The 141460-nt window shown below is 31.5% G+C and overlaps 2 protein-coding genes and 1 long non-coding RNA gene across 6 annotated transcripts in view; 1 reads left to right on the forward strand and 2 right to left on the reverse strand.

Moving 5' to 3' along the window:
• LOC134694589 (uncharacterized) overlaps positions 1 to 3627 on the reverse strand; it is a 19611-nt gene extending 15984 nt beyond the window's left edge. The window contains exons 1-4 of the mRNA XM_063555614.1: positions 3505 to 3627; positions 1615 to 1671; positions 1077 to 1112; positions 608 to 658 (exon numbers count right to left, since the gene is read on the reverse strand). Coding sequence (XP_063411684.1) covers positions 608 to 658; positions 1077 to 1112; positions 1615 to 1671; positions 3505 to 3511 — 151 coding nt within the window. The 5' untranslated portion in view covers positions 3512 to 3627. The remainder of the gene's footprint in view (positions 1 to 607; positions 659 to 1076; positions 1113 to 1614; positions 1672 to 3504) is intronic.
• Positions 3628 to 11042: 7415 nt separating this feature from the next.
• On the reverse strand, positions 11043 to 75608 carry LOC134694035 (myosin light chain kinase, smooth muscle-like). 4 transcript variants are annotated; one of them, XM_063555033.1, is made up of 27 exons: positions 75151 to 75608; positions 65565 to 65603; positions 64558 to 64585; positions 64113 to 64311; positions 63550 to 63688; positions 62514 to 62630; positions 61462 to 61659; positions 44983 to 45081; positions 42772 to 42990; positions 39974 to 40321; positions 39037 to 39237; positions 37853 to 38115; positions 36362 to 36537; positions 32687 to 35384; positions 31649 to 31666; positions 28458 to 28605; positions 27388 to 27801; positions 26472 to 26615; positions 25534 to 25703; positions 24676 to 24835; positions 23123 to 23197; positions 19183 to 19273; positions 18358 to 18561; positions 16843 to 17184; positions 15756 to 15908; positions 14936 to 15062; positions 11043 to 12849 (listed from the first exon to the last, which is right to left on the reverse strand). In XM_063555033.1, the coding sequence occupies exons 1-27, from the start codon at positions 75191 to 75193 to the stop codon at positions 12220 to 12222; spliced, it is 7443 nt and encodes a 2480-aa protein (XP_063411103.1). In that variant the 5' UTR covers positions 75194 to 75608; the 3' UTR covers positions 11043 to 12219. The 4 variants fall into 4 exon arrangements, with proteins under 4 accessions (XP_063411103.1, XP_063411104.1, XP_063411106.1 ...); XM_063555034.1 differs by lacking the exon at positions 31649 to 31666; XM_063555036.1 differs by lacking the exons at positions 23123 to 23197; positions 31649 to 31666.
• A 10246-nt stretch (positions 75609 to 85854) lies between these two features.
• LOC134694040 (uncharacterized) lies at positions 85855 to 97200 on the forward strand. The gene is made up of 3 exons (XR_010102551.1): positions 85855 to 86113; positions 91007 to 91140; positions 96976 to 97200. It is a non-coding gene; the product is annotated as an uncharacterized LOC134694040 (long non-coding RNA).
• Positions 97201 to 141460: the final 44260 nt, after the last annotated feature.

A 141460-nucleotide genomic window follows, 5' to 3' on the forward strand; every position in this document is an offset into this window, starting at 1 on the left:
ATTGAAAAAATCTATATATTGAGCAAATGTACTGGTAAGTAGGTGTTACATTTTTGTAAAATAGCACCAGTTTAAGAAAGGTGATCACAAACTGGTCTGTTAACACCCGTCACCGTACTATAAAATATCATTTGTTGAATGTTTATATACATGTAGAGCATTTTACCTCTATGATATTAAGATAAAATGTTATGTTGTCAATACATAAGGTTCCTTTTGATGAGTTTTGATCCTCATCATTTTCAATCTTTTTTACTTTGAAACGATAACTATTATTCAATAAAATATCAGTTGGTCAATACTCTAACCTTAGTAACAGATTTGTCATTGTAAGAAACTCAGAACCATTATAGCTGGATATAAACTGCTGAACTAACTTAGTTCTCGAATTGAGATCATCATTAACAGTTTTTTGGTACAGAATGTACATGGAAGTTCCATCATCAGCTAGTATAGATAGCTCAAACTATTAAAAGGCTCCAAGGTAAATTATACCCAAAAAAAAATAGTCTTAAGTAGTTTTCCCATTGCTCAGGTAAATATTTACATTTTTATACAAAATGAAGAAAACCTGTGTCTATCTAGCCATTAGTTAAAAATATATTACGTTTAAAGGATTCCAATCTTAGACATTCAGGATCTGCTGTAGTATCTGGTCCTGGAAAAAGATAAAAGAATAAAATTTGAAATTTGAAATTGAGAATTGTTGGTTTTGATCACTTTAAACAAATTATATTGATAAAAACAAGTTAAAAAGGCCAATTAAAGTACGATGTTGAAGAGCACTGAAGAACAAAACTAACACTGTTTGCCAAATACAGCTAATATAATATATTCCTGGGGTAGAATTTAATTTCTATTAAAATGCCTTCTCTATATTCCGATCAATGGCTGTGCCAGTTTCTCGCCTGGAATCTAATTGTATTCTTATTATTTTCATTTATTTATTATTTAAAAAATTTGACGCGACACTGATACTTATGTTGCATATGTATCTTTGAAATAGGAAATGAACAGTTCGCTCCTTTTCATGTTATTCCTCTTTGTTTTTTTCTGTTTAAATAAATTTGACTTACTTGATGCAATTTGTTGCCAGGAATCTGTAGTTGTAGCTGGAAAGTAACAAACTAAAAGAGTTAAAATGTTAACTATATATTGCTTTCGCAGCACTTTTTTTTATTCTTCATGATTCTTTAAACAGCACATTAACTTAGATCAAAAAAGGAAACTCAAAATTATATGTCATTCATGTTATCTATCGTTACATTTACTTTCGGTGTCGTTCAACACGACCTAATACAAAATAGACAACAGTAAAATGGTTTATTTCCAGTGTGTCATCGTTTTCGGTTTTAAAAAGAGTCGGATTATAAAAAAATATCAAAGATACCAGGCTTAAAATATTTTGTTCGAGCTCATAAAGATATGTGTTACGACTTTCAATTATTGGAAATGATTTGCAGTCGCGAGAGTTTTGAAATTATTTTTACCGAACATGATATAATGATCAAGATATGAAACGAGCACTATTCCTGTTTGAGTTGAAACTCAGTGGTTTTGCTAGGCAAATATATTTTATTATAAATCATAAAAGCAAATGTTTGTATACATTACCACCATGTGTCAAGCCAGCGATATACAAAATGGCAAACATCTGGTAAAAGGCCTTCCCTTAAAAATAAAAAAATAAAAAACTCTATCGTGCAAAACAATACCATCACAATATATAAAAAAAAAAGAGGTTGTGTCAATTCGCTGGGTTAAAGGGCGACACTCGAAGAAACTATCTTATAGAGGATCTTCAAACTTAAGTTGAATGTCTGGAGGTAATCATGGGGCACAGTAGTATCCAGGATCACATAGAATATGTTAGGGACGTCACTTGGCATTCGTCGTCCCCTATGTGCTTACATGTCAAGTAGGTCTCAAGTCATCACTAGGCATCCGTCTGTCAATATTACATAAGCTGTCATTTTCCTCCAGGACGAAAGTATAAATTGGTTGTTTAGTTTCTTTTGTTTCCTTTATTGACTCAAGCTTCTTTAAACTGAGTTTTATTGTGCGTATTGCTGTGTGTTTTTTATTCTGCATTGGCCAGAGGAGAGTTAGTTTACAGAGGGTTAGTCGTGTATGTTGGTTTTTTTTAATCTTGGGTTCATTTATATGTTTTGGAGTTTAGTATGACGTCCATTTTCACTAAACTAACTGACATTTTTTAGATGTCAGCTGAGGACCACGTACGGGTGCGTGATTTTCTCGCTACGTTGAAGACCCTTTGGTAGCATTCGGCTGTTATCTGCTCTTTGGAAGGATTGTTCTCTCTTTGACATATTTCCTATATCAATTCTCAATGTTATTTATCATCTTTGAAATGTTGACTATTATAACTACAAATGTAGCTGTCCTAGAAAACAACATTAAAAACGAAGATAGAAAAGTCGCTTTAAACGTGGAGGGAAATATTCTGAATTTAAGTGTTGTGTATGGTATTAATTTTATTGATTAACATTTTCATTTCAAGACTTAGAGTATGATCTTTAGTAGTTTGATGTTTGATGTTCAGATGACAATCCATATGTTTATTGTTGAGATCAGGTTAGATTTAAAAGTGTTCAACTGAAATCAGTTTTAAAAATAGAGTTTACTATGCCATCAATAGTCGCGGAAAAGATCATTTGTTAGGTAGGGTAAATTCCCTTAACATTTTAAGCAATTCTATAATACATGCTCATTTATTTCATGTGAAATCTTTTTAAACTTGTGTAAGACTTTGATATTAATTTGCTTTGTCTGTTTTCACTTTTGATGAATTATCTAATTATGAGTAGGAAGACATCCCAAATTACATCCTTTGATGTTGAAATTTCAATAGCTTATAAGTTTTGGAAGTTGGAAATTAACGTTTTCTTTTCTAAAGAGAGACTTAAATGGACGTATAATCAAGTATACTAGCCAGCTGCTTACTTAAACAAAAAAATCTGGAGAGCAGGAAATGTTGCTTTTAAAGGCAATAGTTATATTCCGAATGCAGCTGTCGTATATGATATTTTCATATAAACATCTTAATTCATTTCAAGACTTAGAATATGTGTCAAAACTTCGTTTTATCTTTTATATTTTCATGTTTGAATAAAGTTGTATGTAGGTGTCAAATGTCAAGTTGACAATTCGTATGTGAATATGAAGACAAGGTCAGATTCAAAAGTTTAACAGAAAGCCTCTTAATTGCCATCTATAGAAGCAAAAAAGATAATTTGTTGGAGAAAGAACACTCCCAGATATGACGCCTTCGATGCATATTTATAGTTAAATACCAAGAGTGTCCGAAAAGTGCATAACAAGAATTTACAAATCAAAACTTTGTTGATAAGAGTTTATATCAAAGATAAAATGTCATTTAAGCTGAGAATTTTCAACGTGTATGTAACAGTCATGGCGTAATGCGGAATCCTTTTATAGCAACATCTTTGCAATGAATAAGTTTTATAAGTATCACGAACTTACTTGACATGGTTTCGCGTATTCCTGATGTCTTTATCTGTTGACGTCTGTATGCACTCGTGTAGAGATAAGAAACATAGACAATACATTATAATACTAGTATTGATATAAAAATAAGGAGCTGTGGGATGATTGGTAATGCGACAAATATCCACTTAGTTTCAAATTTGTCATAGTAAGGCTATCCTCAACGAGAAAAACCCAGATGATTGATCGTGTAGTAGAAAATAAAAGGGCCAATCATAAAAATGTGAAACAATTCAATCGAGAAAACTAAAGACCAAATTAATAACTTCACATTTTATAATAAAGGGCTGCGCTTTAGCGCATGATACGCCCGTTGCTCTTTTAACTTGTCTTTTATGATGCTTCGACGAAATTGGTATAGTTGATCATTATACAAAGGATTTGTTTTCACCGATTAAATGTCCGGCTGTTTTCGAAATTTTTGTTTAATAAGACAGCATAAAATGTAAAATCTGACGAAATTGGTATAGTTGATGTAAAATCTGATATTTATACAAATCAAAAGGGATGTTACATTAATATATTCACCAAAGTTTCACCAAAGTTGCATAAAATCCCCGTTTTTTAAGTATCAAAATGCATTACTTAAGAAAACGTAAAATTTAAAAAAATGGAAAGGGAGCTTATGTCAATTGATATAAACAATTTATCACAGTTGCATAAAATTTTGTGAAAGTGTTAGTTATTGTCCCAAAATTGGAAAATCCCCCCTTTTTTTTTAAATTCATAACACGGAAATGTAAAATCTGAAATTTAAAAAAATTGAAAGGGAGCTTACATCAATAGATATAAACAATTCACCAAAGTTTCATGGACATTGGTGAAAGCCTTTTTGAGTTATTGTCCGAAGTGTTAAACATCCCCCTTTTTTATGAATAAAGCCCTATAAATCCAAAACTTAAAATGTGAAATAAAAAAAAACGAAAGGGAGCTTACGTCAATAGATATAAACAATTCACTTAAGTTTCATGGAAATTGGTGAAAGTGTTTTTGAGTTATTGCCCGAAGTGTGGACGACGGACGGACGGACGGACAACGGTATACCATAATACGTCCCGTCTAAAAGACGAGCGTATACAAAAACAACAAATATGATGGACATGAACCAATGACAACCATTGAACTAATTGCTTCTGACTTGGCACATGCACAAAATAATGTGATGATGTTAAACAGGTCTTTGGTTCTCCCTAAACCTGGGATGAAAGGCTGACAGGCATACTATGCATTTACAGTTGGATAAAATCACGTTGCTAACGCAAAAAGGGTTGATTTTTCGCGACGTCAAAATGTCGCTAAGTTATCAGTTTGTTGACAGATTTTTTAAATTATTAGCTCGGCAACTAGTACAACGTCTCCTCTTTTTTTAGAAAAAGAGAAAAATGTAATTCTAAGGAAAATTCAACACCAAAGTCTCTTAAAAAATGGTAAAATCGAAAGATCAATCATATCAAACAAAAGTTATACCATCGACTTATTTCCTTATGTAGAAAGTGGTGGATTAAACAAATGATATTTGGGATACATTATGTAAGAATTTTGGGTTGTACAGTTTCTATAATAAAGCGCAAATTAGTTTCCCTTAAATTAGATTAATATCCCAAAAATCTGCTTGTGTTCTATCGTTTTAAACAAAAAAATTTGTAAAGGTCTGTTCAAAGGAACTATGATTTGGAATAGATGTCAAAAATTCAATCCCAAATATCTCTAAAAGTAGCACATGGCGGTGTTTTTTTATATTAAATATTTGAAGTGTCTTGGTGAAAAATAGCTTGTTTGTAATATGTTTAAAAAATTCCCAACAGCTTTTTTTGGAATCGCCATTCCTTTAATTTAATTTCTCTCTTTCTTTTTATTTAATTTTTCATTTTAGGTATCAGTCTTGTTTTAACTTAGTATGGTAAACAACATATAGTATTCTACTTTGTTACTGATGTTGGCTTCCAACTGTTTTGATACTTTGCTACTGTTGAGTCTGTGAATATATAAGAAACAAGCGTGTAAATCATAAGCCTGGTATTAGTTATGTAATTTCATCGTATGATTCTTTTTCTCTCCTATTATTTTATACTGGTATCTGTCGAATGTCTCTTATGATGTATGCAGCGTGACACAGCATAAATACTTAAGTACTGGTATGGACTGTTGCTTGCAGCGTTTTATATTCTAGTACTCTGATATTAATGGAATATTTAATGTCAAAATGCCATTATTCTGTCATATACGTAAGTAAGTTGATACTCACATGGGACTATACGACACAATAAATGCTAGTATATTCTAGCAGATATATCTATAATAACCCATACTCTTTTTAAGTATTTATCCATATAAGGCATCAATGAAAAAGGTATTCATGAGAATTTCCAAGAAGAATGAATACATCGCTCACTTGCTATTTGTTCAACACAGTGAATACTGTTCCTGCCCTGACAGATTAAAAAAAAACTGAAAGGCGGACCTACAAATGATGTAAATCATTTTTGTAACGCATTTAAGAATACTTCGAACTGAGTTTTAAATAGCCTAACATGGTTCCTCTAGTTCTATACATAACAGAAAACAGTACAACAATTAAGGTACTTACAAACAAAAGTATATAATACGTTATAAGTTGTATGCGTCCGACGGGCTTTTCTGAGTTTACCTTCATCCGGAACGATAAAAGGCGAATATTTTATAGCCAAGGATGTATATAAGACAAAAATAAACACTGAACATGCTGAAGGAGCTTATAAGCCAAAAGGACATAAAAAAAAATGCCAAATCTATCTTTTTGTATATATCATGTCAGTACTGAAGTTCTCCTATAAAAAAATGAAAACAACACCTCCATCAGAAACGCTCATAGCAAATCACAAAATTAATCCCTACTCAAAGTCCATGCATTGGTAAGGCAAACCAAAACAACATTAAAATCACAACCAATCTTGAGATAAGTTTCAATTAATTGTAGACAGGGTATTATGAGTAGGAGTTTCGGATACAAGTTCATGCTTTGGTAAAGGAAACATTAAAAAAAGTTCTGATTACAAACAAAATAAGAGTTGCACAATTGCACTATAAGGTTGCGATTGTGTAAAACTTTCCATCACTTGTAATAAGGGTTTCCGGAGGATTATAATGTAAAACTAGAGGCTCTAAAGAGCCTGTGTCGCTCACCTTGGTTTATGTGAATATTAAACAAAGGAAGCAGATGGATTCATGACAAAATTGTGTTTTGGTGATGGTGATGTGTTTGTAAATCTTACTGTAATAAACAGTCTGGCTGCTTACAATTATCTCTATCTATAATGAACTTGGCCCAGTAGTTTCAGTGGAAAATGTTAATAAAAATTTACAAATTTTATGAAAAGTGTTAAAAATTGACTATAAAGGACAATAACTCCTAAGGGGGTCAATTGACCATTTCAGTTATGTTGACTTATTTGTCAATCCTACTTTGCTGAACATTATTGCTGTTTACAGTTTATCTCTATCTATAATAATATTCAAGATAATAACCAAAAACAGCAAAATTTCCTTAAAATGACCAATTCAGGGGCAGCAACCCAACAAAGGGTTGTTTGATTCATCTGAAAATTTCAGGGCAGATAGATCTTGACCTGATAAACAATTATACCCCTTGTCAGATTTGCTCTAAATGCTTTGGTTTTTGAGTTATAAGCCAAAAACTGCATTTTACCCCTATGGTCTATTTTTAGCCGTGGCGGCCATCTTGGTTGGTTGACCGGGTCATGCCACACATTTTTAAAACTAGATACCCCAAAGATGATTGTTGCCAACTTTGGATTAATTTGGCTCAGTAGTTTCAGAGGAGAAGATTTTTGTAAAAGATAAGTAAGATTTCCGAAAAATGGTTAAAAATTGACTATAAAGGGCAATAACTCCTAAAGGGGTCAACTGACCATTCCGGTCATGCTGACTTATTTGTTAATCTTACTTTGCTGAACATTATTGCTGTTTACAGTTTATCTCTATCTATAATAATATTCAAGATAATAACCAAAAACAGCAAAATTTCCTTAAAATTACCAATTCAGGGGCAGCAACCCAACAAAGGGTTGTCTGATTCGTCTGAAAATTTCAGGGCAGATAGTTCTTGACCTGATCAACATTTATACCCCATGTCAGATTTGCTCTAAATGCTTTGGTTTTTGAGTTATAAGCCAAAAACTGCATTTTACCCCTATGTTCTATTTTTAGCCGTGGCGGCCATCTTGGTTGGTTGACCGGGTCACGCCACACATTTTTCAAACTAGATACCCCAATAATGATTGTGGCCAAGTTTGGTTTGATTTGGCCCAGTAGTTTCAGAGGAGAAGATTTTTGTAAAAGCTAACGACAACGGACGACGACGCCGGACGCCGGACGCCAAGTGATGGGAAAAGCTTACTTGGCCCTTCGGGCCAGGTGAGCTAAAAAGGAATACAACTAATTGTGTTCTATAATGTGCAGATATGACGAGGGCCATGGCATCCCAAACGATAATCGTGTAAATTAAATTATGTGGGAAAATTGTTCCATAGTGTCCAGCAGTTCAAATTGTTGACACAAAAATAGGACAGTAGTGAAATTCTCAATATCGTTATAATTATGATGGTTTGATATTTTGCATTTTCAAAAAAGAATCAGTGGCAAATAGATTTAACTGATGCTTACGCAAAACACAAACACTCCAGGATCATAGACATGTGTGGTTTGCGGAAATCCGTCCAATTGTCCGTGGTAAAATTGATAAGAAACAAAATTCAGTAAAATTACACGTAAAAGACCAAATCAGTAAGGGACAAAAATCAGTAAATAAAGACAACAGTAGTAAACAATTTGTAAATAGTTTAATCAAAACAAAACCTGGATTACAAACTTAACTGAGGGAAACAAATCAACTATTAAAGGAAAACAACGGAACAACTGATTGAGAAAAAAAACACCAACATACAAATAAACAGACTGTCATATTCCGGACTTCAGTCGAACTAGAGGCTCTAAAGAGCCTGTGTCGCTCACCTTGGTCTATGTGAATATTAAACAAAGGACGCAGATGGATTCATGACAAAACTGTGTCACGGTGATGGTGATGTATTTGTACATCTTAATTTACTGAACATTCTAGCTGCTTCCAATTATCTCTATCTATAATTAACTTAGCCCCGTTGTTTCAGAAAAGTAGATTTTTGTAAAAGATTACAAAGATTTACGAAAAATGGTTAAAGTTACTATAAAGGGCAATAACTCCTAAAGGGGTCAACTGACCATATCGGTCATGTTGACTTATTTGTAAATCTTACTTTGCTGAACATTATTGCTGTTTACAGTTTGTCTCTATCTATAATAATATTCAAGATAATAACCAAAAACAGCAAAATTTCCTAAAAATTATCAATTCAGGGGCAGCAACCCAACAACGGGTTGTCCAATTCATCTGAAAATTTCAGGGCAGATATATCTTGACCTGATGAACAAATTTACCCCCGTGTCAGATTTGCTCTAAATGCTTTGATTGTTGCGTTATAAGCCAAAAACTGCATTTTACCCCTATGGTCTATTTTTAGCCATGGTGGCCATCTTGGTTGGTTGGCTGGGTCACGCCACACATTTTTTTAACAAGATAGCCCAATGATAGTTGTGACAAAGTTTGGTTTAATTTGGCCCAGTTGTTTCAGAGTAGAAGATTTTTGTAAAAGATAACTAAGATTTACGAAAAATGGTTAAAAATTGACTATAAAGGGCAATTACTCTGAAAGGGGTCAACTGACCATTTTGGTCATGTTGACTTCTTTGTAGATCTTACTTTGCTGAACATAATTGCTGTTTACAGTTTATCTCTATCTATAATAATATTCAAGATAATTACCAAAAACAGTAATATTTCCTTAAAATTACCAATTCAGGGGCAGCAAACTAACAACCAGTTGTCCAATTCATCTGAAAATTTAAGGGGAGATAGATCTTGACCTAATGAACAATTTTAACCCTTGTCAGATTTGCTCTAAATGCTTTGGTTTTTGAGTTATAAGCCAAAAACTGCATTTTACCCCTATGTTCTATTTTTAGCCGTGGCGGCAATCTTGGTTGGTTGACCAGGTCATTGGACACATTTTTAAACTAAATACCTCAATGATGATTGTGGCCAAGTTTGGTTAAATTTGCCCCAGTAGTTTCAGAGGAGAAGATTTTTGTAAAAGTTAACGACAATGGTCGATGGACGATGACAGACGACGGATGACGGACGCAAAGTGATGGGAAAAGTTCACTTGGCCCTTCGGGCTAGGTGAGCTTAAAAAGAACAGGATATTACATTCAAGAAATCATGATAACAATAATTAAACATTACTTTAATGTATAATGTTCTGGGGTGATGACATATCTTTCTTTAGACTATTACAAGCAGAACAAAAGTGCAAACTCTGAAATGTCTGGCCTTCTTTACTAATCATTGATATTATGTTGATAGTCCTGAATATAAAGCTTTTATATTACAACTGTCACATAAACTTAACATTAACCAAGATAACTAAACAAAGACCAATGAACCATAAAAATGAGTTCAAGGTCAGATGAACCAAGCCAGACAGACATATATACAACAAATATAGTTGACCTATTGCGTATAGCTTAAGAAAAATACCAAAGCACAAAAACTTAACACTGAGCAATGATCAGTGAAAATGAGATCAAGGCCAAATAAAACCTGCACAACTGACATGTATATAGATAATTAAATATTTCCATACACCAAATATAGTTGACCTACGGCATATAATATAAAATAAATAGACCAAAACTCAAATCACCATCCCTATGTCGAGCTCTCTGCAACAAAAGTTGCAGACTAGAAAATAAAAAGCTTTCCTCATATAAAAAATTATGAACTATATCTTTGATATGTTAATTATTATAAATTAACTGTAATCCTGGTACCTTTGATAACTATTAACAAAACTTTGATTTTTTTTACTAAGGCTTTTCTACATCAGAAATAGATTACCTGAGCTGTATTTGGCAAAACTTATAGGAATTTTTGGTCCTCAATGCTCTTCAACTTCGTACATTATTTGACCATTTGACCATTTTTATATGTGAGCGTCACTGATTGGTCTTTTGTAGACAAAATGCATGTCTGGCGCAAATAAAAAATTTCAATCCTTGTAGCTATGATGAGTTCATCAGTAATTGGTATTTTTGTGTAAAACCTAAGAAATCCTTTCTACAAATCAGTGTCTTTGTAAATGTTTTACAAATAAATAATTCTACCTTTAAAAATCAAAAGTTCCAAATACAAATATGCTGCTCACTTTGAATGAATTACCAAGTATTTTGATGAAACAACAGCTGAAGACTAATAGAACCAGAGAGTGAAGAACTGAAATTCTATAAAGTCCTCAAAACCAGAAAAAAATGTACAAAAATCAGATGAGATAGTGCCTCAATGGTAATGTAAGCCCTGTTATTCATACTAAAGATACTCTGCCCTCTGATAAAATAAGCCTTACATATCATGTACAACAAAATATTTCATATTTTTATTTCTTCTAAAATCATTTTGCATGTGCAATTTATGCACACAATACATTAAAACAGTCTGTGCAAATGGTGTAAAATACATAGATAACTTATATATCACCCCTAGTGTTTCCCCATTCCCATTGCACAATCAAATTTAGCTTGGGACCCTGAACAAAATACAACATTGCTTATTCAGGATTGATATGTCCTATATTGTAAGAACAAAGACATTTTATAACAAACATTAACATTGAGCTTCTGCTGAAAATACAAAATTTCAATCCTAGTATCTATGGTTAGTTTATTTATTAGTGTTGAATGCAGCTGGATTACTATTAAAATTTTAAAAAAGAAAACATAAACCCGAGATTAACCTAAACACATAATGCCAGGAACACATTCAAACTCAACAAATTGGCACAGTAGAATCATCTTATATAATATGAGTTGCCTCCCTTTTATAACTTAGCATATTCATATAAACAATAGGAAGACAATTCAAATAAATTAAAACTTTGGCATTGCATGTGTAGAATAATTAATTAAATGTCCTTATTATTGCTTTGTTAAAAGTCATAGTGGTTTTAAAAATAATTTAGGTAGAAAAGAACAAACTAAAACTGATTCCAAGAAATTATTAAAATTATTCAAGGTAAAAATTGGCAATCATTAATGTTCAAATATACTGGCTTATTTCCATAAAAACATATACATATCCTATGAAAATCAAAAGGATATCCTCTAAAGTATTATTCCCTTTACGTATATAAAATAAATATCCTTTAAATTGGCATTAGATTACTGGATTAAAAGGTCAATTTCCAACCTAGATTCTATATCAATCAATTGTTTAAGGCCAGGAACCCAAGCTAATAAAAACAAAATAATGTGTGATAAAATTGCTGAAATCTGTAATGAGATGAGAATATGCTATGTTTAATGAAATAATACTTCTTGCTAATAACCATGCATATGAACATCATTGATATTATCTCTTGTACTTTGCCAATAATTTTTTTCTAAAAAAAGTTTCTTGTTGCCTTATTAACAGACAAAGCATTTCATTACTTCTTATTTTGTTTCGTAAATGGTTATTTTCCATTGAATATTACATTAATTGTATTATGCTATTTACTTTCATAAATGGCTATAACTTATCACTATTATACAGTTGAATATAACTTAAAATGCATTCACACCATACACAATTAACTCTGCTGAACATGTGTCCTCCCCGTTGTCATTGACAACCTTACATGTGTAGTCCCCCTCATCTGACTCACATATGTCACGAATAATGAGGGAATGGAGACCATTATGACTTTGTATAAATGAATGTCTACTATCTTCTTTTATTACACTTGAGTCGTGCAGCCATTCCACATGAGGTGTAGGATGACCTTCAACTGCAATGTCAAATCGTACAACGTCCCCTTTCACTGCCTCACAGTCCACCATATCTTTAATGATTTCTGCCGGTGCAGATGTATCCCCTGAAGACATTGTTTTTATGTGTTTGTTATTGTTTTCACAGTTTACACATTTGTCGTCTTCACAATCTTCATCCTCATCTTTTGATTGGTTAAAAACTTCTTCATCTGTTTCTGTAGTATCAGAACTTTCTAAGTTCTCTCCCTTGAAATCTGTTTCTCCACGTGATGTAGACCTTGATACTGGCAGGACAGACAAGTCACTCTGTGAAGCAATATCGGAATCACTAGTTATAGAAGAGTGGTCAATTGATTTACTATCACCACGCTGTTTTTGCCAGATTGACATGCGTCCTATTGCCCGAATAGCAGTTCCCATTTTCTACACATAAAAATAGAAAGCCATACAAATAGCGTGAAGACTAAGACAAACACAGGGTGAATGCAAATATTAAATCAAGGTCATCATAAACAATTCTATTTTGAAAACATTCAAATGCAAAAACATGATATTAACTCAGATTATTTCAAAAGTGATATTGTATTACTGTAAATTCAGAAATTATTGCAACCATTTATTATTGCAATTTCATCGATTTAGACTATAATGTGATTTTAATTTTTGCAATTTTGTGAAAAATCCTGTTTAATTCGTTTAAAAAATTTCAGAATGCAAGTTAAAATTTTGCGATTACCTGTTGCATTTTTCGCAGTACTTAAAACATCTCAATAATTTCCAAATTTACAGTAATTAAACAATTTATGCTGCAGGCCTTCTTCAGTTCTCATAACACCCTACATGGTTTTAAGTGATATTAAATGATTTTGTAAAAAGATTACCAACTTCCAATTTGAATAGAATTTGTGCTATGATGACAATGATTTTCTAGCACCTTGAGCTCTGGTATGTGTAAATATAAACAATGTCTTATTAAACACAATTAATTTTGTACAAGGCTCAGAAACAGGTAGAGTTGTGAGATGTTTACCAAGCATTTTTTCCTTGTCCTTACAAAGTACAAAATTATATTGCATACCTGTTTGTTTTACATAATGTAAGATTTGAAAGTATTCAATGTAAATTCAAAGATTAGGAAAATTAATTTGGTGCACTATATGCATATAAAACATAATGTTTAATATGTCTGGTTCATAAACAAACTTAATCAAATGCTGAATACCATAACTGACTATTTAAGAAAACAAATCAAAAAGTGGGCTGTCAGAATTTTGTGAAATTCAAAGATCTTCAAAATTAAGAAAGAACTCGATCCAAAAGTTAATTAATCTTATTTAGATTTTTAAACTAAATGATATTCCCACATATAGAAAATAATATCCATTTGACCAGAAATACATTACATGTGAATTAAACCATAATATAATAAAAGTAAATTTTTGGGCCTAAAGATGATTATACGTCTAATGTCATACTTTAGAACATTTTTATTACATAAACATTCCAGCCTTACACATACTATGCTCCATTTCATGAATATCAGCTGTTTGAAAATGTGTCAGACCAAATAAAGTAGATTTCAGTAGAATTCATCCATTTCAGAGATATTTTTTACCTGTCAAGTTCTTTTTTTTTCTTATTTTCATATATTTTGTGGATATCAGATTAGATTTATGATTGTAGTAATGAAAAAAAATAAACAAAAAATAAGAAATTTTTAATTTTGATTAGTAGGGTATAGATAAAATTCCATACAATCTTCAAATAACAATATCAACAAATATGGATGGGTATCTACTGGTCTGGTGTATTTAGTCTGTCTTTATATTTTTCTCTTGATTAATAGATTAAGCCCTTTTCGAAGAAAACACATGCTGTTGTTTTATATAGTTTTTTTTGTATCTGCAAGAGAATTAAAAGCTGAGGCTGAAATTTTATAGCGATATGAGTGTTTATATGTGAAACCATGCAAGATAAGTGAAACTAAGCCTAGACAATCCCTGATACTCTCCAAGGGCTTTGTCATCTAAACATACACTGTAATTAAGGATTATAGTACTCTAAGTTTATATTTATAGGCATAGGGCCTAAATTTTAGAAAACATAAATGTTCAAATTTCTTGTATGGAAGAGTGATTTTGAGAAAGATCAAATTTCTAGTAAGAGAGTTCTATTTCTAGCTACTGTGTATGTTTAGATTGTAAACAGCCCTAAACATGCAACATTCAGAAAAGAAATAAAAAATTAAACATAAAAATATGCATACATAACAAAATATTTGAATAGAGGAGAAATGAGTGAATGAAAAATATCTACTTGTCAAAAGTCATAAATACTAGAATCTTTTGTGTTGAAGAAACTTTAGCAGAATTAAATAAAACAATCCAAACTTAAATGAATACAAAACAAAACAACTAATATAAAAATGAAAGAAAATAATATTACTAATAATATGAAAGTAAGTTGAAAAAATTATAATTTTTGTTGAACCTTAGTTATGTGTACAAACCTGCCACTTGCGTCGAGCCATAAATTGTTTTAAATTGCGTAGACTCTGTCGTAACTTTTTGGAGCTGTTTCTCTCTGAATGTGCCAACCATTTATGCTCTATACATTCTGATATTGTAATCCTCTTTCTGTAATAGTTAAAAACACATTTAAATCAGTCAAGTATGTAACATGTTTAAATTATCAAGTATTCTACATTTCGATCATCCCTGAAACTGAGAATATCCAATTTTTTTTGTATTTTGATAACTGATATACCAGTCTGTTAAGATATCTTTTAGTGACAATTTTGAGATGCTGGAAAAGCATCATATACATATATATGTTCATCAGTTCCTTAGATTTTTAAAATGTCCTTTAAATCCTCACATCTCCAATAAACATGAATACACATTTATCCTTTAAGTTTCAATCTACTTTCTTTGTCATTTTTATAAGTGATTCTTGTTGATTCTGGTTACTGGTTTTGTTCTTTCTTTGAAAAAATGTTACCCCATGTAGTATTTGTCTTAGCCAGCTCAAAGAAGAAAAAGAATGTATATATTATATTAAATGAAGACTTACTGTTTAAGTGTAATGAAATTAATCAAGTTTTATATAGAATTTCTTGAATTCCATATCTGAATTTACTTTTCCAGTAGAAAATATTTGGAACTTGAGCTATAAACTTCAAAACCCCTAGTTATAAATAATTCAAAATCTCTAACAAGCAACTTTCTAATATTTGCACCAATATTTTTCACAGATGAAAAGATTTAAATTATTGACATTCACTTCCAAAATTACTTTCACTTTTCCACGCAAATTAGATTTCAGCTTACTTCATATTTTTTAGCAAACATTTTTCAATAAAATGACGAGCTTCTTCTGATATTTCCTCAAAAGCTTCATCATCAAAATCAAAATCTCCTTGTGTTACATTGGAGAGTGTCTCACCATCAGAATCACCCATGAAGGGAGATAATCCAGACAATCTAAAATACAAAATAGATAAAATAAATAACTTACAAAATAATTAGGCATAAAAATATTCATTAATAGAGCAATCCTTTAAACATTATTGAAAAACCCAAATAGAAAGTAACTCAACATGTGGCCAATTTGACATAAATCTAAAAAATTTTGATTCTGATGTGGGATTCCAGGTGCAACATCTAATTCCAGAACAAATACTTAATATGTGAGAACATCTTTCTTTTATACGCTTGTATAATCTTTAAATCAAAGCTTGCATTTTTTTAATAAAAGTCAGTTTTAATGTTCTTTTAAGGCATCACCAATCGAAATAAATCATTTTACACACAAAGGGAAGTAACTCCATTTACTTTATAATTTCAGCAAATTTTATTCAACATATGAAACAGATAAAAAAAAAAAGAAGATATGTGTCACATGACACCTTTCCCTACTCATACTATAATATTTCTATGTCCAGTGAACTATAAAATCTTAGTTAAAACCTTAATTTTGCATACATTTTAAAATTCACATCAAAAGATACATTTCACTTTACTTGAACTTAGGTGGATAGTTGTCTCATTTGCATTAATTACCACATATACTTATTTTTATTTGTGTACTGAGTTCAAGTTCATGTGGCAACAAGTTCATGGCAAACTACCTCATTTCCAGCCCAGTAGTTAGCACTTTTGTGTTGACATAAATTATCATTGATATAGTGATAGTTAAAGATTAACTCTTCACAAAATTGATACAATGTATAGTCATAGTTAAATATAAAATGTTTACAAAATTTATGTTTTTTTTCATATAATTATATCCTGATTTTAAAGATGAATAAGAGATTTACAATGACTTTCTACCATGCATGTCATAAGAAAGAAAATTCTACAGAATTTATCGTCATCTTTATCCATTTCAGAGTATCACTAAACACAGACTACTTACAGGACATAACAGATGACTCCAAGACTCCATATATCTGTTTGTAATCCTATCTGTTCATAGTTCACAACTTCTGGAGCTATAAATTCAGGAGTTCCAAACATGACCTTTAGACTTTCACCTGGTGTAAAGCGACGTGCTAATCCAAAGTCTATAATTTTTATCAAATTGCTGTCTTTACGAACACATAAAATATTTTCTGGTTTGAGATCAAGGTGCATTATGGACTTCTCGTGCATGTACCGGACACCTTCACAGATCTGACGCATGAAATGAACACAGTCTCTCTCTGTCAACTCTAAATCTTCATCAGCAACACGATCAAATAATTCACCTCCTCCAACACTGAAATAATAATGTTCATACATGTATTAATCTAAATTTAGATCAAATTGATCAAACACAAGCTTTTGAACTTACAAAGGAGAGATATAGATAGTAAGCATTAGTCGACTTTTCAAATCATACAATTTTCCCCCCTATAGACTTATTTATATATGGAAACAAAATCCTGGACTCAATAATTTCTAACTAATCATACATTACTTATAAATGTTAATTGATATCAAAGTTACAGACAGGCATAGTAATTTAAGTAACTATGAATTGTCATACATATACGATCAGTCTTTTATTTCAAAAATACTATTATGCTGGGAAGGACTAAATTTAACTTGTAAAATTATTGTTCATTTTACGACTATAGACATGTGTTACAATCCAGAAATATAAAGGCATACACAATTTTATCATTCAAAAACTAGACTAAGCAAAAACCTTTTGCTCCAGGGAGATAAAATATCAGGTATCTAGAAACCAAAAATTGTTACTTGTAATACTTTCTTCAGAGTCCCAATTCAATATACAGAAAAATCCTTATTTGAGCATCCTCTTTAAAGAAATTGTGCAAGGGGTTCCGGGTGTGGGGCAAATGACCAAAACTTTTTTTGTTTACAATACGCAAAAAAAGTATTCAAAGAAAAGCATTTTTATCCAAAAAGTTACTTTGAACTATTGACCCCAAATCTAATCAACTGTTTCCCCTTTTCCTCAGTCATTCATTCCAATCAAGCAAGGGAAACTCAAATATACTTAACCTGAATATCATTTCTTTCAGACACAGACACACAGAAAGACATACTGATGGGAAAATATAAGCGATGACTATATGCTTCAATTTTTTTATCGAAGACCATAAGAATGTGGGAGTCAGACATGGACTGTCTTTAGCATTCTGCCTTGGATTATTATTACTAAGCAGAAACAACGACTCCATATTACAGTATGGGGGACCACAAATATCAATGTAGCATGTCAAAATAAGGCACCCTTGAAGCTCAATAAAGACAAAATTGTTTCATAGGGAAAATTACAAGTCTATTTCTAAGGGTGACACAATGTTTGAAAATTGGCTCTAAAATACAGTTTCTATTAATAATTTCTTTATTGTTTGGTAGCTCCTGTTACGAGCGTGACAAAAGTTATACCCAAATCAACTACTGATATATTTCAACTTACTATTCCATAACAAGAACCATAGACTTTGGTGTTTCATAAGCGTCCCGTAACATCAGAAGTTTGGGGTGTGTCAACTCATTCATAATACTGATTTCATTTTTAACATTAAATTTTTCATCCTTCTTTCTACATTTGATGACCTTTGCTGCCCAAGTTTCCTTTTCTGTCTTATGTAAGCACTTGTAGACATTTCCAAACTTCCCTCTGAAAAAAATACACATTTAAATATATTGTGTTAAGTAACCGTAAACATTCACATTTAAGTATTTGTCAAAATTATTCCAACATATTTTACGACCAAGGTGAGACATCAAAGGAAGAGGCCTTTAATTACTTAAATTCACATCAATTGAACTTTGGTGGATAGTTGTCTCATTAAGACATCAAAGGAAAATGCCTATTTAATTGCTCACATCCACTTCATTTTAACATTGGTGGAAAGTTTTCTCATTAACAATCATACCACATCTCCTAATATTACATTTATAGTATTATTTATGAGTTTTCAATTTTGAAAATAATTTTACACTTTTTCACTTGTTATAGTATATATGTAAAACTAAATTGTTTCTTCTACTTGAATTTGTTGAGACTGTCATACAAGTGAGAGGTTTAGCTAGCTATAAAAACAGATTAAATCCGCTATTTTCAAAATAAGAAAATGCTGTACCAAGTCAGGAATGTGACAGTTGTCATCCAATCATTGTTTGAGCTTTTGATTTTGCCATTTGATCAGGGAATTTCCATTTTGAATTTTGTTTTCGGAGTTCAATATTTTTGTGATTTTACTTTTTACCACGCTTCCTTGAATACCATTATACTTACTTGCCAACTTCTGCAATTTTGTCATAATGATCCTCAAATACCTTCTCTGTAGCAGGTACTACTGTCCTTGGAGTAAAGGGGAGCTCTTCCTCTGTAAACATTATAAATCAGATATCAATCAAGATAAGAGAAATATTATCATATATTTCTAGTAGCACATTGAAAGTCATAAATCCAGTTTTCTTTACCCTTGTTGGAGAACCACTATGAAATTTTTGTTCACAAAACTTCACATATATATCAAGTTCATGCCATCAAAAATGCATACATCATACAGTAAGCAAAAGTCATTTTTCAGAACACTTTCAACCAGACAAAAAAAACACTTGAATCTAAAAACCTGTTAAAACTTTAAATGAATATAAGATCATAAGATTTAAATCTTTGATACAGAAAGATACTGCAAGTTAAATGTTGTTACTGATAGATTATGAATACTTTAGTCGGTAAGATCAGCAATGTATCCTTACGATGTCAAACTTACATTTAAATATTATAAATGGTTATGTATATATTATGTATCATACTGAAATGATAAATGACACAAGATATGATTTTCTAGTCTGATAACATTATAAAAATTAAGTTTCTGTTACCACCTATGTCACGAAATCTTTTCATAAATCAATCTTGATACATTTTTCTCTCTTCTTAAGTAAGAGTTCTGAATTTTAACACCATCAGAATTTCTTAATTTGACAAATAATAACCTTAAAATTTGAATTTATCTACTTGAAACTATTGGTATTGTTGTTGAGATAAAAGACATTAAGAAAGAAAAATCATTCCTAAAACAAATTTGTCATTTGAATAAGAGTAATATGAAAAGTAATGTCAATATATTTATAACTTGTTTGCATGAGGACAAATACATGGGGCATTAAATACTTGATACTGGTTACTATAGTTACAATTACTCACTCCTTATTTGTCTTGTTACCATAGTATACTTTGATATTGAAAGAGAAATGGTCAAATTTAATGTTTGGGTTAGACATTATGAATTTTTATAGTCTGGGGGATTTCACAGAACTTTTTGAAAACTTGCAAGTTGTTTGTCTGCTTTTACACTTCACCATAGTTAGTTTTGTGTATATGTTTGTTTCATTTTTTTACTTTACCAACAGTAAATTAAATTTTCCTACACTTTCTCCAATGTTAGTTTTGTTTATTTATCTGTATACTTTCCCCAACAGTTAGTTTTCTCTATGCCTCTCTATACTTAACCAAAAGTTAGTCTGGTTTTAACAACATGCACAGAAGAAAGAATAATTTTAATTAAAGAAATCAAATGGACCTGGAGTAGGTTTCACCAAAAAACTTAGGACTCCAATTTATTGTAAGTATACTGAATTGTTTATGACTTACAATCAATCTTAATCGTAGGTTTTTTGTAAAACTGACTCCTGGACTGTGTAACAATCATAACAGGCAAACATCTTGCCGGGTAATTTACAAAACTTTTGATCGTATAGAATTCAATTTTCTTAAAATCTTCCATTACATGCATTATAGATTAAAGGTAGTTAAACATATCAAGACAAATATTATGCATGTTACAACATTACTTGTTAGTTTTCTCAGTTTAATAATACAATCCTTTGTTGTACACATTTAGAATGATAACAGTTTAACACAATGCCTTCCACAAAAGGACAATAGATTAATAGGTTATGTTATTCAAATGTAGTTAAATCAGATAAAAACACCAAATTAGATTTAGATTAATTCCGTATTTAATTCTGTTAATTACACAATATCATCCACCAGAGATTTGTTAGGCTGGGTATCAACAATCAGCAGTGCTTATAAATCCAGTCATCTTTCAAAACATTAAAACTTGAACCCATAGTTATTTGTAGTACACTATTTTCTTAACAACAGTTTGTAAAACATAATGCATGAAGTAGAGTTGCCATGCTCTTTATTTGCTTAGTACCTTGTACTCCAAATGATTTGATATTTTTAATTTTGAACAACAGCAGCCTTAAATTACAAGAATTTCTTTCTGTCTTAAAGCTGTTAGTCTTTGTAATTATTTTATAAATTTTTAATTCATCTCTTAAAAGTGAAATATAAATGAGAAAATTATTTTATAATTTAACAGTTTTTTCTTCTAGTTTTTGCAAAGTTTTAATATATAAATGTATATTATATGTATAAATAAAAATAAGACTTACAAATTTAAAAAAAAAAAATCATGCATGTAGAGTTGTGATTTGGTAAAAGGAAAAGAACATGCAGTAAAAAGAATTCTATCAAAATAGATTATTGATTGATATTGAGACTTTGATGAATGAATCAATCAATAAAAGGAACAAATGAATTCAACTTTTAAATCTTTTTTAATATCTCAAGTTAAATTGTTCCAATGTACGTTTAAACTTGATTAATCAAAACCAAACTCTTGCATTTTAAAATAAAAACTTTGTATTTTCTAACCTACATACAAAACAACAATGAAACAAGAAATATCAAATAATAACTTTGCCTTAACTTTTATATATGTACTTCCAACCCCAAGAAATTCTACAATAAAATATGATACCTTCTTCATCATCAAAGCTGGAGTTCAATTTTGATAAAAACATGGTCGCCTCCAACATTTTTTTCTTTCAAATATAATCCTTAAATTTTGACTAAAATCTGTCATGCAGAAGGGTGCACAGTCCCAGTAAATGTTTTGGTAGTTTAACACTCGATTAATAAAACAGATAAAAATCAATGCATGACAAAAACCTAAATAGTTTTTATAACAGGTGTAAAAATCCAATATAATATTATACACCTATGGCTTTATTGTATTATTGATACTAGTAGTTTATTCAACCATAATTACTTATATTCTCTTTTTGACCAGAAACCATGAAATATTCATTGAAATACAACCATGTTATTTACGGGATTAAAGTGGTTTATAACAGCTTACAATAGAACTTATATAAACAGAAAACGTTGAGATGACAGATGCCATTTAAAAAGAAACTAATTATTTATTTGTTTGTTTCTGCTTTTGTCAACTTAATAATTTAATTCAAGGAAGTACGAACAAAATTAGACAAAAATGACCATGATTTAGTAATTCTTCCCCCCAACTGATTTCTAGGAATTTTAACACTAATTAACTGATATCTAATTATTTCAATTCAGAACACTCAATTAAATACTAAAAAAGTAAAATGTCTTAGATGCATGCATGTTTAGTTTTTAAAAGTATTTAAAAGTTGAATCCTTCTTTTTTTAACTTCATTGGGGGTGTAAAAGCGTTGACTGAAGTACCTTTTTTATGAAGCACGGAAAAAAATGTTGAGATTACAGATGCCATTCCACTACAGACTATAATTAGTCATTTGTTTTTCCTGTTGTCAACTCAATAATTTAATTGAAGGAAGCAAGAACAAAATTAGACAAAAATGACCATGATTAAATAATTCTTACCCCCAACTGATTTCTTGGAATTTTAACACAGTTTAAACTAATTAACTAAATTTTTATTATTTTCATTTCAAAACACTCAATTTAAATACTAAAAAAGTAAAATATGTCTTAGAGGCATGCATGTTTAGTTTTGAAAATTTTTATATTGTAAGATTTAAAAACCATAAAGAATATGCGTATCATGTGGAAAACAAACTTTTATAATAGAGCTGACAAAGTAAACAGGTTGACCAGCTGAAATAATTTTTAAAGGGAACATGATATTTTTTTAATCATCATGTCCTACTTTTATATTTATTTTTTATCCTTTTTTTAAAGAATATTTCTTGACATGATCATAAGTTCATTATTATGTGAATACAGCAAATATCTGAAAACATGAGCAACTTGAAACTAGCAACACATAAATGATGGTGATTTGTAGCTAAGGCACCTATATGTTTGCGTAAAGCACTGCTGACTATTGGTGCTGTAAAGCATTTCTATGACAAAGACATACTACCTTGCATTGCCCGGGGTAAAAATGGAGAAATAGGTGAATCGTTATCTATATAAGTACCGGTGGTACCAAAAACATCTGAAAATCAGGCATTCAAATATTAAAATCAAATACATTATACAAAAAATCAATTTTTGGTGTTATTCTGTCTAAAAGTTTCATCATATATCTGTGTAATATATAAGAGAGAGTCCATTTTTACTAAATATTTCTTTTTCATTTATGTATGAAAATTATGACATCACAGAATCCAGAAATGCAAAGATAGATCTAGGCAAAAGAGTTGGTGTTATCGAGCAATTACTAAATTACGCTAATAAAATCATTAACAAAAATAACCTTTTCATATTGCTTTATAGAATAGGCTTTGAATTACCATCCTGGTTGTATACCATTATGGTTTTGTCTGTATCAATTTTTGATATAACAGTTATATCTTTAAAAATTACTTCATTGGTATATTTGATGTGGTCATAATAATTTTTTGACAAAATATTTAAAACTCTTTGTAAGACTTCTTTAGAAAAAAAATCATTCGGCAAATTACTATTAAGGATGGTCATATTTAACTTTAAACAGAAAGTAGTAAATTACTTAATATTCAGCAGATAAAGCCTTTTTCTGTAAGAGCATTAAATTGATGACCTAGAGCAAATATGAAATAACACATCTGTATATAGACATATTGATATTTGACTTTCACGTCTAATTATTATCTAAAGATGCTGAATTCTCTTCTCAAGAAATTATGGGGCCTGAAGGGGTGATATCTTATAACATAAAATTGAATTTAAAAAAAAAATTGGTCAACTATTTTGGAAAACTATTAACACAGTCATATGACAGTCTGTGTACCTAACCATGAACTTTAAAAATCATTTACGAAGCCAAATAAAAATGTCAGAAACTTCAGAGGCATGACAAAAAAACTTTATTTTTTTTGGAATTTTTTTTTGAAATATTTATTCAAAGGAGCTTTTTACTTTTTCTGAACTAGTTATGACATCATAAAATCATACATAACTGAAAAAAATGTTTAGTAAATCAATCGTTTTAAATTTATTTCTTATTTCATGACAATTTTTATTTGTAAGTTTTTAAGTTAGAACTTCGTACAAAAGAAACAATGTCCTGTCAGTATATTCATTGGCATGCTTTGATATGTTATGCCTCAAGCATAATTATTTCTATAAAAATGGACTATTCAAAGAAGCTTCTATAATTAAAACACAAGCAAAACATGCACTCAAAATAATCTTATTTATAAAACCAAAACTGTGCATGAGTGCAAACCATCACACATGCACACACTATCTTATAGCAGTGTTAAAAAGCATCATTCATAAAATAATATATTCAAACAATAGGTAATACTGATTCTGTAATATTTCACAATGCAATAGGTTATATATGAGTGTAGCTATGAAAACTTCAAATTGTTCATAAGGGGTTATTTGCTAAATATATATTTCTGGTTTCCAATAATATATTGCATTATGAAAACATATTCATCATATTACCATTTGTGTCAAATGACAAAAGTAATAAATATTTACCATCAGAATCGACAGAGAGACGGTGTGATGGATGGTTGTCTTTGGTTACTATGACATCAGATACAGGACTGGGTTCACTTAATCCAATCTTGTTTTTGGCACTGACTCGGAAAAAGAATGGATTGTGACCGGCAAGGTTTGTGGCACAAAATGAGGTACTCTGTAAATAAAACAAAATGCTGTGCAATAAAAGGTAATTAGAAAAACAAACATTGTTGTTTGTTTGTCAATTTTACCAGAAATGGTTCTACATATCTATTATAGTGTCGACATAATTTTAGTGGATCCATTTTTTTTAATCCTAAAAATAACATTTCCGATGCAATTAATCCAAAAGTTTTTAAATTATCCTCAAAATTACAGGAATTCTGATAAGTTTTTTGCTCCAACTGATTTAGTTTTAAAGATAAAAGGCAAAAGCTGCAGTATAACTGTTATATATAGAATAATAGGTAGTTGAGTTTTTGATACTGACTATATCATGTGGAATATCTAGACGAGTAGGCCAAGTAATTTTAGAGGATAAGTTTTGAAATGTTTACAACAATGACAGATAAACACACAGTTGCTTGGGCAAAGTTAGCTTAAACAACAAATAGACAAACAAGTCCACAAAACAACACCAAGAAAACTTAAGCTACAGTAACTGGAAACTCATCAATAACGGAGGGTAAACTCAGGCGCTCAGACAGAGTAAAAAGTTATTGTACTATCAGGGGAAATTGTTGTGTGGTTCCCAGCAAATATAAATTCTGTGATTTGCCATATTGATAACCAAGCTTCCTACAATATATCGCAAAATCATAAAAATGGCTATTTAATAAGAAACTGTAATAGTTCCCATTAAAAATAACTTACAGAACAATTTTCTGACAAAGTTTGCCACTCTTCCTCTTCAGCGTTACACATCTCTACTTTATAAGTTTTGACTAGACTTCCTCCGTCACTGTCTGGCTCAGACCATGAGAGGATCACAGTAAACAGTGTGGTTTCTGTAGCGTAGGGTTTACTGGGAGGGCTTGGCACATCTGTAATAGAAACAAAGAAAATTCAATCATACTTTCAGAACAACAATGAAAGTTTTCCTTTGTTTTTTAGTTTTGTCAAGTGCAGGAAGGAATGTTGTATAAAGAATCAATATCATGTCTTGTGCATTACAAAGCTAATTAATATTAGAATTCTATAAAACAATCGAAAAATATACAATAGAAATACATTACAACAGTTTGCCATGATATATCCAAAACAAATGATTTTTCATCTCATCAATAAAATTAACAGGTTGAATATCTTCTTATTAAGTCTTATATATATAACTCTTGAAAAAGTTTGTTATACCTGAAAAAGTGTTTTAAATTTAAATATTTGATGACTCATATTCATTCAACACCCAGATATTCTCATAAAATACTGATAGAATACGTGGTTTAATCAATGTCTACAGGAGAAATATTTGTCAGGTGAATTTATCATCATGTTTGAGTCCCACGTAAGATTAAAACAAATACAGCATTTAATAACAATGCAGCAAAAACAAGAAATAACAGTAACTACTGAACAAAATTTTAAGCAGGGCAATTTAAAAATATTTACACGTAATAATTTAGTAATTTAAAAAAAAACAAAAAAAAAAACGTCAGTTTGTTGAAGCTACGCATTAACCATATGTGTAGTTCCATGAGGGGAATCCATGCTTTAAAGGAATGAAGATTTTACCTTGCTATAATTTAGAAACCAAAGTATCTTAGATGAGCTTCTGCAAAATTTAAAATTGTTAAAATTATTATAAGATGTACCTAGAACTGTGACTGTAGTATCAATAGAGTCTGATCCAACATCGTTGTCCACTGTCACATAATACTTTCCACTGTCGCCTCCGTCCACCTGATCTATAATTAACCTACTAAAATGTTCTGTTGTATTTATGGAGTACAATTTATCTGAAAAACAAACATGCTAATATATTATATGTATAAATGATTCCCATGTTTTTGTAGTTTTTCTTATAACAATATTCTGTTCACACTTTCTTAAACAAATGACATACCATGTTGCTATTAATAATGCACATTTCAACATTAGCCATGCATTGCATTTAAGGAGATTTAAACTTATTGATTGTAACAGAAAATAATTAACTGTGCACATTAAAAACTTACAAAAAAACTTACACAATTTAATAATATTTATGTGGACCTATGTTATATTAATATAATCATTATGTTTTCATGAATTAAGCGAAAAGTAATTTACTGGAAATCCATCACTATTTACACAGAGTAATCTCCCTTACACATATGTATGAGGACTTTTTCTAAATTTAAATTTTAGGTGGGTCTCAACTTAAACTCTCACAAAATATTATTTTAAGTCAACTAAAAGTGCTGTGTAGGAAAACTTAATGAATTGCAAAATTATCTTAGCTAGATTTTAATATAAGGAAGCCTACTTATTGGCATTGCTTTTTCCAGTACTTTTAAAAATTCACATCATGGCCTTGGTTTTCCGTTTAGAAACTATTTCATTTCAAGTCCAATGTAATCAATCCACTATACATGTTACCTTCCCTTGTAGGTACATATTTATTTTAATAATTTGAATTTTCTAAACAAAAACAACCAATTTATGTTTAAACAAATATGTATTTGTTGACTGGTGTTAAACATTTAAACAATGTCAAAAGTGTGTATTTTAAACAAAATCAAAACATACTTGAAATAATTTCGAAACTGTCTCTAAACCATCGGACAACAGGTTTCGGTTCAGCTGTAAAAGAAACTTGAAGTTGTAATTTCTGTCCACGTTCAGTCACTACATTCCTTGGACTTATTTCATGGATATGAGGGGCCTGTTTCTGAACAGATTCAAAGTCATCCTCAAATTCATCATAGTTACTCTCATCTAAACTTGTAGAAACAGATGGCATGCTGGGAGTTTTATGTTCATATTGCTGTGACACAGTGATTGGTTGCTGTTCAAATGAAGGAGTAAATGGTGGTGTTTCTGTGGATGAATAAGAAATTTTCCGTACAGGGGTGTGACTTGAAAATGTAGATGTTTGATTGGATGAGAGATCAGAAGGTCCTTCTTCATCAGTTACTTCATTTGATGGGTTACTGCCGCATTCTACAGAAATAATATAAAAAAACATGTTAATGTTCCATGAACTCTAAATGATCAATGAAGTCAACATCTAGCAATGAGAAATAATGTTAAAACATGCTTTAAAAAATAATGTCTAAGTTGTTGAAAAATAAGATTGCCATCCAGATCCAGCTTACTGGATTGGGAAAGACAATTTCAATATTTGGGCAGAGTAAAAATGTTTCTTAAATAAGTTTCAATAAGTATGATCAGAATAAAAAAGTTTGAGAAAACAAATACCTAGAATATTTAAGACTTTACTTTATTGAAGACACATGTTTTCATTGAACAATCACAACAAAAATATGATAGTTCTTGTTGGTAATACCAAGGTACAATTCTGAATGCTAATCAAACAATGACAATTCAACAGTACAGAAAACCAACAGACTAGTTGATTGATTGTATTTGCTTAAACCCCAATAGCGAACATTCAATGCGTACATTGGACAAATAAAAACAGCATAAGATTTCAAAAGCAATATATAAATAAATTCAATTTATAATTGTTTAAGCTCTGAAGTACCATTTATATATAAGTTATTTTAATTAATCAATGTTGAACATAGATTTTAACCTGTTAAATATAATCCATTGAAAACTTTCAGAAAAAGGCATCTATCTGAGTCCACACTTACCTTCTACATAGAGATGACAAGAACATCTTGCAGTACCAAGACTATTTGTAGCAGAGCAGACATATTCCCCATCATCTTCAGGATAAGCCCCGGCTATAACCAAAGTTGAGGTGTTATCTTCATAAGTCATACGGAAAAACTTAGAAGGCTACAAATATAAGGTCAAGTGAATTAACCCACATGTCCGACCTCTATTTATATAATGATACTTACATTGATATATGATGGACATTAAAACAAGTAAACACCTATAATTCCATATCGCCTGGACAAACAAATGTAAATTAAATTGAGGTATAATCATAGTCTATATTTAAATAACAGTTTAATGCCCTATTTCAATTTCCTTATCCATACATCATGTTACAAACATCTATACATCAAATTAGGCTGTTTAAATTAATTATGCTAAATACCAAAAATATTTTTCGAACATACTTCCCATACTAATATTTTCCCAGACAAAATAGTCACAATTTCCTCGATTTTGTAAAGTTACGGTTTCTCAATTAAATTGTTTACTTTATAAACTATCAAAATTTGAAAGTTTTAAATGCATATTTAGTCAACAGTGTCAAAAAAACATAAAATCATTGAACAGAAAAGTTAATCAGCTGCAAAACAAATTTAAGCTGTAAACTTTAAATTATTGAGTAAATATTGGCAGAAATCATGCAATTAATTGCATGACTGATAATTTGCCATTCAATCTACGTGAAGGAAATAAAACTATTCAAAAACCATAATGTCATTAGATATCCTGCCTTTTTCCTGCTCAACCATACAATGAGATTTGATTACAGACAGACCCCCTCCTAAATTACCAAAAGTAATCATTTTGCATTATCCATAATATTATGGTAAAAGTTAAATAAACCAAGCAGATTAATCCCTTCACTGGTGTATCAAATACATAGATAGAATACCAATCAGTTTTCAAACATTTCAAAAATACATAATAGATGAATGAAGTCTGCAAAAATGCTATTTATATAGAAAGTCCAGGGTATGTTAATCTTAATAAAATAGAGAATAGAAATAGTGGATTTTTCAAAGAGACAACAACAGGACCAAAGAGCATAAACACCTCTAGGCCACCACTTGGTCTTCAACACAGCAAGTGAATCCAGCATCCATGGCGTAAATAAGCCAAGACTTAGGAAAGCCTTGGGACAGATGCAAAAATGTTGGGGTTAGATATGTTTTGTGAGATTTCATCCCTACATCTAGCCATTGTAGAATAAAATTACACCCAGCAGTTGAAATTTATATAAGTGTAACACTAACAGGACACATTTTTCTATAAATGGACTCAATCCTATATTTCTATTTCTTGATTCCTGGTCTTATAACCTGTCATCACTTTGTCATATTGTCCATGATCCTAGTATGATTTTGTGACAAAGTTTGACAAGACAATCATAAGACCATCATAACTATAAGATAAATGATTATAGGTACTGACTATGTAGGACACATACTGTTGAGGACAGATGTCTTTGGGTTTTTTACATGATTTATTTCACTTTATCCTCAGGTGCAATTTGTCATTATTAGAATTTATCCACGAAATCAATGAAAAATGGTATCATACTAATAAAATACATCCTGATTCCACAGTAAATTGAAATCAAAAGTGTTTAGCCTAACCAAATCTTAATATTAACCCACAGATAGAATGGTCTTTCTCCTTGTACTTCGTTTCCTATAAAAATGTATGTCAGCTCTAAGGGAAACAACTCTCTCATTTCTGGGTCAAATACAAAGACTTTTAGTTAAGCAAAAATTATGTATCCACATGAACAGTTGCAGTCAATAATTTTTAAATGCATCAAAACTCATTTCATTTTCTCTTTTATCATTCTTATCTTGAAAATTTTCATTGTGTATTTAAAAAAAAAAGACTTCAATTTTTTATGAAGGTTGTCATGAGACATAAAAATATTAACTTTTTCATTTTTACTTATAGGACCATTAATTTTCCAAGCAACTTAAATAAATCATACCCATTAAGTTGATTTATTCAAACTAACACCCCACACGTGGCAGGTTTGTCGACCTCAGTCTTATTTGACTGATATTGCAAGAGTTTTCTGTAGGCATTCAGGCCTCCTCCATCAGGTTAAAGGGGCAAATTCAGGGAAAGAAGGCAATTGTTTTTTTTTTGCCTAACATCAAAAGGTAAAAATTTCTAGTTTACAAAAAAAAGATAAATCTTATATGCCATGATAGGCTATTTAAAGTGGGTTCCACAAAGATGAAGATACTAAAGAAAGAAGTAAATGTTAAGGATCCAGTCATTATAATGATGGATTGTTGAGCAGAACTAGATAATTTACAACAAGCCACCTACAGCCTAAGAATGTATGCAGTTTATAAGTGGAGAGATTTTATATATGGAACTCTCCCAACATGCAGCTGTGGTCATAGAATAGAGGCTATATTTTTTCAAAGATATCTACATTTTACATTCATTACAACCAAACGGAAACCTCTATATTTTCAACTTGAAAATACAAAAATGAAGCCATTAAATATTTAAGAACATTTGTATTTCTTTAACCTAGATATGATATGGGTCTACACTATTCTTTGAAAATTTTAACTGTAACAGCACACATCAAAAAATTCAATATATAAGTAAACCTCCTGAAATCACAATTTTAAATAGTTTATTGATCTTCAAGCGATACTTTACAGAATTTAGAAATAAGTATCAAACATTGAATTGATCAAATCTGATAATAGACAGATACAGACAACTTCAACTTCTCCAAGACAGAAATGTCAAGTACACCTGTACTTTGATGCAGATAACTATTATAGTACACCAGTACATACACATGGTGGACTAGTACTTTGATGCATCTATATGTTATTGCTAATATGAGGTTATCTTTATGAATCCAATGATTTGTATAGTCCTCCTACTATACAAATCTTTGTCTTATCTACATGGAAAAAATAAAATTCAAGAGAAACAACACCTTTTACCATATAAATTGAAAATCAAGGTTTACTACAAATCTTTATCACTGATGAAAAATTCAAACATACCGAATCTACAAAATAATCAAAATATCATTTTTCCTGTTCTCTTTAAAATATTTGTTAGATCACTCCATTAGACACTAGCATAGTTCTACTATATCAGTTTATAAGCAGTTTGTTAGCTTTTCGTCAACACTCACCTGTATACGTTTAGATGTCTGTAAAAAGTTAGATGGGAGATAACTCTTGTCAACTTTATTTTTTTGTAATGAATGATTCTATTAAAAACTTATCATTAATTCATCCGATCTTTCCATATAGAACTTTTTTTTTTATTTGTCCACAACAAAGACCCATTCTTTGCATAATGTGGTTGGAAAATGAATGTACCCAACTTGGTAACATGTATGAAATGTACTTTCTTGGATAAAACTGTTGGATTTAATCAATGTAGAGTAGTTTTCTTTATAACTGAGAATTTCTGTTTTCAAATGAGTTTCCTATTTTTATAGCATACCTACTTACATGTGACTTATAGTCCAATAATGCTTTATCTTTAAATGTAGTCCAAAATGGTCATATATAATCCATGACAAAAATGCATGATTATTTTTCAAAGCTTTAAATAAGATTTATTAATTGACAATCTTTTAAAGTATTACATGAGATTTCCTCTTGCTATTGAAATGATTAGTAGAACCATCGTCACCACTTCTTTTGTTGTACTATAGTACACATACTGTACATAACATCCCTGAAACATCGTCACCATTACTTTTGTTGTACTATAGTACACATACAATACAATACATCCCTTATAGGTTTGGGGAAAATCGCCTAAAACACTGTACTTTTATTTTTCCAAATTTGTTTGATGGAACTTTTACCAATATTTTTTTTCAAAGTAACTTCATTTTGGTGTAATGAGAAATTTTACCTGAGGAAAAGACCTTCCATACTTTATATATCTTTAAGTCCAAGAACATTATTATCTCTGTACACCCAAGATGAAGACACCTTCAAGTAACATAACACCCTTTATACTCAGCCCTTAATAGTTTATCCAGTTATTATTGTTTTAAACACAAAACTTCAGACACCTATGTGTAGCTATATATATTTACTTGATATATATATAAACTTCTCTATATTGTGTATTAGTATTTAGTGTATAAATTAATTAAATTATAAACTTTTAACAGAAGATACAAAATTAAACTTTAAAAAGCCAAACCTACCTTAATTCTTTTGTTGTTCATTGCCCAAGCTACATCAGGCCTGGGAATCCCTGACACCTGACACTGCAAGGTCACAGACTGACCTTCTCTCACTCTCACATCTACAAGGTCGGCTAGGAATTTAGGATATTGGCGATGATGAGGTTCAACGTGACGTTTCAAAACATGTCTGAAATCCAACTGTTCAACAATTGCAGGGGATTTCTCAAAATCAAATTTTTTAGAGTATTTTGTCTGCTTTTTTGACGGAACACTTCTTATATCATCTGATGGAGAGCTGGTAACGTCATCAGCTAAGTCAGAACTAAGACCTGAAATTTTTCTGAGAATTTTTTTATCTTCATCATCTACATCTAACTTTTCTATTGGTCCATATCTTGGGTTTCTTTTCAAACTCTCAAATTCTCTATCAATTCTAGAAAAATCTTCAAAAAGTTCCTCAACTTCACTAAATTTAGTTCTTTTTAAATTCATCATAACTGCATGGCCGGGACCTAAATTTTCAGGTATGTTTTCTGAAGCACTTTCATGAACATCACTTTCAGAGTTAGAACCATTCATGTTCTCAAATACATTTTCCCTATCCACTTCTCTATGTGATACATTTTTCCTATCCATTTCTCTGTGTGGGTCATTATTTGGAGAAGAATGATTATTATAAGACACAGAGGAGATTTTTCTTTCATATTTATCCAAACTACCTCCATTATGATTTTGTGTATTTTCAATTCTTCCATTTTGGTGCATGTTATTCCCCTGAATACTGATTTGATCATCAGCTTGTTCAGCATATAGCTCAGACAAAGCATTCCATTTCTGTGCTCTCTCACTTTTTTGCATTTCTAATTTTGTTTCAACTACTTGATGATCACTTTTCTCTGATGAGTCAGAAGATTCTGAAATACCATTATTACTCTCCAAATTATTCACAATTTTAGCATGATGATAATTACTGGGTGAAAATTCAACACTATTTTTCTGTGGTAATGCAGATCTAGTGATTTTCGGTGAACTTTCTACTTTTGGCTTTCTATTTGTAAGAACAGTTTTGTCTTTTATGTCATGATAGTGAGTATTTTGATCATTCCTTTTTAGTTGTGGTAAACTCTCCTGAATTTTAGTTTTAGCCTCAATTTGATTTAAAACATTCCTGAAATTAGGTGAACTTTCTCGACTTAGTCGACGTGTTTCCCCTAAATTTCTTGACCTGTTCATTCTTTCCGCTGACTTTGGCACAGATTGAGTAAAAGAAGACACAATTTTTTGTTCTGGTTTTGGAGGCCTATCTTTTAAACGATCTAAAACTTCATCAACATTATTGATCCGTTTTACACTTGTTTTTATAATTGGTGATGGGTCACTTTCTTTTTGACCAGACATTTTCTCACGAAAACTTCCAGTGCTATGTAATTTTGTGGGAGAACTTGTTGCTGGAAGTGAATTTCGTTTCTTCTCTAATAATATTTTAAATTCAACTTGTCCTGTCACTGGTGTTTCTACAACTGAAGTTCGTTTTTGTTTTTCTGGCATTGTTCTGATTTTATCTGCTTCAAACTTTTGTCCAAACACAGCACCCATTTCTACCGCACTGTTCTGTGTGGCTTCTGCCAAGAAATTTCTTTTCATACGACCTTCAGAAGTAGGACTTGGCAAAGTTTTTATATGACCTTCAAAAGTAGGACTTGGCAAAGTTTTTGTATGACCTTCAGAAAAAGGACTTGGCAAAGTTTTTATATGACTTTCAGAAATAGGACTTGGCAAAGTTTTATGACCTTCAAATGTAGGACTTGGCAAAGTTTTTGTATAACCTTCTGAAGTAGGACTTGGCAATGTTTTGGCACTATTTACTTTCATTCCCTCAATTTGCTGTTCTTGCAATATCATAGTTTGTTTTTTCCCTATAATTGTTTTTAAGTCACTGTGTATTACAGCTTGTCTTTCTTTTACTGAAAATTCTGTTTTTGATTCTGTTTCCTCGTTTTCACATCTGTTAAAAACTTTTGGTTTATTCTCACATATAGTTTTACTTTGAGGTGTCTCATTTTCAATTTCTGACATTTTCAAACTTTGAGGTGATCCAGACAAATCATTTGCAAGCTTTCTTACATTTATCCTTGAACTTCGAGCTCCAGAAATACTTTTTGGAGACTGTGTTGTACTTGAATTCAAATTTCTATTATTTCTAGAAGACACAAACATACTTTGATCAGTACTAGGTGACTCTTTTGAGAATTTTCTGACTGCGTCTGATACTTTAACAGGAGATTTGTCTCTCTGTCGTTGACTAACTACAGAATGTGAGTCGACTCTAGATGTTGATAATCCTTTATTTCTTACTGATGCCAATCCATGTTCTAATTTGTTATCTTTTGGAGTCTTAATCTTATTTAAAACATCCCTAAAATCTTCTTTTGTCTGATGACTATGTCCTTGTCGACCCCTGGACAAATTACTGCTAAATGTTGTTGGTAATTTTCTAGCAGGAATTAATTTGTTAGATGATGGAGAGTTGTCCTGAGGTTTATCAAACATTTCAATCTTTCTGTTGATGACTCCTCTCTTTGAACCTTCTGGTGTAAAACGCTTAGGACTATCTGGTGTAAGGTGCTTTGGACTGTCTAGTGCAGATCTCTTAGGACTTTCGGGTGTACGCTTTGGGCTGTCTAATGTAGATCTCTTTGGACTATCTGGTATAGATCTAAAATGAAATGCTCTGATTTTATAAACTGATGAAATATCAATGAGACAGCAACCAACACCATAGTTTAACCAAAATATACATCAAGATTAGAAAGGACAAAATGTAGGCAAACTTTATCTAACTTTGCCAATGCTCTTCAAAAACACCAATCTTTCTGTGTGACATCATCAGACATGGTCTCCTAAACAAGGGAAAATATAGAAATCAGAAGCAAAAGAAAAATTTGAAGTCTTGAATAAATTTTGACTAATGAAAGATTGAAATCACATGATTGACATGTTAATTATCAACTAGACAGGAAAAGTATAAATTGATAAGATTACGAGAAATACTGATTAATTTTTGCCCCTGTTCCAACTCCCAAGTCAGGAGCATCTGGCCTTTGTCAGTTGTGTATGCTTAACCAATTTTGGTTCATTTATATGTTTGGAATTGATTATGACAACCATTTTTACTGAACAAGTACACATTTTTGTTAAGTGGCCAGCTGAAGCCCACTTAAGAGTGCAGGATTTTTTTGCTATGTTGAAAACCCATTGGTGGTCTTGGCGCTGTTTTTTTCTCTTTGGTTGGGTTGTGGTAAAACGTAGACCTTACAATTAGTTAGGATCAATATTAAAGCCAAAGCTGTATTCACAACCATTGCACATGGATAATTGTCACTGCTGACATGTATGAGGAAAAGAGTTCTACAATCGCTACTTTATATGTTAAAAGGAAGCTTCAAGATTTTAGGAAAAGGTATTCAAAATGCAACAACTGCATGGACCAACAATTTTTCTTTAAGAAATAGAACTAAACGTGCGTTTTTCAAAAAGGCTTTATTACATTTTCTTGTCAAATTATCCTCAATATATTTCTTAAAATATAAAAAAATGAAATTTAAAATAGAATAGGTGGATGTTAGAATGATCACAATAGCTTTAACACTATCCTTTAGGGCTAGGTCAGCTAAAAAAATTATATATTTTCACCTCTTCCTGACTGCTGAGGTTTCAGTATCTTTGAACTCTGTATTTGGTTTACCCATTGTCAACTCAATATCAGTTGATACACTTCCTGAGGGATTTAGTAACAGACAGGTATACTTCCCACAATCCTCTATTACAACATTTCTAATCTCTAATATGGAATCATCACCATGTGTAACCTGAAAATCATTATTGAACATTTAATACTAACATCAAATATAGAAATCAAGTACTGCATTTTCTGTAGGACATTATTATTTTATTAAAGTGATTGTTTATGTGCACTGTATGTCCTTTTACTTTTGTTGTCTACAAATAGAGTCCCTAGTGTGGACAGTGTTTAAATTACTTACAAATTTGTTTCATCATCCTTTCAAATTCATTTCTTTAAGTAGGGCGAAGAAATTTACAAGATATCGGGCATTTGTAGGTTAAGTAGTGAATTGGTCCAGTTTGAAAAAGTTAAAAATAAGTATGGATTTTTGCGGTATGGGCTTTGTTCATTGTTGAATGCCATACGGTGACCTATAGTTGTTAATGTTTGTGTCATTTTGGTCTTTTGTGAATAGTTGTCTCATTGGCAATCATACCATATCTTCTTTTTTATAATTAAGCTGTTAAACTGAATTACAGACCGCCTTAACATTAAATTATCCATATTTGGAGTTAGAGTTGATTGACTTATCTATAATTTTGATATATTTTGTCCCAAAAGTAGTACACTACTCTGAAAAAATCTTTTTTGAACAGAGCCAGTGCAATATTGTTAATTTTGCTTTTTTTGGTGTAAAAGAAATGCACTATGAAATCACTCTGTTCTTGGCCATATCTTTTTCAATAAGAAGTGGATATTTGATTTCATTGTTTTCAACATTTGCATATACACCTATAGAATATGTGTCCTCTAGTAATCATTTAAATTCATGGTTTACCTTAAACAGCAACATCCATGAATTTTTAATGAATACATGATTTAGAGTTGAATGAAATTGATTATCTCCCTTTAACATGTATGACAGAGATTATAGTCTATTTTGTCCACCCTTGTTTAGTGTACTGCTTTCCATATATATTTATGAGAATCACTGAATGTATGTAGTATGTAGTTTTGTCATCATTATATTTCTCTAGAAGATGTGAACATCCATCATTCAGAGAAGGCAGAGTCCTCACACACATTGTTTGACTTGCCACATTGTTAATGTTCCTGTACCAAGAGCTTGTAATTCAGTGGTTATTATTGGTGTCATCTTCAGTATTTGTTTCTTGTTTTTTTTCTTCATCCTACAGCCACCTGTTGGTTTTCTCATTTGAATATGTCATGTTTGAGCTTTTGTAGTGTTTGCACCAAAAAAAGTTGTAGTATTTATTAATTTGTTACATGCGACACCTGATACCAAATTTGGAATAAATATCTAAAATTAAAATGCAATGATCATTATCTAGATTCTGGACTCATTATAGATTTTATGGATATCATATTACATTATATACCTTATATTTATCACTATTTTCTATAACAATGCCCTGCTTTAACCATTGTACACTTGGTCTAGGATTCCCTTCAGGTCTACATAAAAATATTGCACTCTTTTCTTTTTCCACCATAGCTGAGCGTGGCTTCAAAACAAAATCAGGAGGTGTGCCCCTATCACTATCATTAGAGTCCTCTATTTGGATTTTCCTGGCCATTGCATGGTACACCTGTGGCAATGCCTCTTTATTTTCATCAATGGTTTCCATATCAGATAGATTTTCTAAAATAATAAATTTATTTCTGCCACATCATGCATGTTATGTAGAATTCTTCTCTTATACGGAAAATAAAAGCTGGTTTTTATATATAGGTTATTTTTTCAAACATTCTACATATAAAAACAACACTTGATATACTTGTCAAGATTTCTTCCCAATTTTCTAAACCTCCCTGGAGTTTGTTATTTTGAATAGTCCATTTGTTTACCTCTTATTGAGATCAACTTCTTTTAAGCTTTCATTTTATATTTGTTTCTATCATAAAAATTGTAGATTAAAGAGGAATATAAAAAAGAAGATGGGGTATGATTGCCAATAAGACAACTCTTCACAAGAGACCAAAATGACACAAAAATTAACAAATATAGGTCATTGTATGACCTTCAACAATGAGAAAATCCCATACCGCATAGTCAGCTATAAAGGCCCCAAAATAACAAGAAAACTAACAGCCTGATTTATGTCTATGGACACAACTCCCAACTGATAACTGGGTAAAGTGCTTGTGAGCCCTGACAGATAAAGATTCATTTTGCAGTTGGAACTTAAGGATAAACAGTGCATTGTATGAGCAATGGAAAGCAAAATATATTTATGTCCTACAATTATGAACAAAGGGAGATAACTCTAGTTTAACTATTACCTTTAAAGGCTATATTTTAGTTTAGACATGGAAAACAAGAAGATTTGGTATGAGTGCCAATAAGACAACTCTCCATAAAGTAGCCTTATACACAAATGCTCAATTTAAAAAATACAAAATACAAAAATTATTGACAAATTATTGTAACTCACATAAATAAAATTTTAAAAAATGGTCACCTGTGCTTTTGTTCTTATAAAAAAAGTGATATAGCTATCCAGAGTATTTTTCTTTAAAAAGTGTGACAGTTGTAATTCCCAATAAAAAAAAATAACCTTACCACTGACACTTAACCGACAGAATGTATCAATCTCTCCATATTCATTGTATGCCTCACATACGAACTCTCCAGCATCCTCTGGTTTACAGCGTGGAATAACAAGCTGATGAATGTTGTCACTACATGTTGTTCTATAGACAGGGTGGTCCTCATTCACTTCTGAGTTATTGTGTACCCATACAATCTCTACAGGTGGGCTGCCTGTAAAATATTAACTGGTAATACAGTACCTCCTAGAATACAAACTAGTTACTGTGGATTCATTTATTTTCGTGGGTACCAATTTTCGTGGATAGAGAAAAAGTTACATGTTCGTTGAAATTTAATTTCGTGGTTTTGGCAAAGTCTGCATACAGACCTATAGAAAATATGTTATTCGTTGAACATCTAATTTCGTGGTTCACCTGTACCCACGAAATCCATGAAAATTGGTATCCAACGAATAATAATGAATCCACAGTATACAGAGTACCATACAATTTCTACAGTATAAAATATGGACTATAAACTGAGTACCCTACAATCTCTACAGGGGACTACCTGGAACAATTTAGTTGTTATTTTTTATGTTATTAACAATGTCTGTCTACTTTAATTGAGTTTAACATTACTGTGATTGATATACAGATTGATTTATTGATTGTAAGTGTCTAGGGCCACTTTAGCTCTGCTAGCTGTACCAAGCACTCATCTTTTATTGTTTGCGGAAGGCAATATTATCAACCAAACTTTTGATTTGAAAGCTGGCAATCCTAGTCAAATGAAATTGGAATCAAACATCATTTCCTTATGTGGTGTTTGAACGCTCAACTTCAGTGTTGACAGGCCAGTGGTACAAGAGATGAACAACTTTTGCCATTCTGCCACCATTAGGCCCTGTTTGGCGTATACAAGCCAATTTCTTTTCTGAGAATTTAAATCAGGTAAACAATCTTACCTTTGACCTCAACTAAAAGTTCAACTGGGTCACCAGTTTTCACCCTGCTATCCTGTAGTTCCTGTACAAATGTAGGTGGTTCTCTACTGGTTTCTCTGGAAGGTAGTTCCCTGCTGGTTTCTCTGGAAGGTAATGCAGGTTGTTTTTCTACACCAGATCGTGTTGTGGAGCGAACAGAAATATCTTGTGACCTTATATGTGATGATAATTTAGTAGCAGATTCTGGTTTTAATGCTGACCTCTGGTTTACTGGTGAGACTGGTCCCTGATTTACTGGTGAGACTGGTCCCTGGTTTACGGGTGAGACTGGCTGTGTATAAGAATGCTGTACTACATCTGTACCATTATCTAAACAAAAATAATAAAACAAAGATTTTAAAAATCAAAATCCTATTCATTAATGAAACACAAATTTATAGCAAATATGGAACACTTTTATCTGGCAAATAAACTTTGACATGAAGACACTATCTTTTTTGTACTGTTTGTAATTTTTTGCCATGTTATTGTCAGTTTGGTTTTGACTATCCCCTTGGTATCTTTTGCCTCTCACTTTTCTAAAAGTTACATATCCATGATTCTTGTCAATACTCACAAGCATAAAAACAATTGTGTTTATAATATCCAATAAGAATAACTTAATTGATCAATGGTAATATGTAAACATGTACTATTAGACCGAAACCCCTGGTTTAACCATTGGTAAGTGTGATAACCCTACTTACAGTGTATATCAATGTAAACTCCATATCAAGAAGTATTTTAAGCACAACTACTTATATTTCATTTACCAACCAACAAGTGACAGGAAAAGAACAATTTGGTTCATTTCCTTTCCATGTAATATGTAACATTTACACAACATTGATTAACAAAATATAAATAGATTCCTAGAATATGTTTCCCTTCATTCATTTAAACATAAATTTTATATTTTCTAAATTTTAAAAAACTTACTAAGCAAACTCATATTACCCTCATTTCCTAATCTTATTTCTAGCAAGCAACAGCTTTATATTGGTATAATGACAACATTCTCTGCCTCAAAAGAGGCTAATTATGAAAATATAGGGCACAATCCAATATTTTTTATCTATTTCATTATATTGTAAAAAGAGATATTTTTGTCATTGTATGGTATTATTACTTTTATAAAAAATATTTCATTCTATTACTAGTATCTATAATTTAGTTGACCTTGGATGATTCGAGCTGGAAATCTATAGAGATGTCCTCCTCTTCAATAGGTACAATTACCTAATAAGGACCATCCTTTTACTAAAACTGTGGATTTATTTATTTTCATGGGTATCAATTTTCGTGGATTGAGGAAAACTTGCATTTATGTGGATATTTAATTCTGTTGTTTTGTCAAAGTCTGTATACATTCCTTTAGAAAATATGCAATTCGTTGAACATTAAAATCCACAAAAATTGGTCTCCAACATACATGTATATTAATGAATCCGCAGTATGATGGACTATGCAAGTTTCTGGGGTTATTATTTATAAACTCCCTCTGAATTGTGGCTCCCTTTTCAAATCTACCCTTTTAGGTTGTTTTTTTATTAAGTTATATTTGAAAAAAAGTTTTTGCTTTCTAGATTTATGTCCCTTTATCAAGAGCTTTTCAGCTTCTGCTGCATAACTAATAATTTGAAATTTTTTCTCATGCTTTGCATGATTTGTAATATATAGAGATTACAGGGTTAATTTTAACAAAAGTTGAATCACAAAAAAAGTCCCACTGCTATATTTCATTTATTAGATAAAATGACAATGAACCCCCTCAAATAAAGAGGAAAATCTTATTATTCTCTATAGTTCTTTATTTTCTGATTAATATATAACCATGTCACCAACATTGTATGCCCCAATCAATTTAATCCTTACTGGCGGAAGAAGAGAAGCCCAAGTGATATTATTTCTTCACCCAGTTCAACAAAGTTCAAATTTTCAATGAATAACTTTTTTTTCATTGCAATGAAATTCAATTTCAATGGAAATACAAGTTATTTTCCATCCACAAATAATTGGTACCCACAAAAAGTTTTGTAAGGGTTCCGTGGAACCCACACGGAACCCAGTGTCTTGCCTACTTTTGCTGTAAATCCCAGGCTCAACAAAAATGAGGGAAAAAAATATTAAAATATTCCTCCAGATACTTATCTTTTGATTGTAAGAAGCTTCTGTCCAAGTTTGGTAAAAATCCAGGATAGTTTATGAATCTTATAAATGTTTTTAAACTTTAACTTTAATTGTATTTAATTAATTAACTGGATGAAAAACTTAGTCCATTTATAAGTAAATAAGTGAAAACAGGTACAAAATTTTACTAAAATATTCTTCTAGATACTAGCTTTTGATCATAAATAAGCTTTTGTCCAAGTTTGGTAGAAATCTAGGATAGTTTAAGAAAGTAATTAAAATTTTAAAAGCTTTAACCACAGAGTGAATGTATTGTTTCCTTGTAGAAAAACTAAGGCTGTTTATAAGTAAAATAGGGATAAACAGGATTTTTGTTTTACAAAATTTACTTCTGGATACAATCCAATGATCATAAACAAGCTTCTGTCAGAGTTTGGTAGAAATCCAGGATAGTTTAAGAAAGTTATCAAAATTTTAAAAAACTTAATCAAAGAGTGAATATTTGTGATCACCCCTGACAACAGCGATACCAATGATGGAATGTAGGACCGCTATGTCTCGCTTTTTCAACAAAAGTCGAAGGCTCAACAAAAATAAATACACAGTAGTGATGGCAAATGAGTTATATTATCCCTGTAGTGTTTCCTTACCTGTTTTTCTGATTACCTCCCTTTGGACTGTAACCTTAGCTTTAATCTGATCAATACCAACATCATTCTCCGCTATACATTTATAGGAGTCTGAATCTGACAGGTCAACATTCTCCATTATTAAACGTACAGTTGATCCATCAAACTCTGTCCTTAACACTCTTGAAGTTTTAATTTCCTGCTGGTTTTTGTACCATTTTATTGAGGGTCTTGGATAACCTATAAATAAAATTAGCCTGAAGTCATCTCATTATCAATGTAACCATAGTTTTATATAATTATAACTATTCTAATCCTTTTAAAGTACATTCAACAAATGAGAATGAATGGTCAAACCTAACATTTTATTTGTGGTTATACACAAAATAATAAATAATTTCAAATTTGAAATATTTTCAAAATATAATTTAGAACTAATAAAGCATGTACAGTGCAAAAAGTATCAGGTAAAATATTGTATTTGTTTTGAACTATCACTGAACTTTTTGAAAGGACAAGGTAGGATAAGGCCTTTTTTTGGCCCCCCTATTTTTTGTTATTCAAAATTTTGTTTTGGAAAGCTACTTATCACGTTAAAATCTTCCCATAGGATTGAAGTTTGTTTGTAAGAACTTCACAGCCATTAATTTCAGAAACTAGAGGCTCTCAAGAGCCTGTGTCGCTCACCTGTTACTGTATTTACTGATGTCGGTCATCTTGGTTGGTAGGTGGGGTCATTAGACACTTTTTTTTAAATAGATACCCTAGTAATGATTGTGGCCAAGTTTGTTTAAATTTGGGCCATAGTTTCAGAAATGAAGATTTTTGTACAAGTTACAAAAATGACGAAAAGTTGTTCAATATTGACTATTAAGGGCAATAACTCCTAAAGGGGTCCTCTAATAATTTTGATCATGTTGACTTATTTGTAGATCTTACTTTGCTGAACAGTATTGCTGTTTACAGTTTATCTCTATCTTTAATATTATTCAAGATAATAACCAAAAACTGCAAAATTTCCTTAAAATTAACAATTTTAGGACAGTAACCCAACAACGAGTTGTCGAATTCATCTGATAATTTGTGAGGGGAAATATCTTATTCTGATGGACATTTAAATCTTGAAAGATTTGCCCTAAACGTCTTAGTTTCAAAGATATAATTCATAAACTGCATTTTACCGCTATGTTCTAAATTTAGCCATGTCGGCCATTTTGTTTGGTAGGCGGGGTCATCTGACACATTTTTAAACTATATACCACAATGATAATTGTGGCCAAGTTTGGTTAAATTTGGCCATGTAGTTTCAGAGAAGAAGATTTTTGTACAAGTTACAAAAAATGACGAAAAGTTGTTAAAAATTGACTATAAAGGGCAATAACTCCTTAAGGGGTTGACTGACAATTTGGGTCATGTTGACTTATTTGTAGGTCTTACTTTGCTGAACATTATTGCTGTTTACAGTTTATCTCTATCTATAATAGTATTCAAGATAATAGCCAAAAACTGCAAAATTTCCTTAAAATAACCAATTCAGGGGCAGCAACCCAACAACAAGTTGTCCCATTCGTCTGAAAATTTCAGGGCAGATAGATCTTGACCTTATCAACAATTTTACCCCATGTCAGATTTGCTCTAAATGTTTTGGTTTCAAAGATATAAGCCAAAATATACATTTTACCCCAGTGTTCTATTTTTAGCCATGGCGGCCATCTTGGTTGGATGGCCAGGTCACCGGACACATTTTTAAAACTAGATACCCCAAGGATGATTGTGGCCAAGTTTGGTTAAATTTGGCCCAGTAGTTTCAGAGGAAAAGATTTTTGTAAAAGTTTACGGACGACGGACGACGGACGACAGACGACGGACGCAGGACGACGGACGCCAAGTGATGAGACCTGAAAAGGCGAGATGAGGGGGGTTTAAGGGCATCAAAAACGTCAATGAAAAAAAAATAACGTTTTTTTGGCCATTGTTTCTTAAATTAAATAGTGTGGGCCTATGTGACAATTTAAAAAATGAGAAAATAGGGGACCAAAAGAGGCCTTATTGTACCTGGTCCTTTCTATTCTAAAATAATTTTTTCTTTATTTTTTCATATAAGAATTTGACTTCTAATGCACTTATAAGAGCTATAAAAACAACACAAGACTACAGTAATTCAATTAAAAGTTTTAAATATGTGTTGCTGCTTATAAAACAGAGACAAAAAAAATCATGTCAATAGTATACCTGTAACTTTGGCTTCAAGCAGCAGATTGTCTCCAACACAAAGGGTCTGATCAGATAAAGGATTTACAAACTTGGGAGGGATGCTTCTGGTTCCTGGAGCTGAAAAACAAATAGTAAACCATAGTAAATTATGCAGCTTATAGCAAAAAATTAACAATGCATGTACATAAAAATAACCAGGTTAAATTTTTGCTGATTTTTGCTATTTGGCGGTCTCAATAATCCTTCACACATATATGAATATACAAATTATGTTTTAAACTTTGAAATCATCCAAAATGTTCAACCTTTAGAGGGTTGATGAAAATTCATTGTAAAAAATATCAAGATAGCTATGAATCAATCATTAGTATTCTTATACTTTTATTTGTATTTTTCCCAACACATAGTACCAAATAACAAAACTCCAAAAATTCTGTGTTATTTTTATATTTAATGATTTAAACTTTCAACAGTCTAATAATTCAACTTTCAACAAATTATCAAATATTTTAACTTTTTAAATTTAGAATTTTCTCAAAATAAAATAAAAGAATATTACCTCCCAAGAATTGACATATGTAGCATGGCTTAGAATCCATCTTCTTTGAGATGTTATACAATAGCAGAAATGTAATTATTGATTAGAGGAGAAATATATGGCAATCAGGATAATGAAATTGAATTACTAATTTTGTCATGAAAGGTATGTAATACATTTAATATGTCACTTGGGAAATGTCTTAATTGTACAAAAGACATGTATGAGGGCACTGTTTGAAATGTTGGATGAATGGAATATCTGGAACTTCTCTTACAACTAGTTTTTGGAACAGGAAAATTATTACCTTGCATAAACCTAATGAACCGAAATATTTTCAATCAATCCTTCCACCAATGCTATTATCAAGTACGCCCAATTATTCCACACACTTTTACTAGAGTAGAAATACAATGTTTTTGGTTGGTTGGGATGTTCTTATCAGATTTAATTTCAATACCAGATTGCCTCACAATGATTGCTGCTTATTTAGGTCTCTCAAATTCTTGTTGCTTTCTCCTAAACTAAATGTCTTTCAAATTTTCTAGTAGAAGACACCCAAACAGTCTTGAAATTTAAGAAATATCCTGTTCCCTGACAAAAAAGACTAGACCTATTACTCTCCATACAAAGATAACTCATAGTCCACTCTTTGCAGTAAAACAACCTTTTAGTGATGCCTAATGCTAACACAGAATGTCAAACCAATAAATATACAATATGCTTACACTAGGTAATTATGTAATGCAGTTTAATTGTTAATTTAATCAGCATGGAATTGACAGGATTTCAACAAAGAATGGGACCATAACAAAAGATATATTCCAGAGGACAGTTATTACTCTCTATTCTAAAATCTATTAGTGACATTACTACCGATTTCTTTTACCTCATGCAGACAAGAAACTCTTAAATCACCATTTTAGAGCAGTATAAGGTTTTGTCAACAAGCAGAGTTGGTATAATGATATTAAAATAAATGAGGACAATATGTCTGAAAACCAAAGTCTGTACTTTTATCTATTTTACAATTTCTACTCTGTTACTTGCACTTTCTATGTATTAAAACTGTCAATACATACACTTTGCATAATAAAGAACACTTAAAACCTCTTCAAAACTATTCAACAAAAATATTCTAAGCTGACCAATATTTCTAGAGGATATCAAGATTTGATGCTTATTCTCGTCCACTGTTTTTCTAAAAGCTACTATTAGTGTTAAATCAGAAATTTGAGCTACGTTTTGGACATGGGATAAGTACTTGCACTTATTTGAACTTACATTTAAATTCTAGTCACATTATCATATCCGGTGTATACAAAGTTTCCTTTAATCAAATTTATCAATCTTTCATTGATGCTCTTTTATCAAAAATCAGAATAATAAATACAAAATGCATGTATTGCAAAAAATTTATTGACTTGAATATGTATGAATTGCTTACCACAAAACTTTAAGCATACAGATAACAGTTGTTCAGTGCTCAATAGTCAGAAGAGAAAAATGGTTTTATTACAGAATGTTGCATAAAGAATAGATGTACATCCATATTGAAAAGAAAGTTATTAGAAAGGTAGATTATGACCACTCCTCTTTATCTAAATTTCTTTAAGGTTTCTACAGTAAATTGTCCAGTTTTACTCTAGAAGTTCTAGAACAATATTGCCACTATGGTCAGGTCTGGAGGTATCAACTTCCTCGTGCCTTACTAAGATGGATTTGGCTATTTTTTTATGATATTTTTGGTCATATAGCTCTTCAAATGTTTCAGTTCTTATAAATCTGAATTGTCTTTTACAATTTCAGCTTTGAGCATAAGGTGATGAAGGTAAATCCAGATGATCACTTCAAAAGCATAAAATTTATAAAACATCTTGTTGCAAATTTTCATAAGATTATGAAAAGAGCAAATAGGGTTCAACTTTGTAGGGCCACAAGTAGCTAAGTACATTTTTGTATGTGGAAATCATAGTTGAAGAAAATTATGAAGTACTTTATTTTAATATTATTATAATAAACAAATTTGAATGCAGGGGAAGAAATATGCTATATTATAAAACTTTTTAAAAAGTAGTGTCTAAAATGGCATCCTATTATCAGAACACAAATAGAAATAAATCAAAAGATCTTAACAATGCTGGTTTTACTCAACAATTCATTTGTGTCCTATCTTTCAGATTAAAACCAAATTTACAATACATTTTAGAGCATTTTGAGTACCTTATCGAATAACCTTGAAAAGGTCAATTCTTTATAATGATAATCACTTTGAAACCTGAATAAAATTTATATACATCTATTATATATTAATCATTTACTGTCACTTATATCACAATTTCTGTATTGAGTTACATCAAAAATAGAATTTAAATAACAAATACATTTTCTGCACTGTTGTACAACCTATTAAATTCACTACTGGAGATGGGAACTAACCTTTGTGTTGTACTTTTCTATATTTAGAAAGATTTTTGAACTTACAAACATATTTACACTCTTCAAGAAAACGAAGATTTTTTAACTATCCAAGGAATTTTTGTACACCAGATCAACATTCTATTAATGTATAATGACCTATTCAGCTTTACTATATCTCCATTTTCAGCAAAAAATAAATTACAAATACCCATCTTTCATTTTCCTTTTGAGCTTAAATTAATCCCGAAATCCATTAATATCGTGGTTTTAATGTAAAGTTTAGTGATTGATTATTTAACTGATGTTTTGTGTCTAGATATTTAGTGTAGGAGCTATCATACTATTTCTGCTACTTCAGATCTAACTGTAACATATAAGGATTTTGCTCATTGTTGAAGGTTGTGCATTGCATGATAGTTGTTAAAATCACAGTTCTTTAGTCTCTTATGCGATTTAAGTTTTTCATTGCCTCCTTGGTACATGTATCTCCTAAATTTTAGACACTTTAATAGACCAAGAAATTCTAGATATAAAAAAAAACGGTGCTTTTACTACATTAGCAGTTATGGGTATTCATCTTGACAGTTACCAGAGGTTATTAAATTAAGAAAAAAGAACTATAAACGGGAATGCCAATGTTGTCACCACTTTTAACAAGTTATTCACTATGGATTTATTATAAATGGTCAGAAATTTTGTGCATTTTGTCAGAAAAGGCAGTCCACAAATTCAACATAACATTGGAAAGCAGTTTCTATAGGCTTCTATGGAGATTTGGTTAAACGGCAACATCAATATCCAGGAAAATATGATTTTCCAATCCACAAAACTTTGTATTCACAAAAATAAATTAATCCTTAGTATGACATATTGAAGAGAAGAAAAAATAATTTTCTTATAATTTATAAATAATAATTTCAATTCATTTTCCCATATTCTATAATCAAGTTTGAGGGTAACAAACAAGAATTTTCTTTTTTTTTGTTCAGTTTCTCCTTCATATAACATAACATGTATACTTATATATCAACCATGCTAACAAAACAACATGAATTAGTTATGAAAACTATTTCACAAAAGGATAACAAACCACAATACCTATAATTGAATCTTTACTCAACCTTAACTAATTCTCCATTTATATGAAATTCGGGTCACTAAAATCTCAAGAAACTTACAAAATATAGCTATTTATTAAATCTGTAGCTACAAATTAGGCTACGCCTTTGCAGTAATATATTCTTATACCCAACTCCTTAGTAAAAGTTATTGTATCGAGGAATGAAAGGGTTACAACCTTCATGTTGAATGAAATAGTGCTCATGGCTGTAAAATATACATGTACTAGACTGAAACTATATATATAGTACATATCTTGTGCTTAAAATTCCTTAATTGTTTAGATTGTTCCATCTCCTATGGTGTTTTAACTTTCATTCCTTATATTTGTGTTCAACACTTTATTGTTGTAATAATTCAACTACAACATGTGACAAAACATACCAAAAAACAAAAATTTTTACTAAGTCATTCTGAACTTATTAAAGGGATGAAATTTAAATGACATAATAATGACCCTCAGAAAGGTAACCAGTGTCTTCAACTTTAGACAACTTAACTTCACCTGAGTGAGTGAATATTGTCATATCTGAAATATGTAAAAGTGACCATTTTTTTTATTTCTTTTTATTATTTCCATCATTCTGGACTCAGACAAATACAGGGACTAAAAGGGACAAACAAGTTAATACTCTGTTACCCCCCAATCACCTGATAAATATAATACAGTCACTGTTCATTATAATTTGTTTGATATCAATATCAGTTTCATTCCATATATTCAATTACATTACTATTTTTTATTGCACACACTTTATAATAGCTGTGGTGACTGTACCCAGTTCACCTCATGAAGTCAATAGATTCTATTCACTCCTAAATTATAAGGAAATTTCAATCAAAAAAGTTGTTAAAAAATTGATTTCCTTTTTCAAGAATAATTGTTTGTCACAAGGAAAAATTTGAAACATTTGATAATTGAATTATTTAAAAATGTAAAAGGAACAATAGTTGAAATTAAATGAATTTTAGAAGACTTGTTTGGTCAATGTCCTTTTGCAGCTTCTAAATCATCTAAAAAAATATTTATACCAGAATTATCTTTTTTTCAAATTATACAGATATAAGATAGATAGTTTATTCTCATAAAACCATGCAAATACAAAGGTTACAGAGAAAGATGATGTAAGAAGATGTTGTATGTGTACCAATGAGACAATTCTTCATCCAAGTCACAATTTGTAAAAGTAAATCTTTTCAGGTAAAAGTATATATATACATGTATTTTCAAAATTAATAGGTACTGAACTTACTCTATCTGTTAAAATACTGTAAATACCTCACCAAAATCCATTCCTTTTTAAAAAGTACCTTAGATGACCAATGAAACCAGGAAGTTAAAGGGAAAATTCACGATTTTTCACTTATGGTTTAAATATGTTCATTATGACATAATATATATATTCACAAAGTTTTATTGCTATATGTGCAGTAATAAAGGAGAAATTCAATATTTAATGAAAAAATATTAACTACTTCCTGTAGGTCGTGACGTTTTCTCCTGGTTTTTGCATGCCGGGATTTAAAACACAATCATTAAAAGTCTTAAGTTTTTAATCATATTTTAACGTAATCGTAAGCGCGCCGATGACTTACGCTTTATCTAAATAACCATCCGATAATAAGAAGATAAAACGCACAGACGTTCAATTGTACATATTCATGAGATAAATTTTCTATGTTAAACGTATATATTCGAATTATTTTTGTAGACAACACAAAAAGTTATAAATTTATTTTTAATTAATTTATTTTCGGACTGATAAGGTGAACAAAGTAAAGTACAATAATCTGTAAAGACAATATGTTGGTGTACTCTTATTGACCTTTTACTATCTCTGCTATGACTTGGTTGATACGATGTGTGTATTCACGGTTCTGTGGCAATACTCGTAGATGGCTTGTTGAAAGGTAAATTGTTATTTGCACTTCGGTATTTAACCACGCCTCTCGGGCACATCTTGCCAGGTGTGACTGTCTATTCGGATCAGTGAATTATAAGACAAGGGAGCATTCAATATACATATTTAAAATATATATTCAAGTTGGTGACAAATAAAAATTGATCGCCGTGGAATAATTTAATTATGTTTGGTGCTATTATTTATTTTAATTCAAATAAGTTAATTTACTAAGAAATACACAATTTTCGGTTAAAGACGGGAAACTAAAATCAAATGTCCGATTGAAATGATTTACACCTTTTGTCCTTGATTGATGTCTAATAAAAAGGAGAACTTAAGAAATTATAAATAGCTTTACCAAAGTATTTTTTTTTTTTTTTATTAGGCAAATAAATGAATGAGAACACTTAGATTTAGACTTTTTAAAAGCCACGTATAAATTAATAACTGGAACTCACTGAAGATAACTCTACCGAAGCGGAATATAATATGAACGAATAAAGAAAAAATATTTTTCTACTTGAGAAGTTTTTAAAAATTGACAGCAAATTTAAGGTCTTCTTGGAATGGAATCGAAAAATTACTAATAGATATTCTTTATCAAGTGTGAAAAACGTCAACCAAATTTAATCACAATCGGGGACGTCCTTATTAAAATAGTCTTTGTCTCACAACGTATAATACTTAATAACTATTTGACCAAAGATGTTTAAAAACAAAAGACAACGAATTTAATGTCATCTTTCCCTATTTTTGAATGTAATTATAAGTCTGTTCAACTGGCAAGAATAGCCCTAAAGCGGACAAATATCTGAAAAGCAGTTTATTCTTTAAATTTGCTGTCATTGAATATCAAGAAAGAAAATAAATCCCGAAAATGATTTGAAACTTTAATACTCAATAGCTTTCCTAGAAAATATTCACATCCCTCGGGGATTATTAGTGTACGTCCAGTTGCATATGTCGGAACAATTGTGGTGATGACGAATTTCTTTCTTTATTCGAGAACAATCTAATTGATATATAAATCTGTGATTTTACTATGTTCATAACTTCGATGAACCAAAGCAAGTTATAGATCGACCTGTATTTAAATCAAATTGGTCCTCTTCTTCTTCTTCTTCTTTTGGTATACAATAGTCTATCGAATTGGATGATTACATACTATTAGTATACGCATTTTTTTAATCAACATTTCTGGAATGATCCAACGAATGTAGGACAGAAAGTCACAGGACAAAAAGTCACAGACAAAAAGTCACGGACAAAAAGTCACAGGACAAAAAGTCACAATTCAGTTTTTAGAGTATTTTTCTTTAAACAAGAAAAAATAGTTTTAAAAACAAAGTTTTTGTTTTCTTCTTGAACTCTTATATATAAAGCAACTTTGTAATTAAAATTTATTCAATAAATATCAATGATGAACAAATAATTGTTCTGAAAACAAAATGTCAAAGTGACTTTGTACTTAAATGGCTTCATGGTGCCAAGAAATGTCCCCTTTGCATGATTAAAATTTGATAACTTTTCATTTAACAAAGCTTATGAACAATGTCCTACACTGAAAAATAAATAGATGTAATAAAAAGAAAATATTTCAAGATCTTTCTCTTATATATTCAAACAATTGTCAAAAAAATAATTGTGACTTTTTGTCCTGTGACTTTTCGTCCTATCAAATTTGTAACTTTATGTCCTGTGACTTTTTGTCCTGTGACTTTCTGTCCGTTTACCGATCCAACTATGTCCTTTACTATTGACAACGAGTAAATATTACATTTTCCCAGAGACATATAATACAATTATAAACAAGCGTATGAGTTAAGTAATGACTAGTATATTATATCACTTTCGGACACGGAAGACAGAGATGTATATTATACATGCACCTGATAGTTCAGTTATAAGTTATCGGCCGTGTACACTGATCAATACCTACAGAAGTGAAACGATGCATGAACTTGCAAGCCCGACAGGAAATCGCTTGAATACCTGGACGTGTCACCTTTCACCCCTCACAATACCTTTGGGAGTAATACCTTAAGCCATGCGGGTGATCAGTGGAGCGAAGATCCTAATTTATTTGAATAAAGTATATTACTTTAAAGAATTATGAACGAATTAGATTTTCGAAAACAATTTTCACGGAACACTTATTTATGATTTGAACTTTGACTTTTTAACCGATTCCAATATTAACAGTTTAAAAATAACAGACTATATGGTTATTAAAAAAATAAGAACATTGTCCGTATCAAGTAAGTTAGTCAGATAAAACAACCGTACGATTGACAAGATATCGACACGTAATTAAGACTACATCGGTTACTGTAGTTTTGTTTCTTTGTGGTTTATAGACATATCGGATTTTTATTTGGACAAGATAACAAAATGGCGGAAGGCCGAGAACTGATACTCAAAATTTAAAATCGATGGTGATCTCTTATCTAGCGGAATAAAACTTTAATATTTATAAATTTGAGCATTTTTATACAGAATGGACATAATATCAATTTTTGATTTTTTTGCGAAGTTTCCCTTTAAATCAAGAGTCTACTAGAACTACATGCTTTTAAAGAAATTTGTAGGATTGAACATGTTCATAGAACCCAAGCTTCTTCATCTAATGATTAGCACTTGTTTCTCAAACTGTGTACATACTAATTTTCAGCTTTAACTACCATAAAAATTGGTACTGCTGAAACATTTAATTTATAATGTATCTTATTCAACAGTTTAAACAGTGATCAACATGTTCTTCTCATTGAAGCAGACAAGGATTTATATAGCTACAATATAAATTCTTGAAGCAGCTAAAGATATTTACCATATATAGGTAAAATCATATTAAACGATGATAGTCCGTCGGAAGGGGACGATAAATGGTTGACCCGTGTTAAGAGAGAGCCATATCTCTTGCACGTTAAAGACACCCTTGTAGATTTCGAAAAAGAGTAGGCTAATGCCGCTACAAGGCAGTGCTCGCACCCGCAAAGTGGAAAGGGATTAATATAAGTTGCAAAACTTGTTTTCCAATCCACTATAAACAAATATGTTTAAACTAAAATCATATTTAATGATGTCAAAATTTAGGTATTTCATAAAAATAAAACATGAATAATTGGTTCTTACCTTAAAGCCACCAGAAAGTTTATCCTGAATCATAGCATCACTAAAACACCTGAGTGATTTTGACTAATCACTGAATATCATAACAGGAAAAGGTGATCATTATTGGACCATAACAATACGCCTTTATATAGGGATACTTAATAGAGATAGATTTAAATAAATTATTTTGGAAGGTATTCAAATAACCACAAACTCTTGTCAAAAACCTTCAGTTCAAAATACTGTCTCATTAGGTCAGGGCGATGTTTCTGTATAAAAAAACAAATGGGGAGAAAGAACAGATATTTTCAACTCATTAAAAAGAAAAATTCCTTCATTATCATTAAAGAAAAATATTTATAAAGATTACTTTGTAAAGAAAATAATGTTTTAATATTTTTTTTAAATTTGCATCGAGGAAACTGCTAACCTTGAAAAAAAACTTGTGTCAGTGACTATAGTTAATCACTACTCAGTTTTCTTGATTTTAAATATATCTCTCTATATCATGTATACTAGAACACACCCGTGAAATCGCGGGCATTCAGAGCGTAGTTTAAAGTATGCAAAGTGTTGTTGGAAGAATTTTGTAAAATATTGAATGACTGGAGAATTTCAGCAAAAGTATCATAAGTCATAGGTTATTGGGGACAGGAAAATGCTTTTTTTTTATCCCTCCTCCTCTATTTCCAATATTCCAATTTTTTGGTTTTCTATCAATTTCAATATGAACATACATTGAGTATGTTATGAACATTCAAGTAAGGAGCCTGTAATTCAGTGGTTGTTGTTTGATTATCTGTTACATATTTTTTTTTCGTTCATTTTTTTGTACATAAATAAGGCCGCTAGTTTTCTGGTTTGAATTGTATTACATTGTCAGTTCGGGGCCTTTTAAAGCTGAGTATGCGGTAAGGGCTTTGCCCGTTGTTGAAGGTCATAGGGTAACCTATAATTGTTCATATCTGTGTCATATTGGTCTCTTGTGGAGAGTTGTCTCAACATGGCAATCATAATACCACATCTTCTTTTTTTGTAATCAATGAATTTTGTAAAAGATTTAATGACTGAAGAATTTCAGAAAATGTATCAAAAGTTCACATGAATATTTTTAGCGCTTATCTGTATATTATGAAAATTCATAACTATATAAATATAGTGTATTTACTTTCAATTCCTAGTTTACTAATCGATCCATAGTGGTCATTGATATAGTATACAGACCCTCTCTATTTAATAAACTCTGTGACTGCCGTGGATAGTAAACTTGAAAATGATAGCAGATAGAATTCTGAAAATACACTTTATTCTTTGTAAAAGTATACAGAAAAATGCAAACCAGAAGTCTTATCTGACTTAAAATTTCGTCCAATGACGGGACAATATCCGGATGCCTTTTTTCTCGTTTTTCTCCAAAAATAACTCAATCTGAATAATCATATGAATGGATGACAAATGGCACTATGCACTATACCTATAGGACACAGAGATGTGTTGGTCAATTAATTGTGGAAAGAAGAGAAGTGACACCAAAAATGAGGTCTTCTCGTTTAATAGTATAGATACATTACACAAAAGGATAAAAGAAAAAAAAAAGAAGACAGATTTATAAAGACTTTGAATACAAACTATTTTGATTTTTCTTACAAGCTCTACTGCAATGAAGTATCTATGTAAAATAGTTTACCAAACTCTCCATCAGCATCTTTGAATTTATGAGGGGAAAAAATGACCATATTTCTTAAAATCAAGTTCCATAACTCTGGACAAATATTCAAAATATATTTGAACCACCCATATCAACATTATTTGGGATTCAGTAAAAGCTAAAATAAGATCCATTCTGGCAAATGAAATTTTTCTTCATCTAAACTCATTTTTGTTTACTAGGTCCAATATTTTACAAGAAGAACATTGAAAACTGTTTCTGACAATGAACAAAACATTTAAAGAAAATATTCAAACTAAAGAGGGGAATATTGATTTCTAGCATTTGTTTGGTAAGTAAACTTCAACTGAATGAAAAACTTTAGTACAATAACCACAAACAACTGAGAAACAAATAAGTAAAATCAATCCAAAATTATGTCATATACAAACATTAAACACAGGGGATAAGTTGTAAACACCAACTTTATACTACAGTTACAGGGGAGGTAATGTTGTAGCTTACATAATATGCTAATTTCGTGGCCTCAAACAACGACACATTTGGAAAAATGCATTTTTCAAGCTATTTTAATAATTTGCTTAAAAAAATGCAAACATGGGCCCTTCTTTTTTAAAAGGACATTTAGCTTGATATTGTATGAAGATTATTTGTACCAATTTTTATGAACAAGTCACCAAAGATTTTTTTTATCAAATTAGATAAATATGCACCGAAAAGACAGTTTTTTTTTTACCAAAATTATGAAATTTTTTATCAAATGAATTTATTTTTACATAACTGTTACACAAATTAAGAGCATAGTTTTGTAATGCAGATATTCTAAAAAAAAATTACAAAAACCCATATGTGTTTATCCTTTGAAACAAAAAAGTTAAGTTTGACCCTTTAAAGTGCCTACATCTAAGAACACATAAACTCAATAATACAGCCTTTAAAATACATGAACTTACATACAAACATCCAATGTGTATATGTTCTTTGAGTCTGTACCCCAAAATACAGTTTGGATCTAAACATTATAACAGAGTTATTCCTTTCTATATATATTACTGACTAAGGAGAATCATTCCATTGTTATCTACACACATATATATGCTACTTATAAATCAAGTCTACACCAAATAAATTATATCACCATATATCAAGTTAAACAAAGATATAAAGTAGCATGTTTTTTAAATCATAATCCAATAAGACATTCTGAGAGTAAAGAAACCATTATCTAACTGTCTGACTGAAGTTGGTCAAATATGACGCTTTTTCATTTCCAAATAAACTTTTAGAAGACTATTAAATTTGACACATTTTTGCATGCACACGTTTCTTTCTTCAGTATTTTGAAGAAAATTATTTCATATCTTCTCATTTTTGTGGAAGTCAAGCACTATATAAATTTTGGCGACAATTTGGTTCCCGTTCCATCATGAAAACTACAAATTCCCATCAAACCCCAATATAACTTTTGGAGGTGATTGACACGTTATTACGGAACCATGTAAATATCACATATTATAAACAACAATTGGCAAAGCTATGTTTCGTTATATCCAATTAATCATTTAGTCATTGAATAACAAAGGGAGTTAATCCATTATACTATAAGACATAATCCTATTTTGTAAGTTTAATCAGTTTATACCATGTGTAATGTTGTGCATTAAGGATAACCCCCAGTATGTTTCTTTTTGATTCAATCAATGCATTTTAATACAGTAAATAAAATAGATTTAAATACTTTTTGAGGCAATTCACTTTTATTTCAATCTAAAATAAAATTTATGACTTATAAATTTTATTTTATGAACTTATAAAGCTAATAAAAAAACAAATGTAAGAAATTTAAAATTACAAAATAAAAAAATTAAGTAATCAACAGACTGTAGAAAATTTTACTGCAACTAAATAAGTCAATAACTCATGAGGAAGGCATTCAAGTTGTTGTCACTTTGACGCATTCCTCCATCTCTATTCTCAATTTTATTTCTAAAACTTTTTTAAACAGTATCATAAGCCTTAACCCACCTTTCAAAAGATATCAACTGACTATAGAAAATTTTAAAACAGCTGAATCAGTCAATTAGTCATGAGGAGGAGGGATTTAAAATTCCTCATTTTTTATACAGTACCATGAGTCTAAAAACACCTTTTAAAAAAGAAACTCAGCAATTCATAAGAACATACCATTGTTTAATGTAGCAATGTTTCCTTCCATTTTGTCCTTACAAAAGAATTAGGACCACTACACAAAATGTTTACAAACTCTTCCAGTGTTATCTACAAATATCCTGTGTTGACTTTTTCGTGACTTGAAGGATGTATCGTAAAATGTCAACAAATGTGTTTTTATGCAATTCTAAGTCGGTTGTCTATCACATAGGTATAGATATATCTCCACATGAATCAATAGTAGAATCTTTCAAACATTGAACACAAGTCGATATAAGTACATCCAGAAAAGAATATTACAAACTTCGGGGTGTCAACGAAAAAACTTTAATTAGATGACATCAAATGGCGATAAATCAACAAAATACCTGTAGTTACGTGTTCTTTAAGTTATCCAAAGTCTTCGGCCCATTGACAAGATATTTTATTAAACATCTACATTCTGATAAAAATATTAAAACCACTCAAATGTAGCGTCAATTTATCATACACTTCTAAATTTCATATCTGTCCTTTCTATTTTAAATTATGAAATTTAAACCGTGATCATGTCATTTATATGTTTTAAAAAAGAATTTATAATCTGAGAGGAGTCTTTATAAATAGAGTGTCTTTATTACTTAAACTTCAAAGTTTGTTCAAAGGATATAAAGTTAAATAAATTTTTCACAGATTTAATCGAATTTGGTGAGTTAATTTAATATGACTAAATAAAACATTTTTACATAGTGTCGTCAAAAGTTTTGACAAGACATCTTTAAATGATATTAAACATTTCATTTAACAAGTGATTATATAGGACCAGTTTTCAATGCAGAAATTTATATTAAAATTTAAAGAATGTCATGCTAACTTCCCTCCTGATCAGAGTCTTAACACTATAAAAAGTGAAGACCTAGTATGATGTACCAGCTTCAACAGAAGTAGATAATGCAGCTGCAGCCACAGATATGATCAAGGTATCTAAACATCTAACCTAAGGTCTATAAAACTCATTTTTTTACCATCTAGCTGATCCTGTTATAGACTATTAGATAAACTTTATGCTTATTTCAAAAACATGGATAGACACTCTTTTCGTTGCAAACTTTCTACCAAGTTGTAAAATAAGTTAAAGGGCCTGTATGTATCAATAAAGACCAGCTTCTAATTACTTTATCATCTACCTTCTGAAAAATTATAAAGTATGAAGAATGAGACAAGGGAAAATAAATATTTTAAGATGACACAGATTTGTAATAAGGCAAAACATAAACTCATTCATGGTTCTGTACACAATATAATCATTATCTAAATTTGTGCAAAATATAACTGAAAACGAAATTACTCTCCTTGGTCTATACTTATAAGTGTACAGGTGCATGTACAAGTTTATTCCTTTTCTATCCCAACATTTTCCTTTCTCCCTTTTGATATTTCATAAAATCAAAATTATTACAAGAGTAAATTTTAATTCAAATTTGAAGGGTATTACAAAAATACAACTGTATAAACTGATGACATTCAGATAGATGGCAGACTGACATATTAAAACATTACAACAATATTATGCTAAATAAAAATTCATTAAATGCTTATATAGTCTTATTTTTAAATCAATTATTGCTATCTTATTCCTTGAGTTTTTCTTGAATTGTTTACTTAAAGCATTTTAAATTTTCATTATAATATATTTATTACTTGTTCCTATCGCTTACTAATCTATGATTTATTGTTCGGAGATGTTTTAAAGCCTCTTTATTTAGGACAAGCAAGGTCACATTGTAACGACATAAATCAATCTTATAGTCAAGATATTTTAAAAGTGTTCTCAATTTTATTTTACCCTACTTTACACACTACATTTTTGTAAATGTTACTTATTTTTCTCTAATGTAAATGGTCCATTGATTAACAAACAAAAGAAATAATTTGTGTAATTGGTACTGGAAGTCACTATTGTTTATTACAACTTTACAAACTGTTGACAAAAAATTCCAAATTGTAACTTTTGTTACAATTAATACTTTTTATAGGTCAAACCCATCAAACCTGAATGAAACCTTTAGCTGACAAAAGTTTTCACTCCTCTCAATTAAACCAATAAATGATTTTAGTCACACAGAAAAAACAGCAAATTTTGTTTTCCCCTTCATGATAAAATACTTCGCTGAGAGCAGCTTGATACAGCTGCAAAGGTTGACTGACCCTTGAACAGTTTGGGCAAATTTGGACACAATAGTCAAGCTTTATACTGTCTGAATTTGGATTGCAATCAATTCTTTTAAATAAAATAGGTTTCTTACATAAATTTAATGTGGTCAAAGACCTTAAAAATGTATTGCACAATACAGTAACTGTACATTTGAAGATATCTTCTTGAAATTTTTTAAAATATCTAAAATTTTGAAAAGTAAACTTTTGAAAATAAAATATTTTGAAGAAAAAAATTATGAAACCTTTCCAAAAATTGGGACCCCCCTCCCCCTTTGGAGAAATAATCCCCAAACTCAATCCCAGGATTCACTTTGTAGTATGGCACCTTGTAGTACACTTTTAGAGAGGATCATACACACAAAAGTTCTTGTCTGGTAACTACAAAAATGCTGGTTTTTGGCCCCTTTTATGTTGCTGATTCCTGCACAATTACACCCAAACTCAATCCCAGAATTCCTGTTGTGATATGGAACCTTGTGGTACTATGTCATAAAGATCCATACACTTACACACGAGTTCTTGTAAGGAAACTTCAAATATGCTTGTTTTTGGCCGCTTTTAATTGCCCCTAATTCCTAAACTGATGGTTCCATAGTCCCCAAAATCAATCCCAATCTTTCTTTTGTGGTATTGAACCTTCTAGTAAAATTTCATTGAGATCTATGTATTTAAACTTAAGTTACTGTTCAGAAACCAAATTATAGAATGACAGATGACAAATCTCTCAACTTTTACAAATAAAACAGAAATTCAACTGAACAAATAAATGTTCAAGGCTGACATTTGCAAAGGTATGTGATATAGTTGCAACTGTAAAATGACATGTACAATGTACAGGTATGTTTCTTTTGATTCTGATGTTATGTCAAATTGAGCAGTTAAATGAACTCAATAACATTTTGCAATTGCATATAAAAATTAAAAATATTGAGCTGACAACGTCCAAAAAAACTTATTATTAAAAAAGGATGCAGATAATACCATGGCAAAAAACAACAAGAATGTGTCCACAGTTGATGATTGCCCCATCTGCACTATCATTTCCTATGTTTAGTGAAAATGGGGTAAATTCTCTAATTTGGCATAAAACTAAGAAAGATAATTATCATAGGGAACACGTTTCAAGTTTATTGGATTTCAACTTCATCAAAAACTACCTCGACCCAAAAACTTTAATCAGGACAGAGGGATGGATGGTACAATGAACGGACAAACGCACAGACCAGAAAACATAATGCCCATAAATGTGGCATAAAAAACGTCAAAAACAATCAAAAGTATACAAAACACAACACAGAAATCCAAAGACTGAGTATCATAACACCTTGTAACACATAGCAATGACAGCTACCAAACCTTGTTACACCTACCCATGACAGCTACTCTACAACAACTTCTAACTTCCCCACCAGTGTTAGCTGCAGCACATTCATATAATCCACCATGACTCTCCGTTATTGTTGTTAATATAAGTTTAGATAGCCTGCCATCAAAGTTCTGCCTTGTAAAGAGTGATTTGTGCAATGGTTGACCATTCTTATACCAGCATACTATAGAATCTACAGCATCTAGGGAAAACAAACACAAAAAATGATACAAGATAATTACGTTCAAATGATCAATTACAAACCAAGTTCAACCCTATTGTTTTGTGAAAGTACTGTTTTTTTAAATGCATTATACATTTTTTCTATATTGGTTACTGTTAATTCAGAAATTATAGCGATGTTTTAATTATTGCGAAAAAATGTGACAGCTAGGGTCATAATTGCAAAAATTTAAACTTGCATTTTGAATTTTTTTTTGGAATTAAACAGGATTTTTCTCAATATCGCAAAAATTCATCTAAAATGACAAGATAGCAATAATTAATGCAAGCATTAATATCTGAATTTACAGTACATAGTGCTCTGACAACTTAACATCTACAGTTAATTCAATATAATATCTGAACTACATTTGATACAAATTTTCATATATTTCTTTGTAATTGAAGAACCGTCTATTTAAGTCTTCAGTTAAAAAAAGAAATTCAGAACAACTTAGGAATGCAATTATCCACAATTTGGCATAATAAGGAGGAAAACCAAATCCAGAATATAAGTATTCCCTATGCATGCAGATTTATTCACAATCAAAGAAAGAACTAGAAACATGATTCAAGTGTAAGAGTAATGATATGCATGTCATAAATATAAGAAGATGTGGTATGAGTGTGCCAATGAGACAACTCTCTATTAAAGTTACAATGTGTAAAAGTAAAGCATTATAGGTCAAAGTACGTTTTCAACACCTATATATAGAAAACCTCTGTATTTTAATTAACTTCAACATCTAAATGGTTTTAATGTCTCTGTCAGATCTCCACAAAATATATTCGAATACACATTTGAAACCATACAACCAAATAATAAAGACTTACTAGAAAATTTACACTCCAATACAATGTTTTTGTCTCCATGGAGAACTGTGATGTCTTGAAGTGGGATGTCTACAGAAGGTGCAGCATAGACTTTTTTCTGTGATTTTTGTGGTTTGCCTGGTATAAAAATAAAGACTCTTTTATTACCACACATATACAGAGAAATAAACAACACATACATCAAAAGTTATTCAGGCTACAAATATATTATTATCTTACCTCCAATAGATTTATGGGGATATGTACCGATTATCAGGTTATCTGCATGTTGATATTGTAAAATATCAGCTGCGAGACATCATATGAAGCTTTTTGTCGAGTGAGCGTAGCGAACGAGATCAAAAAGCCTTCATATAATGCCAAGCAGCTGATATTTTACAATATCAATATGCAGATAATCTGATAATCGATTTATCGGGCTATATTTGCGTGTTTCGGAAGTGTTTGCTTTGTTTCGCCAGCACACAAAAGATGACTCGATAAGTTCAGGTCAAAGTTATTAACGTCGGTTCAAACATTATGACGTCGCTGATAAGTCCGGGTCAAAGTTATAAAGGCCGGGTCAACGTATTTGACGTCACAAAGACATGATACGGAATAATATTAAGAGCTGAACAGAGTGATATAGACAGAGGGACGACTGATAAGATTGGTTTTAAGGACTACACATGGTGACTACATATATTTGATATTTGGTGTCCTAAAAAATATGGGGAATAAATAAGGAGTTACTTCCCCTTTCAAAAAAAAAAATGATAATGAAAGATTGAAATAAATTCATAAAACAAATTTAAAGCTAACAATTGCAAGTTGTTATCATTGACATTTGTTTTTGGTATAGACCAATGGAAGTAGGTTCTTAAAATAAGTATTGACGACTTACTGACTCTGAAAGACCGCTAGTCTAAATACCACATGTAAAAATAGTCAGTAAGATAAATTCTTTACACGCTGTGCAAGTGACCTAATACGATATATATAGAGGTCAGTAAATTCCTTATGAAGATTCATGTTTATCACTTAGATATATACTTACTGTACTCACTATAAACCTCCAGTTCTGCAGTGGTTTCAGCTGTACCTCCAGAATTACAAATTGTACAGGTGTAAACGCCTCCATCTTCTGTTGAAACCTTTTTCACCTCTAAAATATGCAAAACTCCATCTGTGTAAATCTGAAAAATAATAATACATTGCTTGAGATGGGGTTTGGTTGTACCATTAAAATAGTAGACAAGGTGATTTCAATTAATTGTCTAATCACTATCAGAAGGACAGTCACTTCTAGAAAGATGACATCAACTCTCAGTCTGTCAAGAACAATAAAAGTTCACATAATATTATTACAAAATGCTTGCCTCTTTATTTTTTTGTTTTTTTACAATCCAAAAATGAAAACAGATGATAATCTTTTCAGGAAAGTTTTAACTCCAGAAGTCAAATATCCTTAAATGGCTTTGGCTATTTTTCATGTCCTTTTTCTTTATAAGGCTGTTAAAATGGTTCGGTTCTCATACGTCCTTGGCTTTCAAATATTAGTTTTGAGCGTTCCTTGTGAAGTGTTGTATTCCTTTTTATCTCTAGTAATATAATGTGTACCTTATTTTTCCTACTGGAATGTAACACTGTTCCATCTTTACTCCAAGTAAGAACTGTGGATGATGACCCGTCATGTGATGCTTTGAACTTTGCACTTTGATCTTCATTAACAAACTGTCTCCTTGGCTTGATTATAAACTCTGGTGGAATTTCTGTTTTCTTTGATTCCCTGCTAGTTTTTCTATCTTTAGTAATAGTTCTACAACAATATAATCAGTCTATTGTAATACTTTAAATAGACAATAAAAATAAGTTTTTTTGCTTTATTTGCTCAATTGCTTATTGGAAATATCATAATCAAAATTGGCATTCATGAGTGTAACTCTGGTCAGTGATATGAGGAGAAAATACATGTGATTTTTTGGAAATACTTTGATAACACAATTTGACAGTGGTTGTCATCAATAATGTTTTTCTAAACGAAATTATTAAGTTTAGTACTTACTTTGTGACTGGATCAAAATCAAGTTCAACTGAAAAATATAAAAACATTCACAATCAACAGTTAACGATACTAAATTTTAGGTCTTACTGTATACTTGATGAAACTGCTTCCTAAATACAACGAAATGCATCTTGTCATGTCTTTTTTTGATAAATACTTGTTCAATTAAGAGTGTGTACATGTTAATATTGTTTAATTATCATAACATGCTGCAAGAATAAAATCAGCAAATTGTAATGTAGAAATCTCAATAAATTTAAGTACTTATACTGAAAATTGTAATTACCAAACAGTGCATACGGTCATGTATTTCTCTGACAGTTAATGATGTCTTTACACTAAATCCATTGGAAGTTGGATAAGTACTGATTGATATTTTAGTCTTAGATACATGATTTTTTTTAATAGTTGTTATCAGATCTCTGGGTTTTTTTATACTTTTTTGTTTTTATATCAATTCTATAAGTTAAGCCTTTTCAATTGATTTTTATAGTTTGATCTTTTGTCGTACTGTTACCCTACTGTTCCAGTTTAGGGACATGGTCTGGTGCCAGCAGAAGTGTTTAATCCAGCCACATTATGTATATGCCTGTCCCGAATCAGGAGCCTTATTTCAGTGATTTGTTGCTGTATATCACATTTGTTTTTCATTTATTTTATTAAATATGCAGTTAGTTATCTTGTTTGAACAGTTTTGCATTTGCGATGACAAACCTTTTCTATGCAGAATGGGATTTGGTCATTGTTGAAGACAAATATATGGCATACAGTAGTCATTTGGTCTCTGGTGGAGGTTAGTGTCATTCGCAACCATACCATCTTCTTTTCTTTAAAATAACAGTTGAGCAAGAAAAAATTGATGGTTCTTACAGAGAACACACATAATGGAGGGTGTTACTAAATGATTGATATCATAGTATTTCCATATATAGACAATGCTTATGTAGAGATGTAATGTACAGTTTAACAAGTAATAATACAAAACAACCAATAGTTGTATACTGAACCTGTTTTCACAAGATGTTCTTCATTCTGCTGTGTCTGTCCTATAAAATAAAAATAAAAATAAATACAATGGGTTTTAAATTCAAGTGTTGGAAATCAAACAAAAATAATACAATCAGCTAGAAATAGGTAGTGGCTTTTTAAAAGCAATCATAAAAGACATGGATACTAATTATTGCTGAGGGAAAATGCTGAAATCTAGACATAAATGTATGATTTTTGCCACAGTGAATAAAACGTTTAATCAAAAAGGATTTCCTATGCTGATGTCAATGAGGAAACTAAAAATATTTAGTCATATAATGAAAATAACTATTTTGGCTTCAAGTAATGAAAGCCCACCTGGAACTATTGTGTTTAGAGACCCCTTTTGGGTACACTTTCTATTACTCATGTATATATATTTAACTATGTACATGTACTTTAAATGTTATCTAACTGAACATGGTAATTTCCATGCACTTTGCATATTATTAACAAGCTTCCCCTCGGGCAACCACGAGAAAATGCATACTTGAGATTAACATGTAGAAATTTTGCTACAAGGCAAAAATAAGATGTTATGGTGCAAGATTGTTAATTTACAATAGCAATGTACATTGTATGAAAAATTAAATTATAATCACTTTTTATAAACATTTTATCTATTAATTGTGCAGGTGGTTATCAATCAATCAATATAAAAGAGTAATACAGAAACAATTTGTCAACCCCAGAAGCTATCTTTTCTTGCTATAACATGAAAGACTTTCAAATACCTGACATGATGAAACATACCATTTTGATTTCTTTGGGGGAATGTTGTCAAATATATATCTGCCTATATCCTTTCTGTTCAAATTTCTAATGCATGCATCAGGTTTTGATTTTAGAGGCTTGATTGCATAGATTATTTCCCTTTTTCTTTTTTTTAACTTTCTATGCAGACCCAGGCAGAACTCTTTGTTAGAGTAGAAGGAAAAACCAAATTGATACAGTGTAACTTGCTTAATCTGACACACTGGGGGACCAGAAAAAATGTCGGATAAGGCAGGGTGTCGAAGTACTCAGCTTTTTTCTGCAAGGATAAACATATTTTGGGACCATGAAAATGTGTGGGTTAAAGCAGAATGTTGGAATACTCAGGTGTTGGATAACACTGTATATTTTTTAAATTGTTTACATCTGTTTCTATGGGCTTTATAGGTATCACAAAAGTTCATAATTTAGGATTTTTTGCATCTTATATGCATGTTTTTACTTGAATTACAGTTTGAAGCTTCAAGATATTTGTAAAATTGTTAACTTTTAAATTTTCATAAAACAGTCGATAGTCATGATAATGGTACATTTTGTGACGGGTTCAAATCAGAGTGGACCTTTTTATTGCATTTATAAGCATAAATTCCAACAAAAATAAGTGATAAGTTTTGATTCTTTAACAGCATTGTTCTTGGACAAATTAACATGGTAGAAAAAATATACAATTCTTTTTTCTACATGGCCTTAAAAGTATCTACTGATGTATAAAAATATTAAAAATAGAAACAAAAGCATATATCAAAAAAAAAACACACTCTTATAGCTATTTGTTCCCCAAAACAGCTATCACATACTATCCCGTAAAGTTTTGATATTGTAAGAGAAAGTGTCTCATACCACAATGAAAAGGGGACTGTTGTATAATGTGAAAATGTCAGGTGTAGCAATATCTGAGGTCAGCTGTCATAGTATCCCTAATACTGTTACAGATAAGGTCTATAGATCTAGAAGAATCCTTAATTGAAACATCTCAGTAATTCAATTTCCACTGAATTTATTCCTAACAAGCAGTGAATCTTAAGTGCAAAAGAAACAATAAACAGTAGTGTTTACTAATTGACATGATCATGATGATAGATAGCAATAAACTGTGTCATTGTATAAAGTCATAGACAGTAACTTAGATAACTGGTGTATATTACTGATGAGACCTGATTATGTGAACATCCTAAGTATACCTGTAAATACCATCACTAGTAAATAATATTGTATAGCAATGCCAAGCTCTGAAATTCCACTTTAAAGGTGTTTTATTACATAAGGCACTGGGCCAACATTCTCTTTAGAGGACAGATCAACAAAAATGTCACAGCACTTAAAAATGTCAAAATGAACCATTTAAATTTACGACAAACAGGATAAAATTTCACGCTTGTTCAAAAACTACTATAAATGTAATTTTAATCATTTAGTATTTCAAGATTATCAAACAGAAAAGATTTTATACAAGATCAAAATACTCAGCTCAGTAGCATTTAATCCCTGTTAGACTTGTACAGTCATTCATTTTTTTCCGACCCTGGTAATTTAAAAGCTGTTTTGGATTTGGCTTAGAAGTAATGAGACAGAAAATGACATATTGATGGGCTATGTCACAACAAAATATTTATCTGTGTATATCTGTTATGATTGTACTTATGAGAATTAGGTTGAATTTGATGGTCCTGTAACTTCTGAGATAAATTGGTTTCATATCTATGATGAGTATCTATCTCATTCAAAAAGTGGGAGAAAACAAATTTATAGTTTTCATTTCATTGAATCAGGAACATATATATACTGTTCCCAGATTGAATGCACCATTTCATAACTGTTGGTTCTTGAGCTCAAAAACAGTAACTATAAACACCCTCTATGAATCATATCAAAATTATGGTTACTTTTCTACTCAGTATAACAAACCAGTATGCTATTGGGGATAACAGTTTGATTATCATATACAGAGGTGCATTAATTAAAGGGAGAGAAGGGGGGCCTTGGCACATCTTAAGGAACTACATATATGGTTAATGCATAAGACTTTTTACATGTGACTTCAAACATTGCTTAGTTTACCCTCTCTCTTTCAAAATCTTGGATATGCATCATCAACAGCTAGCATAAAGAAAAAATTGTCAGCATCTGTCAGGGGTTTTGCAATTAATTTTTTTAAATGTGCACTTGGCATATAAACTTACCAATGAAGTAAAAAAATAAACTACACTAAAAAATGGCTTATACCATGTATACATTGTGGAAATACCCATATTTATTATCAACTGATGGTCTTAATTTAGGAAAAACTACACTCGGTTATATTTAAATATGTCAGTTGCATTTATATTTAATTTGTTATTCTAATTACAAACATGTCACCTATTGTATTTTAAAGGTGTGTTTAATATTTGTTTAATCAATGACATTTTTATGCATAGCCATTTTAAATTTTTAAAATACCGTTTTGGTAAAGATAATGGCGTGCTTAGGTAGTATCAATAACACAACTTGTGACATTCTATATTACGTGTGTGTAAACAACAACGTTAAAGTTCACTTTCTTTTATGGTCCTCAGATATAGCACAGTAGTTTAAAAGATTTAATCTCTAACTTTTTCACATTAGTTCACCTAAGCCATTGACACGGTTTAAACATTCTAGCCACTGGTCAGTTATCTCTGCCCATTTGTCTATAGAACTTGATCCATTAGTTTGTATTTTGACACATTAAATCAGAGACTAAGACCTACATAAACAGGGAAGTCACATCACCTTTTTCCTTTAGTTTCAAAGGTTATCTACACCTTATAAGAGTATTAGCTGACAGTTTTATTTGTTCTCTTAATAATGAAATACATTTGCATGTTCTATCTAGTCATTTCATGAATATGAATGAATTTTATTTTCAAATTTTGTAAATTCTATCTACTGATAGTCATTTCATGAATATGAATGAATTTTATTTTAATATTTGTAAATGATATGTATACAACATGGAATACATGTACCTATACACAATATATTTTGTCAACTACAATTCACTACATGTGAATCTAATATATATATATATATATACTATTGAAACATTAATATGTGTAGACTGATAGTAAAATGCACATGTTTAAATTGAAATGGCATCATGAAAACTATACTAAACATTTCAAGTCATTGGACCATGCCTGAAGGTGTAGGGCCCAACAATCTCAATAGAAATCAGATATGCCATCAAGAAAAGAACACAAGCAGTGGCTTAATTCATGACAAAAAAGCTTCATGCACTAAAGCACAAAAGCCTAAAGCAAAGGAAAAGCACTTTGAATGATGTTATTCATCTAAAGGTCACAGCAAGGCCTTCAACACAGAGCAAAATTTCTGCAAGATCAAGTTTGCTAAATGCATTATTTCGAGCAAAATTCTTAAGATTTGTTAAAGCTTCATCTTAGTAATTGTACATTGAAGTTGACAACATGTATTTATAAGGAAAAGGGGAAAAAAAGGATTAAATGATGATTTTCAACTCATAGTGGAAAAAAAGTTTAAAGGCAGGTCATATTTAGAATAAATCAAGGATGACATGGCTTGAACTTTTTTGTTTTTGATCATTTTAAAAATATATTCCAAACATGTAATGAACATTATAACAAGTGGAGGAGGAGTCATATGCATTATTTATTTCACAGTTTCTAGTACATGTAGTATTAGATATTATCAAACTGTTCAAATATGTGAAACTTATTGGGACACTTCCGCACTATCGTTTGACTTCAATCCAATTAATAAATATTGTAAGATGCGTATTTCTTATTTATAGTGAAATTCATTTAAATTTGAAATTTAAATTGAAAATTTCACCTGTATGTGCAGAAGCTCTGTAAACAAATTACACTAAACTTAATGACACGAAAAACAAACCACAGAATATCAATAAAGACTTCTGTCTTAAAAACCACATAAATAGCCAACAGAAACTTTTGTGGCTCCTTGACTAACATGACTCAGTGCAAGTCTGGGACAGAAAATTGGAAAATAAATATTTTTGCTATGAAATACTTTGATCAAAGAAGAATATTCATACACTCCAAAAGGGGAGATTTTCCAGTGTTAATTTGAATCATCAGAACATAATAGCGGAGTATGTCAAGAAATATAAAATTTTGACCAGAAAAAACCTGCAGACAAATCTTAAATTGTAGACAATGATTTGAGCTGCGACAAATAGAAATCGACCTTATGAATGTAAAGGTGAATATGTACATGTACAATACTCTGATTTATTTTGGAGCACTCATTTACAAAATACAATGAAATAAAAGATGAAGTTTTATCCATTTTGTAGAATTTGATTCACAATTCAACTTGCAAACAGTTCCAGACCTTCCGTTGAATTTATTTTCAAAACCTAAATAGGTTAACAGATTGATGTTGATTTGCATAAGGTCAATTTCTATCCGAGGCAGCTCATTTGATGAAGGTTCAACCGAAAGATATATGCATAATAATAAACCAGATGCTCCGCAGGGCGCAGCTTTATACGACCGCAGAGGTTGAACCCTGAACAGTTGGGGCAAGTATGGACACAACATTCAAGCTGGATTCAGCTCTAAATTTGGATTGTGATTAAATAGTTGACACAGCATAGGTTTCTGACACAGAATGAATGTGTTCTAATGAACTTAAAATGTGTGTTTTGCCTTTGCGCAATACACTATGCTGTTGAATATAAATCCTCTCTAAAAATGTTTGAAGAAATTTTCTTTTTATTTATGAAATCTGAAATGAGAAAAATTGAACCCCCCCTCCCCCAAATTTTTTTTTTCACATCCCCCTTTTCCTTATTCCAAAACTGATCTCAATTCAAATTTCTAATGGAGTTTGCAACAATAACTACTCATTTAAATACATCATAAAATATTAAAATGTTAAAAAAATGCTTGTTATCACTGAATGGTAAAGATTGTTTTAATTTATCATGTGGTAGTAAAAGTGAATATACATTGTATATTGTATAAAACAATGATTTAAGTTTATTCAACTACTATTCTGGACAAAGAAAGATAACTCCAATTAAAAAATGTCTTGCTATTGCACAATATTGTCAGTGATTGCGCAATTATATATTTCTTGCTATTGCACAATACTGTGCAATTGAAAAGACTTGCTATTGCACAATACTGTGCAATTGAAGATTTCTTGCTATTGCGCAATACTGTGCAATGGAAAATTTCTTGCTATTGCACAATACTGTGCAATTGAAGATTTCTTGCTATTGCTGAATACTGTGCAATTGAAAATTTCTTGCTATTGCACAATACTTAATATAATAATTTTGGATCCTGATTTGGATCAACTTGAAAACTGGGCCTATAATCAAAAATTTAAGTTCATGTTTAGATTCAGCATATCAAAGAAGCCCAAGAATTCAATTTTTGTTAAAATCAAACTTAGTTTAATTTTGGACCCTTTGGCCTTTAATGTAGCCCAATTTGAAAACGGGACTAAAAATTAAAAATCTACATACACAGTTATTTTAAGCATATCAAAGAACCCCAATTATTCAAGTTTTGATGAAATCAAACAAAGTTAAATTTTGGACCCTGATTTGGACCAACTTGAAAACTGGGCCAATAATCAAAAATCTAAGTACATTTTTAGATTCAGCATATCAAAGAACCCCAAGGATTCAATTTTTGTTAAAATCAAACAAAGTTTAATTTTGGACCCTTTGGACCTTAAGGTAGACCCATTTGAAAACGGGACCAAAAATTAAGAATCTACATGCACAGTTAGATTCGACATATCAAAGAACCCCAATTATTCAATTTTTGATTAAATTAAACAAAGTTTAATGTTGAACACTTTGGGCCCCTTATTCCTAAACTGTTTGGACCTCAACTCCCAATATCAATCCTAATCTTCCTTTTGTGGTTATAGACCTTGTGATTAAATTTCATTGATTTCTATTTACTTCTACTAAAGTTATTGTGCGAAAACCAAGAATAATGCTTATTTGGGCCCTTTTTTGGCCCTTAATTCCTAAACTGTTGGAACCAAAACTCCCAAAATCAATCCCAACCTTTCTTTTCTGGTCATAAACCTTGTGTCAAAATTTCATAGATTTCTGTTTACTTAAACTAAAGTTATAGTGCGAAAACTAAAAGTATTCGGACGACGACGACAACGACGACGACAATGACAACGCAGACGACGCCAACGTGATACCAATATACGACCAAAAAAATTTTAATTTTTGCGGTCGTATAAAAATTAATATGATATTTTTAAAACAAAAAACATAAACTAGAAATATAAACAAAATGATCCCAGACAATAACTGACTGACTGATTATTAGAAAATAGGTATTTTACATTTTTTGGTCAATATTAAGTCTATCAATTATCAAGTACTTGATATAAGTGAATTTAAAGTGGCCACTACTTGTCAAAGTAAATAAAACTTGTATTTATCAACACTGACCAACTATAATATGTCTACTCAGTTTCAACTTTGTACAGAGATAATCTAGTCTAAGTAGGACCAATCCACCAATGTCAATATTGATATGTTTGTAAAAGGTAGATTTGTGTCACATCAGTTCACCGGTCAAACAATGTAGGAGATTAAACCATGTGAGGCTCAATATAAACATTGTAGTTAAATCTAACAGGTATGTATATCAGATCAGATAAAGTCAAAGTATTGAAAGGAAACCTCAAATCTGTCCATTTTCTGTAAATAATCAGGTGACCCTCTGTTCCAGGACTTTCGAAAAGAGGGCACAAGGGTTTTGACATAAGTATGTGGGGGCACCTGCATACACTATTCAGAACAATAGGTACACCTGTACCTGTATTGCTCACCAAGTTGCTTGTTAGGACTTTTATATGAACTGTACTTTATTTGCTGATAATTTTTCAATTTACACACTTAACCTATATTCAGTGTTTAAAAAAAAGATCCAGGTGGAAACTAAATATATATATATAAATGATATTTGATTATTATGAGATATATGTGTTGCACATTTTTAATAGTTATGTAAGACACATAATGTGTTAGGCTCTGATCCTGACCATAACATGATACAATACTATTAGGTTCTTGTTTGGTTTTATTCCAATCATTTTGTGCATATTGTTGTCGTCATATGATGCCCTTTATAGCTAGCATCTATATTTTAGATAACAGCCGAAGCATGATAAAAACGATATTATCAACATTTCATTCAAGGGCATCAACTCAAAAAAGGGTTGCAAAACTTTCAAAAGAGATAGATCTTGCAATGCTGATCATTATTGAGGCCATCTCTTCCATCCTTTCTCCTATACATGTTGTTTTCAAGATAACATAAAATGAGTCTAATAATTGATATATCAGGAGCAATCTCTCCAAAACACGTAATAATTTGTCAAATTTCAAGTTATATAAATCTGGTCAGAATGATCCTTTTTGTAATTTACACATCTAACCTAGCTCCTAATAACTTATAAACACAAATTTTGCCTTATGTCATGTGGATCAGCCTTGATAAGCAAAATGTGGTAGGCACCCTTTCAGGATCTTCCCCTGATATGTCATAATGATCATAATAGACCTCCTGCTCTCTCCATGATAATAAATTGGTGACATTCAGAATGAAAAGAAGGTTTAATGCAATGAAGTATAAGATGGAAGTTTGCTGTTTCAAATTTAAGATTATCTGGTCATGGTAAGCATAAACTTTCTTTGGTCATGGTAAGCATAAACTTTCTTTGGTCATGGTAAGTATAAAGTTTCTTTGGTCATGGTAAGCATAAACTTTCTTTGGTCATGGTAAGCATAAACTTTCTTTGGTCATGGTAAGCATAAACTTTCTTTGGTCATGGTAAGCATAAACTTTCTTTGGTCATGGTAAGCATAAACTTTCTTTGGTCATGGTAAGCATAAACTTTCTTTGGTCATGGTAAGCATAAAGTTTCTTTGGTCTTGGTAAGCATAAAAGTTTCTCTTGGTCATGGTAAGCATAAAGTTTCTTTTGGTCATAGTAAGAATAAAGTTTCTTTTGGTCAAGGTAAGCATAGTTTCTTTGGTCAAGGTAAGCAATTTCTTTTGGTCAAGGTAAGCATAAAGTTTCTTTTGGTCAAGGTAAGGGCCTATAGAAAAAAAATCAAGAATTTTATTTAGAAATGTCAAATGAAGCAGTAGCGGATCTAGGGGGGTCTGGGGGTTGGAAACCCCCTTTTTTTTGACGATCAATGCATTTGAGTCGGAGCATATAGTTGGAACCCCCCTTTTTACTCTGGGTTGGGACCCCCCCCCCCTTTCTTTTAAATCCGCCCCTGTGAAGAATCACTATAGGCAGACCATGGGCATGGTAAGATCTATATATACAAATGAACATCACTTTGGGGTTTCCTCATGAGTAAACTACCTAAGATTGATCATTCATGAGACTATGTGTATGATGCTGGAGTCCAAACAGTAAATGTAGCTTTCTTCATGGGATGATGTTAGAGGGTCATAACAAAAAATGGAACACTGTTTCTGATACCGGTAAAGGCCGTATTCCATTCTTCAGCCTTCCATCCATATGCCGTATTTAAAAAAAAATCGGTGTGTGTGATACTTGTGTGCAAATAGATTAGATCAAAAGCAAAACTTTGGCTGACCTAAAATGCCTTTAACCTACAAATCACATAAGGTGTCATAATGATTAATACGAAGTTAATTTACCTTTGCAACAGGTAAAAAAGGTAACTTATTCAATTAAATATCTTTGTAGATTTATAGGCTTTAAATATATTTAAAATATTATGAAATTAGTGAATTCTTACCCAGTTTTACGAAAATAGAAGAAGTAAAGGTTTTTTGAGACATCTTCTAACGATTCGAGTAGCGCATCTAACATTATCTCCAGTAAATCTCCAATAGGATGTAAATTTCAAATACACATATGTCCCAACACTAAAGTATTAAAAGAATGTGTTAAATCCCAATTGTAAGAATTGGTTTCCTCAACAATCCAATGTATGCAATGCTAAATAACTACACGTACACGTTATTTCATTTACTGTCCCAAAGACACCATTAATCACTTCTTAGGTTGAAATGTCATTCCAGGTCAATTTGACGAAATAGTTGGTTAAAACCCCTACAGCATATAACCATCATGTTCCGATAATACTAATGATAAAAGATTATCAAATTTACTGTTTTGTTCGGAAGTAAATAACTAAAGAATTACGTAATCAGAATTTATCAACATTAGGGTGAAAGAAATTATATATTATCTATTTGAATGTCCCGATTAGTACATGTATAGTTTACACAATTAGTCGGATAAAGAATTTTTAAATTTCAAATCGAAACACATGACCGAGTTCATTATTTCACTAAAAGTGTGAACAATAAACCAATCTTGTGTTTTAACAAATAATAAAAACCATAGTTCTTTGTTTACAAGCTTGTCTTTTCAAATTCATTCCTCAATGAACAGAATAAGTTGTAATAAACAGTGTGTAACAATAAAACTAATTTTCACCGTATTTTCTTTATTCACAGCGGTACCTGATTATGTATAAAAACTTAAACTTTATAATAACACATATCAATATAAGATACAGGGTATTTTTTTCATTTTTTAGGGGGGGGTGATCTCTATTCGCTCAGTGGTATACAAATAGTTAATAGAATTTCAATACCCGTTCAATTAAACTGGACCAACCTCTATTTGTCAAATATTTGTTCCATTTTATTCTCCCATTGAAGTTATTTTGGAGCATGATTTTTCAAACTGCAGTGCCTCTTTGGAGTTATCAGAAACCATAAGTTCACACATGTTTTTGATGGGCGCAGCAGCGCAACAGTTGCATTAACTTCGTGTTTTTCCTTCCCATTTAATGACCATGCGCGCACTGTTCCATCGTGTAAAACTGGGGACTCATGACACAGCTGTTCCCCTATACTAACTGAGTAAAACAACCCATGATTCTCTAAAGGAGTCACGTTGGTCAGTGAAATGAAGAACATCTGAGGTACTCCCTTAGATCAAGATCAGTTGACCAAAGAGTGGTGACTTATTGTGTAAGGATGATAGAGATAATGTAAACGACAAAAGCATGCAATGCTATCACAAATAAGAAATTTAAATAGAAATCCATGATCAAATCGATGTTTTTGTTTGATTCTGAGGGACGGTTACATATAGTTGTTAAGTGCTGTGTTATTTTGGTCTCTTGTGGAGAGCCGTCTCATTGCGGCAATCATACCACATCTTCTTTTTTTTATATTGAACATGCATTCACCTATCATAACAGCAGTGTAAAGTTTGTAGAAATTTGATTTAAGTATATCATGCAGAGCTGCTGCGTGTACAACAGTGCAGAAAATACAACGTTATAAGTCCTGTAACTCTGGAATGACAAATACACGGAAAGGTGTTTTAGTTTAAACAAAGAGGTAGGGCCAATATGCCGAGGATTTTTTTCACAGAAGGGCCAATTTCAAAAAGTGCCAACAGAGTAAAATTTCCTATAAAAACCAAAAATAAAAATGCTTTTTGATCAATATCTCGATTTACATATAGTTGGATATGTGTGATCAATAAGTAATTTAACCCTAAAAAAGGATGAACGTCCAATATCCGGATTTTCGGGTGTTTTTATGTAGAAAAAACAGGAAATCCCCCAAGAAGGACATTTCAAACCAAAGAAAAGTTATGCTTTTTATGACTGTTGTTATTCATACTACTTTTTACTTCAAAAATGAAATTGGTTCAGTGTGTCCTTATTACATAAAAAACAACTTTTTAAAGAAAAAATTGTAACATCGATAAATTGTACCAATATAGCTTCTAAATAAGAGACATAATGATAAGAATCGCCGTAGCTCCACCAGTAAAGCACAGAACTACTAATAAATGACGGTTTTGAAGAAAGGGTTCGAACCTCGCTCAGAACTATTGCATTTGTTTGTGTTGTTATATTAAATTTTTAAGTTTCTATCATATTTTCTCGGTTGTTTGCTTGATTCATAGAGTCATTTTGATTCATTTCGACTATTCAGTTAGTGTACTAGTAAATAATTTTACGTGTATAAAAGAAAAAACAATGTATCGCTTATTGTGTGCAATCCTATGACTGTCCATACTCTTGAATTACTTTCTATTCATGTGTTTACGTTATTATATATATCCAAGGGACAACTGCCGTCAAACTGATGTAGGTGCCTGTACATCACCAATAACACGAGAATTAATTCTATAGAAATTAAGCCTACATTTTGCGGGTGTAATATACACATAGATAACTTTAAATAAGGCCATTGTATACAATTTTCATAACAACAAAACACATTTCGTCGAAACCTTTTTTGTACATGGTATTATATGTAACAAATGCAGTCAACAACAATTTTGTCGCCAAATCACAAACTGTAAAGATACTAGTACTGAATTTTTTACCACCGTCTATACACGGGTACACAACTCATCAGAAAAATAAAGCAACATAACAGAACATATCAATTACACTACAAATCGTGATTGTAGGTAAAACATCAAGAAGCTGTTGCATCTGTATCACAACGAAGGGCCGATTTGTTAAAATTACAGAAAAGGCAATACAACATGAAGTAGTAACACAGGGTGATCTATGACCAACTGATGTAAGATGTTCTGCGGTTAAAATATATACATGCACATGTATTTTCTTGTCTAATCTTATAGACGATAAAACCTTAAAAGACCAGGATAAATACTGTGTAACAGATATACATATTCAGAATGAGAAAATCACGATTTGAATTAGTTCGATATCATTTGGCTCCTTGAGAAGTTACATGGTATGGCACCTTGCGTAAAGGATGTTAATAATAAAATAAAATCAATATTAAAAAATCAATAGTCATGGCCTTGTTTTTGTAGGAATACCTGTTCAAGGTATGAAAATAAATGATGTGACGTTTTGTTATGTACTATAAATAGCATCTATCGGGCTATTTAAAACATTATTTACCTGTCTTATCGAATGAAACAAATTGGCGACAAATTGTCCCTACCTCTTTTATTTTCATATACACAGACTACTGAAATGTTCTCCATTAAACATATTTGACTATTCGATATGCAAGCGCTTGCATACATATTATTTCAATATTTAAACATGTATCTTACAAGCATATGCTACAACCTTCGTGAAATATCTTAAATTTGACTGCCACAGTCAAGTTTCCAACGGTACAAAATATGAAAAAAACTAGAAGGTCTTCCTTTAATCAATCCTATAGTTCTGTGAAAACAAAAACTATCTTGAAAGAGGTGTAAAAAATAGTATTGGATAGTCTTTGAATTTGATTTACCATGAGAAACAACACACATCATTTGAACTTGAGTATAAGAGGTGCCATTGTGTGCTTTAAACTTAAAAATATGGATACAAAGAGGAAAAAATCAAAAGCCTGTTCCTCGACGACATTAATTTCAAAACATTTCGTCGTTGCATAATACACTTTGTCCATATCAATCTATAAATAGGGGACACAAAACAACTGTAACAACAGACCACCTCTATAGGTCAAATGTCAAATGAACCTATCCTGATGCTCAAAATATCTCTTAACAAAAGTCAAGAAAAACGCCATCTCTGATCGACAGTTTATGCACTTGCCATGACCACATGACTGTAGTAAATAGAATGTATCCGATTTTCGTGATCGTTCTGCCCTATACAGAAAAAAGCCATCTCTGATCGACAGTATATGCACTTGCCATGATCACATGACTGTAGTAAACGGAATGTTTCCGATTTTCGTGATCGTTCTGCCCTATACAGTCTAGTCTGGATAATAGATTTGATATCTGAACTAGGGTTAGCATTTATATCGCACTACTGATGGTAAAAACTAGCGGCTTTAAAGAACCTGTGTTGCCCACCTTGGTCTATGTGCATGTTAAACAAAGGACACAGATGGATTCATCACATGCAAAAATGTGTTTTGGTGACGCTGATGTGTGGTGACGCTGATGTGTTTGTAGATCATAAGTTATACTGAACATTATTGCTGGTTAAAATTATCTATATCTTGGCCCATTAGTTACAGGAACAAATATTTACAAAATTTATGAAAATTGTTAAAAAATGACTATAAAGAGCCATAACTCCTATCTATAATAATATTGAAAATAATAACAAAATAACGGCAAAATTTCCTTACAATTACCAGAGACATATAATACAATATATGTATTATATGTCTCTGCAATTACCAAGTCAGGGGCAGCAACCCAACAATGGGTTGTCCGATTTATCTGATATTTGAGGGCAGATAGATCTTGACATGGTTAACATATTTATCCCGTCAGATTTATTTAACTAGATATCCCAATGATTGAGGCCAAGTTTTGTTAAATTTGGCCCAGTTGTTTCAGAGGAGTAGTTTTTTTGTAAAAGTTAACGAGCGACACGGACAGACGACAACGACGGACGACTACCGCCAAGTGATGAGAAAAGTTCAATTGGCCCATGGACAAGATGAGCTTAAAATTCTTCTGTAAATGTCCGTGTAACTCATGAATAAAGTTTGAATCCCAGTAAAGGTTTACAGTGCATGGCTGTATTACAAGTTAGCCTGAAACAGCCTTTACCTTAATATACTGTTTTATAGAGTTTAACTCCTTATCTTGATTGTAGTTTTTTATTACAATAAATGCAAGCATGTGAAAGACAGGCGAAAGATACCAGAAGGACATTCAAACTCATTAATCGAAAATAAACTGACAACGCCATGGCAAAAAAATAGAAGTAAAACACCCACCGCATACAAACAATAGTACACGAGACACAACATTTGATACCCGTGACTTCGATTTCTTGACTTGAGCTGGCTTCTGTTGTATCCGTATGTCTCTAAGAAACATTAGTCGTCAGTAAGTTACCGATGTTCATGTTTTAAAAACAAAAACTGGGGGAATTTCAAACATTTCAGTTCGGTTGTGTCAACAATGTGAAACGTGTGCCATGCGAATCAAAATTATCAATTTGTTACAAACTGGAATAAGACAAAAATTAATGACAAATTTTCAGATCTGATAACTTCATCTGATGAGTTTACTAAAGCCTTTTTAACTGATTTTTATAGTTCGTTTTTATGTTGTATACTTAGTTTAAACATATTTATTTATAGTGGATTGGGAAACAAGTTTTGCAACTTATATTAATCCCTTTCCACTTTGCGGGTGCGAGTGCTGCCTTGTAGCGGCATTAGCCTACTCTTTTTCGAAATCTACAAGGGTGTCTTTAACGTGCAAATGATGTGGCTCTCTCTTAACACGGGTCAGCCATTTATCGTCCCTTTTCCGACGGACTATCGTCGTTGTATACTGTTATACCACTGTCTCAGGTAAGAGGGAGGGTTGGGATCATGCTAACATGCGTAACCCCGCCATATTCTGTATGTATGTGCCTGTCCCAAGCCAGGAACCTGTATTCAGTTGTCGTCGTTTGCTTATGTGTTGCATATTTGTTTTTTGTTCAATTTTTACATACATTAGGCCATTATTTTTCTCGTTTGAATTGTTTTACGCAGTCATTTCGGGGCCTCAGTAAAGTTTTATAGCTGACTATGCGGAATGGGCATTGTTCATTGTTGAAGACCGTACGGTGACCCAGTATAGTTGTTAATTTCTGTGTTATTTTGGTCTCTTGTGGAAAGTTGTCTCATTGACAATCATGCCACATCTTCTTTTTTTTTTAACATAGAATATAAAGTAGAGAGACAGTTTTCTGATAAACACTCACAGTTTCTTATATAATTCAACATTGCAAAGTGAAAGAAGACCTTCCATTTTGATAATGTTTGAATTATTTCTATAATACTACTATAGTATTGTGGTAAATATCGGTTTCTCTTTTTTTATTAGTTCTGCATTTTCACAAATAAATGATATATGTTATTCCATATTGGTATTATTTTAGTAGGTTTCTCTATATGAATTGGATTTGTATAAAAAAAAAAGAAGCATATTCATCTGAGAAAGTGTTATTCATCGTGTTAAACGTCACGCGCTTTTACATGCAACGTTATGGTAAAATTTGTCATTTCATATTTGTTTTGGTATGTAAGATACAGTTTTGAACCTGTATTTACAAGCTGATGAAAATTTGCATATAGGCTATTTTTTACCTGATTAAATCAAATATGTAATAAAAAATATACCTTCATGTGCTACTTTTTGAGTAAAATGAGGTCGAAATTTTGTATTTTGCTCATAATTCAGATTTGTGGCCGTATTTTCTTTCTCGCCAGAAAGACATAACTTTTTTGTTTTAAAAGATAAACACAAATTGTTTTTTGTTAAAATAATCGGTAATTTCTGTATTTTATAAGTAGCATTAAAAATTATGCAATTTTTATTCAAAAATAACTCATATTTATCAAATGTTCACGAATAGAGGAAACAACATCATTTTTTTGCTGCATGTTTATCAAAACTAAAAAAATTGCGCTATTTACAGTTTTATAAAATTTGAGTCACATAATCTCCTTGCAAAATGAAATATGGGGTTGAATTGACTTTTTAAAAACTGATATTCACTTCGGCCGTCGGCCTCAGTGAATATCATTTTTTCAAAAGTCAATAAAACCGCATATTTACCTCATCAAAAGACAGTAATTGTATAATATTCCTCACCAATATCCCCTTTGCATAAATAACACACTATTTCTTATATCCTCTTGGACTGATAGTCCACTATGTAGCAGCAGTATATATCCAAGCATTGCTATAAAAATTGAAGATAACACTTCATAAATTTTATGCTTCCGAAGCGTGATATTTAGCTCACCTGGTCCAATGGTTGTCCATCGTCTGTTAACTTTTACAAAAATCAATTTTTAGCAATTTTTCGTATATATTTTTGTAATCTCAGTTTACAAAAATCTACTCTAAAACTATACTAAGACAAAAACCAAACTTGGCCACAATCATCATGATGATATCTAACTTTGGCTTATACATGCAATTCTAACAGAGTGTTTCTCGTTTTTCGTTTTTATATAGATTAGACCCGGTTGGTATTTCCCGTTTGAATGGTTAAACAATAGTCATTTTGGGGGCCTTACATAGCTTGCTGTTCGGTGTGAGCCAATTTTCCGCGTTGAAGACCATACTTTGACCTATAATGGTTTACTGTTACAAACTGTGACTTGGATGGAGAGTTGTTTCATGCAAAGGTACTCATACTGCATCTTTATATATCTATGTAATTGAAATTGGACAAATACACAGACTGGTGTACATGTTGTCAGACTGTTGGAAATATACACTGGTAAACATAAAGATAGACAATTGAACACGGAGAAGAACTGGCGGACATGTAGACAGAATAATAGACGCAAAGACGGACTTATACTTACAACTTACAACTCCCGTTAGCGTCATGTGTCGCATAGGGCGCGACTTTCATCTAGCCGGCTATTAACCTATAGCTAGGGCGAGGTTGATGAGTGCTAGGGTGTATCCACACGCCGTTGGGCCTACACACTTCATCTCTAGGGTCCTTGCTTCTCCGAGATCCTCTACAGTTAGGTCTAGGACACAAGATAATAGTTACCTAGTGCTGTCGCGGGGAGGCACTGCAGAAGTCTTGTTAGTGTAGAGGCTATATGTACTGACAGAAGAGACACGCACTCGGCTATCTTTTCATAAGCTATTCAGCGACAGTGAAAGAGTCTATGACTCCCAACTGCACTATAGGCGCATACAAAAACCTGGGGCAAAACCACCAGCACACACAAAGACGGACTAATGAATATAAAGCCAGGCAGACTATTGAAAATAAAGAAAAGACTAATGGATACATAGACAGACCGTTGAAAATGTAGACGGACTAATGGACATAGACAGACTGGTAACCATGTAAACAGACTTGTGGACACATGTATAGCAAGATTTATTAGAATGTAGACTATTAGAAAGACTGGTGAAAATAAAGACTGACACATAGACAGACTGACGAGCAATTGTGTAATTTGAATGTAAATTGGCAAATAAATTTTTGTCAGCATAACAATCTGTTGGATTTAATTTTCAGACTTTTATGAATATGATGAAATTTATTATATGGGGGAAAGATTGGTCTGGGGGAAAAGTGACAATATGTATACGTATTACCAAATTTCTGTGAGGGAAGAACTGCAATTATCAAAAATTTCCCCCAGTGTAAACCTGGCATGGGGAAGAATGGCTATATAACACCAGCAACAATTTTACTATATTGCTAGTGCTACTGAAATAGCCCGATGATTTCTATATACGCTATTTTTGCCGGCTTGAATTCAAATATTTTAATCAGAACTGCATGGCCGCGTGAAAATAGTAAATTTTTATACGTATGCTTTCTAAACTAGCCGATGATAAGTTTTATTTTATGATACAGTCACTATTATATTCATTTATATTTTTATAGCCTGTTTTTTTTTTTAGAGCTTATAAAAAGAAGATGTTGTATGATTGCCAATGAAACAACTCTCCACAAGAGTCCAAAATGACACAGAAATTAACAACTATACTATAGGTCAACGTACGGCTTTCAAAAATGAGCAAAGCCCATACCGCATAGTCATTTATAAGAAGCCTCGAAATGACAATGTAAAACAATTCAAACGAGATAACCTTAGTTTCATTCCCCTACACTAATGCATCCCCGAGGATGTGGTACATGGAGTATGTGTGACTGGTACACGTGCTATGTAATTATATTTCACATATTTAAGTTGATACCTCAAAAAGCCTTTGTTGAAAGTTAATATTGCAGTTCCTTTATACAAATATCTACTAGTAAATGATAATTCTTTTGAATTAAAGGTTTGTTTGATTAGTTAAAAAAAGGGGGGGGGTGTACAAATGAGTGTTGTTGATGTTATTAGGAAGTTTTGTTTTGACACTCAACTACTGGAAGTGTTTAAAGTATGCATGCAATGGTGTATTTAAATAAATTCAAAGTCCTTACCTAAATTTGCAAAGTTGTCGCAAGGCTTCCAAGTCTCATGCATGTTCATGCTTCTTTGGCGGCAGCATCCTTTTATCTATTGTTGTTTTTTTTCTCTTTGATCTTTTTAATTTTGGCCAAATCTCACGCATTTGCTTCATGAAAAACTAACTTCACTTGGTTAAGTTTGCAATGGTGTATTTAGATAAATTAAAAGGGAATTAACCCTACTTAAATTCACGAGTACTGCGTATACTCCGAAAAGAATAAAAATGTTCCATCATTTTTCATGGTTTGATGAGGTGAAAAATGAAAATGTCATCTTTTTGTCTGAAGTGATTTTCATGTACATTCTTAGTCTCTATTTGTTTCGAGTTGCTGTTAGGCGAAACAATCCATCCTTAATTTTAGCATCAAGAATGAAGTTTGCGCCTTTGTTTTATGCATTGAATATGACTTATTATCAGGAGTTACATTGCTGGGATATTATCATGCATATGACGATGCCAGATGATGTTAAAACACTTATCAATCAAAACCAGTCATTTTCTTGTTCTGACCATCCTAGTTAAGGGGAAGGAGGAGATTTTTAATCCTTGAGTCTAAAAATAGAAGAACTAAAATGTGGATGCCCCCTGGTATTCCATCTGAAGACAGGTGGTATAGAGTGTGCAGAAACCGAGACCGACTTGACAATAATATAAACAATTCACACTCACATCATCACTTTTTCCAACCCTACTTTTACCTCTTCCCTTCTTTTTCTCACACATGCTCCCACTCACTGGATACAAACCTAAACATTTCTCATGCACCCAATAACCACATTCACTCTGCTCTCCCTTACTACTACTTACATAGTCAAATCCAATCCATCTCGAGTCTGTTCCTATATCCTCTCCACTTTCATGCTCTATCCCACACACCCTACATGTATTCTGTTTATTCAGTGGCGGATTCAGAACTTTTTATAAGGGGGGGGGGGGGGGGGGGGGGGGCGCTGACTGACCTAAGGGGAGGCCTGCTCCAGTCATGCTTCAGTGATTCTCTATATAATCAACTAAATTTTTCCCACGAAAAAGGGGGGGGCTGGGTCCGCCTATGTTATTTTCATTCTCTCCCACATCCAACTCCCTTGTCTGCACTGCTTATTTACAAATTTCAATTTTTTGTTTCCAATGTAATTTTTCAATGGCACTCTTCTCTTTGTGGGACTGCTGTATGTTTTGCTGTTGGTGCTTGTGCTGGTATTACAATCACTGGTATTCAGGCTGCTGCCAACTTCCAATATATTCTGGCTCTTTCCCATTGCAGTTGGTCTGATTTTTATTGGATTGATGAATAATTTGTTTTTGTTCTTAATATGCATGAAATGCTTGCCACTGAACGTTAACCAAATAACAACCTATCAATCTCTACATGGAGTATATGTGGTTGTAACAAGTAATTTTTGATATTTTTTGTTTATATTAAATTTTGATATTATTTATTATATACCACAGATGAGTTTGACATATTTAACTCCTAGTATTTCATGAGTAGTCTTTATTAAAGTCATGCATCAGTGGTTATATTTATTGTAAGACTTTGTCATGGCTCAGTGAGTTCTGATATATTGGTTATACATGTAACAGTCTAGGTTTTACTAGTTTGTGTTATGAAAACTCTGTTCTGTATGATAATTGGTTAATTAAGTCATGTTTCAATTTCGAGGGAAATTCTATTGTTTGGTGAGAATAGGATTTATTTTGAACTAAAAAGTGTTATGTTGTTAGTATTCATAATTTGGTGGACAGGATAAAAACATAAGGTCAGTTTTCTCAACTTATTAAAAGGAATCTCTAGAAACATGCAAATGTGGTAGAGATGTATAAATAGCATATATACATAACGGGAGAACCTTTTCGCTCTCCTTTTCCTGTGATATTACCTGAAAAACTCAAAACCTAATATATGTGGTAACTTGAACCCAACCTAAGTGTGGTATTCAATATGTGGGACAGACGGGACGAGAGTATTTCAGAAGAAATCAAGAACATCTGTACCGCTTTCGTAGACCCAAAAAATTCAAAAGTTTAGTATATCAGCATTTAGATAAGCATAATCATAATCTGAAATATATAAAATTCCAACCGCTCGAAACCGTTCAAAAACAACCAGGAGAATCACACAAGCAATTTGAAAAATCACGCGAAGTTCGCGAATTGTTTTGGATAAAAAGACTTCAAACAGCTTATCCTCTCGGTCTAAATGATAAAATATTAGGGCAGGGGAACATATCTAAAACTCATATCGATGTCATTAATATTGTTGATAAACGACTTAGAAATAATAGGTCTCATGGTAAACGCAAGAACCGCAATCAACGTATTAAACATCGTATAAATTATACACTTGCTGATCTGTTATCTATAATAAAGAATAATGGCAGACATCAAGTATTATGCAAACTGGGTCAGATACCTATAAGTAAATTATATGCTATTTTTCTTGAGTGTGATAAAATTTCTTTTTTTAGCCCATTTTATGAATACACCCGTATTATTACAGCCTTTTGTCATCACAGGCTTTTTCCTATTATTGATAAACCTGAAAATCGTAAACGACATTTTCTCAAATTAAAATATATAAATAGAGGTATTGATTTTATTAATTTGTCTAGCATATTCAATGACTCTTCTGTCTATAGCTTAATACCTCCATATTTTGATAATATAGAACAACCCATTATTTCGTATTCTTATAAAAAACCGAGCAGAAATTTGATTTTCAATTATACGTCAATTACAACAGACGTCAATATAGAAAATAATGTTCCTTCCACTTGAGATTGCGAAACATCTAGTTTTAAATATGTTCCCTATGGTCATGTTATCACAGGAGACCTCAACATAGTCGATGACCGTGAAGTCATAACTTTTCTAAAGAAAGGACCGAAATACCGTCCTCCATCTACAATAGATTGGAAACAGTGTCGTCAGGTCATTAAAGACGCTCTGTCTGCCTATTGTAAAAATTGGTGCAAACGTGAAAAATCCGATAAAAAATCTTTAGACAGTTATTTGAATAAAATTATGAATACTGTTGATATTCGAATATCTCATTTAGAAAACAATTCTGAAATTAATAATAGGAACCATGATATACCCATTTCTAGAATAAAAAACAAACTCAAGGTACTCGCAGAGCGGTTTGTGTTCGTATCGGCAGACAAGGCAGCAAATAATGTAGTGGTGGTGTGACGCATATGATACACGAAAGTTCTTCAAAACGAAATAATAAATTCCTCTACATTCAGGTCAGTGCGCACCACAGAGAGTCAAATCGTTAACAAGCATACCACTGCCACTGCCCAGCTTAAAGCATCTTCCGAACATTTGAAAGTCCCTACCATGTACTGGTTACCGAAATTACACAAAAAACCATTTAAATTCCGTTTCATCTCCGCTTCGAGTAAGTGTTCTACTACTAATCTATCAGTGCTTCTAACCACCTCCCTAACTACTATCAAAGAACTGGTTATTAACTTTTGTAATAAAGCTTATGAAAATAATGGTATTAATTATTTTTGGAGTGTTAAAAATTCTTTAGAGGTTTTAGATAAAATACATGCTTTCAATGGTCCTTACAATTCTGTTGACAGTTATGATTTTTCTACTCTGTACACTACACTTCCACACAATCTTATAAAGAAAAAGTTTTTGTATTTGATAAAATGGTCTTTCGAAAAATCTCATTGTAATTTTATTTGCTGTAACTCGTTTAAGGCCTTTTTCTGTAACGAAAAAGGAAAGTATGCTAGATACACTTACTGGAAATGTGAGGATATGATTGAAGCTTTAAACTTTCTGCTTGATAACATTTATGTACGTTTCGGCGATAAAGTGTATCGTCAGGTAGTAGGTATTCCTATGGGCACCAACTGTGCCCTTTTAATAGCAGATTTATTTCTATATTGCTATGAATCTCAGTTTATGACCAAACTCAGTAAAGACCCATCATTGTTACATTTGGTTGATACATTCAAAAATACCTACCGTTATCTGGATGATATTTTTTCGTTGAATAATCCAGAGTTCTCTAAATATACTTCAGAAATTTACCCAAACGAACTTACTTTAACTAAATCTAACATAAACAGCAGCAGTTGTCCTTTTCTAGATTTAGACATTTCAATTTCAAACGGGAAACTTCACACTAAAATTTACGACAAAAGAGACGATTTTTCATTTCCTATTGTTAATTTTCCTTTTTTAGACGGCGATGTGCCTTTGGCTCCATCATACGGTGTTTATATATCGCAACTCGTTCGGTTTGCCCGTGTGTGTTCTGATGTCATAGATTTTAACGAACGTAATCAATGCATCACTGGTAAATTGTTGTGTCAGGGATTTCGATACCATAAATTACTTAAAACTTTTACTAAATTCTTTCATAGATACAAAGATTTGATCAGTAAATTTGGCTATACCTGTAGAAAGCTTATTAAAAATGGTATTTCTCATCCTAAATTTTATGGTTATATTGTACTTAAAGCGAGGAAATCACTATGTGATCCTTGTAAACTCATCGAACCTTTAAACAAACTTATAAGTAAGGGTTATCGTACCAATATTGTAATTAGATCTCTGAATATAGTTCACATTGGCACTAATATTGATTTTGTCATTAGCAAATTAAAACATAACTAAATTTCATTATCTTTTGAGGCGAGATGTAAAGGGGACACAGCCACGTTAACTTTTATTTCTATAGAAGTCGCTCTTCACTATACTACTACCTGTCGATACATTTATTTTTGGCATTGCACAAGTCATGTCTTCTTTGACTATTAATGACGTTAAAATACTAAATCCCTGTGATGTGTTTTAGTCGATTTTAGTCTCTGATGCATGATTTTTTACTATTAATTGGTTTTGGCTTTTAACTAGCTGTCAGTAACTGCGAGTACTCTCAAATCGTATTTTCTTGTTAATTCGACCTGTTGATACTGTTTATAATGCTTTTTTGTCATTTTTTATTTATATGGATCTTGGCTGTATACCAGCTTTGATTATTTGTAATATCTTCAATTTTTCACTTATTCTTACAACATTTGTATAAACTTCAAGATTATAAAAAACCGGTTTTTTTCTAAAGTGAACATTGATTGGTTAAATATTTCTCAGTGTGTTTGAATTTGTTTGATAGCCTTTTGGTCATGACTGTTTGTCTCTAATATTTAATTAACTGTGCATTTGTATTCAGATATCGCAGATCAAATTTATTCGTTCTTTGTGTAATCATACGTTTTTTGATTGAGTTAAGTCTGCTAATTGATATTTTATCGTATGTTTTTATATGTTGTGATGTTATGCTATTGTTTCAGAAAAAGGGAGAAGGTTTGGGCCCATTAAAACGTTTAATCCCGCTGCAAATGTTTGCACCTGTCCTAAGTCAGGAATCTGATGTACAGTAGTTGTCGTTTGTTTATGTAATATATACGTGTTTCTCGTTTCTCGTTTTGTTTATATAGATTAGACCGTTGGTTTTCCCGTTTGAATGGTTTTACACTAGTAATTTTGGGGCCCTTTATAGCTTGTTGTTCGGTGTGAGCCAAGGCTCCGTGTTGAAGGCCGTACTTTAACCTATAATGGTTTAATTTTTAAATTGTTATTTGGATGGAGAGTTGTCTCATTGGCACTCACACCACATCTTCCTATATCTATAAACTGATACAGCAGCTATATTTGAAAAATTTACATAGCTATATATTCTGGACACTAATTCCACAGGCACTTGTTTCTGTCAATTTGGGGTTTACTATCCATACCAGTAAACCCCACATTGATGGAACCAAGTGCCTGTGATAAAACAGGATTTTTCTCAAAATTGTAAAATTTAAAATTGCAATAATAAAGCATGCAATAATTCCTGAATTTACAGTACTTATTTTTATCAAAGTCATAAATATTTGCACACATTTCTTATAGTAGTTGTGTTATAGTCCTAATATTAATGCCATGTATGAATTAGACTGTTGGAGAGAAAACATTTTTTTTTTTAAAGTCAGAACGATTGTGCATGAATGATCATATACAAAATGTATGGTACTTATATTATTTTAAAGAAGTGCATGTTTCCATGAAATTGGAGAAACAATATATCATAAATATTGAATGATACATGTACTGTAAGATCAGTGTTTTCATTTTTGTCAACCTTGTGACTTTTATTGCAGAAAGCTCGACAAAGGGATAGTGACTGCAGTTAAGTTTTTGTGATAGTTGTAGCAAAGCTTTATATTAAGGACTTTTAACATGATATCAATGATTAGAAAAGAAGATGAGACATTTCAGCGTGTGCACTCTTGTTTTAGTTAGTCTATTTAAGGATTATGCACCCATTTCTTGTTTCAATAAAAAGCATATGAAAATTTTATAGAAACATTATACATGTAGTGTTAGAAATATATTGTCCATAAATCAATGAGTGATTACCATTGTACATGAGCCGAAATTACCGCCATATTTGGTGTTTGCTCCCAACCTATTGTAGTAGATACTGAGAATGTAGCAATTTATTCTGGCTTAATTGAGTTAAGCCTTCCAATTGATATTTTATCATTTGGTTTTGTCTCGCTTGACAAAAAGAGTGTTCCCTTTGTTCACTGTATTGTATATGTACATTGTGTATTTATATTTTGCTATTTGTATACTTTCAGGATTATTTAATCATGTGGTCATTAATAAACATCTGTAAACAAGAGGAATCACAAACCCTGTTAGAAAGTACCATCAGACTGGAACCCATTCTATCATACATCAGTATCTAAAAATGGGAAAAGACATCATCCAGGTAATTATAAACCAATTTCACTCACCTGCATCTCATATAAATAGCTTGACCTAAGGTATTTCTCATTTCTAGCCAGTAACAATGATAAAACACCTTGACTATATGAGGTACAACAATGTAGATGAAAAGTCAAAATGAATGATTTCAGCAGGTGAATACGATACATGTAGATAAAAACGTACAAAAGTACTGTTTATCTAGAGATTATTGTGCAGTGACAGATCCAGGGGGGGGGGTAGATTCCGGGGGTTAGACCCCCCCTTTTTTTTGGACGATAAATGCATTTGAATGGGGACATGTGGCTGGAACACCCCCTTTATGCTCTGTTAGGAACCCCCTTTTTAAAATGGCTGGATGTGTTGTCAATAATGCCACTTACATGACTTAGTTGCCTTATAATAAGAACTCTTTATTTTGAATATGATATATTTACATCTGTATACAAATTCCCTTAAATCACAATAGTAAATCTAACATTTTGTCCATTGTTTAAAGATGGCAATAATAAAGGCAAACAATCATTTTTGATTTTACTGTATACTGTGGATTCATTATTACTCAGATACCAGTTTACATGAATTTCGTAGGTACAGGGAAACCACAAATTTAAATGTTCAGCGAAATACAAATGTTTCATCAAAATATTTGCTGCATTAAGATTAACCATGAATTAAAATATTTATCCAAGAAAATTGCAGTTTTCCTTAATCAAATAAATTTTGTTCCCACGAAAAATAAAAGAATCCACAGTATATCGGTATATTGTGTCTTAATATAAAAAAGAAGATGATTGCCAATGAGACAACCCTAATTAAGTGTACAAAAAAATGAATGAAACAAATATGTGACACAGCAACAAACGACAACCACCTTACCACTGAATTTTGAAAATCAGTTGAAAAAGGCTTAACTCATGAGATAGATACAAGTAGAAATACATCTAACAAAAACACATCAGCACATAAGTCAAAACATGGAAGAAAACTATAACATGTTGGAAATATCTTATCACTGCCATCAGAGTAGAATGATTAGAGTTATCTCTCTTTGTACATGATATTTGTATTGTAGAGCTAGGGAGATACCCACTAGAGATGCATATAAAAAATCAAAGTATACTTTACTAAGATAACTTAATTCTGAAATTAATCCATTATTATATGAATCCTTTTTACTTTCTGAAAGTTTAGATAATTCAGGTTGCTATACCTGGTTTACATATGTTAAAAATATTTTGAAAGGTAAACATGGACATATCCATTCTTGAGGGAAACAAAAGAAATAATACTCAAAGTTGTTAAAAAAATCCTTAAAACATCAATTCTTAAATTTCTACACATCAAAACAATTATATTTGAACAAAAAATTGAAAAAATAGATGAAAAAAGTAAATCTATACTATTATTACGAGAAGACCTCATTTTGTGTGTCGCTTCTCTTCCTTCCACGATAAATTAATCATCATGTCTCTGGGTTCTATAGGTAACAAGGATAGTCGCATTTGTCATCCAATTTCAGCTTTTCCCATCACTTTGCGTCCGGCCTCATCCGTCGTCATTAACTTTTACAAAAATCTTCTCCTGAAACTACTGGGCCAAATTTAACCAAACTTAGCCACAATCATCATTGGGGTATCTAGTTTAAAAAATGTGTCCGATGACCTGGCCATCAACCAAGATAGCCGCCACGGCAAAAAATAGAACATAGGGGTAAAATGCTGTTTTTGGCTTATAACTCAAAAACCAGAGCATTTAGAGCAAATCTGACATGAAGTACAACTGTTCATCAGACCAAGATCTATCTGCCCTGAAATTTTCAGATGAATCGGTTGTTGGGTTGCTGCCCCTGAATTGGTAATTTTAAGGAAATTTTGCTGTTTTTGTTGAGCCTTCAACTTTAGTCGAAAAAGCTAGAATAAGCGATCCTACATTCCGTCGTCGGCGGCGTCCACAAATATTCACTCTGTGGTTTTTGAAATTTTAATAACTTTCTTAAACTATACTGGATTTCTACCAAACTTGGACAGAAGCTTGTTTATGATTATAAGAAAGTAACGAGAAGTAAATTTTGTAAAAATAAAATTCCATTTTTTCCGTATTTTACTTTTGAATGGACTTAGTTTTTTCTGCGGGGAAACATTACATTCACTCTGTGGTTAAAGTTTTTAGAATTTTAATAACTTTTTAAACTATCCTTGGTTTGTACCAAACTTGGACAGAAGCTTGTTTATGATCATAAGATAGTATCCAGAAGCAAATTTTATAAAAAAAATAAATCCATTTGTTTCTGTATTTTGCTTTTAAATGGACTTAGTTTTTCTGCAGGAAAACATTACATTCACACTAGTTAAAGTTTTTAGAATTTTAATAACTTTCTTAAGCTATCCTTGTTTTGTACCAAACTTAGACAGAAGCTTGTTTATGATCATAAGATAGTATCCAGAAGCAAATTTTGTAAAAAAAATAAATCCATTTTTTCCGTATTTTACTTTTAAATGGACTTAGTTTTTCTGCAGGGAAACATTACATTCACTCTGTGGTTAAAGTTTTTAAAATTTAAATAACTTTCTTAAACTATCTTGGGTTTGTACCAAACTTGGACAGAAGCTTATTTATGATCATTAGATAGTATCCAGAAGTAAATTTTGTATAAAGATAACTCCATTTTTTCTGTATTTTACTTATAAATGGACTTAGATTTTCTTCCAGTTAACATTACATACAGTCTGCAGTTAAAGTTTTTAAAACATTTATTAGATTCATTAACTACCATAGATTTTTACCAAACTTGGACAGAAGCTTGTTTATGATTATAAGAAAGTAACGAGAAGTAAATTTTGTAAAAATAAAATTCCATTTTTTCCGTATTTTACTTTTGAATGGACTTAGTTTTTTCTGCGGGGAAACATTACATTCACTCTGTGGTTAAAGTTTTTAGAATTTTAATAACTTTTTAAACTATCCTTGGTTTGTACCAAACTTGGACAGAAGCTTGTTTATGATCATAAGATAGTATCCAGAAGCAAATTTTATAAAAAAAATAAATCCATTTGTTTCTGTATTTTGCTTTTAAATGGACTTAGTTTTTCTGCAGGAAAACATTACATTCACACTAGTTAAAGTTTTTAGAATTTTAATAACTTTCTTAAGCTATCCTTGTTTTGTACCAAACTTAGACAGAAGCTTGTTTATGATCATAAGATAGTATCCAGAAGCAAATTTTGTAAAACAAATAAATCCATTTTTTCCGTATTTTACTTTTAAATGGACTTAGTTTTTCTGCAGGGAAACATTACATTCACTCTGTGGTAAAAGTTTTTAAAATTTAAATAACTTTCTTAAACTATCTTGGGTTGTACCAAACTTGGACAGAAGCTTATTTATGATCATTAGATAGTATCCAGAAGTAAATTTTGTATAAAGATAACTCCATTTTTTTCTGTATTTTACTTATAAATGGACTTAGATTTTCTTCCAGTTAACATTACATACAGTCTGCAGTTAAAGTTTTTAAAACATTTATTAGATTCATTAACTACCATAGATTTTTACCAAACTTCACAGAACCTTCTTACAATCATAGGATAGTATCAAGAGGAATATTTTTATTGATTGTTTTCCTGATTTTTGTTGAGACTGGGAGTTACAGCAAAAGTAGGCGAGACGCTGGGTTCCGAGGAACCTTTACAAATTTTTCGTAAATTTGAGTAATCTCCTTGTTGGGTTGCTGCCCCTGAATTGGTAATTTTAAGAAAATTTTGCTGTTTTTGGTTATTATCTTGAATATTATTATAGATAGAGATAAACTGTAAACAGCAATAATGTTCAGCAAAGTAAGATTAACAATTAAGTCAACATGACTGAAATGGTCAGTTGACCCCTTTAGGAGTTATTGCCCTTTATAGTCAATTTTTAACAATTTTTCGTAAATCTTTGTAATCTTTTACAAAAATCTTCTCTTCTGAAACTATGTTGCCAAATTAAACAGAACTTGGCCACAATCATCATTTGGGTAGTTTAAAAAATGTGTGGTATGACCCGGTCAACCAACCAAAAAGGCTGCCACGGCTAAAAATAGAACATAGGGGTAAAATTTAGTTTTTGGCTTATAACTCAAAAACCAAAGCATTTAAAGCAAATCTGACATCAAGTAAAATTGTTTATCAGATCAAAATTTTTCTGCCCTAAGATTTTGAGATGAATCGGATTCCCCGTTGTTGGATTGCTACCCGTCAATTGGTAATTTTAATGAAACTTTGCTGTTTTTGGTTATTATCTTGAATATTATTATAGATAGAGATAAACTGTAAAAAAACAATAAATTTTGGCAAAGTAAGATCTACAAATAAGTCAACATGACCAACATTGTCAGTTGACCCTTTTAAGAGTTATTGCCCTTTATAGTCAATTTTTAACCATTTTTTCGTAAATCTTAGTAATCTTTTACAAAAATCTTCTCCTCTGAAACTACTGGGCCAAGTTAATTATAGATAGAGATAATTGAAAGCAGCAAGAATGTTCAGTAAATTAAGATGTACAAACACATCACCTTCACCAAAACACAATTTTGTCATGAATCCATCTGCGTCCTTTGTTTAATATTCACATAGACCAAGGTGAGCGACACAGGCTCTTTAGAGCCTCTAGTTTGTCTCGCCTTGACTGAGTCAAAAAGCGAGACATAGGTATGCCGTTTCCGGCTTGTATTAGGTTGTGATTAGGTCAATTTATGGGGAACCACTAGTGGTAGGTCAATGATATTTGATATGCAGTTGTATAGGCATTAGCATATCTCATTTTCATGGAGATTTTTTTACTCTGCCCCCTCAGTCATGGTCTATAGACTTTGAAAATTAACATGTATTAGTTTGTGATTAGGTTAGTTCAAAGGTAACCATTAGTGGTAGGCCAATGTTAATTGGTTTTCAGTTGTATAAGCATTAGCACATCTCATTTCCATGGAGAATAATTGGCCCGCCCCCTCAGTCATGTTTTATTGTCTTTGAAACTTTTGCTTAGTTTACATGTATTAGTTTGTGATTAGATTGGTTTAAGATGAACTGCTAATGTTAAGTCAATGATATTTGGTATGCAAATGTAATGGCATTTGAAAGTATCGTTTCCATGGAGATTATATAGCCCCACCCCTGATCATGGTTCATTGACTTTGAAACTTTTACATAGTTTACAAGTTAATGTTTGTGTTTAGGTTTGTTTAAAGGGAACAACTTATAATGAGTCAATGGTAATTGATATGCAGTTGTATTAGCAGTGGCACATCTCATTCCATGGAGATTGTATAGCCGTGTACCTTCAGTCATTGTTCATCGACTTTGAATATTTGCATAACTTACATGTTAAAGTATTGCTATTTTAATTTCAACATTCGAATTATCAAAATTACAAAAAGGCGAGACATATCTCTGGGATAACAGTTTATTTTCCTTATTTTGTAATTTTATTAGGGCATTAGTTTTTCTTGTTTGAATTATTTTACAATGGAAATTTTGGAGCCTTTTATAGCTGACCATGTGATATGAGCTTTGCTTATTGTTGAAGGCCATACTGTGACTTATACTACAGTTGTTAATTTCTGGTCATTTGGTCTCTTGTTGAGAGTTGTCTCATTGGCAATCATGCCACATTTTTTTTTTATAAAAAATTTACTAATTCAAAATTTATCAATTTAACTTTTCATATGAATGGCTGATTAGTATAGGAAGGTGTGTTTTGAGTGCCAATGAAACGACTCTCCATCCAAATAACAATTTATAAAAGTAAACCATTTTAGGTCAAGCATACTTTAGGAATAATAAATGTTATTTTTACTTTTCAGTATGTTGAGAGAGGTTCAGAACAAGCTATTTTGTTTGAGGAGGAGTTGTCAGCACGTCATAATTGAATAAAGTCAATTGTATTAGAAGTGAAGTCTAAACAGAAATGAGACAATTATCAAATAATTCAAAGACTACATGGATGTTATCTGGACTAACATTTGTATGACCCAAATGTGGTATTTTTCATATGAAGACTTACAAGGCAAATAATTGGCTGTGGCAAACATGTGTATATATTTGACATGTTTAAACTTTAAAGACTTGAAGAACTTGTTCTGCCTTCTTCAGATTTCAGTAGAATTTGTTTGAGACAGTAAATTCAGAGTATGAATTGGAGAATTTTTGCTCATTTAAATGAATTATGAAAATGTTTTACATCTTAAATATACAAAAAAAACCATAAAAGATGGACATATTTCTTATTTTCTTTCTTGAAACTTATTACAAAATAAATTCTTATATACTAATTCTTGAAATTTTCAAGTTTATTTTTAGCCTGAACGTACAACTCAATGCACTGGTTATTCACACAGAAAACTACATTTATCGCTCAGCCATATTAAAAGAAAATGATAAATGGTAGGATTTCAAATGAGACAACTATCCTTATAATAAATGCCAATGATCAAAGATAATGAATACATATATAGTGTATCATGGATTCAAAGAGAAAGAGAGATTACTATATAAACATATTTTATATAAGATATCTTATATACTTTATAAGATATCTTATAAATTACATAAGATATCTTATAAATTACACAATTTATAAGATATCTATGATATATTCTATATTATAAAAGATATCTTCTATAATTTATAAGATATCTTATAAAGAAAAGCATTTGAGATATTATAGATATCTCATTAACTTTATTAGATATCTCTTTAACTTTATAAGATATCTCATTAACTTTATAAGATATTTTATATAGTTATAAGTTATCTCAAATAGTTAAAAAGATATCTTATATAGTTCATTAGATATCTTACATAATTCATTAGATATCTTATATAGTTCATGTGATATCATATATAGTTTATGAGATACCTCATATAGATAATTAGATATCATATTTAATTTATAAGAAATCTTATATAAAAAATATTTATAAGATATCTAATAAACTAGGAGATAAAGTACATACTATATCTTATATACTATATAGGATATCTAATAAACTATATAAGATATCTAATATCTTCTATATCATATAAGATATCTTAGAAAAACAGATTATGTAAGATATCATATTTGCTATATGAGATATCTTATTTATTATATGAGATATCGTATATAATATATAAGATATCTTATTTGTTATATGATATATCCTATATAATAAATAAGTTATCTTATATACTATACAGGATATCTTATAAACTGTATAAGATATCTAATATCTTCTATATCATATAAGATATCTTAGAAAAACAGATTAAATAAAATATCATATTTGCTATATGAGATATCTTATTTATTATATGAGATATCGTATATAATATATAAGATATCTTATTTGTTATATGAGATATCGTATTTAATAAATAAGATATCTTATTAATTATATGAGATATCTTGAAATTCGAATAAATAGTAAAACAGCTTACCATAAAAAAATTATAACAATTCATTGTTAAATAGATATAAGAATATGTGTCAGGTATGAGTGTCAATGAGGCAATTCACCATCCAAGTCATTATTTGTATTAAACATAAAAGACTATTTTGAAATTTTCATATCTTTCTGGTTTTACTCTTTAGTTGAGTTGCTGTCACACTGTACTGTGTTTACTGGAATGCAACATCTTATTCAATCCTTACAAAAACCATCAAGGATATCAAAACTAGATATCTTGTATAGAAAAGTTATTTCACTTCTTAACACAGGCAACTTGGATTCAAGGATTTTGTTATTCTTTTAGTTGTTACATTTAAAAATGTTTTTCAGTGACTGAAAATGAAAAACATGACAACATTATGTATCAGTTAGCATTAGATACTTGTGTACACGTATGGGAAGTTAAGTCGCCATCTGTGTTTAGGGTTCACAGATACTATACCTCTGCTCTAGGTATAGTAACGTCCCCTACCATACGTATCAAGAATCCATTCTTACTGATACAAACTGAGAGTGAGGAGGCTCAGTTCGACTGATGTGCGGTGGCTCAGTCTGACTGATGTGCGGAGGCTCAGTCAAAACATTTTTGCTTTTACGGTACAAACTGAGAGTGAGGGGGCTCAGTCTGCATGTGAAGCTCTGTAACATGTTTTTACGATACAAACTGAGAGTGAGGGGGCTCAGTCTGCATGTGAAGCTCTGTAACATGCTTTTAAGGGGAAATGGGTATTTTAATTGTTTTTATCAAATTTTATTGGGGACATTTTACTGTTTTTATCCAAATTTTAATTGGGGGTATTTTACTGTTTTTACAGGTACAAACTGAGAGTGAGGGGGCTCAGTCTGCATGTGAAGCTCTGTAACATGCTTTTATGGGAAAAAAGGGTATTTTATTTGTTTTTATCAAATTTTAATTGGGGGTATTTTACTGTTTTTACTAGAACAAACTGAGAGTGAGGGGGCTCAGTCTGCATGTGAAGCTCTGTAACATGCTTTTATGGAAAATGGGTATTTTATTTGTTTTTATCAAATTTTAATTGGGGGTATTTTACTAGAACAAACTGAGAGTGAGGGGGCTCAGTCTGCGTGTGAAGCTCTGTAACATGCTTTTATGGGAAATGGGTATTTTATTTGTTTTTATCAAATTTTAATTGGGGTATTTTACTGTTTTTACTAGAACAAACTGAGAGTGAGGGGGCTCAGTCTGCATGTGAAGCTCTGTAACATGCTTTTATGGGAAATGGGTATTTTATTTGTTTTTATCAAATTTTAATTGGGGGTATTTTACTAGAACAAACTGAGAGTGAGGGGGCTCAGTCTGCATGTGAAGCTCTGTAACATGCTTTTATGGGAAATGGGTATTTTATTTGTTTTTATCAAATTTTAATTGGGGTATTTTACTGTTTTTACTAGAACAAACTGAGAGTGAGGGGGCTCAGTCTGCATGTGAAGCTCTGTAAAATGCTTTTATGGGAAATGGGTATTTTATTTGTTTTTATCAAATTTTAATTGGGGGTATTTTACTGTTTTTACTAGAACAAACTGAGAGTGAGGGGGCTCAGTCTGCATGTGAAGCTCTGTAACATGCTTTTATGGGAAATGGGTATTTTATTTGTTTTTATCAAATTTTATTGGGGACATTTTACTGTTTTTATCCAAATTTCAATTTGGGGTATTTTACTGTTTTTACTGGTACAAACTGAGAGTGAGGGGGCTCAGTCTGTATGTGAAGCTCTATGTTTTATGGGGGAAAAAGGGTATTTTATTTGTTTTTATCAAATTTTAATTAAGGGTATTTTACTGTTTTTACTAGAACAAACTGAGAGTGAGGGGGCTCAGTCTGCATGTGAAGCTCTGTAACATGCTTTTATGGGAAATGGGTATTTTATATGTTTTTATCAAATTTTATTGGGGACATTTTACTGTTTTAATCCAAATTTAAATTGGAGATATTTTACTGTTTTTATCTAAATTTTAATTGGAAATATCTTATTGTTTGAAAAGGGACTGGGTATTTCATTTGATTTTATCAAATTCTAATTGGGAATGTTTTTTCCAAATAGGGGATGTTTTACTGTTTTCAGCATGTGAAAGCTCTGTAACATGCTTTTAAGGGGAAAAGGGTATTTTATTTTATTTTATCAATCCATTTTTGGGAATGGGGGACAAAGTGAATATTTTACTTGTACAATAGACTTGGTTTTTTTTCTTCTTTTTTTTTCTTTAGTAAAAATGTTAAGCCCCCAAGTCAAATCAAAGACTTAAAAACTGGTACTCCAAAAGGAAAAGATAAGTGAGCTAACTGTGGGCATTTGTCTTGGTGAACTAGCACCTTAAAGTCCAGCTAACCCACAGGCCAGCTGGCTAGTACAAGCAGACAGGTTTTTTTAATACCATTTGGCATTTTTAAACTTTGACATTTTTCATTTGGCTTTTTGCTTTATGTGTTTTGAACTATTTGGATTTTTATACCATTTGGCATTTTTCATGTATGTTTTTTTTCAACATATTTTTTCATCAACACACCCAAACACTTAAAAATGAAAGTTAAATATACACTTTTGGCATTCATAATGTTTATCAATCAAGGTAGCATTCTATTTTTAAAATTTACATTACACAATTTGGCTTTCTGTAACTTTGGCTGTTAATCTTTTGTACGAATGCTATGATAACCATTATGTGTAGAAAATAAGACTACATTTCTAAAAGTGGCTCAGGATCATATTTTTCTGTTTTATATCAAGTTCTAAGTTTCCTTATTTCTAAAATTTAAGTTCTTCCATTTCTGGTACATCTTATAATATCGTATTCATCCACTAACCCAATTTTCTCATAGGGACTTAACACAAAGCAGAACTGAGGGGTATAGGTGGTAGGTGGTTAAGGGTGTTACGAATAGATGAAAAGGCGAGGAAGGGAGGGAGAAAAATAAAATGATTGAGAGGGTGAGGGTATATGATTGTGAGTGGAATTTGGAGAGGGAGGAAATCTGTGAGAGAATGGAATTTCATGGTAAGGGCAGGATGTACTGGTCTGGAAGTTCAGTTTTCTGTTTTGTCTCATGTAGTTTCTTAATTTTCTTCATTAATTCTATAAGTTTAAATATTGAAATTGCTGCTGTCTAAAATTTAACAGGGTTAACAGCCTTTCTTGTTACTGTTTATGTGCTGCTTATTTATAACTATTGTAGCACTTCTCAGTTACTAGATAGAGTTGTAGCTTTTCATCAGTTTTAGCAGCAGCTAAGTGTATCCTGTCTTTTTGGGAATGACCAGGTTGTGAGACTCAAACGTGTTTTCTTTGATTATGGAGACATTTTCTTTTCTTCCCATAAGCTGATAATTAAGTTTCTATTTTGATCATTTACAGGCTGACCAAACATGATTTTGCACAAATGTAATAACAGCTAGGATAGTTATATAACTGTTGTTCAACTGCTGAGTCTGTTTTTGATATGCTCTCTAAATAAATGCATGTGGCATATTTATATATAGTATATATGCTAAACTGTTGGTAGGTTGGGATTGATATTTGGGGTTATGGTCCCAGCAGGCCCAAATTAGGGCCCCAAAAAGCATTTTTATTGTATCCAGACAATAACTTGTGGAACGTTGTATGGGTCTCTCTGAAATTATACCACAATTTTCCATACCACAAAGGGATGGTTAGGATTGGCTTTAGAGGGTAAAGACTCAAACTAGTTAGGATTTAGAGGGAAAACTAGTTCATAATGTTATGTTTGAATTACCTCCCTCAAACTGCTTTTAAATCAGTATAAAGAAATGTTGTACTGTCTTGAGGTAATAAGCTGTCAATTTATTTTTAGAAAAAAGTACAAATTTACTGAACTCAGAGGAAAATTCAAAACAGAAAGTCCTTAGGGAGCTACCATTTGATTTTTATGGGGGGCTAGGATAATTTTATTTTTTTTCACTCTATCCGGTCCTGCTTTTTTTTTTAGTTTATCCTGACTTTTTTTACATAAAAATGTCATCCTGACTTTTTTCTTTTTACTCAAACCTCCTGTCCTGCTTATTTTTTCAAATGGCAATGGTGGATTGAATCTAGTTTTATAGCTAGCTAAACCTCGCACTCATATGATAGTCAAATCAAATTCCATTATATTGACAAGGATTTGTGAACAAAACAAACAGGCATAAAAGGAAAAATGTCAAAAATACAGCTTTTGAAATTTTTACATGTTGTTACTGATGACAAAATAGAGGTCAAGTTCAATAATGACGATTTTGACTTTTACCGTTCAGAAGTAATGGTTCTTGAAAGATCTTAAAATGGCGTTTCCATTCACGTTGTTGCATTTACACATGAAGCATTCAATCTAAGCTTGTCAAATTTTAATATGTTGATACTGATGACAAAATGGAGGTCAAATTTGATATTGACGATTTTTACTTTCACCATTCATCAGTAATGGTTTTTGTGATATTGCCAGGACACACATAAATGTTTAATAAATCCGGTTTGCTGTCGTTGTTGGCTTATATCTCTGAAACCAAAGCAAAGCTGACGGATTAAAGTCAATCATAAGGGTAAGATTATTCTGCCGTTAAATTTTCAGACAAATCGGACAACCCATTGTTGGGTTACTGCCCCTGAATTGGTAATTTTAAGGAAATTTTGCAGTTTTTGGTTATTATCTTGGGTTCAAGGTTGCAATTTTTGACAGCATTAATGTTATTTGTATGAAACTCCAGTGTAGAATTTCAGGTTAAGAGTTGGTCTTTCAGCTAAAAAATTATCTATATGTCATTACAAATAAGAAAACAAAAGTTGGCCTATATGCTCAAAGTCAAACTACATCTGAACAAATTATCAATTATAAACTCAGATCTTGATTTGTTTAATGTCACTTTTAACACTGATTAACTAAACAGCAATAATGTTAAGCAAATTAAGATCTACAAAAAGGTCAACATGAACAAAATGGTTATTGTTTTTCATAGTAAATTATTAACCAATTTTATAATTTTTTGTATTTTGTGATGAAGTCATATGCTAGTTCATTGAATAATATACCAGTTAAAGTTGCAAATAATCTCTTTGATTCATTAGTTAAACCTATAGCTTTATATAATTCAGAAGTTACATTTTTAGACTTCTATATAACATATTTTAGGGCAAAAAAAGAGCAAATAACTCTGGAAAACAATTGGACCCCTTTTATTTCATTGATAAAACACCTATAGAAAAGTTACACTTACAGTTTTGTAAATATACACTTGGTATTAGAAAAACTTCATCAAATTTAGGTGCAAGAACTGATCTGGGGAAACTTCCTCTGGAACTTAATATTGAATTTCAATCTACATGTATATTGTATCTTATTAGATTATATTCTGATGAAATTAATCCTCTCTTAAAAGAATCCTTTATTTTGTCTTAAAACTTAAACTCGGCAGGAATTTATTCTTGGTTCTCATACGTAAAACATATAGTAGAAAAAACTGGAATGGATTTGGACACTTTGAAAACATATTCCTCACAAAAGATTATTAAAAATATAACAAATAAAATTAAAATTGATGCATTTTTATGAAAAACTAGTAAATGATAAGCTATCTGGCCTCACGGTCATAAAACTTTCGAGCATGATTTTTGTACTCAGACTCGAAAATCAACCAATCAAATTGCTGGATTTCATGTTTTGAGCATGATTTTTGTGCTCAGAGCACTGAGCAAAGTTTTATGCCTTCAAGGCCAGATATAAAGGATATTAAGCCAACTCACTATTTATAAACATGTAAAAATAAATAATACAGAAGAAAAATATTTAACTTGCTCAAAACTTGAATTCAGAAACTGATAACAAAATTTAGATTAGTGACCATAATTTATTAATAGAAAAGGGAAGATACCTTAAAATACCAAGAGAAGAAAAATTATGCAAAAACTGTAAAAAAAAATTGAAGATGCAATTCATTTCTTTTTTTATTGTAATAGAAACCATAATAAAAGAAAAGTTTATTTTGATTTTTTGATAAATGAGAATATCCAATTAATAAAGGAGTAGGTCCTATTTTGGCCTCAAATTTCAGGTTCATCTAACGAAAGTTTCTGGACACTTTGTAAACACTTAAGTGTCTATTTCCATTGATTCAATTAGTTAATATGTAAGATTTTAACTGATTTAGTCATTAAAAACGCTCTGATTAAAGCTTAAATATGAAAAACCTATCAAATATGCTAAATAACGTCACTTTTCAGATGTTTTTGTCAAAAATGTAAGTGGCCGCATCCGTGTTCATCCTCAACCTTTACATTTGTTTTGTTTTAACATTAATTACAACTTACACTTATGAATGAACACGATTGTAGCCACTTTCATTTTAGACGGAAACCGTCTAAAAATTAACCAAAATGCTAAAACTTTGAAGATTTCAGTAATTTAGCATGACTTTATGATGCTAGAACGCAATATTTGTGCATTGTATTGTTAAAAACAGCTCACGTTTATGTAGCAGAAGCATTTTGCTTTCCAATATATAACTTAAAGATTACATTTTCACAATTTTTTAAAACTGCTATATTTTGGGGTAAAAAACTGAAGGGTCTTACTGAACCTACTCCTTTAAATGACATAGATAAAATAACATATATACTCAACCCAATTTCACACATTCAGGTAAATAAGCTAGGATCCTTTTTAAAACATTGAACTGAGGACAGGGGCTCTTGAAATATTAACTTTTATTTGTATATTCACTGGGGCAGAGACATAAAAATTGTATTATATGTCTCTGGTGGTATACAAATAGTTTAATAGAATTTCACCACCCGTTCAATTAAACTGGACAAACCTCTATTTATCAAATATTTGTTCTATTTTATTCTCCCATTTAAGTTATTTTGGAACATGATTTTTCAAACTGCGGTCCCTCTTTGGAGTTATCAGAAACCATAAGTTCACATTTTTTATGGGCGCAGCAGCGTAACAGTTGCATTAACGTGTGTGTTCTTCCCATTTATGACCATGCGCGCACTATACCACCGTGTAAAACTGGGGACTCATGACACGGTCAGCTGCTCCCCTATACTAACTGAGTAAAACAACCCATGATTCTCTAAAGGAGTCACGTTAGTGAATCATAGTTCTACATATTTACCTGTCAGTGAAATGAAGAGCATCTGAGGTACTCCCTTAGATGAAGATCAGTTGACCAAAGAGTGGTGACTTATTGTGCAAGGATGATAGAGATTATAGAGAGTAAACGACAAAAGCATGCAATGCTTTTACAAATAAGAAATTTAAATAGAAATCCATGATCAGATCGATGTTTTTGTTTGATTCTGAGGGACGACAAATTCTTCGTCAAAGAGTCAAAACCCTCAATAGCTGGCTTCTATTGTATCCGTATGTCTCTAAGAAACATTAGTCAAGTTACCGATGTTCATGTTTTAAAACAAAAACTGGGGGAATTTCAAACATTTCAGTTCGGTTGTGTCAACAACATGAAACACGTGCCGTGCGAATCAAAATTATCAATTTGTTACAAACAGGAATAAGACACAAATTAATGGCAAATTTTCAGATCTGATACTTCCATCTAATGAGTTTACTAATGCTTTTTCAACTGATTTTTATAGTTCGTTCTTATGTTGTTATACCTCTGTCCCAGGTTAGAGGGAGGATTGGGATCATGCTAACATGTTTAACCCCGCCACATTCTGTATGTATGTGCCTGTCCCAAGCCAGGAGCCTGTAATTCAGTTGTTGTCGTTTGTTTATGTTTTGCATAATTGTTTTTTTGTTCAATTTTTACATACATTAGGCCGTTAGTTTTCTCGTTTGAATTGTTTTACGCTGTCATTTCGGGGCCTCAGTAAAATTTTATAGATGACTATGCGGAATGGGCTTTGTTCATTGTTGAAGGCCGTACGGTGACCCAGTATAGTTGTTAATTTCTTTGTTATTTTGGTCTCTTGTGGAAAGTTGTCTCATTGACAATCATGCCACATCTTCTTTTTTATATTAGTAATAGAATATAAAGTAGAGAAGACAGTTTTATGATAAACACTCACAGTTTCTTATATAATTCAACATTGTTAAGTGAAAGCCTTGAAGACCTTTCATTTTTACAATGTTTGAATTATTTCTATAATATATACTAGTAATTGTGGTAATTTAACTAAATATCTATTTCTCTTTTCTACTAGTTCTGCATTTTCACAAATAAATAATACATGATATTCATCACCAATATCCTTTTTGCATAAATAATACATTATTTCTGATATCCTCTGGGACTGATAGTCCACCATGCAGCAGCAGTATCGACGCATTGCTATAAAAATTGAAGATAACACTTCATAAATTTTATGCGTCCGAAGCGTCGTGTTTAGCTCACCTGGTCCAATGGTTGTCCATCGTCTGTTAACTTTTACAAAAATATATTTTTAGCCATTTTTCGTATATTTTTGAATTCTCAGTTTACAAAAAACTACTCTAAAACTACTAAGACAAAAACCAAACTTGGCCACACTCATCATGATGGTATCTAACTTTGGCTTATACCTGCAAATCTAACAGAGTGTTTCTCGTTTCTCGTTTTTTATATAGATTAGACCCGGTTGGTAAGTTTTTTACAAGGATAGGTTGTTGGCCTATCGCTCAATCCCCAACCTGGAGAACCAGAGAATCTTTTCTCAAGGTTTCTTTCCTATAGATCCATTGCCGACCAAAGCTGACGAGTCAAATCTACCCGGAATTTTATATCAGAGTTATCTTCTCCTGTATGAATTGCCTTCCAAGGCTGACGACTTTCATCTAGCTGGCTATTAACCTATAGCTGGGGCAAGGTTGATGAGTGCTAGGGCGTATCCACACGCCGGTGGGCCTACACACTAGGGTCCTTGCTACTCCGAGATCCTCTACAGTTAGGCCTAGGACACAATATAATAGTTACCATGTGCTGTCGCGGGGAGGCACTGTAGAAGTCTTGTTAGTGTGGAGGCTATATGTACTGGCAGGAAAGACTTACACACTCGGCTTTCTTTTCATAAGCTATGAGGCCCCTCATGGGGGGTCCTAGTAATCACATAAACACCATTTTTTTGCCAATACAATCACATAATCATTAAATATTTGCTTATCTTTAGTAATCAAATAATCATAAACTAAAAATACAGTCCTAGGTAATCAAATAATCATGAAATATTTGGCTTAATAATCAAATAATCCGATTAAAAAAACGGCCAAGTAATCACATAATCAAAAACCCCATGAGGGCCCTCAGCTATCCAGCGGCAGTGAAAGAGTCTATGACTCCTAACTGCACTATAGGCGCATACACAAACCTGTGGCAAAACCACCAGCACACACAAAGACGGACTAATGAATATAAAGCCAGGCAGACTATTGAAAATAAAGAAAAGACTAATGGATACATAGACAGACCGTTAAAAATGTAGACGGACTAATGGACATAGACAGACTGGTAACCATGTAAACAGACTTGTGGACACATGTATAGCAAGATTTATTAGAATGTAGACTATTAGAAAGACTGGTGAAAATAAAGACTGACACATAGACAGACTGACGAGCAATTGTGTAATTTGAATGTAAATTGGCAATAAATATTTGTCAGCATAACAATCTGTTGGATTTAATTTTCAGACTTATATGAATATGATGAAATCTATCATACGGGGGAAAGATTGGTATGGGGGGAAAAGTGACAATATGTATACGTATTGCCAAATTTCTGTGGGGGAAGAACTGCAATTATCCAAAATTTCCCCCAGGGGAAAACCTGGCATGGGGGGAGAATGGCTATATTTTACTATATTGCTAGTGCTGCTGAAATAGCCATTTCTATAGAAATACGCTATTTTACCGGCTTGAATTCAAATATTTAAATCAGAGCCGGCAAAGTAGTAAATTTGTATACGTATGCTTTCTAAACTAGCATGAGTTTTATTTTATGATACAGTCACTAGCTATTAAATTCATCATTTATATTTTTAGATCTTATAAAAAGAAGATGTGGTATGGTTGCCAATGAGACAACTCTCCACAAGAGTCCAAAATGACACAGAAATTAGCAACTAAAGGTCACCGTACGGCTTTCAACAATGAGCAAGGCCTATACCGCATAGTCAGCTATAAAAAAAACCGAAATGACAATGTAAAACAATTCAAACGAGACAACTAGCGGCCTTATTTATATAAAAAAAAATATAACGAAAAACAAATGTAACACATAAGCAAACTACAACCACTGAATTATAGCGGGCCCCTAACTTGACCTCTTACTTGATAAAGGCACATACATGCATAATGGATCATAATGTGGCGGGGTTAAACATGTGAATCATTATTGAGGATTAAATCCTAAAGAATCTGAAGTCAAAACACTTCAGGTATGTAGTTCAACATCTGAATTTAACGAACATATCTGCATAATAGTACCTGTCCCACATAAAACACAGGAAGAACCTTTGTTTCATTCCCCTACACCAAATTACCCCCAGTACAGGATGTGGTAGCTGGAGTGCGTGTTGTACACGTGCTATGTAATTATATTTGACATATTTAAGTTGATACCTCAAAAAGCCTTTGTTGTGAGTTAATATTGTAGTTCCTTTTACAAATATCTACTAGTAAATGATAATTCTTTTGAATTAAAGGTTTGTTTGATTAGTTAAAAAAGGGGGGTTGTACAAATGAGTCTTGTTGATGTTATTAGGGAGTTTTGTTTCATTGGCGGATCCGGGGGGGGGGGGGGGGTCCGGGGGTTGGAACCCCCTCTTTTTTTGGCCGATCAATGCATTTGAATGGGGACATATAGTTGGAACACCCCCCCCCCCTTTTTGTCCTGGGTTTGGAACCCCCCCCCTTTTTAAAATGGCTGGATCCGCCCCTGTGTTTTGACACTGAACTACTGTAAGTGTTTAAAGTTTGCATGCAATGGTGTTTTTAAATAAATTCAAAGGCCCTACCTAAGTTGTCAATGGTGTAAATCAATCAAATCAAATCAAATCATTTTATCGTGTAAAATCCTGATTGTTACCAAGACAAACATGACAATCATTACTAACATAATATTAAAATTTCAACAACATTCATATTCTTAATTCTATAAGACTATATTTAAATGTTTTGGAGGAGGTATTTTGGTGTATTTAAGGTGGTACCCAACACCTCCACTAAAATTAATTTGGCCTGTTTAATTTTCATAAAATTTTGACAAAGTATTTACTTTGACCCTTTGACAATTATATAAAAATTTCAAAAAATTTGAACCAAGCATTTTATCAGAAAAATTACACTGGTTATATAGCAGTTTGACAAACACTGATTTTGATCATTGAGAAGCTTAATATTGCCTTAACAACACAACGTAATTAAAACGTTTAGCTGATTTTACAGAGTTATCTCCCTGTAGTGTTAGGTACCACCTTAAATAAATTGAAAGGCCCTGTATAAATTGGTAATGTTTGCAATGGTGAATTAAATGAATTCAAAGAGGAATTTGCCCTACCTAAATGTATAAAGTTGGCTTTGGTGTATTTAAATAAATTCAAAGGCACTGCCTAAATTCTTGGTAAAGTTTGCAATGGTGAATTAAATGAATTCAAAGGCAAATGGCCCTACCTTTTTTGTATTTAAATAAATTCAAAAGCCCTGCCTAAATTGGTAAAGCTTGCAATGGTGAATTAATTGAATTCAAAGGCAAATGGCCCTACCTTTTTTGTATTTAAATAAATTCAAATGCCCTGCCTAAATTGGTAAAGTTTGCAATGGTGAATTAAATGAATTGAAAGGGGAATTGGCCTATGGTAGGCAGTTCATGTCAAAAAACCCAATAAAGTAACGCTTTAACATTTAACGCAAAAAATACAGTTTTAACACGTTATTTGATTATTAAAACTCATTTGAAAGCACTAAACTACAAAAAATGACAGAAAAAAAATCTTTTTTGGCCTTAGAATTGTTTAAAGCTTCAGATTTACTTGAAACTTACTAAATGAAATGGCCATATGTGTCATATCTTTGTCAATTAATGCGATAAAGTTTACAGATGTTCAGCACATTTAGATATTATCGTCATTAATAACTTCTTACATTAACAAGTTAAATGAAAGTTTAATGTGTTAAAGGCAACTTTACTGCTTTAAAAGCAACTTTACTGCTTTGAAAGCAACTTTAATGTGTTAAATACAACTTTAGCACGTTAAATGCAACTTTAACACATTAAATGCAATTTTAACACGTTAAATGCGTCTTTAATGCATTAAATGCAACTTCAACGAGTTAAAGGCTATTCTGATGTGTTAAAAGCAACTTAAACGCGTTTTTTTCTGGAGATGGTGACATCAAATCTATTAAACTATATCTATCAACCAAGCCTCAGTTAAATATTGCTATTGGATATTGTTTCACAGCTGTCAGTCAGATAACTAATAGTCCAGTCAATCTAACATAAATTTTACCCTAACCTTAAAGTAATTGCAACATATGATTTTTAAGTTTTAATCTTTAGCATTATACCCCAAATACACACAGAAAAAAGTCCCATTAGATCTTACTTAAGGAAGACTAAAAAAATCACGATTTAAAATTCCTATGGAGATTTGCATTGAAAAACTCTGCAAAAAAGGCAGAAATATTCAAATAACTGCTTCTATTCAACAGAATGTATTAATTCTTCATATTTCAGCCATCTTTAGAGCATGACAAACAACTCTTAAGGTGTTTTCATATCTTTGATCAAACTACAATCTAGATTTCATAATTCATTAGTTGACCATTTATTGAATTTTTCAACATGAAAAAGTTAAAGAATCTCAAATTTGATAAAAATAATTAGGCATTTATTCCTCTTTTTGTGGTTTAAAGTTTCTTTAAACAAGGTAGATGCTAAACAAATATAATATACAAATATAAACAATACCAAATTTTCACATTATTTTTCAAAATGGTCACAAAGCCACAAATTTGCAATTTCTTTAAAAAAAAAAGGCACCAAAAAAAAAATACTCATAACCCATAAGGCCACACCAATTTAATTTCTTGTTCTACGGATTTTTGGACTTCAAAAATTGGGGCGAGCGAGCGATTTGAAAATTTTAATAAAAAAATATTTAATTTGCAAATTTTTGAGGCGAAGCTTAAAAAGTAGAGGCGAGCGATTATAATTTTTTTTTGTAAACATAAAATAGTAGGTTTTGACTATATTAAAACTTGATTTATCACTTGTACCTTGACATTTCTTTAATTTATGAAATATTTTTCCCCTGTTCATGCTGTTCAACAAGAAATAATTGAATAATTAAATCTGGTCTATGTATGTGTGACTGACAATGAGACAATTCTCCATCCAAGTCATAATCTGGTTCAGAACAACCCCTTAATGTTATGAATATCCCTTTTATGAGGGGTCATTATATAAGTTATAATATTTTTTTTTGTAAAAACACTTTAAGTACAAAAGGGCTAATACTTCCCCAAAGAACTATAATATTTGGTATTAAATGGTCAAAACGTGCCTAAGAATTTTGTAATATTCCTGGACTTTAACCATGTTAACACATTTACTTTAACAGTTTAATATTATTCAAAATATGTGGACCCATCCCTCTTTTAGAAAAGTTGTTTAAAATATAATGTATTTCTTCTCTTTTTGAGTAAAACATTCTAAGTTGTCAAAGGTTTTGTATAGTAGCACTGAGACTAATATACAAATCCTTAGTATTTCTATTTTCTTTTCTACTCCAGTAAAATGACCCCTTCAAGGCCCCTTGTCTGAGGGAAGGTTGTTCCCAACCTGATAATAACAAACATATGTCAAAGTACGGCCTTTTGCACAGAGCTTTTATCCCACCCAACCAGCAACCTTTAAGGGACCACAACTTAGTTTTGTACACAATTCGAACAGGAAAACCAACGATCTAATTTATATTTCCAAACGGTAAAATACCAAGGAACCACATCAACAAACGATAACGGCTGAACGACAGGTCCTTGAATAAACCTGGACAGGTGCACAAACCTGCTGCGGGTATGATCGTCACCATACATTATAATTGCAGTTGAAGCAAATTCTTCAGAAGTTCTTTGTACTTTATTTTAACACCGAACATTTTTTATAGGGAATACAAGTTAGGGGGAAAGAAACTAACGTTTTGTTCTGTACTGGTATTTCCGGTTATATATTTATATCGGTGCACTCCCAGGTGAAATAAATTGGTTTCATGCTGAAACAAATATTCTCGCAGATATTTACAGTGTTGTGGGGGTACTGATAGGTTTAAAATCGTTATATAAAGGCTAGACTGTGATTTTATAAACAAATGTTGGGATCTTTTTATAATATTTACAAAAAAACGGTGCGGGAAATGAACATGATTTCATTTCTGGATGCGGGAAGCGGGAATATAATAAAAATAAAAAAAATCTGTTTTGAAAAAAATAGGTGCGGGCGGGTCCGTCGAACAAGGAATCAAATTGGTGTGGCCTAATACAGTTTTGTACATTTCATGAGCAGAAGATTATATCATATAGTCAAATACTAACTTATAACCCCATCAAAGTATCATACTTTACATAAATTTTAAGAAAATCAACCAAAAACTGACAATAAAAAAGTCATTTTTGCAGAGTTATTTCCCCTTCCAATATTAATTTCCATAGGAAATTAAAAATTATGATTTTGAGTTTTCCTCAAGTTAGATTTTATGGGACTTTTTTCTGTGTATATTTAGGGCTTAATGCTATAGATTAGAACTAAAACATTTTCTGTTGCAATTAGTTTGAGGTTAAAACTTAGTTTGACTGGAAGGACATATCATATTCAGCCTTTTCAATTTTTTCCACTTGAGCGTCATAGATGAGTCTTTTGTAAACGAAACGCGCGTCTGGAGCAAATACAAAATTTCAATTCTGGTATCTATTTTGAGTTTATTTATCAGCTATCAATCTTGTGTGAATTGTAATCATGTATAAAACAAGAGGTTTGTAACAGCATGCATCATGCATCAAGTAAACCAAGGCCAATAAGGTTATGAATCTGAGCCAAAAGTTTCACTAGTAACAGGGGTCAAAGGACGACCATTTTATATACCGAGGGGGGGTTTAAACGTCCATAAAGACTTTATTCTTTATTTTCAGTTCTTACTTAGTCTGTTTTTTTTTGCCGTGCAATCATTTGATGGTTGTCTTTCTTATATTGTTTGACTCTAACCCCCTTGTTTTATTTTGTATTTACATTGTGTCATAGATCATAGATCATTTTTTTTCGTTAGGTGTATTTTCTCTTGTTTTTGTTAATATGTCTTTTGATTGAGTTAAGCCATCTCAATTGAAATCTTATAGTGTGTCTTTCTATGTTTTGATGTTACTCTATTGTTCCAGGATGGCTAAAGGTTGGCGCCTATTGCAAAGTTCAAACCCGCTGCATTTGTTTGCACATGTCCTAAGTCAGGAACCTTAGTAATACCTTGGTTGTCAATTGTTGATGTGGTTTATAAATATTTCTATTTTTTTTTTTAAAGATTACATAGTTGGCTTTCCTGTTTGAAAAATGGTTATTTTTGGGACCCTTTATTTTTTGCTGTTCGGTGTGAGCCAAGGCTCCAAGTTGAAGGCCGTAATTTATTCCTGAGTGTGTTAATATGTTAATGTATTCATTTGTGTTGTCTTGTGTTTGTAGTGTTATGTTTTCATTTGCAGCACTTATTTCTGATAAGAAATCGCGTAAATGAACACACCATTGATATCAGGATTAAATTTATATTTACGCCAGAAATGCGTTTTGTCTACAACAGACTTATCAGTGACTCTCGAATCCAAAAAAGTTGTGAAAAAAAGGGCAAATAAAGTACCAATTTGAAGAGCATCGAGGACTAAAATTCCTCAAATTTTAAAGCGTCAAACTTGGTGATGTTCAAGATTGCAGTTACAAATAGGACATTAGGACATGTATGGTTTTCAGTTGACAAACCGTGGTTGCTAAATTGAAATCTGGTTTGTTAAAAGAGAATGGTTAAATTGTGGGAGGAAGTTGAAATGTAACATCCTCATATCCTTCTCTTCTGTGATGGCAAGGACACCATGATACTCCAAAAACTTTGAACAGACGTTATTAAACAATGTTTTATCAAGATAAATAATGTTTTTTTAAATGATGTTTTGTTGTGTTAACTCATGTTTTAATGCGTTAGATGGTGTTTTATTGTGTTAAACAATGTTTTATCGGGTTAAACAATGTTTTACCGCGTTAAAAATTAAAATGCATATGATGTTTTATCGAGTTAAATGATATTTTAATGCGTAAAACAATTGTTAAATTTAACGCGTTAAATGTGATTCATTATGACACATGTGGCCAGTGCGACGGGTATTTTATCGCAATAAACATATTTTTTCCCTTTGGGTTTAAATCTCAAACTTAATAGTTACAAAGTTTAATGCGTTTAATATATTGATTTTTTACGCGTTAAAACTGTATTTATCTCGTTAAATGTTAACACGTTTCTTTATCGGGTTTTTGACATGAACAGCCTTTCATATTGGCCCTACTTGAATGGGTAAAGTTGGTTTTTGTGTATTTAAATAAATTCAAAGGCTGTGCCTAGTTTAGTAAAGTTGGCAATGGTGTATTTAAATAAATTTAAAGGCCCTGCCTTAATTGGTTAAGTTGGCAATGGTGTATTTAAATAAATTCAAAGGTCCTGCCTTATTTGGTAAAGTTGGCAATGATGTATTTAAATAAATTCAAAGGCCCTGCCTCATTTGGTAAAGTTGGCAATGGTGTATTTAAATAAATTTAAATGGCCCTGCCTTAATTTGTTAAGTTGGCAATGGTGTATTTAAATAAATTCAAAGGCCCTGCCTCAATTGGTAAAGTTGGCCATGGTGTATTTAAATAAATCCAAAGTCCCTGCCTAAATTGATAAAGTGGGCAATGGTGAATTAAAACAGATTAAAAGGGAACCTATGTTAATTGGTAAAGTTGGCAATATAAAAAAGAAGATGTGGTATGATTGCCAATGAGACAACTATCCACAAAAGACCAAAATGACACAGACATTAACAATTATAGGTCACGGTACGGCCTTCAACAATGAGCAAAGCCCACACCGCATAGTCAGCTATTAAAGGTCCCAATAAGACAATGTAAAACAATTCAAATGAGAAAACTAACGGCCTTATTTATGTAAAAAAATGAACGAAAAACAAATATGCAACACATAAACAAACGACAACCACTGAATATACAGGCTCCTGACTTGGGACAGGCACATACATAAATAATGTGGCGGGGTTAAACATGTTAGCAGGTTCCCAACCCTCCCCTAACCTGGGACAGTGGTATAACAGTACAACATAAGAACGAACTATAAAAATCAGTTGAAAAAGGCTCAACTCATCAGATGGACAAAAATAAAAGTGGACATGGCCGGGTACTTATACATCCCGACACAAAAAGACACAATGAACAGATCTGAGAGTACTCACAGTTATCTGACAGCTAGTTCAAAGCCACTAACAACTAATAAATAAATCATGTATCTAAGACTAAACTATCAATCCGTACACATCCAACATCCAATGGATTTAGTGTAAAGACATCATAAACAGCCAGAGAAAAACATGACTTTGTGCAATGCCAAGTTTGTAGATCCATGAATATGTATATGTATATAACATACTAGTAATATTTAGTTAGCTTTAAATTTGCTGATAACAAAATTAATATTTATACCAATAAAAACAATATTCAATGATCTTATTACAGTGTTGAATAGGTAACCTTTTAGAATAAGTTTATTTAAAGGAGCAACAAGTTTACATTGATCATTTCTAAATTTCCAGGCACGGTTAACAACATTTCCGTAAAAATGAGAATGTGCTATCCCATTTGAAATAAGTTTTCTATAGGTACAACCAAACTTCAATACCAAATCTTTATATCTATGGAAAAATTTAGTAAAGGTTTAAAGTAATTTATTGTAACGATATCCCTGGTTTAATAATTTACCAGTAATACAATGGTGAATTTAAGTGTATTGGCCCTTCCTAAACTGCTTAGATTTGCAATAGTTGCTTTAGATAAATTTAAAAGGATAATTAATTGGCACTACCTCTTTCCCATTGCAGTTGGTCTGATTTTTATTGGATTAATTAATAATTTGTTTTTGTTTTCAATATGCATGAAATGCTTGCCACTGAACGTTAACCAAATAACAACCTATCAATCTCTACATGATGTATATGTGGTAACATGTAATTTTTGATATTTTTATTTTGATATTAAATTTGATATAATTTATTATATACTACATATACCTGATGAGTTTGACATATTTAACTCATAGTATTTCATGAGTAGTCTTTAAGTCATGCATCAGTGGTTATATTTATTGTAAGACTTTGTCATGGCTCAGTGAGTTCTGATATATTGGTAACTCTCTTGGTTTTACTAGTTTGTGTTATGAAAACTCTGTTCTGTATGATAATTGGTTAATTAAGTCATGTGTCTATTTTGGAGGGAAATTCTATTGTTTGGTAAGAATAGGATTTATTTTGAACTGAACAGTGTTATGCTGTTTGTATTCCTGATTTGGTGGACAGGATAAAACAAAAGGTCAGTTTTCTCAACTTATTGAAAGGACTGTCTAAAAACATGCAAATGTGGTAGAGTTGTATAAATAGCATATACATAAACTGATACAGCAGCTATATTTGAAAAATTTACATTGCTATATATTCTGGACACTTATTCCACAGGCACTTGTTTCTGTCAATGTGGGGTTTACTATCCATACCTGTACTGGTATGGATAGTAAACCCCACATTGACTGAAACAAGTGCCTGTGATTAAACAGGATTTTTCTCAAAATCGTAAAAATTTGAATCGCAATTATAAATGCACGCAATTATTCCTGAATTTACAGTACTTATTTTAATCAAAGTCATAAATATTTGCACACATTTCTTATAGTAGTTGTGTTATAGTCCTAATAGTAATGCCATGTATGAATTAGACTGTTGGAGAGGAAACAAATTCTTTTGAAGTCAGAACGATTGTGTATGAATGATCATATACAAAATGTATGGTCGTTATATTATTTTAAAGAAGTGCATGTTTCCATGAAATCGGAGAAACAATATATCATAAATATTGAATGATACATGTACTGTAAGATCAGTGTTTTCATTTTTGTCAACCTTGTGACTTTTATTGTAGAAAGCTCGACATAGGGATAGTGACTGCAGTTAAGTTTTTGTGATAGTTATATATTAAGGACTTTTAACATGATATCAATGATTAAAAAAGAAGATGAGACATTTCAGCGTGTGCACTCTTGTTTTAGTTAATCTATTTAACAGGTTGGGAACAAACCCTCTCTATGGTGATTATACCTGTATAGAGGGATAAACCTTCTATAGAGGGATAAAATTATCCCTCTATAGAGGGGTATTTTTGTTTAGACTGGATTTAAATCAAAACAGGACAGAATGGCATTCTCTACTTATTATGGCAGTAACCTGCTATGGCAGTAACCTGCAACAGTTGATGCACCAATTGATGTACTTAGTTTAATATGCACATGCCAAGTTTGCTGCTTATTTGACTAAATATAAAATCTATTGTCCACCATGATTGAAAGCCGTGATGATCAGGTAAATTCTACTCACTTATGCCTCACTGAACAGAATTTCTATTGTTAGATTTAACATGATTTTTAAAGGTCAACTATTCCTTTTGATGTTGATCAGGTGTTCAGATAGGTATACAATAGATTTCAAGTTTTGTTACTTTAGCAGAAAACAGGTTATCCCAATTTTTAGTAAAGTGCATATGTTGATGCACATACTGCTAGAGATTATAGCCAATATAATTAGAAAATGCCATTCTGCCCTAATTTGTTTTAAATCCAGTGCAAACACAAATACCCCTCTATAGAGGGATAATTTTATCCCTCTATAGAAGGTTTATCCCTCTATACAGGTATAATCACCATCCAGGGGGTTTGTTCCCAACCTGTTTAAGGATTATGCACCCATTTCTTGTTTCAATACAAAGCATATGAAAGTTTTATAGAAACATTAAACATGTAGTGTTAGAAATATATTATCCATAAATCAATGAGTGATTACCATTGTACATGTAGTGTTAGAAATATATTGTCCATAAATCAATGAGTGATTACCATTGTACATGAGCCGAAATTACCGCCATATTTGGTGTTTGCTCCCAACCTATTGTAGTAGATACTGAGAATGTAGCAATTTATTCTGACTTAATTGAGTTAAGCCTTCCAATTGATATTTTATCATTTGTTTTTGTCTTGCTTGACAGAGTCAAAAAGCGAGACAGGTATGCTGTTTCCGGTGTCGGTGATGGCAGCGGTGTCGTCAATGTATTAGTTTGTGATTAGGTCTAGTTTATGGTGAACCACTAGTTGTAAGTCAAAGATATTTGGCATGCAGTTGTATTGGCACATCTCATTACCATGGAAATTAATTGGCCCTGCCCCCTCAGTTATGGTCTATTGACTTTGAAACTTTAGCTTAGTTTTCATGTATTGGTTTGTGATTAGGTCAGTTTATGGGGAACCACTAGTGGTAAGTTTATGATAATTGGTATGCATTTATATTATCATTGGCATACCTCAATTCCATGAAGTTTATTTGACTCTCTGTGATAACAGCTTATTTTATGTTGTGATGTTACACTTTTGTTTCAGAAAAGGGAGAAGGTTCGGTACCATTAAAACTTTTAATCCTGCTGCAAATGTTTGCACCTGTCCTAGGTTAGGAATTTGATGTACAGTAGTTGCTGTTTGTTTATGTAATTTATACGTGTTTCTCGTTTCTCGTTTTTATATATATATTATACGGTTGGTTTTCCTGTTTGAATGGTTTTACCGTAGTAACTTTTGGGGCCCTTTATAGATTGTTGTTCTGTGTGAGCCATTTGACCGTCACTACTTGTACATCCCAACAACAAAAAGAGTGTTCCCTATGTACACTGTATTGTATATGTACATTGTGTATTTATATTTTGCTATTTGTATACTTACAGGATTATTTAATCATGCGGTCATTAATAAACATCTGTAAACAAGACGAATCACAAACCTGGTTACAAAGTACCATCAGACTGGAACCCATTCTATTATACATCAGTATATAAAAATGGGAAAAGACATCAGCCAGGTAATTATAGACACAATTTCACTCACCTGCATCTGATATAAATAGCTTGACCTAAGGTATTTCTCATTTCTTAGCCAGTAACACTTGAGGTACAACAATGTAGATGAAAAGTCAAAATGAATGATTTCAGAAGGTGAATATGATAGATAAAAACATACAAAAGTACTGTTAATCTAGAGATTATTGTGCCGTGACAGATCCAGGGGGGGGGGGGTAGATTCCAGAAGTTAGACCCCCCTTTTTTTTTGGAAGATAAATGCATTTGAATGGGGACATGTGGCTGGAATCCCCCCCACACCCCACACACCCCTTTATCCTCTGTTAGGAACCCCCCTTTTTAAAATGGCTGGATGTGTTGTCAATAATGCCACTTACATGACTAAGTTGCCTAATAATAAGAACTCTTATTTTTTTCTTATATTTACATCTGTATAAAAATGCCCTTAAATCGCAATAGTAAAACTCACATTTTGTCCATCGTTTAAAGATTGCAATAATAAAGGCAAACAATCATTTTTGATTTTACAGTATACTGTTGATTCATTATTACTCAGATACCAATTTACTTGGAATTCATAGGTACATGGAAACCACAAATTTAAATGTTCAGCAAAATACAAATGTTTCATCAAAATATTTGCTGCATTAAGCTTATAAACCATGAATTAAAATATTTATCCACGAAAATTGCAGTTTTCCTTAATCCAATAAATTTTGTTCCCACGAAAAATAAAAGAATCCACAGTATACCAGTATATTGTGCCTTAATATAAAAAAGAAGATAAAAAAGAAGATGATTGCCAATGAGACAACCCTAATTAAGTGTACAAAAAAATGAATGAAACAAATATGTGACACAGCAACAAACGACAACCAACTTACCACTGAATTATGAAAATCAGTTGAAAAAGACTTAACTCATGAGATAGATACAAGTAGAAATACATCTAACAAAAACACATAAGCACATAAGTCAAAACATGGAAAACTATAATATGTTGGAAATATTTTATCACTGCCATCTAAGAATGATTAGAGTTATCTCTCTTTGTACATGATATTTGTATTGTAGAGCTAGGGAGATACCCCACAAGAGATGCATATATAAAAACTCAAAAGTATACTTTACTTATCAAGATTACTAAATTCTGAAATTAATTCATTATTATATGAATCCTTTTTACTTTCTAAAAGTTTAGATAATTCAGGTTGCTATACCTGGTTTACATATGTTAAAAATATTTTGAAAGGTAAACATGGACATATCCATTCTTGAGGGAAACAAAAGAAATAATACTCAAAGTTGTTAAAAAAATCCTTAAAACATCAATTCTTAAATTTCTACACATCAAAACAATTATATTTGAACAAAAATTTGTAAAAATAGATGAAAAAAGTAAATCTATACTATTAGAACGAGAAGACCTCATTTTGTGTGTCGCTTCTCTTCCTTCCACGATAAATTAATCATCATGTCTCTGAGTTCTATAGGTAACAAGGATAGTCGCATTTGTCATCCAATTTTAGCTTTTCCCATCACTTTGCGTCAGGCCTCGTCCGTCGTCATTAACTTTTACAAAAATCTTCTCCTGAAACTACTGGGCCAAATTTAACCAAACTTAGCCACAATCATCATTGGGGTATCTAGTTTAAAAAATGTGTCCGATGACCTGGCCATCAACCAAGATAGCCGCCACGGCAAAAAATAGAACATAGGGGTAAAATGCTGTTTTTGGCTTATAACTCAAAAACCAGAGCATTTAGAGCAAATCTGACATGAAGTAAAATTGTTCATCAGATCAAGATCTATCTGCCCTGAAATTTTCAGATGAATCGGTTGTTGGGTTGCTGCCCCTGAATTGGTAATTTTAAGGAAATTTTGCTGTTTTTGTTGAGCCTTCGAGCGAAAAAGCTAGACTAAGCGATCCTACATTCCGTCGGCGGTGGCGTCCACAAATATTCACTCTGTGGTTAAAGTTTTTGAAATTTTAATAACTTTCTTAAACTATACTGGATTTCTACCAAACTTGGGACAGAAGCTTGTTTATGATTATAAGATAGTATCGAGAAGTAAATTTTGGAAAAATAAAATGCCATTTTTTCCGTATTTTACTTTTAAATGGACTTAGTTTTTTCTGCGGGGAAACATTACATTCACTCTGTGGTTAAAGTTTTTAGAATTTTAATAACTTTTTAAACTATCCTTGGTTTGTACCAAACTTGGACAAAAGCTTGTTTATGATCATAAGATAGTATCCAGAAGCAAATTTTATAAAAAAAAAAAATCCATTTGTTTCTGTATTTTGCTTTTAAATGGACTTAGTTTTTCTGCAGGAAAACATTACATTCACTCTAGTTAAAGTTTTTAGAATTTTAAGAACTTTCTTAAACTATCCTTGGTTTGTACCAAACTTAGACAGAAGCTTGTTTATGATCATAAGATAGTATCCAGAAGCAAATTTTGTGAAAAAAATAAATCCATTTTTCCGTATTTAAAAGCGTTTTACTTTTAAATGGACTTAGTTTTTCTGCAGGGAAACATTACATTCACTCTGTGGTAAAAGTTTTTAAAATTTAAATAACTTTCTTAAACTATCTTGGGTTTGTACCAAACTTGGACAGAAGCTTATTATGATCATTAGATAGTATCCAGAAGTAAATTTTGTATAAAGATAACTCCATTTTTTCTGTATTTAACTTATAAATGGACTTAGATTTTCTTCCAGTTAACATTACATACAGTCTGCAGTTAAAGTTTTTAAAACATTTATTAGATTCATTAACTACCATAGATTTTTACCAAACTTCACAGAACCTTCTTACAATCATAGGATAGTATCAAGAGGAATATTTTTATTGATTGTTTTCCTGATTTTTGTTGAGACTGGGAGTTACAGCAAAAGTAGGCGAGACGCTGGGTTCCGCGGAACCTTTACAAATTTTTCGTAAATTTGAGTAATCTCCTTGTTGGGTTGCTGCCCCTGAATTGGTAATTTTAAGAAAATTTTGCTGTTTTTGGTTATTATCTTGAATATTATTATAGATAGAGATAAACTGTAAACAGCAATAATGTTCAGCAAAGTAAGATTAACAAATAAGTCAACATGACTGACATGGTCAGTTGACCCCTTTAGGAGTTATTGCCCTTTATAGTCAATTTTTAACAATTTTTCGTAAATCTTAGTAATCTTTTACAAAAATCTTCTCTTCTGAAACTATGTTGCCAAATTAAACAAAACTTGGCCACAATCATCATTTGGGTAGTTTAAAAAATGTGTGGTGTGACCCGGTCAACCAACCAAAAAGGCCGCCACGGCTAAAAATAGAACATAGGGGTAAAATTTAGTTTTTGGCTTATAACTCAAAAACCAAAGCATTTAAAGCAAATCTGACATCAAGTAAAAATTTTTATCTGATCAAAATTTTTCTGCCCTAAGATTTTGAGATGAATCGGATTCCCCGTTGTTGGATTGCTACCCGTCAATTGGTAATTTTAATGAAACTTTGCTGTTTTTGGTTATTATCTTGAATATTATTATAGATAGAGATAAACTGTAAAAAACAATAAATTTTGGCAAAGTAAGATCTACAAATAAGTCAACATGACCAACATTGTCAGTTGACCCTTTTAAGAGTTATTGCCCTTTATAGTCAATTTTCAACCATTTTTTCGTAAATCTTAGTAATCTTTTACAAAAATCTTCTCCTCTGAAACTACTGGGCCAAGTTAATTATAGATAGAGATAATTGAAAGCAGCAAGAATGTTCAGTAAATTAAGATGTACAAACACATCACCTTCACCAAAACACAATTTTGTCATGAATCCATCTGCGTCCTTTGTTTAATATTCACATAGACCAAGGTGAGCGACACAGGCTCTTTAGAGCCTCTTGTTTGTCTCGCCTTGACTCAGTCAAAAAGCAAGACATAGGTATGCCGTTTCCAGCTTGTATTAGGTTGGGATTAGGTCAATTTATGGGGAACCACTAGTGGTAGGTCAATGATATTTGATATGCAGTTGTATAGGCATTAGCATATCTCATTTTCATGGAGATTTTTTGACTCTGCCCCCTCAGTCATGGTCTATAGACTTTGAAAATTAACATGTATTAGTTTGTGATTAGGTTAGTTCAAAGGGAACCATTAGTGGTAGGCCAATGTTAATTGGTTTTCAGTTGTATAAGCATTAGCACATCTCATTTCCATGGAGAATAATTGGCCCGCCCCCTCAGTCATGTTTTATTGTCTTTGAAACTTTTGCTTAGTTTACATGTATTAGTTTGTGATTAGATTAGTTTAAGATGAACTGCTAATGTTAAGTCAATGATATTTGGTATGCAAATGTAATGGCATTTGAAAGTATCGTTTCCATGGAGATTATATAGCCCCACCCCTGATCATGGTTCATTGACTTTGAAACTTTAACATAGTTTACAAGTTAATGTTTGTGTTTAGGTTTGTTTAAAGGGAACGACTTATAATGAGTCGATGGTAATTGGTATGCAGTTGTATTAGCAATGGCACATCTCATTCCATGGAGATTGTATAGCCGTGTACCTTCAGTCATTGTTCATCGACTTTGAATATTTGCATAACTTACATGTTAAAGTATTGCTATTTTAATTTCAACATTCGAATTATCAAAATTACAAAGAGGCGAGACATATCTCTGGGATAACAGTTTATTTTCCTTATTTTGTACTTTTATTAGGGCATTAGTTTTTCTTGTTTGAATTATTTTACAATGGAAATTTTGGAGCCTTTTATAGCTGACCATGTGGTATGAGCTTTGCTTATTGTTGAAGGCCATACTGTGAATTATACTACAGTTGTTAATTTCTGGTCATTTGGTCTCTTGTTGAGAGTTGTCTCATTGGCAATCATGCCACATCTTTTTTTTATAAAAAAATTACTAATTCAAAATTTATCAATTTAACTTTTCATATGAATGGCTGATTAGGTATGTATAGGAAGGTGTGTTTTGAGTGTCAATGAGACGACTCTCCATCCAAATAAAAATTTATAAAAGTAAACCATTTTAGGTCAAGCATACTTTAGGAATAATAAATGTTATTTTTACTTTTCAGTATGTTGAGAGAAGTTCAGAACAAGCTATTTTGTTTGAGGAGGAGTTGTCAGCACGTCATAATTGAATAAAGTCAATTGTATTAGAAGTGAAGTCTAAACAGAAATGAGACAATTATCAAATAATTCAAAGACTACATGGATGTTATCTGGACTAACATTTGTATGACCCAAATGTGGTATTTTTCATATGAAGACTTACAAGGCAAATAATTGGCTGTGGCAAACATGTGTATATATTTGACATGTTTTAAGACTTGAAGAACTTGTTCTGCCTTCTTCAGATTTCAGTAGAATTTGTTTGAGACAGTAAATTCTGAGTATGAATTGGAGAATTTTTGCTCATTTAAATGAATTATGAAAATGTTTTACATCTTAAATATACAAAAAAAAACATAAAAGATGGACATATTTCTTATTTTCTTTCTTGAAACTTATTACAAAATAAATTCTTATATACTAATTCTTGAAATTTACAAGTTTATTTTAAGCCTGAACGTACAACTCAATGCACTGGTTATTCACACAGAAAACTACATTTATCTCTCAGCCATATTAAAAGAAAATGATAAATGGTAGGATTTCAAATGAGACAACTATCCTTAAAATAAATGCCAATGATCAAAGATAATGAATACATATATAGTGTATCATGGATTCAAAGAGAAAGAGAGATTACTATAAAAACATATTTTATATAAGATATCTTATATACTTTATAAGATATCTTATAAATTACATAAGATATCTTATAAATTACACAATTTATAAGATATCTATGATATATTCTATATTAAAAAAGATATCTTCTATAATTTATAAGATATCTTATAAAGAAAAGCATTTGAGATATTATAGATATCTCATTAACTTTATTAGATATCTCTTTAACTTTATAAGATATCTCATTAACTTTATAAGATATTTTATATAGTTCATTAGATATCTTACATAATTCATTAGATATCTTATATAGTTCATGTGATATCATATATAGTTTATGAGATACCTCATATAGATAATTAGATATCATATTTAATTTATAAGAAATCTTATATAAAAAATATTTATAAGATATCTAATAAACTAGGAGATAAAGTACATACTATATCTTATATACTATATAGGATATCTAATAAACTATATAAGATATCTAATATCTTCTATATCATATAAGATATCTTAGAAAAACAGATTATATAAGATATCATATTTGCTATATGAGATATCTTATTTATTATATGAGATATCCTATATAATATATAAGATATCTTATTTGTTATATGAGATATCGTATATAATAAATAAGTTATCTTATATACTATATAGGATATCTTATAAACTGTATAAGATATCTAATATCTTCTATAACATATAAGATATCTTAGAAAAACAGATTATATAAGATATCATATTTGCTATATGAGATATCTTATTTATTATATGAGATATCGTATATAATATATAAGATATCTTATTTGTTATATGAGATATCGTATTTAATAAATAAGATATCTTCTTAATTATATGAGATATCTTGAAATTCGAATAAATAGTAAAACAGCTTACCATAAAAAAATTATAACAATTCATTGTAAAATAGATATAAGAATATGTGTCAGGTATGAGTGTCAATGAGGCAATTCACCATCCAAGTCATTATTTGTATTAAACATAAGACTATTTTGAAATTTTCATATCTTTCTGGTTTTACTCTTTAGTTGAGTTGCTGTCACACTGTACTGTGTTTACTGGAATGCAACATCTTATTCAATCCTTACAAAAACCATCAAGGATATCAATAGTATATTTCACTTCTTAACACAGGCAACTTGGATTCAAGGATTTTGTTATTCTTTTAGTTGTTACATTTAAAAAGGTTTTTCAGTGACTGAAAATGAAAAACATGACAACATTATGTATCAGTTAGCATTAGATACTTGTGTACACGTATGGGAAGTTAAGTCACCATCTGTGTTTAGGGTTCACAGATACTATACCTCTGCTCTAGGTATAGTAACGTCCCCTACCATACGTATCAAGAATCCATTCTTACTGATACAAACTGAGAGTGAGGAGGCTCAGTTCGACTGATGTGCGGAGGCTCAGTCAAAACATTTTTGCTTTTACGGTACAAACTGAGAGTGAGGCGGCTCAGTCTGCATGTGAAGCTCTGTAACATGCTTTTAAGGGGAAATGGGTATTTTAATTGTTTTTATCAAATTTTATTGGGGACATTTTACTGTTTTTATCCAAATTTTAATTGGGGGTATTTTACTGTTTTTACTGGAGAGTGAGGGGGCTCAGTCTGCATGTGAAGCTCTGTAACATGCTTTTATGGGAAAAAAGGGTATTTTATTTGTTTTTATCAAATTTTAATTGGGGGTATTTTACTGTTTTTACTAGAACAAACTGAGAGTGAGGGGGCTCAGTCTGCATGTGAAGCTCTGTAACATGCTTTTATGGGAAATGGGTATTTTATTTGTTTTTATCAAATTTTATTGGGGACATTTTACTTTTTTTATCCAAATTTTAATTGGGGGTATTTTACTGTTTTTACTGGTACAAACTGAGAGTGAGGGGGCTCAGTCTGCATGTGAAGCTCTGTAACATGCTTTTATGGGAAATGGGTATTTGATTTGTTTTTATCAAATTTTATTGGGGACATTTTACTGTTTTTATCCAAATTTAAATTGGAGATATTTTACTGTTTTTATCTAAATTTTAATTGGAAATATCTTATTGTTTGAAAAGGGACTGGGTATTTCATTTGATTTTATCAAATTATAATTGGGAATGTTTTTTCCAAATAGGGGATGTTTTACTGTTTTCAGCATGTGAAAGCTCTGTAACATGCTTTTAAGGGGAAAAGGGTATTTTATTTTATTTTATCAATCCATTTTTGGGAATGGGGGACAAAGTGAATATTTTACTTGTACAAGAGACTTGGTTTTTTTTCTTCTTTTTTTTTCTTTTGTAAAAATGTTAAGCCCCCAAGTCAAATCAAAGACTTAAAAACTGGTACTCCAAAAGGAAAAGATAAGTGAACTAACTGTGGGCATTTGTCTTGGTGAACTAGCACCTTAAAGTCCAGCTAACCCACAGGCCAACTGGCTAGTACAAGCAGACAGGTATTTTAATACCATTTGACATTTTTAAACTTTGGCATTTTTCATTTGGCTTTTTGCTTTGTGTTTTGAACTATTTGGATTTTTATACCATTTGGCATTTTTCATGTATGTTTTTTTTCAACATATTTTTTCATCAACACACCCAAACACTTAAAAATGAAAGTTAAATATACACTTTTGGCATTCATAATGTTTATCAATCAAGGTAGCATTCTATTTTTAAAATTTACATTACACAATTTGGCTTTCTGTAACTTTGGCTGTTAATCTTTTGTACGAATGCTATGATAACCATTATGTGTAGAAAATAAGACTACATTTCTAAAAGTGGCTCAGGATCATATTTTTCTGTTTTGTATCAAGTTCTAAGTTTCCTTATTTCTAAAATTTAAGTTCTTCCATTTCTGGTACATCTTATAATATCGTATTCATCCACTAACCCAATTTTCTCATAGGGACTTAACACAAAGCAGAACTGAGGGGTATAGGTGGTAGGTGGTTAAGGGTGTTACGAATAGATGAAAAGGCGAGGAAGGGAGGGAGAAAAATAAAATGATTGAGAGGGTGAGGGTATATGATTGTGAGTGGAATTTGGAGAGGGAGGAAATCTGTGAGAGAATGGAATTTCATGGTAAGGGCAGGATGTACTGGTCTGGAAGTTCATTTTTTTGTTTTGTCTCATGTAGTTTCTTAATTTTCTTCATTATATATATATATAATTCTATAAGTTTAAATATTGAAATTGCTGCTGTCTAAAATTTAACAGGGTTAACAGCCTTTCTTGTTACTGTTTATGTGCTGCTTATTTATAACTATTGTAGCACTTCTCAGTTACTAGATAGAGTTGTAGCTTTTCATCAGTTTTAGCAGCAGCTAAGTGTATCCTGTCTTTTTGGGAATGACCAGGTTGTGAGACTCAAACGTGTTTTCTTTGATTATGGAGACATTTTCTTTTCTTCCCATAAGCTGATAATTAAGTTTCTATTTTGATCATTTACAGGCTGACCAAACACGATTTTGCACAAATGTAATAACAGCTAGGATAGTTATATAACTGTTGTTCAACTGCTGAGTCTGTTTTTGATATGCTCTCTAAATAAATGCATGTGGCATATTTATATTTTTAATTCAATGATAACTCCTATTTTAACTTATGGATCAGAAGTATGGATATCAGAATTCAAACCAAATTTTGAAGCATTAGACAAAAGTAAATTAGAAAAAACACAAAACTCCATATTTAAAAACATACTTGGGGTTCATGGAAAGTCTTCCAATCTAGCAGTGCGGTGTGAATTGGGCACTTTACCCATTAGCATTAAATGTTATCAACTTATGTTTAAATATTATGAGCGTCTCAGTAATATTGGTGAACGGTCTGGTGGTCCGCATGAAATTCTCAAAGCTGCTTTTGAAGTGGACAAAACTCTCACAAATAAAGAAAATTCATGGTCTTATAAACTATCTGAATTAATGAAATATATTGGAATATCCTTTAACAAGCATTGTAATATTAATTTCAAACAGAAACTAGAAGATTTCTACAAAAATAAAATTATTTTTGAACTTTCTAAGATAAAAGATGGAAACTGTGGTAAACTTTTATTTTTTAGTAAAATTTATACTAAATTTAAACAACAAGAATATTTAAATTTTAATATTCCTAAATACCTTAGAAAAAAACTCACTAAATTAAGAATAAGTGCACACTCATTAGCAATAGAAACTGGGAGGTATGCAAGACCAAAAATACCATCTAATGAGAGATTTTGTAAATTTTGCACAGAAAAAATTGAAAATGAGATTCATTTCTTGATTGAATGTCCGCAATATAAAAACATTAGATCTAAATATAAAATAAATGATATTAATTCAAATAATTTGGATGAAAATTTTACCAAAATGTTAAATCCTATGTCTGAAAAGGAATTAAAATCTATTTGTATGTATATTGAAGAAGCTCTTGATTTGAGAGACCACCATACTGTTTCATCAGATAATAATCTTTTACAGTAGTTTGTGCTTATACATATATATATATAAATATCTTGTATTGTGTGTTTTAAGTAAATATACGAAAATCTATAATAATACTGAAATATAAGTCTATGGTATCAATATCAGTCTATAATGTATTTGTATACATAGAATTGGCTCATGACTTGTTACATGAATCTTTATTTCATTTATATGTTGTTTTAATATTATAATTGTCTGTATTTGGATCACGCCTCTATTGTGCTCTTTCCAATAAAATATTGAATTGAATATAGTATATATGCTAAACTGTTGGTAGGTTGGGATTGATATTTGGGGTTATGGTCCCAGCAGGCCCAAATTAGGGCCCCAAAAAGCATTTTTATTGTATCCAGACAATAACTTGTGGAACGTTGTATGGGTCTCTCTGAAATTATACCACAATTTTCCATACCACAAAGGGATGGTTAGGATTGGCTTTAGAGGGTAAAGACTCAAACTAGTTAGGATTTAGAGAGAAAACAAGTTCATAATGTTATGTTTGAATTACCTCCCTCAAACTGCTTTTAAATCAGTATAAAGAAATGTTGTACTGTCTTGAGGTAATAAGCTGTCAATTTATTTTTAGAAAAAAGTACAAATTTACTGAACTCAGAGGAAAATTCAAAACAGAAAGTCCTTAGGGAGCTACCATTTGATTTTTATGGGGGGCTAGGATAATTATTTATTTTTTCACTCTATCCGGTCCTGCTTTTTTTTTTTAGTTTATCCTGACTTTTTTTACATAAAAATGTCATCCTGACTTTTTTTTTTTTTTACTCAAACCTCCTGTCCTGCTTATTTTTTCAAATGGCAATGGTGGATTGAATCTGGTTTTATAGCTAGCTAAACCTCTCACTCATATGATAGTCAAATCAAATTCCATTATATTGACAAGGATTTGTGAACAAAACAAACAGGCATAAAAGGAAAAATGTCAAAAATACAGCTTTTGAAATTTTTACATGTTGTTACTGATGACAAAATAGAGGTCAAGTTCAATAATGACGATTTTGACTTTTACCGTTCAGAAGTAATGGTTCTTGAAAGATCTTAAAATGGCGTTTCCATTCACGTTGTTGCATTTACACATGAACCATTCAATCTAAGCTTGTCAAATTTTAATATGTTGATACTGATGACAAAATGGAGGTCAAATTTGATATTGACGATTTTTACTTTCACCATTCATCAGTAATGGTTTTTGTGATATTGCCAGGACACAAATAAATGTTAATAAATCCGGTTTGCTGTCGTTGTTGGCTTATATCTCTGAAACCAAAGCAAAGCTGACGGATTAAAGTCAATCATAAGGGTAAGATTATTCTGCCGTTAAATTTTCAGACAAATCGGACAACCCATTGTTGGGTTACTGACCCTGAATTGGTAATTTTAAGGAAATTTTGCAGTTTTTGGTTATTATCTTGGGTTCAAGGTTGCAATTTTTGACAGCATTAATGTTATTTGTATGAAACTCCAGTGTAGAATTTCAGGTTAAGAACTGGTCTTTCAGCTAAAAAATTATCTATATGTCATTACAAATAAGAAAACAAAAGTTGGCCTATATGCTCAAAGTCAAACTTCATCTGAACAAATTATCAATTATAAACTCAGATCTTGATTTGTTTAATGTCACTTTTAACACTGATTAACTAAACAGCAATAATGTTAAGCAAAGTAAGATCTACAAAAAGGTCAACATGACCAAAATGGTTATTGTTTTTTATAGTAAATTTTTAACAAATTTTATAAACTTTTGTATTTTGCGATGAAGTCATATGCTAGTCCATTGAATAATATACCAGTTAAAGTTGCAAATAATCTCTTTGATTCATTATTTAAACCTATAGCTTTATATAATTCAGAAGTTACATTTTTAGACTTCTATATAACATATTTTAGGGCAAAAAAAGAGCAAATAACTCTGGAAAACAATTACATACAGTTTTGTAAATATACACTTGGTATAAGGAAAACTTCATCAAATTTAGGTGCAAGAGCTGATCTGGGGAGACTTCCTCTGGAACTTAATATTAAATTTCAATCTATATTGTATCTTATTAGATTATATTCTGATGAAATTAATCCTCTCTTAAAAGAATCCTTTATTTTGTCTCAAAACTTAGACTCGGCAGGAATTTATTCTTGGTTCTCATATGTAAAACATATAGTAGAAGAAACTGGTATGGATTTGGACACTTTGAAAACATATTCCTCACAAAAGATAATTAAAAATATAACAAATAAAATTAAAATTGAAGCATTTTTATGAAAAACTAGTAAATGATAAACTATCAGATATATAAATGATAACAGCAAACTCACTATTTATAAAAATGTAAAAATAAATAATACAGAAGAAAAATATTTAACTTGCTCAAAACCTGATAACAAAATTAGATTAAGTGACCATAATTTATTAATAGAAAAGGGAAGATACCTTAAAATACCAAGAGAAGAAAGATTATGCAAAAACTGTAAACAAATTGAAGATGAACATTTCTTTTTATATTGTAATAGAAACCATAATAATAGAAAAGTTTATTTAGATTTTTTGATAAATGAGAATATCCAATTTATAAAGGAGTAGGTCCGGTAAGGTCAGATTTTGGCCTCAAATTTCAGGTTCATCTAACGAAAGTTTTTGGACACTTTTTAAACACTTAAGTGTCTATTTCAATTGATTCAATTAGTTAATGTGAAAAAATGTAACTGTTTTAGTCATTAAAAACGCTCTGATTCAAGCTTAAATATGAAAAATCTATCAAATATGCCAAATAACGTCACTTTTCAGATGGTTTTTGTCAAAAATGAAAGTGGCCGCATCCGTGTTCATCCTCAACCTTTACATATGTTTTGTATTATCATTAATTACAACTTACACTTCAATATTATGAATGAACACGAATGCAGCCACTTTCATTTTAGACGGAAACCGTCTAAAAATTAACCAAAATGATAAAATTTGGAAGATTTCAGTAATTTAGCATGACTTAACGATGCTAGAACGCAATATTTGTGCATTGTATTGTCAAAAACAGCTCATGTTTATGAAGCAGAAGCATTTTGCCTTCCAAAATATAGCTTAAAGATTACATTTTCACAATTTTCTAAAACTGGTATATTTTGGGGCCAAAAAGGGGTCTTACTAAACCTACTCCTTTAAATGACATAGATAAAATAACATATATACTCAACCCAATTTCACACATTCAGGTTAATAAGCTAGGATCCTTTTTAAAACAGTCTATTGAACTGAGGACAGGGGACTCTTGAAATATTAACTTTTATTGTGTATATTAATGATCTTGCAAAAAATCTCCTCTGGAACTACGTAGACACATTTAACCAAACTTGGTCACAATCATTATTAGAGTATCTAGTTTAAAAATGTGTCTGATGACCCCGCCTGCCAACCAACTTGGCTGACATGGCTAAAAATAGAACATAGGGGTAAAATGCCGTGTTTCTCTCAAACTTAACTAAAGCAGTTAGAGCAAATTTGACAATTTGTAAAAATGTTCATCAGGTTAAGATCTATGTGCTCTGAAATTTTCAGAAGAATCAAACAAGCCGTTGTTGGGTTACTGCCCCATAATTAGTAATTTTAAGGACATTTTGCAGATTTCGGTTATTATCTTGAATATTATTAATTATTATAGATAGATAAACTGTAAACAGTCATTATGATCAACAAAGTAAGATCTACAAATAAGTCAAACATGACCAAAATGGTCAATTGACCCCATAAGGAGTTATTGCCCTTTAAAGTCAAATCTAATAATTTTTCGTAATTTTTTTGTAATTTTTTACAAGTCTTCTGCTGAAACAACTGAGACAAATTGAACCAAACTTGGCCACAATAAGCATTAGGATATTAAGTCTGAAAAATGTGTCCGATGACCCTGCCTTCAACCAACATGGCAGACATTGCTAAAATAGAACATAGGAGGAATGCAGTTTTGACTTGCATCTCTGAAACTACAGCAATAAACATTAAAGGTACCAATTTTCCGGCACCAGATGCGCATTTCGACAATACATGTCTCTTCAGTGATGCTCGTGGCCAAAATATTTGAAATCCAAAGCTTGTATAAAAGATGAATAGCTATAATTCAAAAGGTCCAAAAGGTACAGCCAAATCCGTGAAAGGAATCTTTGCATGAGGGAGATACATTCCGTAATTTATAATAATTTCTAACATTTTGTAACCGTGAGCAAATTTTAATAACACAAAACATCCGTATTCTCATGACAGTACCGAAGTACTGGCTACTGGGCTGGTGTTACCCTCGGGGTATAACAGTCCACCAGCAGAGGCATCGACCCAGTGGTAGTAATAACATTAACGGTATGAATTTTCCTGCACCAGATGCGCATTTCGACAATACATGTCTCTTCACTTCAGTGATGCTCGTGGCCAAAATATTTAAAATCCAAAGCTTATATAAAAGATGAAAAGCTATAATTCAAAAGGTCCAAAAGATATCGCCAAATCCGTGAAAGGAATCAGAGCGTTGCATGAGGGAGATACAATAGTATAACGTTTGCATTATTTCATGCATCTATTGTAAATAAAAATATCAGGTGATTGACACAGGCTCGGCCTCCTTGGAGCCTCTATATAGTTTTTCATTCCTGCATAGGGTGCAAATATAAACTAAATTTGAGAAGCTCCCCTCATATAATCAATGTTGTGAGTAGTGCTGATTTCAATGGACAATAGAAATCTAACAGACGATTTAAACTGTGTAAATGGGTGGACCGTATCAAATGAAACTCGTGTGTTTGTTTATTTTGCTATATTCTGCAAACTGGAAAAAAAATGGACATCAAAATCTAGGTAAGTTAACATAGACTACATACAACTATAATATTTAGGTCCTGCCATGCCTTAAAACGTTCCTAGGTGCATCAGTTTGTCTGTACACACAGTAGATTTTGTGGTGTAAAAACGGCCATTTTTTTTAATTCTTTTTTGATGAACCTTAGCATTATCATTATTTTTCTTAGATTCACAGTCAATCAATTCAATTCAAAAGTAAAAATAAATCAGCAACATCTTCTGGTGGCGCGACAGTCAGCGGTATTAGGTTCACGTATTGCTTTCTTGTTTTAAAGAAGCAACTTGTCTATCTTTTAATCAGTTTATTTATGGTTAAAAAGCGATAGGGTGAACACATTTAAAAAAAAACCAGTAGAATACATCCTTTAACCATCATATTTTCATGAACCTGTCCAAAATCGGGAACCTCGTTGGAATTTCAAGTCTTTTTGTTTTAAATTCGTACTGACGTCTTCAACGTTTTCCGGGCTTCCTGGTTGGTATTGTCGAGCTTGCGACAAAATTCACAGAAAGGTCGACATAGGGAAAGTGATCCGGCGGCGGCGTTAGCTAACTTCTTAAAAGCTTTATATTTTAGGAGGTGGAAGACCTGGATGCTTCATACTTTGTGTATGGATGCCTCATGTTACGAAGTTTCCGTCAGTCACATCAAGGATTTGTATACTATACAAATCATTGGTCACATGTCCTACTTGAAAAAAAATGTAAGATTTTTTTGTCATGTTAAATTCTCTCTTATAAGTAATAGGATAACTATATTTAGTATGTATGTACTTTACAAGGTCCACTTGCCCGTCAGACAGTTTTCACTTGACCTCCACCTCATTTCATGAATCAGTGAACAAGGTTTGGTGGTCAAGTCCATATCTCTCAGATACTATAAGCAATAGGTCTAGTATATTCGTTTTATGGAAGGACTGTAAGGTGTACATGTCCAAACGGCAGGTGTCATCTGACCTTGACCTCATTTTCATGGTTCTGTGGTTACAGTTATAGTTTGTGTTTTTGGTCTGTTTTTCTTATGCTGTATGCAATAGGTCTACTATATTTGATCAAGGATTTGTATAGTAATGATTGATTTGATGTATGAAATGATTGTAAGGTGTACATGTCTTGCTGGCAAGTGTCATCTGACCTTGACCCCATTTTCATGGTTCAGTGGTCATATTTAAGTTTTTTTTTCAAATACTATATGCAATAGGTAAACTATATTTGATGTATGGAAATATTTTATGATCTAAATGTCAGTTGCGCATGTCACTTTATTTGACCTTGACCTTACTTTCACACAAGTTTTTGTGTTTTGGTCTGTTTTTCTTAAACTCTAAGCAATTTGTCAACTATATCTGTTGTATGGTAGAATTGTTAGCTGTACATGCCTGCCTGGAATGGTTCATCTGACCATGACCTCATTTTCATGGTTTTTTGGTCAATGTTTAGTTTTCTTGGTTACTGTTAAGTGTAAGTGACAGTTGCAAAGGTAAGTTAATCTTTGTTTAATCGGACACAATTTGAAACTACAAATTATAATGTTATTAACGAACCAAGAACCACGGAAGCCAAAACAGTGATGGTTTAACTGTTAACTTTTTGAGTTATCCCCCTTTTGACAGTTTATTTCTTTCATATTTCCTTCAAATTAACAAAGACAACTTGGCAAAGATGACTGGATATATAAGTAAAAAATATACTACAAATGAAAGCGAAATAACATTTCGTAATATCAATAAATCGAGAGTTTCTTGTTCTCGATCACAGTACAGGAGGATAATGATTATGCTAATTATTTTACCCTTGAAATTGCAAAAATTGTCACGAAACATTATTTAAGCTTTTCAAAATTAAGTTATTGTTGGTAAAAATTTCACTGATTTGTGATTCCAATGTTGATATCTATACTGATATCTATACTATCATCTAATTCCAGTAAATAATCCAGAGTCCCCTGTCATCAGTTCTAATGGCTTTTTAACAAAGAACTCCTATTTATTCACATGTAGTGGTGTTCATAGAATGAGTGTAAAAATCATCCGTTTTTCAAAAGACAAGCCTTGCACAAAAATTTTCCTTTTCCAAAAAGCTGTTTTCCATGGTTCCCTAAATAATTCACTCTCTAATCATGTCTTACATAAGACGAAATTGGCATTATTACACTAAAAGATATGAGCCGCGGTTTCAGTCCTCAAAACGATATTTTATACACATTAAAACCTCGTGGTAAAATATACATTTTGAAGCAAGAGATCGTTTGGGTTAAAGCATTGGATAATTTATAAATAAAGATAACAATATCTCAAAATGACACATGACATGTTGTTACTACTCAGTTTGCACATCATTCAAAAGTTCAAAACCCTGTTGTTAAGATGTATTGACAAAGTTCTGACTTCTGATGTTTATCAGACTTTGTTCTTTTTTGTTGTTCTGTTACACCACTATCCCAAGTTATGGGAGAGCTAAGCGCTCGCAAACATCTTTAACACCGCCACATTCTGTATGTGCCTGTCCAAAGTCAGGAGCCCGTAGTTCAGTGGTTGTCCTTTAATCATGTCTGTAATATTCGTTTTTCATAAAAAAAAAAAATATATATATATATGTTATAGTCGACGCAATTTTTTAATTTTTTTTTTAATTGAGTTGTTTCATCATATTTTTCATATTGGAGCATTTGATGGCTTTCTTTACGGTATGTGTTTTCTCATTGTTTAATGTCGCACTGTCGCCTATAATTGCTAAAATCCACTTGTCTCATAGGCAATCACACCACATCTTCTTAGTTTTATATCATATGAATGGCTTTTAAACATCTGCAGGACATTATTTGAAATAGTTATGATACTTTTTGATTTTTGAATTCAAGGGGTAAAAAAGTGCCCCATTTACGTTCTCCATCGTAGACTTTTTAATGAATTGAGAAACCCATGATTTACACCTTTTAATGAGTTTGAGATCGCGCAACCTTTTTTCCCGCGGCCTCCCGTGTGGTTGTTTTCAATTGATAAGTAAATAAATAACATTCCTAATCTAATATTTGTAATATACAAACATATACAAATTGACCACTGGTCAACAGTCCCCTGCAATGACCATTGTCTGAAACCACTACATGTTGACATACTCAGATAATTATTTAGTAAATTGAAAAAAAGTGATACAAATTTTAATCAAATATCAATTTAGCTGATAGCATTAAATACACTTGTTCATGAGAAAAGATGACATATACAATAAACATAAGACGATAATTTTCGTTTAGAAACTTAGTCTTGATATAACATAATATTGTTGTAAATTCCATCATTTTGGGGAAATATAGAATGATATCATACTTTAGTCTGCCACTTTTTCTAACCTTTCACCGGTTCCTTTATTTCAACAAAAGTGTTTTCGACACTTTCATATATCGAGGCACTTCAGAAACAATGTTCAGTTACATCTATTTCAACTTCGCAAAAAATTGTCATGTTTTTTTTTTGTTTTTTTTTGTCTATTTTTCAACAAGTTTGGTAAGAAATGACCACACATTTATAGCGCATTTCAAGTTGATGATTGCATTGGTACATTTTAAATCACTTATTTAACTTGTGTACAAGTTCAAATCATACAATGAATAGTTTCCCTAAAAAATACACGGCATAATTAATAAAAAATAAAGTTATTTTGCCCCCAAAATCAACAGTATACTTTACCATACTCTATGGAAATAATGTGTTCAAATTTAAAAAAAAACAAAAAAAAACGTTTTCACAGGAGAAAATGTTGTCGGTTATAGGGGCGATTTGATACCAAACCGTACTCGGAAAAAGTTTAGGGTACCATGAATCACACAGCTGTGATATAGGGGATTGATTCGAGCCCCCAACCACTGCTGTATACGTAATCAAAGATTCGATGTTTTACGCAAGCTAGTTGCCCAAAAACATAGCCCATCGGTACCAGAGTATGTGAAGGGGTTAAGATTAGGTGCATATGTCTGTCGGACATACTTCATTAGTAAGGTCGACACATGATAATAGAGCAATAATCGTTAGTGATACACACGACACACTCGTACAGTCGGGCACGTCTATGGAACAGGAACGCATGAAAAATGTGTGTGAAATAACCTTCATTAGGTACAATCCACACGACCCATATTTGAGAAACATAAATCTTTAGGAACACACGACAAATGTGTGTGGAGAAACCTTCATTAGGTACACACCACACGACCCTTGTTTGAGAAACACAAATCTTTAGGAACACACGACAAATGTGTGTGGAGTAACCCTCATTAGGTACACACCACACGACCCATGTTTGAGGAACCTCAATCTTTATGAACGCACGACAAATGTGTGTGGAGTAACCCTCATTAGGTACACACCACACGGACCCATGTTTGAGGAACATCAATATTTAGGAACACACGACAAATGTGTGTAATGTAACCCTTATTAGGTACACAGGACACATGTCTAAGGAACCACATTCATTAGGTTCACTCGTCATATGTCTTTGGAACATTTTCTTTTACGTTCTTCGCATCTTCTTGAAATGCAAACGTACCTTTTTACACAGAAACACCAAATATACGCCAGTCTCAAAATAAGCATGAATACAAAATCTGAACTATATATACAAACCTGTCATAAGATTACATTTACTTTTTCATAGCATTTTTTCTTCTTCAAAATTTACCCATACAACGTCATGGGAAAGATGAAGATATAAGTCTTACTATAGCATGGGGTATGTTGAAATATTGAAATTTAATCTTGTAAACTCGGTTCAGTCTACCAAACGTCATCTTTGATAGCCAAGGGTTACGATCCACTTCCCTCAATCGTAACCCTTGTCTAGCGAAGATGACCAAACGTGAACGAACGACATACCGGTTATGCCTATGCGATACTTCGACAAAAAAAAGGGATCGGGCGTTAATAAAAAAAAAATACTAAGAAGAAAACTGAATGATAAAATATTCAGCAAAATTATATATGTATTGTCAGTCATAACATCTGCTGGGTTTTAACCGAATTGTTCGCCTTCCAGTCACCAATAAAATCAATATTTGTTTATATAGTCCTGAGACTACTATAACACAGAGATTGGTCACTACCGATTTATCGTGTAGTGTGAGTCTCCACCTTTTCAGCTACGTTAATATAACGTAGTTTCGTATTCAATCGTAGTTTCGTATTTATCAGTAGCAGACGACAAATTTCATCACCTAATCACCGAGACTACTAATTGTCTATTTCAGTATCGGATATAATTAAAAATAAATCATAAAAAAAATTGAATTAGAGGGAAAAAGAAAATAAATTATTAATATTTTCGTTTAACTATTCATATCTAGATATTTTTAATCAGTTTATAGTTCGTTAATAAATTTTAATTATGAGGCGAAAATGCAAATGTGATTAATCTTATCCATCTTAAAGTTTGGTACATTGTTTTGCTACAGGTCCGTTAATTGTATCTAATAAACAAGTATTTTACCTGTAAAGACAGGTAGTCTCAATAGCATGGGAGGTGAATTTGTTTCACAGCTGGGTGCCCTCAAGATACACGAGGCTCCGTTAATTGCAATAAACTTGTATACTTGTACAAGGTATTTTTACAGCTAACTACGAGTACCCATGTTACATATTTATTGCAGTAAACCTTGTCAATTACCATCGTTGCACTGGAGGTAGGATTCAGGGTGTCTTCCTCGAATGCCAACATTTTATATGTTACCTATTCCTTGAACGCCAACAAAAATATTTCAATAGATGTTTATATAGGAACAATATGTGTTTTTATAACTATTTAAATGATTTTATAAGTATTTAAATGTTAAAAAAAATGAGAACATGATAAAATTGCAACATTTTATCACTTTTTGATAAGGAAAAATTGAAGATTTTGGGGTTAGAGCTATTATAAATTTTAAAGAAATAAAGAAAATGTAAAAACTAAATTTAATCCTGGTATCTATGATCAGTTTTTTTTAAACTTTTTTAAATTTTATTTTGAAAATAAATGTTTTGGAATGGAAATGTTTTTTAACATAAGACACATTAGAAATATTAAAGAAAATCTAGCTAAATACAATAATTTCAAATTAATAAAAGGATTTTAAAGATTTATTTAATTCCATATCATTTTAAATATTTTATTAGTTGATATGAACTATATGAACTTTTCAATTGAACAATTAATTAAACTTGTAATGGACTTAAATGTGAAAATTGCATGTAGGAATTATTCAACAATTGTTATCAGATCACATATGTAGTGCTTTTTTCCACAACTATAATTTTTTTACAAAAATCCATAACATAGGGTAGCAAGAATTCCGATGAGTTGTCAACACAACTTACACCTGAACAATATATGAATAGGTATAGGGGGAGGGTTGAGATCTCATAAACATGTTTAACCCCGCTGCATTTTTGCGCCTGTCCCAAGTCAGGAGCCTCTGGCCTTTGCTAGTCTTGTATTATTTTTAATTTTAGTTTCTTGTGTACAGTTTAGTATGGCGTTCATTATCACTGAACTAGTATATATTTGTTTAGGGGCCAGCTGAAGGACGCCTCCGGGTGTGGGAATTTCTCACT

This window comes from Mytilus trossulus, chromosome 13, assembly GCF_036588685.1.
Source record: "Mytilus trossulus isolate FHL-02 chromosome 13, PNRI_Mtr1.1.1.hap1, whole genome shotgun sequence".
Taxonomy (NCBI): Eukaryota; Metazoa; Mollusca; class Bivalvia; order Mytilida; family Mytilidae; genus Mytilus; species Mytilus trossulus.

Excerpts from the sequence above, each read along its gene's own strand:
- LOC134694035 (XM_063555033.1), bottom strand. The coding sequence starts at position 75,193 with ATGTCTCAAAAAACCTTTACTTCTTCTATTTTCGTAAAACTGG. Across the intron at positions 35,385-36,361 it reads ACCTCAGCAGTCAGGAAGAG|ATCTATACCAGATAGTCCAA; the intron begins GTGAAAATATAT and ends ATTTCATTTTAG. Across the intron at positions 19,274-23,122 it reads TTTACCCCGGGCAATGCAAG|AGGAAGAGCTCCCCTTTACT; the intron begins GTAGTATGTCTT and ends TAATGTTTACAG.